This window comes from Patiria miniata, unplaced genomic scaffold, assembly GCF_015706575.1.
Source record: "Patiria miniata isolate m_02_andy unplaced genomic scaffold, ASM1570657v1 HiC_scaffold_1, whole genome shotgun sequence".
Classification (NCBI taxonomy): domain Eukaryota; kingdom Metazoa; phylum Echinodermata; class Asteroidea; order Valvatida; family Asterinidae; genus Patiria; species Patiria miniata.
The window spans coordinates 23,995,977-24,140,155 of record NW_024037047.1 but is presented as its reverse complement, the minus strand read 5'-3'; the positions used below and the strand labels follow the sequence as shown (position 1 = coordinate 24,140,155).

General features: G+C 41.2%; 6 protein-coding genes across 7 annotated transcripts in view; 2 read left to right on the top strand and 4 right to left on the bottom strand.

Moving 5' to 3' along the window:
* LOC119726269 overlaps window positions 1-9,316 on the bottom strand; it is a 23,151-nt gene extending 13,835 nt beyond the window's left edge. For both annotated transcript variants that reach the window (XM_038197901.1, XM_038197910.1), the window contains exons 1-7: window positions 9,102-9,316; window positions 7,233-7,254; window positions 6,831-6,902; window positions 5,672-5,802; window positions 1,951-2,053; window positions 734-849; window positions 191-269 (exon numbers count right to left, since the gene is read on the bottom strand). In XM_038197901.1, the coding sequence (XP_038053829.1) occupies window positions 191-269; window positions 734-849; window positions 1,951-2,053; window positions 5,672-5,802; window positions 6,831-6,902; window positions 7,233-7,254; window positions 9,102-9,157 (579 nt within the window). In that variant the 5' untranslated portion in view covers window positions 9,158-9,316. The remainder of the gene's footprint in view (window positions 1-190; window positions 270-733; window positions 850-1,950; window positions 2,054-5,671; window positions 5,803-6,830; window positions 6,903-7,232; window positions 7,255-9,101) is intronic.
* Window positions 9,317-16,174: 6,858 nt separating this feature from the next.
* Window positions 16,175-37,728, bottom strand: LOC119726258 (prelamin-A/C-like). The gene is made up of 16 exons (XM_038197890.1): window positions 37,476-37,728; window positions 36,033-36,170; window positions 35,140-35,324; window positions 34,324-34,512; window positions 34,010-34,103; window positions 32,111-32,296; window positions 30,628-30,753; window positions 29,284-29,504; window positions 28,452-28,630; window positions 26,181-26,358; window positions 24,862-25,048; window positions 24,080-24,199; window positions 22,776-22,954; window positions 22,452-22,630; window positions 21,521-21,609; window positions 16,175-20,063 (listed from the first exon to the last, which is right to left on the bottom strand). The coding sequence occupies exons 2-16, from the start codon at window positions 36,159-36,161 to the stop codon at window positions 19,911-19,913; spliced, it is 2,394 nt and encodes a 797-aa protein (XP_038053818.1). The 5' UTR covers window positions 36,162-36,170; window positions 37,476-37,728; the 3' UTR covers window positions 16,175-19,910.
* Window positions 37,729-38,191: 463 nt separating this feature from the next.
* Window positions 38,192-51,189, top strand: LOC119726249 (serine/arginine-rich splicing factor 3-like). The gene is made up of 6 exons (XM_038197878.1): window positions 38,192-38,343; window positions 43,155-43,426; window positions 44,552-44,671; window positions 48,382-48,447; window positions 49,583-49,756; window positions 50,559-51,189. The coding sequence occupies exons 2-6, from the start codon at window positions 43,215-43,217 to the stop codon at window positions 50,785-50,787; spliced, it is 801 nt and encodes a 266-aa protein (XP_038053806.1). The 5' UTR covers window positions 38,192-38,343; window positions 43,155-43,214; the 3' UTR covers window positions 50,788-51,189.
* Window positions 51,190-57,608: 6,419 nt separating this feature from the next.
* LOC119726241 (transmembrane protein 183B-like) lies at window positions 57,609-69,102 on the bottom strand. The gene is made up of 7 exons (XM_038197867.1): window positions 69,038-69,102; window positions 65,184-65,397; window positions 63,504-63,596; window positions 62,797-63,021; window positions 60,818-60,986; window positions 59,706-59,966; window positions 57,609-58,364 (listed from the first exon to the last, which is right to left on the bottom strand). The coding sequence occupies exons 2-7, from the start codon at window positions 65,341-65,343 to the stop codon at window positions 57,971-57,973; spliced, it is 1,302 nt and encodes a 433-aa protein (XP_038053795.1). The 5' UTR covers window positions 65,344-65,397; window positions 69,038-69,102; the 3' UTR covers window positions 57,609-57,970.
* A 1,386-nt stretch (window positions 69,103-70,488) lies between these two features.
* Window positions 70,489-82,407, top strand: LOC119726232. The gene is made up of 4 exons (XM_038197854.1): window positions 70,489-70,864; window positions 76,413-76,531; window positions 78,975-79,053; window positions 80,798-82,407. Exons 1-4 carry the CDS (start codon window positions 70,780-70,782, stop codon window positions 80,905-80,907), a joined length of 393 nt encoding a protein of 130 aa, XP_038053782.1. The 5' UTR covers window positions 70,489-70,779; the 3' UTR covers window positions 80,908-82,407.
* Window positions 82,408-90,143: 7,736 nt separating this feature from the next.
* LOC119726226 lies at window positions 90,144-122,788 on the bottom strand. Its single transcript, XM_038197842.1, has 13 exons — window positions 122,158-122,788; window positions 117,017-119,103; window positions 113,155-113,307; window positions 102,254-102,530; window positions 100,959-101,144; window positions 99,733-99,899; window positions 98,966-99,128; window positions 97,833-97,987; window positions 96,571-96,709; window positions 95,351-95,551; window positions 92,308-92,468; window positions 91,140-91,353; window positions 90,144-90,625 (listed from the first exon to the last, which is right to left on the bottom strand). The coding sequence occupies exons 2-13, from the start codon at window positions 119,077-119,079 to the stop codon at window positions 90,587-90,589; spliced, it is 3,918 nt and encodes a 1,305-aa protein (XP_038053770.1). The 5' UTR covers window positions 119,080-119,103; window positions 122,158-122,788; the 3' UTR covers window positions 90,144-90,586.
* Window positions 122,789-144,179: the final 21,391 nt, after the last annotated feature.

Genomic DNA, 144,179 nt, shown 5'->3' with positions numbered 1-144,179 from the left:
CGCTGGTTGATGTGCGCGCACCGTTCCTTGTGTGTGACGCACGTACACCAGGGGATTTGTACAATGTACACAGTAGCCGCGCTTCGCGGCAAAATATTGCAGTCAGGCAAGATGGCATCGTTCGATCACCCCCAACTGAACTCTCTTGGTAACCACTGATGAGGGGTACTTGAACGGAGTCTATACCAACCTGAAAGAGTCTACGCCATGTCTTATCCAAAGCCCCATGCTTGAAATCTGGAACATCTACGTCCTTGGTCAACTCACATCTGCAGAAAGAAGACGAACAAAATTGTTGTAAAATTGAACAAAGAAATTGACTTGGGTGGGGTTTGAACCTGCGACCTCCAGATTGCCGTTCCGGTGCTTTGCCATCTGAGCTATCCAGCCCTATGTTTAGGGATCCCCATTTTGTCAATGTCTTTGTTCAATGACATTGAAAAAAAAAATGGAGAACCGCCAACAAAGGCTGGATAGCTCAGTTGGTAGAGCACCGGAACTGCAATCCGGAGGTCGCAGGTTCAAACCCCACTCCAGTAAATTTCTTTGTTCAACGTTACAATTGTTAGTCAGTTTCCGTGTGTGGTTTACTTGAAAATTTAAAATCAATGGATGCCTCCATATTCATACAGCAGAAAACCACCCCAGTTTGAAAACAGTTTTGTTCTGAAAATCACAGCAATGCTCCGAGGCATTTTGTGACGTTTCCGTATATTTTGATTGGAATACTCACAGCACAATGAGATCCAGGAATTCGTACAGCTGTATCCGGCCTGGCTCGTCAAAGTTCTCCTGCATGTGTTTGACTCGGTGCATGAGCTTCATTGGCGCTATGGTCCGATCACACAACTGAAGACATTTCAAAAAATGTTTGTTCACAGAATCAATATATGATAATGATTGAACGGGGTGTTTGCGTTTTTGTTTGTTTGTTTGTTGTTTGTTTGTCTATGATGCGGTATTTTAGTCCAGGAGCCAATTTTATGGTGCTGCTTTTAAAAAGGGACACTGCGTCCTGGAATATGCCCAATTGGGCTACAAAACCCGTTTTGAACGAAATGATGTTAATCGGAAAGAACATTTAAAAGTAGGATATAAACATCCACACAACTATCCTTTAAAAACTGGGCGCTTTTGTAGTATTCCTGTGAGAACGACTTTTGGGGTCCACTTTTGCGACCCCAAAAAGTCGGGCTGTTTGTGCTAGTTGTGATTCCAGCCGTAAGGGTTCGCCTTTTGCGGACGTGTAAGAAATCACATTTTGTGCATTGGTGATTGGTCACCGCTGTTCGTGAGCACGGTGCTGTGTACGTGTGTAATATACTTTATACACACAACGTGTATCATGCATTGTTTGAAAACGACAGTAAGCATGTATCATACTTCATCGTGTCCGATGTAAACAATCGGGGTTTTCCGTTTTTTCTCGGGAATGGTAAGACATTAGGTCGGTTTCCTTTCAACCAGATGTTTGAAATAGGATAAGTAAACAATCCAAAACATGAAATTTTCGCGGATTTCAGGACGCAGTGCTTTTTAACAGTTTGGCAGAAAAGTTGTGCTAAACCTAACCATGGCAGAAAATGGTGCCAACCCGTAGCGTTATTTCATGGCGTGGATGTGCTAACGGATGAGCGCACATGGAGATTTCTGTTGTTACGTCATTGATTTAAGCAACTTTTTCCTCTGAGGTAAGCGTGCCTTTTGTGTGCTTACTGTTTCCATGAATTAGACAAGGGCTCTGTTAGCAGAAATTAGCCATGAAAATTGGGCCCAGTTCACCAAAAGTCCTCAAAAAATCTTCAAGTTATTTGGTCATAAGTCAAGTCACAAGCTATTGTCAGTCACATGCATCCAACGACTACTTCTACTTGCGTTGGAATACTGACCAATGGGTGACGTGCATTTTGCTCATGAATATTCATGAGGTGTGATAACGGTTGCCATTACCTTGAGAGCTCGTAGCTGCGTGTGGGTGTCTATGACCATGCCTCGCATATCACCAGCCTCGTAGACTTGGAAGGCGACGCGGACATCATTCAACTCAGAAAAACTGGGGAAAAAAAACAAATAAAAAATAAAATAAAAAGACTAGCAATCCTAGCAAAGCTGGTCCCAGACATATCTGGTCTAAGGGAGTCTACGTAGTCATTGAATTCAAATTGTTACGCCAAGGTAAGACTTAACCAAGTCTAATTCACAAGTGACGGTCAGTCAGTCAGTCAGGCAGTCAGGTGCAATGAGGATACCGGCTTGTTCTCTGGCACCCGCAAAAACACTGAACTCTGTCATTACGACAATCAGAAATACATATATAAGCTCGCACGTCAGAGTTCATCGTTCTAGTCTGCCTACTAGAGGCTACTTATTCCGTACTATAAAGCCAGCCTCAGGTGACCTGTGATTTGTTTGCGCCACGACGCAACCATGTTCAGGTCACCCAAGGCGAGATGACGATTCACAATAAAATTAGGCAATCTGGACACACGTTTGACGTTATAGCTTCACACTGGTTGACTGGGATTGATTCTTGCCCATAGGGAATGAGTTCCATCGCTTGGCATATTAAGCTGAAATTTTTCTACTCTTGCAGCTGTTGATTCTTTTTAGCCCCAACTGATGCCGATCATCTGAATAGCGTCGCAGTTACACTCAGGTTACACTCAGGTTGCACAAAATCGGTGACTGATCGGTGAACAACAGCTGTTCCGGATGGTCGTAGCTCAGGCACAGCTTGATCCCGAAAAGCCAGTCGCAAGGTGGGCCTTAGTCTGAGTATCACCCGTTATCCACGGAGTCAAGTCTCCTGTCAAACGTCTGATGTATCTAAGCATGCGTGACGTCAGTTCATTCCGAAATCAGGACTAAGATTGTGATTGGTCAATTTCGATGCCGTGTTTTTGTAATACAACAACCTGTACAAAAATGCTACTCATCGTGGGTATGGTGTTGATTGGTCAGTTTCTCGAGGTCACACGCAGTCTAATTTCATAATTAATCGCCGAATCTGTTTACGTATCAAAGACCATGGTCGGCTCCACCAAGGCCAGGGTCTATTACATAGACTAGGTTGACCTGAGGGCGGCTTTAGACTTTAAACTGAGCCAAATTCAACCATGGAGGAATGAATGATTCAACAAACAAAATCACAGAGTCACAAATCAAATCTGATTTTTTTCTCACCTGTATATCGATCAAAGCTTTTCAGCTTAGCGGTATCAAATGGAATATAATACTTCTTATCTGAGCTTTTAATTACTTTATTTGTAAGCCTCGCGTAATCCTCTTAATAAACAAAGACTTGTATGAAATCCCAGCTAATCCCAGTAAATGCGATTATGATATGTTGATGTAAAAGATTCTTATCTCCTGAACTTTAGTGTTTGGGTGTTTAATAGTGATTCATAAATACCTCAGACAGTTTAGCTATTCCTATTGGTCGAGAGCCCGTCACGTGGCCGGTCTTAAACGGATGATAAAGACATGGCTAGCTGGTCTTAAACACTTTTCCAGTGTCACAATAAAATGTGGACTCCTAAAAATCCAGTGCCTCTTACCGTTTCATTGGTTGAACGTTCACAATCCTCACGTAGGCATGCGCAACACTACAAGCGAGTCAGAATTTTATAGTTCTAAATTCAAAACGCAACGCCCCAGGTGCGTTCTGCGTGACATCGCGCAGAACATGTTACGCGCGCGTCAATCTCCATAAAAGGGTTGTTTACATCTTACTCGCCAGCAGAACACTCCATTATTTTGCTAGAGGGATGTTTCAAAAAGCATGAAGTGAACTTGTTGAACAAAATCGGGATTTTTTGAACGAATTATTTGATATTTTTTACGGATAAGGTATTTATGAATGGGAATAAATATGTGCTCGGTCGGTATTTATCACTCTGTTTAATACCGCTTATAGTCTGGGTGCTGATAATTACCCTCGCCTCCGGCTCGGGTAATTATCAGCACCCAGACTCTAAGCGGTATTAAACGAGTGATAAAAACCTCCGGAGCACACATTTATTCCCTTATTTAAATCAAATTAGGTTTTGCCCTTCACCAACGGTTAAACACTGTATACTCAGTGTGTTACCTCCCGAGTGAAAGTTGTAATCATTCGGGTGGGACACGAACCCACGACCTCCTGCTTTCTAGTGCAGATGTCTTACCACTCGACCATCGAGCTAACGGGATCGGTTGGCCTACTGTTGGTCGAGTGGTCAGACATCTGCACAAGAAAGCAGGAGGTCGTGGGTTCGAGTCCCACCCGGGTGATTTTTTTTTCCCAACTTTCACTCGGGAGGTAACACACTGAGTATACAGTGTTTAAACGTCGATGAAGGGCAAAACCTAATTTGATTTATATCACCCCGACGCAAAATTCCATCTTATAATAATAGTGATTTGTTTTGAAGACATATACACCCTATCATGCTAAACTGTGACGTGTTCTGTCCAAAACAGTCTCTTCTAGGTAGCTAGATCCTCCCTTTAACGAGGAACACTTTACAGTTTTGAAAAAAAAAGAAGACTTTCTGCATCAAATGCATGCCCAATTGAAGTTTGTGATGTCACAAGGTTGAAAAAAAAAGAGAAAATTGAATGCCTGTTAAAGTTTCGGGTTACTTCTTGAACTGACACACCTTTATAAAACATGTTAGGATCACAAATTTGAAAAAAATTGTGTTGGTTTGTTGGTTGGTTGGTTTGTCTGTGAACAGGATTAACTCAAAAAGTTATGGAAAGATTTTCGTAAAATACAAGTACAAATCGATTAGATTTTGGAAGTGATCCGGATCTAGGTCTGCATGCAGGACTTTTTTTAAGGATTCTTTACTAGATTCCAACATTATGAATGAACTGTAGTGCATGCGTGACTGGGTGGAGCTTAGCGCTCAGGGCGTGAATGCACGTATGCGATTGGTTCACAAAGGCACATAGGTTAAAGTACATGCATACGTGTTTGTACAGCGTGCGTGTTTACTTGGGAAGTACACCCATGACGTCTTAGTTAGTTGAGTTGTGGACAGCGTACGGTAAGGTAGTGTATTGCTCGCGCTATAAATTCAGAATATGAGCAATCCTGTTGACATTCTAATGTGCAATACAATATGGAAGTCCAGTAGATATGCGAGTATTTCTTTTGGGTGTACTGACAATATGGCGGGGAATTGTTTAACCTTGGCGGAGGTTTGTGCTTTTTGAGTGCTTTCTAGTTGATTTCAAGCGCTTACTACATGTACATGTAGTTGTGTCTGTATGGACAGCAATTTTCATGAGTTTTAGTCTGAAGAATACCTAACCAATCACTTACATAAAGTGACCTCGTTATGCCCAACTATGGTAATGGTCCCAACTATAGTTGGGTCAGTCCCAACTGTGGACAGTCTCAATTTGGGGAATTCCCAATTATAGTTGGGACGATCCTAACTGTAGTTGGGATCATCCCAACTGTAGTTGAGACACGGTCCCAACTTTGGAATGGTCCCAACTTTAGTTTGGAAATTCCCAACTTTAGTTGGGACGATGTCACATTTTGGGCGTTACACCCTCAGTGAAGATAGGACTTTGTTACCATGTGATACATATGAGTAAACACTTTGTACTTCCACTGTCACTAATACAAAACTTGTCCTCACTGAGGGCGCTCTGCGCTAAGAGTCTATTGAGTTACCTCAGCAGTCTGTGGTTGAGTAGTTTCAGACTCTGCATTAGAGTGTTGATGTTGTAGTCTGCCGTGTGCATGTTGATGGAACGATCCAACGCATCGTTGAAGTACTTCAGCCTGATCAGCTTCAAGATATCCTGAGAAGTGAAGAATTTGAAGAAAACAGGATAAGTGGTGGGATGAAAATCCAGATTTGTTAAAATACGGTTTGAATTCCACTATTCCGTTTAGATTTTGGAAATTGGATATATTCGAAACCAACCTTAAATTTAAGTCCTCCATTATTGGTGACAGGTTTAGGAAAATATCTAGAACATCTCCCAATTTGCTCCATGGTCTGTGATTGTAACTGCACTCACTCCCTAGCGGTCTTCTTGGTATATGAATAGCCTGCCCATTCGATTTGTCAGAGAGTTCCCATCCAGTTTTTCACCATTACAGCTCTGGAGTGATTCTGTCAAAGCCAAGTGGTCAACAAATCTCGCAAACTATACCCAATCATTGTGGAAGGCATTGCATGCGGCACCTCACTCGTCACTTTTTGTTGGCGTGACTGTGAGCTGGGTGGGAACTGCCAGTGAAATCAGAGAACCGTTGATTCAGTTTGAATTTTTTTTTAGAATAACCGGTTTTTGAAATCTTCAACTTTTCCCCCCCAAAACAGAACAGAATAAGCCAGTTTGCTATATCAACTGCGCATGCGCACAATGATATGGGTCACAGGTCATTCAGGATAATCAAACGATCATCGAAGGCGCATGAACGCGCAGGGAAACGGGTACACACGACACTCGCGTGTTAATTGACCGATCGCCGTTTGCGAGTTAGCCATGCCACTTAGACAACCCTATGGAATTTGGTACGTTAAGGTTTGTTTGTCTCAGATTTTGCGTGTTCCGCGTCCATATGTATGTGTAATTGGACAATATTTCACAAGTTGCATTGATGCAATTCTACTGCGATAGGTTAATTACGAGCAGAATGGGCGTTGGTTTAACGTAACCTAACGTCACGTCAGCGATTTTATCCTGAATGACCTTTGACCTGGACTACTTCATGGAGATACCGATCTGGCTTATCGTGAAGCGTTCTTTCAATGGACTCGGTGCGTTAAGTGTAGGTGGCGCTCTTTAGCCTGCTTATGCGAACATTCATTCATCTATACCTTGTAACTGATGCCATCTTGTGTACTTGTCAGTTCATCAGGGATGCAGTTTTTGATGGTTTCGCTAGGGAACTGTCAAACAATTTGTAAAAAAAAATTATCATGAAATAAATGGTGTGATATGTAAACATGGCAAGAATTTGGACAATTTAAGGCATCTTTTTTGAAAAGCAATTTGAAACACGGAAAATAAATGTAGCCAAAGAAAGTGGCCTTTGTTGTAATTTAATCGTTTTATGATTTTCATATTCATCAACAATAGTTATTATGATGTTATTTTTTGGGGGGGGGGTTGGGGGGTTGGGGTAGATTGTGCAAAGGGAAAGGGATTAATTAAACTACAACTTGTTGAGCTTTTCTTTAAAAAATGACACCAAATGTAAGAAAAATTTTTCAACTTACCCCAAGTGCCCTTGATAAACAGCTGTGCAAAAAGAAGTTGGAAAAGAGACAATTTAGAGGGTCAGGGCCCATGATTTAATGTAAGAATTGTATAACATCGTTACGGCAACCGTAATGCTAATGCAATTTTTAACTGCTATTATTAATACAGCATTGCAAGAACACCATCGCGATAATACTTATAACTTTCCTACTTCTAGAATTAGAAGGCACCTTGTCTCAAAAATGTTCCTACATGGGATTTCAATATGGCGGACTGGTTTTGCGCGTTGTTTATGTATGCATTTATGCGGGCGCACTTGGGCAAGGTTATGAATATGCACTGAACAGTTCATGACCTCGTATTTGTATGGCCGGTCGCGCCGTGTGCCTGACAACACGAGGTCATGAACCGTACAATATTCATAACCTTGCCCACTTGTGAATGCATACATTGACCTCCAGCTCTACATGTCCACAGTCCAATTCCCGAATTCCCGGTAGGTCAAAACATGAGCACAGCCATCTTGGTTTGACGTCATATGATGTAGTAACGGTTTTTGCTTGAGATCACCTGACCTATTACAGGGCCCTTGATTGGTAACCAATCCAGGTGACCAATCAAAGTGCCCTGTGATTGGTCTGTCTGATGCCAGTCAATTTTTCCTGAATTCAAAATGGCAGCCTCCAACAAGGCGTGTGTGACAAGGATGTTTCCCGAACTGAAGGTGAAATTTCTCTTTTCTTCCCAAAGGTATGTGAGCCTAACCATTGGCGGATCCAGGGGGGTGCTACGGGGGCATGGGCCCCCCCCCCCCCCCCAGCAGTGACCAAAATGCAACAGTGGCTAATTTTTGCATATTTTAACTATAGACCATGAATGTCAGACAAGTCGCCCGTTGAGACAACTTGACTCGGCTAGCTCGGGACAAGTCGACCGTTTAGACAACTCGACCATTGAGACAAGTCGACCGTTGAGACAAGTCGACCGTTGAGACAACTCGACTCAGGACAACTCGCCCGTTGAAACAGCTTGACTTAATGGAAATGTATACACGTGGAGCGGAAAAAGTTGCATAAATCTGTGGTAGAACCGGTCCCGGGCACGGCGCGGGCATACTCGATGCACAGAAGGCGCTCCGATACGGTGGCCATCGCGTCGGGCCGGCGCGTCCCGCCCGCGAGGACCGGGACCAGCTCGGCATGCGGGCATGTCGACCGGCGCGGCAAGTGGGCGCACAGGCCCGGCAAAAACGATGTTTTTGCCGGGCACGCTACGGCCACGTTGACCGGGGATAAGTGCGCGCACAGGCACAGAGCCAGGCAAAAACGATGTAACCGTGCACGGTACTGACATACTGACAAGTTGACCGGGGATGCACGCACATGCCCGGCAAAAACGAACGATGTGCACGGCCAATCACGCTGCGCTATTTCGGCTCTGTGTTATGGCTATATCATGCAACAAAAAACTCCCAAACGGCGATCAGCCGCATCAGCCGCCGTCAACATCCCCATTCCCCGGTACTATCCCAAAACTAGGCTCAAAAACATGACTCGACTTATCTCAACGGTCGACTTGTCTTTCCATTTATCGCACATACGGTCGAGTTGTCTCAACGACAACGTCAACGGTCGAGTTGTCTCAACGGTCGACTTGTCCCGAGTCGAGTTGTCTCAACGGTCGACTTGTCTGACCCCCATAGACCATTTTGGTTCTTAACATGTTAAGAAATATGGCAGGGTGAATTGCATCAACTTACTGCTGCTTTATTGCACTGACTATATTGCCCACTCAATATCACAACTGGTCAACACAAAAAATCCCCGCACATATATATGCGCAGCACCGTTTGGTTTATTGTCACTTGGCAACAGGACGTTACTCACCTTAATTCTTCCCACGAGTAGAAATCCCGCCTTTTTGGAAACTGTAAATGCATCATCTTGATGCTCCGACTTCAAAGACTATCTGTACCCAAAAGTGTCACGTTATATCCATTTCAATGCATTAAAAATCAGCCTAGTTTTGGACCAAACGAAAGTGCTTTTCGCTACTTTCATCTTGTTTATACTGTTGATAACGAACAATTGAGGGCGCTTGTTTTCGCACAGTCACAGAAAAAAAAAATAACTTAAAACCATTTTTCTTCAGTTATCAACCAATGTACACTTGTACTTACATGTATTTGAAACCATTATTGTAATCAATTTATTTTGATATTTTTACCAACGATCAGAACAATATTATTTCATGAAAAAGCACCGAATAAACATTACGTCCACATGAGCCAATGATACTTTTCGTCTCATCCGCCACGTTGACAAATCAATCAATTACCGGTTTATATAAGATCACTTGTGATTGGTCAGGCGCCTGCGCGCCTGCCACTTCTCGCAAGTCAAAGGGTTTCCCCGTATTTACATATTGATATTGCAGGTTGAATTTCCAAATATGGCTGCGTCGCTTCCTTTTATGGGCTACAGGGGGAATCCCGTGCCATATATGGAATGGCGTACGTGTGATACGTGGAGTATGGGGAACACATGCAAAACGTGCTCACTTCAGTTGCTCTGTGCATGCTGTACGTTGTCAAAGTGTGAAACTTTACATATTTTGTCATAAAGAAACGCTGATCACATGCAGAATGATATGGCGCTAGGGGCAAGGCCTCTGTTTCTGTGTAAACACGCTGCAGGCGATGTCCCGCTATTTTAGGGCAGTTAGGCACTTGAAGTACATAGAGAAACATTTTAATGTTCGATCACTTCATCATTGCAGAGATGCAAGTAGGAGAGATATGATCTTGAAGTCTTAACGTATTGGATTCACACGGGATATTTCCAATCACAAGACGGTCAAGACCGTGGAAATGTAAGTATATCTGCAACTGTTCCTCCATGGTTTCATCATCGATGTAAGTTACACTTTACAATGTAATTGGTACCTAAGAAGTGTAAAGAAATAACCTTAATGGGACACCGATCGCTCGAGTCTAATTCTGCTCGCCGGCCTGTGGCATGTTCTTTCTGTTTTGTACCTGGGTTGCCGACTTGCCGTATGTTCCGTAGCCATCCTAGTGTGTGTGTGTCACGGAGGGACATTATGCTACACTACAAACTAATTAAGCGTGCACAAAATTAAAAGGCAGTCAAGTACAGAAAGTGTTTATGTTATTTCGACATATAAGTCTGGGGTGGGCCTTTCGAAACCCCCACCGGACCCCCATGCCCCACCCCACCCCGTATACTCACCCACACTAGGTCACGGCTTCTGTGATATATATAGATTAGTACTACGTGCCGACCGTCATGACGATATGTGAAAGTGTGATGTTTGAATATTAACTATCTCTTTGTGCACAGTTAAGACAGGTGCAACCATAGCGCAAGGAGCCAGGTGCAACTAGCGCGATCTCTCTTTCAAATTGTGTTGATTTGTTTTTTCATTTAAAAACAGCCGGGGGAGGGGGGGGGGGGGTCGCTGAGCTGCTCAAGACAAGATGTTGCCGAAAGTTGCAAATACATTTACACGAACTTTAAAAGCGAAAATCCGCTGAGAAACAGTCACGTATTTAGTAGCATAACTTTCTGCTAGTAAAATTAACTTACTTCTGATATCATGTGTCTGTTATCACAAATGAAAGTTTTCTTGCGGTAATCAGACTTGTTTAATTTCTAAAAGGAAGTTTTGTTTTCTTTGCCTATAGGTTAAGTATTATTCTTTTAGATAGAAAATGTTTTCCCCTTTCAACTCCTATAAACAGTAACATCAACTTTCCACAAAGATGCTATCACACAGCTGAAGAAAGTGATTTCTGGAGTGAGTGCCGTCTTTATCTTCAAAATGTCGCATAAATGCGCTAATTATTAAACCAACTTCACTTTCGAGTGATCATTCCAGATTGCTTCCGGGCTCCAGGTCCCTGCGGCTCCAGTGAAGTTCAGCGGACGTGGCCCGCCTCGGGCCGTGGGTCCTGGCGGAGCGCGAGCCCCGCCGAGTGCTGTGGACATAAGTCACTGTCACGCGGCGCAAAGAGTGCTTCTCCGTCAATTCTCTTGTGCGTGCGACAGCGACTGATGTGTGCCGGCAAAATTCATCCAAATATCTCGTCACAACGCGACCTACAAGAGGAGATTTTTTTTCTCTGGACTTTAGCAGCCGACATCAATGCTACAGAACTTAACTTACAAAAATGGCGTATCCAGAAGACGCGTCAGGCCAGCCGCCTTATTACTACGTACGAAACCTCAAATTAGGTTTGCCCTTCACCGACGTTTAAACACTCTATACTCAGTGTGTTGCCTCCCGAGTGAAATTTGGAGAAAAAAAATCGCTCGGGTGGGACTCGAACCCACGACCTCCTGCTTTCTAGTGCAGATGTCTGACTCGATCACCGAGCTAACGGGATCGGTTGGCTGGTTCGAATCCTGTCGGTTATTTCAAATAAATATCTCTGAGCTCATTGGATGGGAATATCCAGTGTATATCCAATGACATCGGGTCAGCACTTCCGCAGAATGTAACTGCATAGAGTGGTTTCCAATCTCTCCGTTGTTGATTCTGGCTTCGATATTTTATGGGGCGGGAACCTGTCGTTGCACGTGCATGGATCACAGTGGTATAATTAACACCCACAGTGCTTTGCGTTTCCTGCACATTTTTTTGGCAAAAGAGATTGGCTGCCACTGGTGTCATTGGGATGAGGTTGTTATAATGAGAGGAAAAAAGTGTAATTCTGGTAAATTTTCAAATAAACCACATAATATGGAAACTGACGAGGTACATTATAAGTAGCGGGGTTTGAACCCGCGACCTCCGCATTGCCGTTCCGTTGCTGTACCAACTGAGCTATCCAGACCTATAGTGTTAGCGGTTCCCCATTTTATCAATGTCTTTGTCAACCGTGGGCGCTAGTCAGACGCCGCAAACCCGCAAAATTGGAGGTCGCAGGTTCAAACCCCGCTCCAATCAATTTCTTTGTTCAACTGAAATGTAATTCTGGCAATAAGAAAAGGGGACTTCACATCGTATGGATCCACTTTCAACCACTGTTCTATTTGTCCTTTGAAAAAATGACTCATTTCCCATGTGAAACAGAACAATAAATCACAAAATGACCACACAAAAATGGTAAACAGTTTGTTGGTTTCCTTTTTATTGTGCTATTCTCAGCTTTTGTGTTTAGTTTCGTAGTACACTGCATTGGTATAGGCCCTAAAAAAATCATTTTATAGAATAAACTTTGTGGAAAGTGTGCATAATTGAGGTGCGAGTCAGATGATAAAAATGTTTGATAACGACGAAAAAAAAATATCTCTGTGTAAATAAAAGCGTTCACACTCTAGTGCAGTGTCGTCTAGCAAACTAGTTTATACTGGATCGAACACGTGTGAATGGACCCGCCACACGAGTGCCAAGTCCGTGTCTGAAACAGACTTTGTCGTCTACGGCTACGGATTAAAGTCAGTGTGACATGTCAATGGCAAAGACAGAAGCCGTAGTCCCAGAATACCCGATCCAGACACAGCCTTAAAAACATAAAGGATCATTAGATGGCCATCGGCCGCACTACTAATACGTGAGAAAAACCTCTTAATTATCCAGACAGCCCCTTAACACTTCTTATAAGTTAGCATTTATAAAATTTAAAGCCAATCATACAAATATTATTTTATCAATAACGCAAATACTTAACATTATTTTTTTTCACACACATGCATTCGACATTGGTTAGAGTCTCCCTTTGGTTTACCTTGTTCAATTTTAAGTTGACATCAAACAATACCATGTACTTGATTTATAAATATGCTGTATCCTCTTCAGCTTTAAATGTGTTGCTTATGCAACATTATTTTTCCTTTACCCAAAACGGTTATAACAATTCACAAGACGCTCTTCTCAGTACTTAAATACGCACATCAAACTTCAAAAAATTGAGTGAAGCGAACCACTGCGTTGTGTTGTCGCACAAATTACACTATTGTTTTCCGATAAATTATCACATGATATTTTTTTGTATAAAACACTCTGAACTATGTACATGAATTAAAATGAAAACAAAACTAGATTCAACTTTGGCATTTACACAACAACAAAACGTGCGTTTGGAAAAAAATAAAGTTTCACAATTTGGTAACAAAGACATTCGACATAATTTAAATCAATCCTTTCATTTAAAATACACATGTAGGCGTATAATTACATTTCCTCGGCAGACACAATCGAGGAACAGCTGTAGTGCTAAAAAAATTCATTAATTCTGTTCATTGGCTAAGCTTTTGATCAAAATATACACACTTCAAAATTCAAATACAGACAGAAGTGAACTTGATACAAATCTAAAACTCTCAGCCCGATGAAGATGTTTCTATGTTTGAAAACAACTGAAGACAACGAGACTCGACGTAAATCACTTTATCACGATAACGAAAGAAAATGTACTCTTTTCTAAAATAACACACTTACAAAAAGTATAAAAAAGATCTGCACCTTTATTGGAAGAAATTTCAAGTGACTTTGTTCAAAGTTCTTTGGCCCATCTACGGATGTTCTTTTACAATAACCCTATATTGAAAAACTATACTTTCTTACAACTTCTTTCTCTTAAATTATTTATAATTTAAACGCGTATGATTTCTTTCTGCACGATACAGTTTCTACTATGGACGGACTAGTACAATTCTATATTATACCCTGTAGGTATTCTCAAGAAGACAATACGTGCGGCTAAAAAGTCTCTTCGAAATTCATGTACATGTACCTAATACTGGTGCGCACTTCTAGTATTCCTGCGATGAACCGTATATTCTACAACCACCATATTTAAATCTCAGGATCGTCCGAAATCTCTCACTGAGCAAAACTGGAGTAAGGCCAAAAAAAAAAATAAGTCGGTCTCTGGTCAGCGCGCGCGTCGATTTTAATCATGCGCGTCAATCTTTTTTCCCCCCAAAATGTTCCGCGGTAGCTCCAACAGCGCACTCTATTGCCGCACCTCCTCAATTTTTTTTTTTACCAAAGAGCACCAAGGAATGGGAAATTGCACCAAGGCAAATGATCGAGAGCACCAAGGCAAATTATGGATGTCACCAATGTACTTGAGGACACCAAAAAAGCAAAATAGTACCCCACCTTGTCTGTACAATCCAAGCTTGAAGAAAAAAAAAGCAAAAAAAAAAAAAAAAAAGCCGCATCGCCGCGTCAATTCCGGAATTTTGGTCTGACCAGAGACCGAATAATTTTTTTTTTGGCCTAACATATGTGTTTAAATCACACACGTACCGCTATTCTACTAAATATAACTCAAACATGAAGTCTACAAAACAAAAACAAGGAACGTTCTCTATCGAAAGTATAAGGTAAACAAAACCAAAGAAGAAAGAGAAAATAAAGAAATAATTTTAAAAGTGTTCGTATGAGTTGCTTTGCCATAATAGCAGACAAAAAGTAGATAGACTACAATGAGTCCCGAACTTCACAGCACACATAAAGTCTTAAACTTATAAACTACAAAATGTTCAAAAATGTACATGCGATCGGTCGAAGTTTTTCATATCCCTTTTCAAATTACCACACTGCATATTTTATATAAAATCATCTTCAAAAAAGTGCATCACATATAACAGTTGCTTAACGAATTGAGTCATGAAATATTGCTACTATGTTTCGGTTTTAAACAATTTTTGTTTCCAAGACAGATTTCGCAGAAACATTCTTTCCAGACTCGCCGTACAAAAACTTATATTCCAATGTTTCATACGGTAAACGCGCAATTTTTTGTATTTTTCTATATAGATAACACTTTTGCCGTGCAGCAGCACGGGTAGTAAAGATGTATACCCGCAGCAGTATGTCGAGTTTGACCCCGAAAATAGTTCTTGTGTGTGTTCAATTGTTATTTTCCAATACCAATATACATGTAGGCCTATAAGTTATTCACTTTTGAGTGAGTCATAGAGCCACAATATCCACCGACAATAAAATCGGCCGAGTTTTGTAGGTCGAGTTCTTTGTGGCGACAAAAACATGTAAAAGCCCTTTTTTTCTGGGGGTTACAGACGCCCAACAATGCTTCCGTACAAAACCCAAGAAATTCACCCGCATATGCGTGATTATCGCGTGGCTGATAGTGATACCATTTCCTTGACACAAAAAGTACGGGGAATGGAAAACGCTATCATAAATCATCCGGCCCTTAGCCCAGCAATGGCAAAACCAAACAAATACAGCATTCATACCGAGTCTCCAGTCACATGGAAAATGTGGCTGTTTATGTTTGCATTCCCAAGCTATAACCTTCTGACATAATACAACGTCACAGTTTTGAAGGCATACACTTAGGATCATTTGCATTTATCCAAAAAGTAGCCTAGCGAATTATTATCAAAAAAGCTTACTTGGATTAAAAGATCGCACTGGTACTAAACACCCCGTGAAATTATTCCGTCTGGCTGGCTGTCATTTAGAAGAAATCAAGAAATGTATAAGCGATTTCTAACAATCAGTTAGTGGAATGATTTTTGGAAGCACATGTGCTATCATGGCGAAATCGCCACGGTTCGTGACCAAAAGGTTGTGACGGTTTTTCACTATTTTCTCGAAAAGTGTAATATCCACTGAGCTGGAATTTCAACAGGTTAGGTTTTGAACATTCTTCATTGGGTTTTGAGTGGGGTTTGTTTATTGGAACCGAACAGAATATGACTATATGGCTATAAGGCCAAAAAAGTATCCGGTTTCTGGTATGCGCACACGTCGCCGTAGCCATGCGCGTCGGCAAAATGAAAAAAAGTTTTTTTTTTCAATGTAAGATGATGTCTCAAAACCGCCAAACTCACTGGTTTGACTGGAAGTTTAACGTGTTTTAGATGGGGTTACGATCGAGTATAAGCTTTATGTGGCCTCTCTGGACTCCCATATATTTTGCACTAAATTTAGTCTGGTAATTTTGCAGTCATCAGCCGACATTTGAAGAAAAAAAAGGAAAAAAAAAAAAAAAAAAGCCGCGTCGCCGCACCAATTTTGGGGCAAGTTCAATACCAGAAACCAAAGACTTTTTTTTTGGCCTAAGGAGACTTTGTTTCAGCAAGGCCTTTTGAACGATTATGGTCTGAAGAAAGAAATACTGAAGTTATCAGAAGCAATTCATTTGGCATTACTTGGAAAACGCTACAGAATTATGCAGTGGGAGTTCCTGATTAAGGTACACATAATTCTTCCAAAATAGGAAATAATTCTAGGAAAATAAAACAACCAAAAAAAAAAATTGCTGGCAACTGCCATGGGATAAAAATGAGTCAGAAAGCTTGTTTTCCATATAACTGATGATTATTTTCTTCTATGGAGCAATATTGATGTAAGCAGTGTGCGAGTACGGACGATACTCAAACTGTTACGAGTTTTTTTTTCATTCGTAGCAAAACAAAGGCACATTTCGCTATTATTAAAATCGCCCATCGTCGTTTCACAATGCCGTTCGTTTATGTAGAAAACGAGTCATGTCGACAAGAATATTCACTGTGTAGAATACATCTCAACCCATTTTTGATGACTGTGAAACAGATTTTGAGTCATTGCGGTTTTTCTCGGAAACATTTCATTTAATCTAACTAATAAAACACGCGATTCTCCCAAATATTTTTATATTCCGACTCAAGAAATAATTAGCCACACGCGCGATGCGCACTGAAAATGTTACTGGTGAGTTTTAAAAACTCGATCCACAATAATATAGTGTGCCCAAATATTTCCCTATTTTTTTTTTTTTTAAACACGGACTTCAAGTGTTTGTTTGCCTTCGCGAATGTTCCAATGGCTTTTGAACGCAAACACTGTTATCAATTCCCCATCGTTGCTAATCATGCTATACAAGATTTGCCCATTCTAGTTAACATGGCTGCCAGTTACCATGGCAACATATTCTGGCGCGCATGAAACGACTGGACTTCGCGCCAGCCAGTCCAAACATTGTTTGGAATTTCAAGGGCTGTTGAAATCACTAAAATAGAGAAGTATTAGGCTATACAGAGCAGATCAGACAAAATCTTCGTGGAACTACTTGAACATGACCTTATTTCTCGAACAATCGTCCAGCCCGGTGTGGCGCATGCGCAGGGGACATTCGACTAATCATGAACACCAACATTATGCGAACGATCGACAACGCAAAACGAAACAAAAAACATCGTTCCGAATTGCAACTAAAAATGACGGTAATATCAACAAAAGTAACGCCCGTTTCCCGAACTCAGCGAATGAATCACAAGTATATATCACATCTACTTTCGAGTTTGGTTTCAGGAAAAACGATTTTGAGGATAAGAAAATGTTATCAAAGTTTGCTCCCTTGTGCGCAAACATTATAGCACCATGTGTCATTTCTATTATTAAAATTAGGCCTACATGTAAATGAACATGTAAAAGACACATATAGTCAAAACTAAAACTTGAGGCAAATAGGATCATTTGCATTTATACAAAAAGTAATCCACCGAATTATTATCAAAACCTTTACTTTGATTAAAGATCGTACTGGTACTAACCACCGAGTGAAATTATTCGGTCTGGTTTGCTGTCATTTAGAAGAAATCAAGAAATGTAGGTGATTTCTAACTACGATCGGTCAATTGACTAATTTGTGTAAATATAGAGTGCCACAGACGAAATCATGTTTCGTACGTGATCAAAAAGGTTGTGCATGGTGTTTCACTGTTTTCTCGAAAACTGATATAGAGTGAGCTGAAACTTCAACAGGTTAGATCTTGAACATTCTTCTTTGGATTTTGAGTGGTGTTATTATTGGAAACGAAAAAAACAACATGAAAAGTAAATGATCCTATGTGCCTTTAGTTCATTAGAAACGTATGGGAAAATGTCCACTCAGTTTCTTTCCTTATGAAACAACAGCAATGAGTTCTGCATCCAAGCAATACACACTTGATCATTAAGGTAAGGGGCAGCTGAAACTTCATCAAGCGAAAAAAATGAGCGATGACGCACTCCAAAATATTCAACGTCATCTACAAGAAAATGAAGACAGGATCCGTGAGGAATGTCTGTATTTGTTTTTGGTTTGGCTGGGAATGACCATATTTCATCTGGTCTGTGCCTGTCTATTCATACAGATACTTCAAGCAATAAGCCGAGTATTAAAAAAAATGGTTTCTCGTCCGGACTTTTTGAAAAAAATGAAGGAAGCAGCCCCACTTTTTTTCCCCAAGGTGGCGGATAGATTCTTCCATTTTCTCGAATCTTTTGCTGATACAAAATGGTGTCTACAGGCCATCATCCTTTCTACATCGCTACAATTGTGTTGGAAACACTTAAAAAGACAGGCCTATATTGGCAAAATTTACAAAATATATTGCAAATGTATGAATTAAAAAACCAAAAAGGAAGCGGGTGGAGACGAGAAACTGGCTTATTTTTTTCCCTTGGCCTAATATGAGAGATACATAAACAAAATGGACGAGCTGTGGACAACATTGTGAGTGGATAAAAGTACACTTCAAAGGTCAGCTAATCACCGTAGAGGGAGCTTTTTGCCGTATTTGTGCCTTAAGGTTCACAGAAACTAAAATGGGGAAAAAAGTTAAATGGTTTTGAAGCAATGATGGATTGATATAAACAGTACGGCAACTAATCATTACAATTCTTGCATAGTCATGTAATTTTTATGTTTCCATTGTGCAACCAAAAGTGGGTGTGGCATGGGTTACAAACTATGCATATTTGTTAGCAAATTACCATGATAAAAAGAACAATGATAGGTCAAACCTATATTCATAAATAATATCTTGCCATGAGGGAAGTATATGGGGGCATTGCCCAGGTTACAGCTTGCATAATTCATTGCATTACTTTGATGAAAACACCGGTGGGCGTGGCCTAGGTTGCATCTTCCATATTCTTTTTGTAAGACCCTGATGACCCTGATCCTTCTGGATCTCGCACATTCATTATCAATTACCTCGATGAAAGCAAAAACGGGCGTGGCCAAGATTGGATCACGCATACTGGAATTTGTATCCTGGTGGAGTCATTTCTTTGTTCTCGTGTACTAAAGTTTTCGAGTTTGAAAGCGTATTTTCAAAATACCCCTATTTTAACAAAAATTAATTTCCTGGGCTGAAATTCGGATTTAATATCCCTTACATAAAATACTTACATAAAATACAATAATCAAGTGGGCATGGCCAAGATTGAATCACATATATTTATTTTCCATTACCTTGATGAAATAACAAATGGGTCTCGCCGATGTTACATCCTGCTATTCATGATTGCATTACCCTGATTGGATCACAGGTGGGCGTGCCCTAGGTTGGATCTTGCAGTTTCGTCACCTTGATGAATTCAAAAGTGGGCGTGGCCAAGACTGGATCACGTACATTCATTTTCAATTTATACCTTGATGAAACACAAATGGGCGTGGCCAAGGTTACATCCTGCATATTCATGATCTCATTACCCTGATGAGATGACAGGTGGGCGTGCCTTAGGTTGAATCCTGTACTTTCGTCATATTGATGAAATAAACAGTGGGTGTGACCAAGATTGGATCACATACATTCATTTTCAATTTATACCTTGATGAAAACACAAATGGGCGTGGCCAAGGTTACATCCTGCATATTCATGATGAGATGACAGGTGGGCGTGGCCCAGGTTACATCTTGCATATATTCATGACCACATTACCACGATGAGATCACCGGTGGGCGTGGCATGGGCGGTTGGAAGCTGACTCGCTGGCTGGCGGTGATGGAGTTCAGGTTGGCGTAGTGCTCTTGGTGGGGTGACATGAAAGGACTGGGCTGAGCACTGTAACGAATGGAGCCACTGGTCATCTGAAACACAAAAACATTGAGTAACAGTTCAAAATTCCAAAATAATGTACACAAATAAGTAATATTTGAGGCTTTGCATGGTGGAGATACTAAATAATGAAAGGTTTGCGGAAACACCATGTGCGAATAATTTCTCAACTAAGAGAATGGTTCGGAAAAGAACCAGAGGTATAAACTCAACGACATCTGGCTCCCACTTCTCCAGACTGATGGGTCTCCTATACCCTAGGTCCTTGACCTTCACCTTAGACTGATGGGTCTCCTATACCCTAGGTCCTCCCTTTACTGACACTGCAGCCCTACTGTTCCACTTCAGTGGGCAACAAGCTTGCTCTAGGATCCCCGCTACTTGGCATCCACACAGGATGTAACTTCACACTTCACTGATTTCGCTTTTGCTACTTACGTGTTTACTTTCATAGAGTTTAGGCACTCTCCTGAAGATGGTCAGAGTATACTGACCGGAACGTCGAGTTTATACCTCTGGTTCTTTTCAGAACCATTCTCTTAGTTGAGAAATCATTCGCACATGGTGTTTCCGCAAACCTTTCATTATTTAATGTACACAAAGTACTGCATATTGGAGCAATTTCAAACACAAAATGTTGACACTATAGTCCGTCTTACTCAAACCAACAGTTGTTGGCCATAGTTGGACTAAAATCCAGTCAACTATTCAGGACCTGCCTATTAAGGTTGGTCGCACTGAAGCAGCGTGTATCATTATGAACAGCAGAGAGTCAGGACAGAGAATTCATGTGATGACGTTCGACCATCATTCGACTACAGACGTTTGCACTTTAATTTAGTGTGCAGATGCAGAATACAGAGTGTGTCAATAAAAATGCAGCAGTCAATCCATACATCATAAAAATACTAGCATTCTCTTTTGCAAAACTTATTTTTAGAGTCTGAAGGTGTATTAAATATTCTACACAATGGTCTTCATCCCATCTCATTTAGACACCCCAGTCCAGAGATACAGCTAATTAAATGAAAGGACTTGAATTCAAACGTTGGGCCACTTTTCAAATTATCTGGTATATATTATGAAAGGCATTCACATACCAAGACGGTATGTGAATGCCTTTCAATAGATACCAGATAATCTGAAAAGTGGCCCAAACAGATTTCGACAGTCTTTACAAGCTTTGCTGAAACTTTTAATCAACAGGTCTATATCACACAGAACAAAAATCCTGTCCATGGAAAAGAAACACTCTTATCATCTCTGGTAATGTTTTCACCAAAACAAAATGATTTAGTTTCCTCAGAAAAAAATGTTGTTTTATACTGCTACATTTTTTTGGAGACACGCTGTACATAATGAATGGTCCTAAATCTAACTTGCCTTTTCTAATATAAACTGGTCTCAAACAATCAATTGACAAGAGTCATCTCGGGTGAAGTAGCTCAAACTATGGTTGGCCATATGTTGCTCTTGATTCATCACTTACCCCCTTGGTTGGGCTAGTTCTCATGGGCTTTCTCAGCTGGGCTGCCCCTGTGCGAGTTGCTCCTACTCCAGAGCCTGCATACAATACACCTGGAATAAAGAAGAAAAATGTTCAAAAGGATTCAATTCTAAAACTGCGGGAAGAGGAAGTGCCTGTGGGTAGGGCTGCCAACTTTGAGTAAGAGCTGGGAGTGAGAATTTTGCGATGGAGCTTGATCAGAACTATTGCGAACGCGAAGCCCTAACGGCGTGGGGTTCTTGGCCAGCTTATTAAGGGCCCCAAAAAATGTGGATTCTAGACGCTCTGTGTTGCGATCTGAGGCAATTTGTGTCCTCTTTAACCATTTTTTTTTTTAGCAAAAGATCATCATTTACCCATTTTCGAGTTTGGAGTCAATTATTTATTAGCTTTTTTAGCTGAGAAATCCCGTGTGGGTGTGAGAGCATAAGTTTAACCTGTAATGCGTGAGCCTCACGCATTGTTGGCAGGCCTGCTGTGGGTTTCACAGGATAAGGACAGAATGGATGCAAAGTTAAACACCACCTGATTGGAGAATTTACCCTCAAACTTCCCAGATCCTTCAAAATCCATCAGAAGGTTTTGAGGGATTTTGCAGGATTGAAGATTACTTGGTGGACATTGAAAGATGAAGCACAAAGAATGTGCCATTGCTTCCTGCAATGTGGAGGAATATTTCCTTCCAAAATCCGCATGGATTTTTTTTTTGAACGGATATTGCATGACTTAAAAATACAGCCCATCTGCTGGTACTTTACATGGAACTGAATGCTAACTTTTTAGAGGCATCATGATGCCTCTAAAAAGTTAGCATTCAGAGAAGATAGAGGCCATTGGTTCTCCACACCGTTGAGGATTTTGGGTCATTCAGGAAGGTTGTATAAACAAATGCGCCAAGGAGTTAGGCTTATACCTCCGACTACGTCAGGAACTGGCTTGGAGTTCTGCGAGCGCGTCTGTCGACACAGGCTGCTATTATCATTGCCTAAAGTCTTGACCCGAGGTTGACCGGTACTCGGGTGTGTCGGTGACCCGGGGTACTGGCCGCTGGGGTGCTTGGCGGCCGACAATGACGGGAACTCTTCCTTTTCCCTGGGGAAGACAAAGGGAAAAGTTAAAAGGTCGTACTGGAATAGGAATTTAATAAGATTGTTCCAGACTGATGTTCTGGAGTCGCATCAAAGCAAAAATAGCCAATTTCTGTGTTTAGCCGCACCATTAAATCGAACTAAATTACCTCTTCAATGCAGTCACTGGTCGTCCGTTCATTTCAACCTCTATCTCAGGGTGGGGCTGCGACTCCCCCCAATCCTCATCCTGTGTATCGTCCAATCGGCTGCCTGAGCTCTCACTGGCCGTGTCGTAACTCTTGGCCGTCTTGGTGAAGCGATGGGCTGCCGTGGTCCATGCAATTGCCTGCAAGTTTTGAGAAAAGAGAAATGAGAAAAAAAAACACAAAAAATTCAGATTGTTTCCCAGATGAAAATTCCAGTTGAAACTGGTTAAAACATTAACCGGTTTCAAGTGGAATAAACTGGTCTCCAATTGGTTCCGTTTGGATTCAACTAGTATAAGTTCAACTGGTTTCAACAGAAACCAGTTAAAACCAGTTAAAAACAAACCAGTTATAAACTGGTAATTCTTATGAAGTGAACAGGGTATCAGATAAAAACCAGTTAAAGGAACCAGTTACCTACTGGTAATGGAGTGAAGAGGTATCAGTTGAAACTAGCTGATATGGTTTCAACTGGAATTTTCACCTGGGTTCGAATTTGTGACATAACCAAAAACTTTGGAATCTTTCTATAAGGCTAATAACCTGTGTAAGAAATTCAGGGCATCCCTCACGTACACACATTAGCCTGATTATAGCATGAGTGAGGTATGCTCGAAATTTCTCCCAGTGTCCCTACATTGTTCCAATCAAAATTCGCTCTTGGACCAAAACTATAATAATAATGATACCGGAGTCTTATAAAGCGCACATATCTACCAACAATTAGGCACTCAAAGAGCTCGTAATTATGTCTAATTTTAAAGACGGGTGAATGAAGTTGATGAGAAATATGAGACCCATTATGTAACACCTTTATAAAGGGTTTACAAGGTGCTGTGGCGCATATTGCAGCCACTGCCAGAAACATCGGGGCCAACCCCCTCTCTAGTCTTAGCAATAAGTGTTACTGGGTTAATGTGCATTAAACAACACAAGGGACCTATGGCTTTACGTCCCATCCGAAGGACAAAGCAATAATGGTAAAGTGCCTTGCTCAAGAACACTAGAACCATGTTCCCTGTTAGGATTCGAACCCATGTACCACGGCACACGAGTCGAACACCGTAAACATTGAACCACAGCCTCCCACATTGAGACTACATAATGCACAACACAGAGCTGTGACCAAGAAGTTTGTGATGACGTTTTGACACTCGTTTGATGTGAGACACTTCGTACACTACTATTAGCGTGCAGCCGCACGTTACATTTTACGTCATGAATCAACCAACGCTAGAGCAGTGGTTTTCAAATCTGTTGTTTACCTGGCCGTTGGGTTTGCAGAGGATGGAGGTGCATTCGGGTCCCGTGCCCCACTTGTTCTGCTCCTTCCACAGGAGATCCGTCGGCGGGTTGTGCTGGGCAAGGCTGGAGGCAGACCAAACCTGAGGCAAACAATGAAAACAAGGGTGTTGAGGTTTGTACAAGGTTTTGCAAATAAGGAAACGGGTTAGGATGATGGATCAGGTGGGGGGGGGGGGAAGATCCTTAGATTGTAGTGGAAGGCTACTTATATGCAGGGCTTCATATTGCCGGGACCCAGTTTCATTAACCTTTTAAGCAAATAATTGTATATTGGAAGAGGAAGGGTAGAGTTATGGACGGAGGTGGGTCCGGCTATAAACACAGTTGTTGTTTTCCTGTTTTTCTTATCTTCTGTGCAGTACAAACGTATTTTTATATCCCTTTTCATATGCTGAGGTTTTATAAGCCATTTTTGACGCCTTTAATGGAATTGGTCTTTCATTTGCAATTTCTTCCAGTTGTGGGGGGGGGGGGGGGTGTTTCACAACGCGAAAAGGGAGGGGCTGGGCACGTAACCCCCACCTCGATCAGCTGCTGCAGTCCCTTAAGAGAAAGTTTTGAGGGACCACTGAGAGGGACATTTTGAACACGTTGCCAATATTGCACACAAAGATGCCAAAGGGTTGTGCACACCTCGTCACCATACATGAACCAACACACACGCGCTGTGCTGTCAGTTAGTGACCAAAAAACAGGGTTTGAAATAAATTCCAGTCTGGGGAAAAGATTGTTAATCTCTTACTGTTATGGTTGAGCCAGCTCTGAAGCGAGTTCTTGGTGGGAAGCGGTATACTGCCACCGGGTGACCACCGATATTCTGCTGGATCATAAAGCCACCGATCTCCAGATCGTCTCTCGGAGACGTGTTGAAGAGACGGACAAAACGACCGTCTTCGTTGACTTCTAAGATCTTGATTGAGCCCGTGGTGCTGTAACAAAAAATTAAAAACCTTTGAAGGAACAATTCATCTTAACACATGAAAGGCCAGTTCCCACATCACAAAATCACTATTTGAATATCATTTGCGGCGATATTTTTTCAACTTTTTAAAATTTTGTTCTGTGAATTCACAAAAATCGTGCTAGCATTAGTTTTTACAACAAGTACTATCAGGCATTAGGCACATTCAAATCAAAAGTTAGCTGTGACAAGGGCATTCCTTTGTCTTAAATTATGATCTGGCTTGTGATTCAACTGATTTAACAAACCCCAGCATACAAGCCTAGAAGTTCAGACGATAAATATATCCAGTTTGCTATATGACATTTTTGTTGTTGTTGTTTATGACAACGCAAATGCTGCCGTGCGCCCATGTGCCAATGCGACGATGTTGCAGGTTTGTGCACACGCATTACGCCTGTGAACCAGTTAGCATACAAACATGTAATGCAAAGGGCTCCCAGCACTTTATGAAAACATAATTCCATGATATTTCCCTGAGAAATGTCCAAAATTCCACGAGAAATATTTCCACTTTTAATAATGAGGTTGCTTAAATAAATTCAAGAGGTGGTGTAGCACAGCCAATTGTTATTGTCTAGAGATCATATTCACACTGCATAAACACTGAAAAATCCACACAGTCGTGAATTTCCATACGCCCGAGGACAATGCTTTGTGTTTCCCCTTGTCCCTGTAATATAACACTCTCCCATAGACAAAGCACGTAACCGTACAATCGAGGACCATTTTCAACAAAAGACCCAAGGTCTGAAAAAATCATATAGTTCTCCCTTTGTGTGTCTGTCCTCTATCATAAAGCCAAATGTACACCATGATCAGTCAGTCAATAAACACAACTTGGACACATGGCACAAGATGCACATACGCCAAACTGGCAAAAACCATTCCCTTCTGGGTCACTGTCAAATTCCCTGAGGTTTCCCTGACTGGAAAAATAGAAACTTATTTTCAAGGTTTCCCCTGATTTCCAGAGTGGTTGGGAACCCTGAATGTGCATATACAGTGGAGCTCTCACGTTGGTCTCAAGACCTCTCACAACCCCAAGAAATTTGAAATTGGGCCAAACAGTAAAGTTTTCAATATTTGTTTCCACATACCTTGATGTGGCCGTCGTGTAGTCGTGCGTGGTGGACGCCAGTCTGACCGGCGGGCTGGACTTAGGGTGGAGCCGGGGGTAGACCTTGGTGCTCTTCTGAAGGTCACCAAACATGGAGTCAAAGTAGTCCTTGCCTTGCCCCATGGGGGAGACTGGCACAGAGGCGGGCCGCTTGATAGCTGGTGAAAAAAGGGTTAAATTGTAACCATTTTAACAAAGGAATAGGCATGTTGTACTTCATAAGTTCTTTTCTGCATCGTCATTCTTAAAGGCACACAGGGACACATTTGCAATTACCCTGAAACGTACCCAATGATTTAACCAGTTCGATGTGTGTACACGCAAAGGTTTGCGGTATTTGGAATGGATGACGGATAAACACGCAGGGAGCGAGGCCAGAAATATCCGTCAACGACCCGCTCTTAGTGAGCGAGGCCGGAAATTTGAGTGTGCTGCCCGAGGGTGATGGCTTCAACCCGCCTGGCATTGAGGTTGAGTGGAAGTAAATCCCACGCCTCGTTTCCGTTCTTGTCAAAATAATCCCGGCGCGAACTGGATAACAAGAAAATCCTTGCTCAAAGTGAAGATAGGACTGGTACCAAACACCTTGTGAAATTATTTTGTCTGGATCATTACGAAGAAAAGAATCCCTGAAGGTGGTTAAAGAAAATGTGCCGATGGGCACAGCTTTTGTAAGTGCGTTACCAACATAAGCTAGTTTACGAGAGTAATGAGACTCAAAAATTGTGCATGCGTTTTCTGTTTTCTCAAAATGTATAGTATCCACTGAGCTGAACCTTCAATAATTTAGTTGTTATAAGATTTAAGGCTTTGCGTGGCGGAGTATCAGTATCGTTTCGGTTTGCGGTAACACCATGTGATAATAACTAATGTCGCTCAGTGGATATTTATTTCTGATAAGAACTTGTCCTGCTTATTATCAACTTTCGCTAAGTAGTTTTAAGTTCTGATAAGAACAATCCTGCTTATTAGTTCTAAAAGAACTTGTCTTTGGTCTCAATGTTTGACAAGCCTGCTCTAGTCATCGTCAGGAGATTTAGTTGTTATGCACCCTTAATCTTACGATTTTGAGCAATTTGGTTGCTTCAAATGAAGAGAAAAAAAAGACGAAAAGCAAATGTTCCCATGTACCTTCAAGTTAAATCTAAGGCTACCTGCTTCTTATTTAATGAAAAACAAAAAGCTACTTTACATTATAATTTTCAAGAAGGTGTGGCATGTCAAAAGCTCAAAGAGTGTAATAGTCATGTTTTCCTGAGTCCCCATTCTAAAATATAAGGTAGAACATAGGCCTAAAGCACCAAGGCTGTGTTGATGAGTACTTTGAATGAGTAGCAAGAGACACGCAGGTAGGAAAGACATTGACAATGCTCTACTGAGTGATCGCATGTCCATCACAAGTCCGATCACATGGGATTAACAATGACAAACAGATACCTCCATAACATTTTATTTCAATAACTTGTGACTTCGGTAAAACTGGATGAGTGTGATTGACTTATGATGACTTGTGACTGACTTGTGACTGATTTTAACTGACTTGTGACTGACTTTGGATTGGCTGTAACTGGCTCGTAATTGACTTCTGATGACTTAAGATACTTAAGACTGACCTATGATGTAACTTGTGATTGGCTTGTAATTAGTTAGTGACTGACTTGTGATGAAGTTGTGATTGACTTGTGATTGACTTGTGATCGACTTGTGATTGACTTGAGATTTACTAGTGATTGACTTGTGATTGACATGTGATTGACTTGTGATTGACTAGTGATTGACATGCGATCGACTTGTGATTGACTTGAGATTTACTAGTGATTGACTTGTGATTGACTAGTGATTGACATGCGATCGACTTGTGATTGACTTGAGATTTACTAGTGATTGACTTGTGATTGACATGTGATTGACTTGTGATTGACTAGTGATTGACATGCGATCGATTTGTGATTGACTTGAGATTTACTAGTGATTGACTTGTGATTGACTTGTGATTGACTTGTGATTGACTTGTGATTGACATGTAATTGACATGTAATTGACTTGTGATTGACTTGTGATTGACTTGTGATTGACTTGTGATTGACTTGTGATTGACATGTGATTGACTTGTGATTAACATGTGATTGACTTGAGATTGACTAGTGATTGACTTGTGATTTTTTGAGATTGACTTGTGATTCTTTGATTGACTTGTAATGACTTGTGATTGACTTGTTAGAACTCTCAAACTTGGTCAGAATCTTTCTACCTCTTGGGCTGAGCTGCGTGACGCTCGACGACATTCCAGTCATGTTGTCGTATCCCTTGATCGGCGAAGTTGATCTGGGGAGGGTCGGGCTACGTGAGGCGGTCACCGGTGTGTTGGAACGCAGGGCGGCAGGCAAGGATACCGGGCGGCGTATAGGGTCACCAGTGATGTTCATAAGCCTGGAAGCAATATAAGAAATTGAAAACAAAGTGTACAACCAAGCGTGTACTTCCAAGACGCCCTTTGTCAACTTCACGGTTACGGATATAACAAGATCCCACAAAATGAGCCGTAAGAATTCTTTGACACTAATTAGTTTTTCCAAGGGAATTAAAAAAAAAATGCTCGCTACTGCATTTTGATATCACCCATATAGCACACGTTTCTCTGCTAACAGGGCCTCCGTCTATTCCATGGAGACCGTAAGCAGAAAGCACGGCAAACGACACTCAAACCTTAGAGAAAAAAAGTTACTTAAATCAGTGACGCAACAATGAAATGTCCACGCGCGTGCAACTGTTAACACATGAAATAGAGCTTATAAGGTTTGTACAATTTTCTGCTATAGTTAGCACAATTGGCCCTTTATGAATTTGGACATTATGTGGGTGAAAAAGTTGACAGTTTCTTTTGTTTTCCACAGCAAAAACTTATTCAAGCACTTGCAACTTCAAAGTAGCTCTGAGGACATAAGCCTCATTTTGCTAGGTTAGGACACGTATGCTGGTTGAAACAAGGAACACACTTTTGAAGAGAAAAAATTTGAAACTCTTTAAAAAACAAAAAAATTGAGATTTTAAAAGTCATCCCTTTCCCCTTCCCCAATTCTTACTTTCTCTCCTCATCTTCGACTAGAGCCCTCAGCGCCTCGATCTCGGCCCGGACCGGTTGCTTAGCATCTGTTGCCAAGGTGATTTCCCGCATCTTCTGCACCAGGCTGTCTTGCATGTTGCAGAGTTTACCTTCCAGGGCCCGGATGTGCGCTGCTGCACCCTCCCGTTCCTGGCTCAGTTGGTCCGTCAGGTTGCGGTTCTGCTGCTCCGTGGACACGAACTGAAACATTGCAAAAAAAATGTTATGTGAAAGGTTCAAATGAGAAAATGTTTTGGTCATGGGTTCGATACATCAGCACCTTTGCTTCCACTCAGCATTAAAGCTGGAAGATACTCAGCAGTATAGTAGTCAAGTTCATCACAAGTCCAGTCACAAGTAAATCACAAGTTCAGTCACAAGTTCAGTCACAAGTCCAATCACAAGTCCAGTCACAAGTAAATCACAAGTCCAGTCACAAGTCCAGTTACAAGTAAATCACAAGTCCAGTCACAAGTAAATCACAAGTCCAGTCACAAGTTCAGTCACAAGTCCAATCACAAGTCCAGTCACAAGTAAATCACAAGTCCAGTCACAAGTCCAATCACATGTAAATCACAAGTCCAGTCACAAGTTCAGTCACAAGTCCAGTCACAAGTCCAATCACAAGTAAATGACAAGTCCAGTCACAAATTCAGTCACAAGTTTAGTCACACGTCCAGTCACAAGTAAATCGTAAGTCCAGTCACAAGTAAATCACAAGTCCAGTCACAAGTAAATCACAAGTCCAGTCACAAGTCCAGTCACAAGTAAATCACAAGTCCAGTCACAAGTTCAGTCACAAGTCCATTCACAATTCCAATCACAAGTAAATGACAAGTCCAGTCACAAATTCAGTCACAAGTTCAGTCACACGTCCAGTCACAAGTCCAGTCACAAGTCCAGTCACAAGTAAATCACAAGTCCAGTCACAAGTCCAGTCACAAGTAAATCACAAGTAAATCACAAGTCCAGTCACAAGTGAAACACAAGTCTAGTCATGAGTAAATCACAAGTCCAGTCACTAGTAAATCACAAGTCCAGTCACAAGTGAAACACAAGTCCAGTCACAAGTCTGGTCAATAGCTTGTGACTTTACTTGGGATCGGAGGACTTATGATGGACTTGTGAGGACTTGTGATGAGCTTCTGACTGACACACAGAAGGAATACACGATCGCAATATCCCCCTGTCTGGCTTGAAAGCCAGGGGGATAAAAAAGCAAGTGGAGTATGGTCAAGTTTGCAGCACCCTGATGCCAAAAATGACATCAAAATTCATTGTTCAAAGTTGTAGCCAGCAACTTTTAATACAAGCTTGGCCGTACCTTGGTTTGAAGAGAGTGTATTTGGTTTTTGAGATCTTCAATTTGAGCGGCTAGGTGCTTGTTGCTTGCTGACAGCTTGTCAATGTTGTCTGCGTCTCGACTCATCTGATCCTGTAGCTCTTGTAACTGAAAAAAAAAAAATACTTAAACAGTTATAAAATGAAAACAATTAGTCAGAGAGTTAACCTCTAGAAAGTAATAGATACATATACCTACAGGATGAGTAAAAAAAAAGGAAACCCAAACCCCCAACATTATATTTCATATTTCAAAAAATATGTATCACCAAAAATAATAATGACTGGAAAGCCAATTTTATAAGCTACTTTTAGATGAAAAAAATTACTGAAATTGCTCAATCCGTTCAAAGAATATAACCATTTAAACACAATGGCCCTTAAACCTCTTTCGTCCAAAAAACCCCCAAAAAAACCCCAAAAGCAGCTTATGAAATTGGCTTTCCAGTCGTCATTATGTTTGGTGCTACATATTTTTGTAAATATGAAATATATTTTGGGGGGTTTGGGTTCCGCTTTTTTGGACTCACCCTGTAGCATACCCGAGCATACGCATGACGTCAACTGCTGGCTAACAGCCATTTAACTAATGTAATAGTTGAGAAAACTGTTTGTTCTCAGCGATTGTTAGGTCCTAATCATTGCTGGTACTAATACAAAATTCCTCTTTTCATAAGGATGACAGCACACCAGGCTCAACGATTTCACAGGATGTTTCATACTATTATGTACTTTCAATCAAGTGGTCTTTTCCATAATATTTTGGCAGTTTTGGTTTTGAGTGTTTACAAATGTTAAATGTATCATAAAAAAACTACTTCTCACTGCGGTTAACGTCAATGGTGATTGAGAGCAAAATTATTACTTTATTTGCAAAATAAAATTATTAAAAACACATTAAAATTTAAGGATGGTAATTTACTTCATGTAACTTATTAATTTATTTATTTATTACATTTGGTAACTTTACTAGGTCATGAATTTAATGTAATAACATATGTTATGTATTATCGATATCTCCTTTGGTTAATCATGAATTGTATAACTACATGTATTCCTTGTGAAGGGGGCAGACCCAGTATAAGCTTCTGCTTCTTGTCTGACCTCCCCATACTATTTTTTTCAAGTTCTGTTAAAATGTTTCCCTGTGTACAGTATTCAACTTACCTTATAGTACGGAAATAAACCTGAAACCTGAAATGATCCTATATGCCTTTAACTCATTTATAGTCCTTGTTCAAGCCCAAACCACCAAAGCCTGTTACTCCCTGTACTGCCCAAAACAGCCCTGCCTGTTACTTCCTGCATATCCCGCCCCAAACCGCCTGAGGAGCACTCTATAGTTTTCTGGATTCATCAAATATAATGTGCTACCCTGAAGTACAGGGCACTTATGGTTTTGTTCAAACCTCATCAGTGATAATTTTGTTTGGCCCAACTCCAGGACGCGAGGTGTTTATACTTACATTTTTCCGGTACGTGGCCTCTGACTCCTCTTTATATTTGAGAAGTTCAGCCGCCGCTGCGTCGCGGACCTTCTGCAAGGCCTCGTGCAGCGTGTTGTCAGGCTTGCTGAGTTCACGAATCTTGGCCTCCAGTTGCAAAATGTGGTTGGCTTTCTCGTCCAGTCGATTCCTGCCTTCGCTCAGTTCCTAAATCGGACAAAAAGTGAAATTAAATTATTGCAAGAGAATATTCATTTCTATGATCCAAATATGTGTATCTAAAGCCAGGTCCTTTTAATATATACAGCATTAGTCCTCGCATGAGCGCAAGTGGAACACGGAATAATGAAGTTTATCTTCAAGTAAACTTGAATCCTCGATCCTGATTGGTCGTTCCAAGGCAACAAGCCGTGCTACATATAACCATGTAACACGGCCACGGTCCATACCGCATTTCGCGTATTCCGCTGTTCCAAGATGCGAGCAACATTCCAGCTGCATACGCTAAACTGCCGAATGTTCGTGTAAAGCGTGCTCGTTTCAACTGTACTGCGCGTCAAGTTTGCTCGAAGATAAATTCGTTATCACGCTCGCGCTCGTGGAACACGGAAAATGTAGTGCGTCTGTGTCCCACACAGATGCACTACATTATTTTGTGTTCCACGAGCGGTTGCGGGATAACTTATAGTGTCTGTGTCTGGCGAGTGGCATATGGAACACAGACATTTTCCAAGTGAGTGTGATAACAAATTTTATCTTCAAGCAAACTTGATGCACAGTAAAGATGGAATATGCACGCTTCACATGAACGTTTCAGTGGTTAACCTATGCATTCCGCAGGAATGGCGGGCACATCTTAGAGCAGCGTGATGCACGGAGTGCGATATGGACTGGGGCATATGGGATAATACCACACTGTTGTTGCCATGGATTGACCAATCAGGATCAAGGATTCAAGTTTGCTTGAGGTCGAATATGGCCCATGCCTCTGTGTTCCTCTGGATTCCGTGGCATGGAATAACTGAATGAATATCTCTTTTCAAGTCCATCGCAGGTTACTCCCCAGCTAATGCGAGAACACATTTTCCACTCCTTGGTGGAAAGAGGCAAGTTCCCTTAGAAGTATAATTAAAGTGTCTTGCCCAGCAGGACCACAGCGTATGCCTGGCAGCTGGATTTGAACCCATACTAGAAATGTGTGTCACCAACCCTTTGCCTTAGGAATAGAGTGGTAATTTGACCATCTTTGGAGGCTATACTATACCACCCAAAGCAGTCAATATGATACCACCCAAAGCAGTCAATAACCTCACCCACAGATTCTGAATCTTGATTGGCTGAGAGCGAATCACATGGTAATACATAGATCACCTCGGGAGGCTAGTTTGACTACACCACTCAAAGCAGTCAATATTTGTATACTATACCATGCAAAGCAGTACATAATACCTAAGTCTTATATAGCGCACGTATCTACCAACAATTAGGTACTCAAGGCGCTGGAAATTATGTCTATTACTAGAGACGGGTAAATGAAGTACATGGGAAATATGAGACCCATTATGTAGCACCTTTATAATGGTTTACAAGGTGCTGCGGCGCATTAAGCAGCCACTCCCAGAAACACCGGGGCAAACCCCTTCTCTTAGCGATAAGTGTTACTGGGTTCTTTAACGTGCATTACACAACACACGGGACCTACGGCTTTACGTCCCATCCGAAGGACGAAGCAATAATGGTAAAGTGCCTTGCTCAAGAGCACAAGCACCATGTTCCCACGGTCAGGATTCGAACCCATGCACCACGGCATACGAGTCGAACACCGTAACCATTGGACCACAGCACCCCACTTGTACATGTATGTGTACTATACCATACAATAACAGAACCCAGTATTAGTCCTGTCATGTCAGCCTATACCTGGGCATGCAGTTGGTCTTGGAAGTCTATCTTGTTCCTGAGTGACTGTTGCACATCCTGCGCTTCAAGTCTAAGTGCTGTCTCCTGGTCCAGCCTAGGCGAGAGGCGGGGATAGTGAAAGGAAGAGGGGGGATGTTTAAGTTTGGTTATTAATCCATCAGATATTGTAATCAGACTGACATTGTGAATATCAATCATAACTGTGGCTCTTTGTACTATCCGATGAGTTCAGGCAGTTCCAAAAATTATAAGCCTGATGATTCTGTATTAACTTAGTTCATTCCTAAAAATATGAAATAAGACAAGTAAGCTACCTCCTTTGCGTGTCTGCGGAGTGGTGTTGCAATGCGGCGTGATCGTCTTCGATGTCTCTTAGCTTCCGGGTCAAGTCTTCACCTTTGGCCCTTGCCTGTTGGAGGTCACCGTCCTTCTGACTGCAGAGTCTCTGCAGAGCGGCAATTTCGTCGGCTAGGGCCCGGCCGCGCTGGTTCTCGACGGACAATCTGTCAAAATGAGAGCATATTATGTTGTGTTCAAAATTTTTAGCTGATAGTGTTATAACAATATAACTTGTGTGACGCTCGCCTTTCACAGCTGTGGGCTGGGTTCGATTCCCGTCTCGGATCATACATGTATATCAGTAGATAGTTCGTCACGTCAGTGCAACAAGGTCATCACTCCATTCTGCAACAAAGTCGTATCTCGTGCATATATACGCTCCATGCAACAAGGTTGTATCTCAACGTCCATTGACTTTGTGTGTACATCCGGGTTATTTTAAGTGAGATACATGTACGACCTTTTGACATTCTGAAACTGATAAGTGATACGACCTTGTTGCACGGACACAACAAGTTATGTATTAATTGATTCGCTCCTGTGCCAATAAGGGTTTCACTCTGGCTTCGCCGGTTTGCTTCCCTCTGCAAAAAAAAAACACTTTTGATCTGGCTGTGCTCCGTGGTCAAGACTTGGGTCGTATGGCCGCTGCCTAAGGTACCTTAAAATGCCTTCGGCTCGACCATGTTGTAGCTGCGTCCTACGCAATTCAGCCTCTGTTTCGAGTAAGGATGATTTAATGGCCCCCTCATTTTTTATTAAATCCTTTTTTTTAATATAAAAATACACACCTGTCCTGAAGATCAGTGGCCAGCTGCTTGTTGCGATGAGCCTGCACTTCGGCCTGATTTCGTCCAGCCATCTCGTCTTCAACCTTCCGTCGTTCGTTGGCCAGTTCCTTCTCGTACATGCTCTTGATAGCTGCGACTTCATCCTCCAAGACACGCATTGCATTGAGGAGTGCTGAGGAGTCAATCTGAATGCACAGAAAGAATAATTTCCGTTTTGATAATTCTTGGTCGATATTTAGGTTTGAGAATCAATTCCAACTCAGAATCAAAAAAAATTGGGGAAAAAAACATGGTTTCACAAAAGGAAAAAGCAATGTCACTTCATTTTGAAATTTCTTCACAAAACTTACTATAAGCAGGGTTCGACTTTAGTGGTAGCCCGCTAGCCAAATAATAGTCAAAACAGCAGCGGGCTATTCAAACTATTCCTTAGGTAGCTCGGCTGGCGAGTCAACAATTATTGGGCACCGGCAAAGATGAAAGGACAGGAAGAATTAAATTATTAAATTCAGAAAGCAAACCTGTATCAATTTGTGTCTAATTCTATTAACTATTTAGGGTTAAAATTATGAGATCTGTTTATTAAAAACACTGACAGGATTGTCTCAGGATACACGTTTTTAATACATGTATGCACATCATTGTTTATGAGACACTCTATAGAAGAAAAACATGCAAGCTAGTGAAAATGCCGCAGGCTAGTTAAGAGTCTGTTTTAGTAGCCCGGCTGGCTAGAGAACAAAAAAAGTTAAGGTTGAACCCTGCTAAGTGAATTAGAATGCACTTAGTTAAAAATCTGACTAAGATCATCAAATTTGGTTCAGACAAATTTGTGGTCAGAGAATGTCGGATACAACTGACTGAATGTTCACCCGCCGTGTCATTCAACTTACATTATTAGCCTCTTCCCGCATTTTGCGGACCTTCGCGATGTAGTTCTGAACTCGATCGTTCAGATGTTGCAACTCAGCCTTCTCCTGTTGCCGCGTCATCGGCGCCGGCGGAAAGACGTGGCCACTCATCCTGGTAAACTAAACAAAAAAATTACAATAAATCACTTAAAATATAAATGTTTTCATTTTTAATTTATACTTTATAATAATATTGTAGTGGCTATTGATACGGCAGCCGTAACGTGATTTTCAACTGCTATCGTTACGGTATTGCGAAATCACCATTGCGAATCTATATCACATTTCTAACCACCTGCCCAGCCAGAATGCTCAATTTTTTTTTTTTAGTTTTCTTTACTTTCATGTTTTTATCAAATCTTTTTTTGTTTTAAGTAGATTTCATTTTCTTCGTAGTCCGTGGCTTTGGGGGATTTTTTTAAAGGAATATAAAGTACGAGAACCTTTCGGTTGTGTTCCAATAGCCAAAGATCCTGATGTTGAAAACTATTATTAGTATTTAACCAGATGGTTCCGCAATGATAGCAGTTGAAAATCCCATTGCGGCTGCCGTAACAATAGCCACTGCCATGACTGCATAATAAATTTATAGGTCCAGCAATTTTCATGTATCATTTCATGTTTTTCCTACTCCTAGTCCTAGAACTATGAGGCTCCACGTGGAGCCTCATACCACTACGTGGAGCCTCATACCACTACGTGGAGCCTCATAGTTCTAGGAGTATGTTTTTCCTATAGGCTAACTTAATTGGGGGTCAGACAAGTCGACCGTTGAGACAACTCGACTCGGGACAAGTCGCCCGTTGAGACAACTCGACCGTTGAGACAACTCGACCGTATGTGCGATAAATGGAAAGACAAGTCGACCGTTGAGACAAGTCGCCTCACATGTTTTTGGGCCTAGTTTTGGAAATAGTACCGGGGATTTTGACGGCGGCTGATCGCCGTTTGGGAGTTATGACACAGATATAGCGCAGTGTGATTGTCCGTGCACATCGTTCGTTTTTGCCGGGCCTGTGCGCGCATCTCCGGTGCACGTTAGCTGTCTCAACGGTCGAGTTGTCCCGAGTCGAGTTGTCTCAACGGTCGACTTGTCTCAACGGTCGAGTTGTCTCAACGGTCGACTTGTCCCGAGTCGAGTTGTCTCAACGGTCGACTTGTCTGACATTCACTTAATTGATCCAGATATTTCATTTCAACCCGTCAATTTTGGTTATCAATTAATCAAATCTGAATCACAATGTGAAAAGACAAAAACAATGAGCAGTACAACTGTATTATTATAATTTCACTGATTTCAATTCTAACTTCTATTTTCTAAGTCATTTGACAACCACCCGAGTTCTGACAACTTCAAACTAGTAAAGAGTAAAGTAAAAAGTTCAACTTCTTCATGTTTTTTGCTGAGAAAATTGTCCAACTCACCTTTAATTTCTCCACTAAATTAAATCGAAAACCCAGAAGCGATCGCCTTTATACTCAAGTAAGATTCTCAGCTAATCTCTTCCTGAGCAAACACCAACTTTTAATCCGCCATCTCATGATCTGTATATCCCGTGTTAATTAATGAAAACACCTGTTGAAGCTGAACGCACCTGTTGGCAAGGCGGCTTTTGTGTAAATTGTAACCAAGGCACTCAACGACCTTTGATCCATGCGACTCGACTGAGTTGAGTTGACCCGGAAGACTGATCATTTGGCATGTTCCACTTAACTAGAGTGATACTTACAAACAAGCAATTTATATATTTCATAAAATTACCACAATAGGTATGTTTTCGTGATACTGCACTAAAATAGTTATGTTTAAAAAATCATAAAATTAAATAATAATATAATCTGTTTTCACAAAATATATTTCCTATTCAATTCGATAAAACAAACCCCCTACAATAAATAATGCACTCTTCTATCTACTTGTGGTACTGTTTTATGTATGAAAGTAAAATATGAATTTTTATTATTCCAGATAATGTAAGAACTCTCTTGATGGATGCAAAAAAAGCGCAGAGAAAAGGTTCCAGAAAATCACATCACAAAACGTTGTAAATCCCTTAAATTTAATGAAAGATTTTGTCATAGTGGAACATTTAAAAAACATAAAACGGTCGTATGAGAAAAGAACGCTAATTAAAACACGCTGGCGCACAAATTGTAGACGGAAACCAGCGACAATTTGTGTTTGAACTATCCTTTACAGAATCGCTGCGCTGGTACTTGGCAATACGGAAGCGCGTACATTGAAAGCCAACTCGACAAGCTCGATGTGTTTTCAAGGGAGGAAAAGAAAAAGGTATTTTATATTTATTTCTTAACATTTTCACTTGTTAAAACCTGAATGTGATAACACCATTGTAATCTATATTAGTTGATTCTTCACTAGCATTAATTGCATGGCAGAAACCTTCATCTTACAGACATATTGAAGAAATCAATGATGCAGTACATGTGCATCATTCATTTTGTTGCATTGAAATTGGGGCGACTTGGTCGTGGTTTTTTCCTTCAACGTTAAGTTATACATAAATGGGGGCGACTTTGGTTTTGGTAGCGCAAATTATCATCGAAACTTAAGCCCCACAGATCACAGGCGTTACAATTTTATACAAATTTCCAGCGAATTACCAGACACCATTTTGTTGGCTATTTACTAATTTAGGTAATCGTGTGGTTTTTTATTTTTTTATTTTAGGACACCTCTAATCTATTATCTATGAATGTTGGACAACTCGTACCCGAGACAATTCGTACCCGAGACAACTCGTACCCGAGACAATTCGTACCCGAGACAATTCGTACCCGGGACAACTCGTACCCAGGACATCTCGTACCCGGGACAACTCGTACCCGAGACAACTCGTACCCGTCTGAAAATAAAACACTGTGCAGCGTACTCGTATCTGTGCCTTACTTGTGCCGACTGTTATCATACTTATTTTCAACCAATTAGGCTGAAAAACAGAGTAGTTCTGCTTCCGGTTACCCGACCGACCCTATCTTTAGGCTGCTACCCTAAACATTTTATTAAAAAAAATATTAAAAAAATTGAATAAATAAAAATAAAACCCTTTTCTATAAAAAAATGCTTGTATTTATTTGTTTTCTTACTTACATTCGCTTTTTTTCTAAAGAAACCTCCGTTAATTTTACAAATTCGCTTCGCGATATAGCTACTTCGCAATGCGATGTCACGGCGACTATAATCACGTGGCGACGACTGGTTCCCGCCGCGCCGCGGCCTATTAAGAAGACATGATGAAAATGCGGTAACCAGTCCATAGCTATGCGACCGATAGCACGCTAGCAGTGCAGGCCACTGTCAACTGGTCGGATTCGACATCGTAAAAATGCCAAGAAAGAACATTTTTGCAAGTTAATTTACAGAAAATTATTGATCTAGCTTGTCTGTGTATGTATTTTCTGTGTTCAAGAGTTCATTTTGAGATCGCACTACTCGTATTTGGAGTGATACATGCCGCGTGTTTCCCAAAATTTTTGACCATAAAAACAGGTCTGTCGGCCCATGGTGGGCCGCTCGCCAAACACGCACGCATCACACACCAGCTCCCCGCGTCTTGACTAGCATATGGTGCGAACGACCTGAATTTTCCATTATTTTTTTGAAATTATCGAGCGTAAATATATTTACAATAATTAAAGGTAGTTTTTATTCACTCTTTGTTGCCATTTCGTGTATAACTTCCGTAGTGCAATGGAAATAGTTCAGGCTAAAAACTTCGCATATAATTGAATACCCCATTAAATCTGCATTAAAAAAAATGGCAAAAAGAAAAAAAGATTCGCACAAATCTCGCAGGTCCAGCTGGCAAGGACGTCTGGATCGCTGACAATCCGGACGTACTCATCAGCCGAAAAACCCGTGTTGCACGCCCGATGCTGCCACTGGTCGCAGACATCGCACTGGAATGCCTGCTGGTTGCGACGGACGTTCGTGTGGCAAATGACGCAGGGAAACTTGGACGGCATCTTGGTCTTGATCTTGATTCTTGAATCTCGCAAAGTGACTTGGAAAGCTATATCCGACTTGGACTGGCCTCATCTAGATGCTGATCTCTGACGACGTGCCCCTTTTATAGACATATGATGGATTCTGGGCACTTTTTAATCCACCAATCGCTTTCCAGATTTCTCTTTTTTTTTTGAAGAGCCGCCACCCAATTGGCGACGTCGCGTTCCACGCATCGGGGTTGCACGCCCCAGTAGCTGGCGTGGGCGGCCCCGATCAAACGGGAGCGGCGTCTTCAGAACTATCCATTGGGCCAGAACACAATGACTCGCTAAACGTGGCATCTCACGCTACTTATACAAGGCTAACAATAGTAATTAAGTGGCTTTTTAATTATTTCACATAGGCAAAGATTGACACGCTACTCGGATTGTTGATGGTATGATGATTTGTGTTGATTGAGTTATCCCCGTAAAATAAAACCCCATGAAATGAAAGACAAAATTAATGTCATAAAAGCTGTAGAAGGTGACATAATTATGTAACATTTCATAATGACTCGGTACACTTATTTAGTAATGCAATAACTGAAGATCAAATAAGTTACGAGCAAACTCCGCCCTAGTAGCTGGCGTTATAGCCCTGCAAACGGGAACACAATGACGTGTGAAACATGGCATCTCACGCTACTCACTAATTTTAATGAATCGGTCCACTTATTTTAGAAATAAGTTTTCGCAATAAATGAAGATCAAATAAGTTAAGAAGCTCATGATTGCTATAGCTCCTTCCGCGAATTCGGCGAACTCCGCGATCATCGGCCAGCTGCCAGAATCTCTCCAGAACAATCTCTTGCTTGTCACCACTGGCAATTCCCCAAAACTCAACGGCTTTTGGTTTTCCACATCTTCGGATTTGTCAATTACATCTAACTAAAAAGGAACAGAAAAGTAAATGGTAAGAAAAGTACAAAGTACGAGTCGTCCCGGGTACGAGTCGTCCCGGGTACGAGTTGTCCCGGGTACGAGTTGTCCCGGGTACGAGTCGTCTCGGGTACGAGTTGTCCCGGGTCACAAATTTGGGGTACGAGTCGTCCCGGGTACGAGTTGTCCCGGGTACGAGTTGTCCCGATACCTTATCTATAGGGCCCTACTAAGTTTAAGCCTTAGCAATAGCATGTTTTGTTACTTTAGGCTCTAGGCCCTATGTCTATCCATAGAGCAAGGGTCTATCCTCGATATCGACGACATGCATGCAGACATGTGTCTAGGTAGGCAGATAGGGAGGCTTTTGGAATATTATATTTTCTACATGTGATTTGTGTTTGATGTGGTTTTGTAGAACGCAGTGGCTATTGTTACGGCAGCCGTAACGCATTTCCCATTTTCTATCGTTACGGTAGACTGCAACTTTTATAAAAACATGACAAGAAAATATAAAATTAGAAGGAAAAAAGTGAATTTGAACGTTATGAAATTCGGACTTTATTTCCCTTTAAAAAAAAATCCTCCAAAGCCTCAAGTTAGAAAAGGAAAAAAATTTGAGTGCAAAACTGAGATTCGAACCCGCAATCTCGCGGTGCAAAATTCTACCATCTAGCGACTGCTCGCTAAATCGTGTGGGAACAAATAATTATATACCTGCGTGCGTATCAAAAAAGTATCGTAGAGGGCGCTAAACAACGACTGCCGTAACGATAGCCACTTCGTTTGTAGAAAATAAATAAATTAATGGATTTCGTCGAAATCTGCAAACCAAAGAAAAATGGATTTAAACCAGGTATTTTTTTGAGACACTGTGAAATGTGTAGGCCTACGTTTAAAATTGTGATTACGTTGTATACGAAAAGGAGTGCAGAAACATGATAGAAATGCCTAAAACTCATATTTTCTAAAAATCTTTGTCTTTATTCATTCTTATTTCAATAAATACAAGGCAGATGGCAATATCAAAAATTCTGATATTTGAATACAATTAAAAAGAGCATTAGGAATGAGCAAAAAAAATGAAAAATAAACATTTTAATCACAATTTCCTTTTCAGGAAAAGAGTCGCTTACATTGTACATTGTACATATGTAATGAACAGCGCTCTCACACATTTTCTAATGTGGTTATCATGTCGGCAATCATGTAGTTACGGGCCCAGGCTCTTTTAGTCTTTAGTTATGATCAAATTAAGGCCGTTTTTTTATCATTCACCAATCAAGCTACATTTGTACAAAAGCGTAGTCTAGGAGCTAGACGTTGTTAATGGTTGATATGCGATAACCCGCCGCCGCGAGAGGGCACTATCACGACCAACCAATATCACCCACGGACTTGTCAGAACAACGTCTAGGGAAACTGCTGAAATCGCCCCCCGAAAAATGGGGGAAACTAGTGTGTATGCGCGACTTCTGCAGGCAACTACGGTCCATTTTCATTCCCACACACACATGTACTACACACAACAAAAGAGCTGACCAGTGAAGTTGCACAGAGGTCTTGCTCCATCTTTCATTACATTGGAAAAAATGTTGGAGTTTGCTTTGGAACTACTATAATTTTTTTGAAATGCCCGCTGCATATATTAGGCCAAACAGGTGTGCGCGCATGACACAACCAATATGAGTTTCTCTAGACGTTGTTCTGGCGATATTGTTTGGTCGTGATAGCGTCCTCTGGCCGCAGTGGGTTATCGCGGCTGCGGGTTATCGCGTATCAAACCATTAACAACGTCTAGCCCCTAGACTAACAAAAGCACTGTGGTGGGAAGGGCAGAACTTTGTAAATGCGATATTGATTCGTAATGGTGTTTTGCTATGCTGTAAAGATAGCAGCTGAACATCGCATTACTGCTGCCATAACAACAGCCACTATGTTCTGCTAAACCAATCCATGCTATTTTCAACATTATTGAGTCACATAATTGACAACGTAAGCTTTAGTACGCTTACAAGTTACATGTAGTTAATGTTTAATCAGAAACTTTTTTTCAAATTTTCATGATTTTGTTTGAAAACACAATCCAAGGTTTACAACTTGTTTGTCTTCTAATCTATTTGTCCCAATCATGAAGCTTTTGGTTTTTTTCAGCATGAAATATTCATTGACCTTTTTTCCTTCTTTTTATCTCCTTCTTTTTTTCTCATTTAGTGCAATTAAACTTTGAGGCTGAAGTAAGCACGCATTAGAAAACAAACAAAAATATATAACATGTCTCACTGGCGTGACCACGGCCCGCTGCCCTGCAAGGTCTACGTCGGCAACTTGGGCTCTGGAGCAGCGAAGCACGAGCTGGAGAGAGCGTTTGAATACTACGGGCCCCTCATCAATGTCTGGGTGGCTCGGAACCCGCCTGGCTTCGCTTACGTGGAGTTCCAAGATCCTCGGGATGCAGAGGACGCTGTGAGAGGGCTGGATGGACGGTAAGAAAGTGGAGGTTTTTCCCCGGTCGACCATTTCACGGATACCGTCATCTTTGCGATCATGTGGTAATCTTCGGGGGCATTTGATTACAAATATGTCCCATCATGATTGAGCAAAGTCGGACACATTTTCTGATGAAAAATGTCCCCAAAGATTACTGAATGATTACAAACGTGGTATCCGTAAAATGGCATTTGTTCTGAATTGTCAGGCATTTTAGTCTTTGGGGAACTGGAATTGTTAGGCTGAATAAAAACAAAACATGTTTCTCGTCCGGGTTTTTGAAAAAAGGAGGAAGAGGGGTTTTTTATTTTTTATTTTTTTTCAAGATGGCCACCATTTTAAAATTTCCTGCAACCATTGGTGTTTCCACTGTTCAAAGACACTTTTAAAATGAAAGACAAGTTGGACAAGAGAACTGAACATATTTACAGTGTCATTTAGAGTTAGAGTTGTATTGGTTGTATTTCGCAGTACTTATTTTTCCGATGAATTTGTGGACTTTTTCAGTGTTTCTTTACTGCATTTTTCAAAAATAAAAAATAATAAAAAAAGCCAGGCAGCCTCCAAAAAGGAAGCGGGCGGGGACGAGAAACATGTTTGTTTTTTTACTTCGCCTTACTTCTGGAAATTGATTCTCGCATTAAGGATGGAATTTGCTCCATTGGATTCCCTCCTTGAGTCGCCCAACCCTAGCTAGGGTTCCCAGCCACCCTGGAAATCTGGGAAAACCTTGCAAATGAGCTTCAATTCATCCCAGTAAGGGAAAACTCAGGGAATTTGGGGTGAAAAAAACCCCCAAAATAATGGAAAACTCAGAGAATGTGACAGTGACCCAGAAACAAAAGGTATTTGCGAGTTTGGCGTATGTGCGTCTTGTGCCATGTGTCCAAGTAGTGTTTATGCATTGTGAATATTATCAGTACCGGTATCTTTGTCTTTTTGCTGCAGCCACGTTCCTGACTTCCCAGCAACCTCGTTAAAGTGGACATATTTCTCATGGAAGTTTGAAAATTGCTCGTGGAAATATCGGGGAAATGCAGGGAAAACACTTTATTTTCATAAAGTCCTGGGAACCCTGCTAGCTTGTTTAGTATCAAATAGTTCTTCTTTCTAATATCCAGGAAAGTTTGTGGGAGGCGTGTCCGAGTAGAGCTGGCAAAGGGGCGGCAGTCAGATAGACGTTCCCGACGTGACGGCCCACCCCCGCCCACAATCCGATCCCGATACAGCGGAGGAGGAAGGTAAGAACATATCACATATTGTCTGAGCATATCCCAGATTGTCTGAGCATATCACAGATTGTCTGAGCATATCCCAGATTGTCTGAGCATATCCCAGATTGTCTGAGCATATCGCAGATTGTCTGAGTATATCCCAGATTGTCTGAGCATATCCCAGATTGTCTGAGCATATCCCAGATTGTCTGAGTATATCCCAGTTTGTCTGAGCATATCCCAGATTGTCTGAGCATATCCCAGATTGTCTGAATATGACAGATTGTCTGAGCATATCCCAGATTGTCTGAGCATATCCCAGATTGTCTTAGCATATCCCAGATTGTTTGAGCATATCCCAGATTGTCCGAGCATATCCCAGATTGTCTGAGCATATTGTAGATCATCTGAGCATATCCCAGATTGACTGAGCATATCCCAGATTGTTTGAGCATATCCCAGATTGTCTGAGCATATTGTAGATTGTCTGAGCATATTGTAGATTGTCTGAGCATATCCCAGATTGTCTTAGCATATCCCAGATTGTTTGAGCATATCCCAGATTGTCTGAGCATATCCCAGATTATCTGAGCATATCCCAGATTGTCTGAGCATATCCCAGATTATCTGAGCATATCCCAGATTATCTGAGCATATCCCAGATTGTCTGAGCATATCCCAGATTGTCTGAGCATATCACAGATTGCCTCTAACTTACTACAGTGTTGTAAGACTTTAAATGACTTCTATTTTTTAGGATCTTTACGGGAAAAACTCTTGTATATATCATCAGGCATGCAGCGTTTCCTCGGATCAACTGATTCTCTTGTTTTTCGCTTCATACTTATAAATGCATTAAAAATTGAAAAACACTCTGTATAAAGTCTTGTAAAGCATGGAATTTGCTCTTTTCTTTTCTTACTTCCAGTTGCATGTCTGATACAATTCAATTCTACTTGCACTTGATAAAAAAAAATACAAAAATATTACCACTTGTCTTAACAACTGTTTTGATTTTGAAGATTTTTTTCAAATGGTGTTTTTTTTAAAACACAGTTTCTAGTTGATAGAATTCCAAATTTAGAATATGTGTATGTATTTCTACACCCTAAAATGTACATGATTTTAATGCATATTTTGTTTCTGATAGAAATGGTTTGGCTGATTAAAGATTAATTAAAACAACAAATTTTGCTTTGTTTTCTGTTTATAAAAGGATAATACACTGTAAATGTACTTAACTTCTTAACCCCATATTTTCTTCCCCTGAAGTAAAGAAAAGTCATGATGTCTTCCATTTTTTATTATTATTAAATCGTGGCCTGTTTTTTCTGATCTGATCTGCTGACCCCCACAGGATAATGATAATGTCACCTCAACCAATCATCTCTCATTCTCACCGCCATGTGACAACTCTTGTCCAATCAGCACCCAGTCTTCTCCTCTGACCTTAACAACCAACCAACAACCAACCAACCAACAACACCACCACAACCCAACGCCTCTTCCCAGCATGCATTGCTGCTGGTCGATCGCAACGCTGCGGCAACACAACACAACAATTTGGCCGTTTTTCTGACCACGTTTACGGACATCCAAACCATCCCAACACAACAACATCGCCCAACGTTTGCAGATTTTGGAGAAAATCTCCCCAATTTGGTCCATACACATCGGAATTTGCCGACGCGGCGCTCTTTTCAGTCACCCTTCGCTGTTGTCGACAACAAATGCTTCAAAACCCTTGCTTCTTTGCAAAGCTGTGGTGGTGGTTAGTGCTTTTGTGTTTAATAAGTGTTGAATATGAGGCGAGCCCTCTGGGAAACGGATGTATCTGTTGGTGTTTAAGTAAGTGTCATATTTAAGGAATTCAGAGAGATTGTGCTCCGCATTTACTAACAACTCGGCCTTTCCACTAGGGCAACATTGCTACAATGTAGCTTGTTAAATGGGTTTATTTTGATTCAGTAGTGTTACTGCTGTAGAGGTTTGACGAGTGTGCTGTTTTTTTCCGGTACAGAATTAAGTAACACGTCAAATCATCATTATCGAGTTGTACACAGCAGCCAAGTTCATTTTGATGAGAGAATTTACAAGAATTGAGGCTTTGCATTAATTTTTTGCTTTTTTGTCTCTTTGGCTCCCCATACAAGTACCACACTATCAATGCTGATCTTAGCTTTGCTGTTTGTTATTAAAGTGATTAAGCTACCAAAAAAAAGGAAAAAGAAGAAAAGATAGAATTTGATTACATCCTTTTAAAACGATATGCAAGCCACCTCTGAAACTTTAACTTCTTGGATATCATTTTACTAGGATTCTTCCTGAATCTTACAAAATCCACCACTTTCTTGGTTACTCAAACTTCCAATGGTCTCCGGGTCCCATATTGGCCAGACTCGGCTTTTCTTAAAGGGTTCACGAAATGATTTTCTCTCCAGAACTCATTTTGTACAACTTTCTACTGCTCTTAAATGTATAAAAACCACTTCACATCCCTTTTTGGTTTATTTTATTGAAATGTGCACTTCTTTAAACATTTTAAATCGCCATGCTTTTCCGGACAACTGCGGGGGCTGTTTCTCTGATGTCATTTCAGCAAGACACTGCAGTTTAGGAGTTTTCTGTTCAAATTGTGAACCCAAACAGTTGCTCATTGAAAACATCTGTGAGAAAAGCTTGCTCATTGGCTTACTGCCATGTACTGACACAACAAATCACCACAGAAGAGAAAATTTACGAGAGCAATATTCTAGCAACTGTTGGTGCTGAAATAGCTGTAACATTAAGGTTTCTGCCTGAAATGACATCACACTTTTGCTCATGAATATGGAAATTGGCATAAGCATAAAAACCAAAAACGACACCAAAATACCCTTGAAAATGGCGAAGCGACCTTGAAAATAAGGTTAAATAGGACACAAATGTACTTTTCAAGAATTGGAATAAAAAAAATTACGTTGCATGTGCCCTTCAATCCTGCAAAATCCTCCATAATCCTGTCTGATTTTGAAGGGTCTGGGAAGGGTTAGAGTGTTTAGGCTTCAGACTTGTCTGGCAGAACAAAATGCCACACGTGTGGTAAATCGTAGGGTCAATTGATATCACTGTGTTCTTGCAACGTGACACTGCAACACGATACAAACTCACCACATGACTGTGTCACTATGAAGTGCTGCAAGGTCCACCCATAAGTAAGTACATGTGGTAGAGGGATTGCATGGGGTCCGCTCATAAGTCCGACGCCTCATAGGTCCGACGCCTCATAAGTCCGACAAAATTGCATCCCCTAACCAAATAAAGGCCCATAAGTCCTACGCCTCATAGATCCGACGCCTCATAAGTCCGACGCCTCATAGCTCCGACGCCTCATAGCTCCGACGCCTCGTAAGTCCAACAGATTAAACGCCTTGTTTTTCCGTTGTCGGACTTATGAGGCGTCGGACTTATGAGGCGTCGGACTTATGAGGCGTCGGACCTATGAGGCGTCGGACTTATGATACGGCTGCCTCATTAGTCCGAAATTTCGGACTTACGAGGCAACGGACCTATGAGGCGTCGGACTTATGATACGGCCCCGATTGCATTATGCGCTGTGCATATGTTTATTAAACTCCTAAGTGAAGCAAACCAAAAACAAAACAAAAATCAAGTGGTTGTGATAAAAAAAGGCGAACGGAAAGGTTGCATTTTAGCCACGAATGTGTTGTAATAATCACTGTGTTTTTTCCTCTCAGATATGGTTCCCCATCCCGCAGGGATCGATACAGTAGATCAAGAAGTCGCAGCTTGGAAAAGAAACAGTAAGTTTTCTAGGAACATTTTTTCCTCTTAGGTTCGTAGAGGATCCTGAACCCTAACCTGCATCAGGTTTCTCTTCAGGTACCATGCTAAGTGCAACAATATCCAACACAACTGAAAGGAGAGAACCCTGCTGAAAGCAACAAACTTCAACAGTGGATTCTGTTGCATTGTGCAGTGAATCCAGTACACACCAGCCTTGGCACAAAGTAGTTGCCCTGCTAAATGCAACAAACTTCAACAGTGGATTCCGTTGCATTGTGCAGTGAATCCAGTACACACCAGCCTTGGCACCCAGCAGTTACCCTGCTAAATGCAACCAAATGCAACAGTGGATTATGTTGCATTGTGCAGTGAATCCAGTACACGCCAGCCTTGGCACCAAGCAGTTACCCTGCTAAATGCAACCAAATGCAACAGTGGATTATGTTGCATTGCGCAGTGAATCCAGTGCATACCATCCTTGGCACCCAGCAGTTACCCTGCTAAATGCAACAAACTGCAACAGTGGATTCTGTTGCATTGCGCAGTGAATCCAGTACACACCAGCCTTGGAACCCAGCAGTTACCCTGCTAAATGCATCCAAATGCAGCAGTGGATTCTGTTGTGTCGCCTTGGCACTATGAGCAGTTACCCTGCTAAATGCAACCAAATGCAACAGTGGATTCTGTTGTATCGCCTTGGCGCTATGAGCAGTTGCCCTGCTAAGTGCAACACGATGCAACAAAGCATGTGGACTTGAGTTGCCTGCTAAATGCAACAGTATGCAACAACTGTTACCAGTGTTGCTTCCTGTTGCATTTAGCATGGTTAGGGTAAAAAAAAAAAAAACACACACAAAAGATGTGCTATCCGTGAAAGAACCTTATATTGAACCCCTGTCCTTTTGGTGTACCTATAATGCATATTAGTTGGACATGCCAGTGCACACAAGATGAATTGTATTGAAGGATGTTTGGACTCGCCAGCCATGAGAATTCTGGAGGATATAAGATGCCATTAGAAGGCTTATTGGTCAGCAACGGAACCGAGTCAGAGGGGTTAGGATGGCCGGGGTTGCTAGAAACATACTGGAGCCATGGAGCAAGGGTTAAAGGTGCTTGCCAATAAATCATTCGTAATATTTTTTGTTTCAGCCGCCGTTCCAGCCGCCGTTCGCGTTCCCGGTCCAGAGATCGACGCTACAGGTCGCGGTCCCACGAGCGCAGGTCCCGCTCACACGAACGCCGGTCCCGCTCTCACGAACGCCGGTCGCGCTCCAGCTCCCGCGGTCGCAGATCCCGCAGCAGTTCTAGAGACCGGAAGGAAAGGTATGGTCCCTTTAATTTAAAACCTGCCGAGTCGAAAATTTGCTAAGCGCAGAAAATATGTGCTGAGCAGAAATGGGTTACCAGCCAAAATGTCATGCTATGTATATTGCTTTGTCTGGTACCCAGATGATTTGTGCTTAGCATGTACATTTGTTAAGCAACATTGTATGCTTAGCAGCGCCATGAGATTGGGCTCTGTGCCCAATTTGTGACATTTACACATTTTGAACATTTAATACAACATTTGCTTTTGCTGTAATTTTCGTCGGGGATCATCGTTGGAAATTGATACGAAAATTCCACTTTTCATGAAAATGACTGCACACCAGGTGCCATGGTTTCGTAGGATGCTTGGCAATAATTCACTAACCGTCAAGTAAGGTATTTCACGATAATTTGGTAGTTCTGTTTTTTGATGTTTGCTCATGTTGTATATAACCTTTAGCTGAAAAACACAGTCCATTCGATACTTATTGTTCAAAACCCGAACCCATATTTCTAAACGAGAGGCATCATAACATAACTTTCCGAAGATTTGAATTCGGAACATGAACACTCTGATGTTTGAATTTTAGTTAACAGCAACTGTGACTAAGGACCAACTGTTGCAGTCATGCTAAGTGGCTCCAGAGTCTGGTCAGTGGAAATCAGTGCTTAAAATTTGCCTGTCGGAAACCAAAATCTATTTCGGTGGACCAGAGTCACTCCTATTTGTTTCAGCACGATTCTGATACGTAAGTCTGAAACAGGGGTAACTTTCTGTCTTTGGTTAACAGCTTTTTTGTCTGGTTTTTCTTTTCAGATCAAGATCGCGGTCAAAGTCACGGTCAAAGTCACGGTCGCGATCGCACTCCTCCAGCCATGGCCGCAGCAAATCGCGGTCGCCGGACCGCAGAAAGGACGAGGACCGATCGGATCATGCGCGAGAACAAGTCGCTGACCGGCAAGACCAACGCAACGGCGACGAGAACAGGGATTGTTGCAGCGCCGAGAAGGAGGTCGATGCATCAGAGGATGTGCCAGTGGAGTAGCTCAAGTAGAGAGTGATCCATTATTTTATTAGGGGGTCGCATGAGAAGGGGAAAGAGAGGGGAGGGTTTACAATAAGAAAGTAGATCCAGGAGCATCCATTCTGTCTGGTGGGGGTGTAAATTGAGGGAGGGGATATCCAACATCAAGACATCCCAAAATCAAATTCCTTCAAATTTTGCACTTGGAAAATCCCCCATTCTGAAAAAAAAATCGCATCTGCACATTGAGATGCAACCATTTTCATTTTGAGGGGGGAAAACAGATTAATGGGAATCTGTAATTGTTACAGTAACGAAAAAGTTAAACCACTTTTTTTTGTCTTGCCTCAAGATTCAAATGTTGAATGGGACTGCACCTTTGTGCCTTTTTAGTTTTGAAAGAATAAATGTTCAGAATTTGTAGCTCACTCCTTTGTTGTTTTTAGGATGCTCTGTACAGTGGAATGCCGCTATAACGAACATCGCGGGATCCACAGAAAATGTTTGTAATAGTGATCATTCGATATAACGATTTTAAGCTGCTGGTGCTCCGGTTTTTCAATAAATGGCGCCCTTCATGTTCGACACTAAATGGCGCCCTTCATAACTTCACCGTGCATGCCCTGGTAGTTACTGAAAGACAACTTCGAACACGTGCCGACTATTAAATTATGTAATTACACAGTTTTGAGCTTACTACCTACATCGATGGGTGGCTTTCCCCTTCTATGCCTTGGGGAAATAATAGCCACTTGTCGCTCTTCTGTTGAAGGTTTTCAACAACAATGTTCGGTTGGTTTTGTGCACAAAAATCGGGAGCCAAGGACGATGTTTGGTATAGTCGAATGTTCAGTATAGCGGTGTTCGGTATAGCGACGTTCCACTTGTATATGTTTTTTTTAATCCTTAATTGTAGATTGCATGTGAACTTTTAGACTACTTGTGACAAGAGGGAAAGTGTACAGATATATGGTGAGGCAGTGTACTTGTTTAAGAATTGGTTGGTTGCACATCTTTGATGTAAATTTGTTTAAAGAGTGCAAGCTCCTTCACATGTAGTTTGTAGCAACCTCATTCCCAGGGGTAACTTTATTTTCAACCTCGTTTCTTCACTCGTACCCTCCGCCCTGCAAACAGGACGCTGGGATACTCTGATGAGCTTCACAGAATCTTGTGAAGGAAGTGGCCTATGACCTATGTATAAAGCATCTGGCTGCAGCTGTTCAAGACCGCAGTTAGACAATGTGAGCAAATGCTATCCGAAAACTTCCCATAGAAATGCACACGTTCCATACCGGATGTGATTTCTGTTTCATTGCGGACCATGTGGGCAAAATTTTGAGCGTCGCATAATGCAATCCGACCGTTCGTGATTCGAAACGGAGCCTGACCAAGTGACTGGAATTGTAAATTTACAACACAGATAAGTTTTACAGAATTTCTTACATAATTATGCTTTTCAACGAAAAAAGCCGTCTCTAAACTGGAATAAAAGAGTAATGAATCAGTCTTAACGGCCATTTCAAACCTTGCAGAGTCGTGACCGTGATGTCGCGCTGGTCACCGGTCACGCAAAATCCAACCAATCAGAGCGTGAATTCATCAGAGTATCCCAGCGTCCTGTTTGCAGGGCGGGGGGTACGAGCGAACCTCGTTTCCTGTAGTAACCCTTGGATGGGAAACTAGCTAAGTATCCTGATTGGATACAGCAATAGCAAGTAATGAATCGATATTGTGTACTTGTTACTCCTAACGTGTATTACGTATTTTAATGTTCAATGTGAATTATTGCATCCACTCCACCTCAAGAACTCTCTTTTTCATCTTGCTAATAATAACATATCATGTGATAGTCCATATTGGCTGGATAAGATTGTAACATTTTAATCCTGTTTTCAGATCTCACGCCACGATGAATTGATTCTTTGTTGTTTTTAACCCAGACACTGCATACCAAAACAAACACTGATTTAAAGCACAGCCAGGCACCAGACTATTTTTAAGTTGCATACATGGGCAAGATCTTTGAACATGCAAATGATCCAATACCAGGATGACTCAAGAGCTGTGGTGGGAGTGTACTGCTCGACACCGTGGGAACGAGGTTGAGCTTGTTGTATATAATCAGTCATATCAACCTTTTGTCATACACCCTTCCTTTTACCTTGTCATTACAGAAGTATTCCCTGTGCTATTTCAGTTGCTATTTTCCTAGCAATATAAAAGTTATTCACCTTTGAACGAGAAGTCGAACTAAAAAAAAACCTAGATTATTTTTTCCTGAATTATTTTTAAAAATAAAAATTTTGCAGCCTGACAGTATGTCAGGGCGGGTTGCTTTGTGCTAAAAATGAAAGCACTTTTTCAGAGGATTACAGACGCCCAAAATCGCTCAGAGTACAACGTGGACATTTTTTTAAAACAACCATACAGGGTGAGTCAAAAAGAGCAAAATCCAAATGTCGGTACTATTATTTTAAACACAACCACCGTTTTAAAGTTCTGTCCACAGATCACAAAAAGGGGGGGTTCTTTCAGCAAAACAAAAACAATTCACACACATCCTTATGTGATTTGTTTTCGTCTTGCTGAAAGAATACTTGCCTTCTTGTGATCCATGGACAGAACTTTAAAACGGTGGTTGTGTTTAAAACTCCGTAACTTGAAAAGTACACGAGTGATTTGAATTATCCTTGTACTAAAAGAAAGCATATGAATTGGGCTTTCATATCCTAGATTTTGAAAGTGCTACATGCAGAACTTCACTAAAACAATGGTCCCGACATTTGGGTTTCGGTTTTTTACTCACCCTGTAGTGTACAAATCAAAAATAGAGGGGGAACAAATAGTTTTTAAAGAACATGGGGCATCATCTTTAACCCTTGTACTGTTGGTGTAGTTTGTTCCAAGTCATTTGTGCATGCCAATGCACTCCAGCAGAAGTGCATTGAAGGATTTTTTGAGTCACCAGGCAAGTGATTTTACCACAAACACGACAGACTTGTTTACTTTGGTCTTTGTGTTTGTTGCCGACCAAAGAGTTTCCTCACAGCATGGCCCAGCTTTCTGTCAATACCCTTTGGCAGTTCTTGCAGTGTACTGTGGTTCACCCCAAAAGTACAGTGGCAGATATTGGAGGGCTGTGCAAAAAAAAACATGGGCGAGTCCCTTTTTCAAATACTGAAGCAATTTGGAGATAATGGAATTAAAAAAACAAACCAAAGTTGCCGTGAAATGCCATTGTCCAGGTTGTAAGTCATGCACCAGCACTCAAAAGTTTGTTTGATTCTGATGTTAGGTGTTTGTAACCCTTTTTTTGTCAATTTTTAAAAACAGCTTTAAGGTGAAAGGTTGCCCTCGTTGTGTACATGAAGTTTATTGAAAGCTTATAATGGATATTCATAAATAACTAAGACAGTTTACTCATTCCTATTGAGAGCCCGTCACGTGGCCAGTCACATGGCCGGTCTTAAACGGTTGATAAAACACAGGCTGGTTGGTTTTAAACACTTTTCGGTGTCACATGAAATTTTGACTCCTGTGAAGTCTGGTCCCTTTTATTGGTTGAACGTTCACAATCTTCACTTGGGCATGTGCAATACTACCAATGAGTCTGTATTTCGAGAGTCTTAAATTCACACTACACTGGCACTGCTGTGTTCTGCGCCACATCGCGCAGTATGCGCCACATCGCGCAGTATGCGCCATGCGCACGCCAGTCTCCATGTTGTTTACGACTACCTGTGAAAGGGACATACCATAACGTAGCTAGAGGGGTGTTTTGCAAAATATGAAGTAAACTTGTTGAACAAAATCGTTGAGAATTTATAATTTTTGACTTGTTTTGACTTTTTGACCGAAAAGTATTGATGAATGGGCATAAATATGCGTTTGGCCGGTATTAAACAAGTCCGTTTAAGACCAGCGTAGGGTCTGGTTGCCGATATTATCAGCGTCCATTCCCCACGTCGATCTTACTAACGGACTTGTTTAAAACCGGCAAAGCACATATTTATTCCCTTGTTAACCTTGCTGGGAAAAAAATCCACAAATTAAAAAACAAAAAAACATTGTGCTGTATATTGCTTGGTTGTACAGGTATTTCAATTCTTAAAATTAGAGTTTAAATGTGTTTAACTTTTGTGAATTTGAACCAGCCAGCCGACCCAGGCTAGCTCGGTGGTTAGGTGGTAAGACGTCTGCACTAGTAAGTAGGAGGTCGTGGGTTCGAGTCAAACCGGAGTGATTTTTTTCTCACAATTACTCGGGACAACACTGAGTATACAGTGTTTAGTAAAATATCTTATTGATGCAAAAATTTGTTTACTTTCATCTTTTTTCTGCTAAGTGAAAAAAAATACCAGACTATATGCAATCACTTTAAATAAATACCTATCACAAAATTTTCAGATGAATAAAAACCCACTTCAAGCAGTTTTGTTGCAACCATGCCCGGAACATATTTTTGTAAGTGCCAAGATTTGATTGTGTAATTTAATGTAAAAAAAAATAATACCGGATGAATTTTTTGTGTCTTTTGTTTCCCATAAATACTTTTATCCTTGTATTTGCTTGTTCTGCAGCATTCCATTCAGACGGTTTATTTTCATTAGTTGTCTCTTTTTTGTCATGCATTTCGTTTTGTTTTTGAATGAATTAATACATGTAGTTTGATTTTCATCTCCGGTGTATGGGTCCCCATTTCCAATAGAAATCTTTGATGAAATAGGTTTGTAATTCAGGCAAAGCCTGTAAAATTAACAGGGAATCAGTCGAGTCCAATTCAACTCGCAAGCTATTCAAATGTCATTTGACAAAGGCATTCCTTTGTTATTGTTCATCCACTGTTACTTGTGACTGGACTTGTGATTTCCTTGAGACTGGACTTGTGATGGACTCGACTACATCCCTGAAAATAGATGTTTAAAAATAACAGCCAAATCTTTTGTGATTTACACAGATTGTACTTACAATGCTACATTTTCCGAGTTAGTAAATAAAATTCACTGTACAAAAATCAGTTTTAAATCGACACGTTTATTTTGTCATGATTTTGGATAATTACCCCCATCCTTCCCAAAATATACAAATTAAAATACAATTTCTTTCTTTTGTGACAAGGCAACGATGGAAGTATTGACAGAACAAAAAAATTTCAGCTTATTAAAATATTCTTTGAAAAATAGATAGAGACTGCTTATTGAACTATGGCTATACATGCGTATTATGAGCTGGATTGAGAATAATTAGAATTATACTGACTGAACCAGATTAATTAGAATATATGGAATTTGTTTTCTCTCAAAGTTATACATATTGAGTGCATTTGATTACTTTCCCCAAGCTTGCTCGTGCAAGCGCGACAGCGTTCGATTTACCTCTCGCGTGACTTCTCGCGCTTACTCGAGCCTGGCCCAAGTAACCGACTCGCCGAGCCGGTTACTTGGGTAAGTATCCCATAAGGCCATGCAATAAATAGCTGCCAACGTGACGTCTGGCGGGTGCCTCAGGCCGAGTCCGAAGCAGCTTCCAGAGCTACGGCTACACGATTGTCAGCGCGTCCCCGCTTTTTTCAATGGGCGTGGACCATTGATCTCCATATATACATCTGTATGTATGGAGATCAATGGCGTGGACCTAGCCTAGCTCTAGACAGTTGATTCGGATGCAGCCTGTACGTGTCATGTCAAAGTTCAACTTTCCAGCTCTTGCACGAAACTTTACCAGAAATCGTTCGTTTAGTTAGCTCCACTGCGCTTGTCTGTCATCACGTGAGGAGCCAGGCGCGAGTAAGCTGGGGGAAGTAATCGAACGCACTCAAAGTCACAAGTAAATTTCCGTTAATAGGGCTGTTCGAATATTTGAATACATATGTTTGATCATCAAACGAATATTCGTATAGTGTTTTGCTGCTTTGAATATTCAAAAACAAAAAAAATACACACACTACACACACTTGACTGTGACGTTACTTTATCATGAAGTTGCTGCGTTTTATTGTCATATGGGACTTTCTTTTGTTGACGGCGGTTCATTGTTTCTATCTTTTTACCAGGTTAAAGCCTTTGACAGTTATAAAATATCAATCGCCGCGCGCACATTTTTACCTGGCGTGCTCTGCATGCAACTTTTAACTGGCGCGGCATGCAGTTGCAGCTGGCAGTTTCGAATACCCGAATATTTGGTCACAGACATTGTCGAGTAATTGAATACCAAATTATTTGAAAATGGACAGCCCTATTAAGAAACGGAGAGAAACAATGCCTTCGTCACAGTGGAGTACCGAAGTGCATGACGTCATTTAGAACCAGAAAACGTAGTGCAAACGAATGGAGTACGCGCGCGTGTTGGTTCACGGCATACATATAGAATAAAAAGACTAGATCGGCAGTGCATCCACACGCGCCCATTCACTGTGCGATAAATCTCCGCCAAGTTTGTTGTCTCTCGTGGACGCGCAACAAATAAACGTAAAGTAATGGAGCTAAATGTATCTTTCCTCCAGCACGTGACTTAGCTCGAGAAGCGAGAAGCTAGAAATGCGCACCGAGTATTTACGCGATACGCACACGCGTTAGCGATGCACGGTGCACGTAAACGACGTTGGGTTCGTCACGTTTTCGCCCATTATTTGTATCTTTCCTCCAGCATGTGGACGCGCTGCCTATCTAGTCTTTTTATTCTATATCTATGGTTCACAGGCTGAATCACGCGCTAATGTCTTATACACACACACATTGTGCGCGTGATGTATTCACTTCGGTACTCCATAGAGCGGCAAAGTGAACCTCAAAATCCTGTAAAATTCTACGGGATGATACAGCACACCCGGGCACTATGTATAGGATCTACAGCGTGTAACGTCCTATTTGCTTCATTTATTTTGAGTCCTGACTGGGCCCATCCAATCAAAGGCAATAGATGGGTACTACGAAGGGGAAAAAAAGCATTACAATTTACAACATACTGGAAAATATTGTGATTCGATGACTATTTATAAAATTAAAAATGGGTAATTCCTAGGGCAGGAGTCTGTGACTAGACTAGTCAGTGTTTGGTACCAAGACTGTCACTTGACAAAACTGGATGCATTGTGCCGTGATAAGAACTCTCGGGCATTTTGGCCAAATTAAAAAAAAATAACAGTTCGTAAAAAGAACAACTAAGGCAACGATCACTGCTTCCTTCTGCAAGCCTTTGGCTCCTATCTCCCGTTCCAAATGTTCATGTTGTATGTGGAAACAGCGCCCTCACATGTCCGGAACTCCTCGTGGAAATGCGGGTGCCACCAGTGGAAAACCCGCACGCAGACGACAGGGTCCAGCACCACGCATGTCTTTTCGCGCCTCCGATCCGAATATCTGCGATTTTTCGGTCGTCCCCGCCCAATCGACGGTTCCTCGAACTCCAGTTTCAGCCGGCTGTACGACATGCCGGAACCGAGTTGTACGGAGGCGTGCGTGAGTTCTTTACCCATAATCCTCTCTGGTTCCAGGTGGTGAGACTGCTTGCATTTGGCCATCAGTATGCACTGGCCGCAGTGGTTGTTAAATTGGATATCCGGATCAAAAACATTCGGCGACGCACTGTTGATCAACCTATTACGAAAAGAAGTCGATATATAGGGTGTGTTTAACAAACAGGGTAATCCAACAAACAATGGATTATTTCGTTAAAGGGACACTGGGTCCTGGAACAGCCCAACTGGGCTACAAAACGCGCTTTGAACGAGATGATGTTAATCGGAAAGAACATACATGTAGGAAAGTAGGATGTAAACATCCACACAACTATCCTTTCAAAACTGGGCGTTTTTGTGTTATTCCTGTATTAGCGTGCGAGAACGAATTTCGGGGTCCACTTTTGCGACCCCATAAATTCGAGCTAGTTGTGATTTCATTCGCAAAGTGTTCGCCTTTTATGGGCGTTGAATAAACATCATATTTTTTGCATTGGTGATTGGAAACCGCTGTTCCCGAGACACACAACGTGTATATCGTACACTGAGAACGACACGAAAAACGTATTCGTGCTCCGTCATGTCCGATGTAAACAACCACGTTTTTTTTGTCTTTTCTCAGTAAGGCCAAAAAAAAAAAATATTCGGTCTCTGGTCAGACCACAGTTCCGGAATTGACGCGGCCACGCGGCTTTTTTTTTTTTTTTTGCTTTTTTTTTTTTCTTCAAGCTTGGATTGTACAGACAATGGCGGGTACTATTTTGCTTTTTTGGTGTCCTCATGTACATTGGTGTCCTCCATAATTTGCCTTGGTGCTTTCGATCATTTGCCTTGGTGCAATTTCCCATTCCTGGTGCTCTTTGGTAAAAAAAATTGAGGAGGTGCGGAAATAGAGGGCGCTGTTGGAGCTACCGCGGAACATTTAAAAAAAAAAAAGATCGACGCGCATGATTAAAATCGACGCGCGCGCTGACCAGAGACCAACATATTTTTTTTTTTGGCCTAACGGTAAGACATTAGGTTGGTTTCCTTTCAACCAGATGTTTGAAATAGGCTAAGTAAACAATCCAAAACATGAAATTTTCGGGGATTTCAGGACCTAGTGCCCCTTTAAAATTATATCCATGAACATGGTCCGTATGTTTACATCTAAACTGATGGTTAATTAAGCAACTTCCCAGTGATGTGCGAGAGTCACTCGTTCACCGCACACATATATTGACGCCACCATGTTTTGTTTGCGTTACATGCTTCATTTCGATTTTCAAGATGGCGTACCCTAATAAAGGTCTATTCATTCATAATGGCTTTTCACTGGACATGCTGGAAGTCTTTTCATGCATCTGGTCTGCACACAATTGGCCAGATTTAGCCCATTCATGGCGTTTTGGGTAATCCTATACAACAGCACTGCCCAGCTCCAGAAAGACGACACTAAGTTGGCCCTATTTGGGACAAGAAAAACAAAAAGGCTACGAACCCACTTTGTTGGAACTTCAGGTAATAGATATGGTTCCCTGCTTTGCGCTTGCTGACGTGGTACATGAAAATCCGGCCTTCCAGCGTCTCAAGACTGTTGCTGCTGAACAGGCCGGTCACCTTGGTGGCGCTGCGTCTCACAAAGGGTGGGTAGAGGAACTGAAGGGCGCGTATGACCAACGAGCGGAGACCGAAGGTACGCTCGATGCTGGTTGGGTAGAGCTCTTTTGGAAGATTGGAAGCTGCCTTTGTGCTGTAATATCTGACAAAGAATGTAAAGATCTATCTTTAATTTCTATCAAGTAATGTCTGTTACGAGCCAGTATGACCCATCAGGCTGGCGTTATCTCCGCTTTCCATGGCATGAAATGACTGAGAATATTTCTATTCCCCGTGGACGCCAGTCTATCGCAGGTTACTCCCCAGCTAATGCCAGTACCCATTTTAATATACTCCTGGGTGGAGAGAGGCAAGTGGGGTGAAGTGGCTTGCCCAAGGACACAGCATACCAGCAGCTGGATTGGAACCCTTGACCCTCTGATTCTAAGTCACGAACATTGACCACCAGACCACACTCCCCAACTAAAATTCTTAATATAATCAAACTATTTTTTTCCGGCCAGGGGAGGGTTAGTAAAGTTGGGTCAATTTACTTTCCTCGCCTCCCACTTCTTCGACACGGGTTAGAATCCAACCCAAAAAAAGCAGATTGAGTTTTCAGTCTCTTCCTGACTCTAATGTTTCCCTACATTTTTTTTGCACAGGATTTCCTCCTTTGGGCAGAGGGGGGGGGGGGGGGGGGGGGCTTGTGCTTAACATCATTAATTAATACACTTGTGATGCTGATTGATCATACACACACATATGCTAATAATCTGTTGAATGGTACGCAGCCACATTTAACGGTTTTCATGGAGCTACTACATCAGGTCTGAAGCAGCTGGCAAAATTGACAACCCCCCCCCCCCAAAAAAAAACACCTCTCACAGGGGGCTTTGAACGAACCCCCTTAATGCCTCTGACTAGTATTGACCTGCACCTTTTCCTTGTGGAATATTCCCCGCAAATCCAAATTCTGAAAAGCTGCCTCCCCTTAAAAAAACAAAAACAAACCTGAAGTATAGTTTTCTCCAGAAAGCTGCCGTGTTAGTCAGTGCGTACGTGTCTCGGCATAGACAGGCGAATGTCGCAACGTCCTCGGGATAAATGAAGGGCGAGACGAGGTACCAGATGACAGAAGGATAGACGTGGGTGCCGGTGTAGCTAGGGGTCAACGTCTTGCCTGTCCATACAAAATTGACAAACACTTTGTGTTTAGAGGGGGGTGTGGGTTATGGTTAGGGTTTGTGACTCATGATCAGAGGGTCAGGGGTTCGAATCAAATCCTACTGCTGGAAATACGTTGTGTCCATGGGCAAGCAACTTCACCCCATTTGCCTCTCTCTACCCAGGAGTATAAATGGGTACCGGCATTAGCTGGGGAGTAACCTGCGATGGACTTGCATCCCATCCAGGGAGAATAGAAATATTCTGAGTCATTTCTTGCCAAGGAGATAAACACCGGCCTGATGAGTCATATTGGCTTGTGACAGACTTTAGTTTTTTTTTACTTTACTAATGATTAGGTCAAAAACATGTAAAGAAATTGACTGCAGCCTCCGGATTGCCGTATCGGCAGTGCTCTACCAAATGAGTTATCAAGCCCTATGTTGGCATCTTTCCATTTAGTCACTTATGTTGTTCAGGGAGGTTCTTTACCCCGACTGAATAGGACACTGCCAATATCCTTGGTTTTTTAGATAAATCTAAACCAAAACCTTGCTGTCTCTCTATTTTCATACATAGAAAGAATACTTTGACAAAATATGTTTTAGTGTTGAAGTTATTTGATATTAAGCAAGTTTGATTCAACTGAACTCCTCTTTGTCATTGACATGATAATGATAAATTAAAAGCAGCGATGTAAATTGGGATCCAATTTGCAGGGAGGCCCTAAGAGAGACCTCATTTTCGGGGGTAGAGGGAAATCAATGGGTTTGTAATCAGGTAGGGCGGGTTTTTTTTTTGGGGGGGGGGGGGAGGGGGGAGGGGGCTCACTACCCTCGGGGACGTCTCTATAGTCCGACGCACAATTGGTCCGACATCCCATTGGTCCAACGGCATATTGGTCTATATACGTTCCATTGGTCTATACGTCCCATTGGTCCAACGTCCCATTGGTCCGACGTCCCATTGGTCCGACGTCCCATTGGTCCGACGTCCCATTGGTCCGACGTCCCATTGGTCCGACGTCCCATTGGTCCGACGTCCCATTGGTCCGACGTCCCATTGGTCCGACGTCCCATTGGTCCGACGTCCCATTGGTCCGACGTCCCATTGGTCCGACGTCCCATTGGTCCGACGTCCCATTGGTCCGACGTCCCATTGGTCCGACGTCCCATTGGTCCGACGTCCCATTGGTCCGACGTCCCATTGGTCCGACGTCCCATTGGTCCGACGTCCCATTGGTCCGACGTCCCATTGGTCCGATGTTCCATTGGTCCGACGTCCCATTGGTTCGATGTTCCATTGGTCCGACCTCCCATTGGTCCGACGTCCCATTGGTCCGACGTCCCATTGGTCCGAAGTCCCATTGGTCCGACCTCCCATTGGTCCGAAGTCCCATTGGTCCGACCTCCCATTGGTCCGACCTCCCATTGGTCCGACGTCCCATTGGTCCGACCTCCCATTGGTCCGACGTCCCATTGGTCCGATGTTCCATTGGTCCGATGTTCCATTGGTCCGACGTCCCATTGGTCTGACGCCTCTTAGGATTAGGGTTAGGGCTAGGGTTAGTCAACCTGAACCAGTGGAACTACACAGTTCATGTACCTGTATTATGTTTCATCGGACCAATGGGATGTCGAACCAATGGGATGTTGGACCATTGAGAAATCGGACCAATGGGACATCGGACCAATGGGATGTCGGACCATTGGGACGTCGGACCATTGGGACGTAAGACTATCGAGAAGAAACCACCCCCCTTTAGTACCAAAACTGATAAAAAGTCAATTTTGTTACAGTAAAGTTATTAAAAATGAAATAATCACCTTTTTCCAGCGGAACTGTGTGACCATTTTCCAGCTCTGGCAGATTTGGCTCCTGGATCGTAATCTCCATCTCAGCACCCTCGCCCCTTGCCTCGTCTCCTAGATCTACAACATCTCCGCTCCTAGCATCCTCCTCATCGGAGAATGCCCTCTCGTACCAATCATCCACAATTTCTTCCTCCGCCTTCGCTGCCAGGATCGCGCTGGCACTCTCGATCTGTTTGACTGTTGTGTTTGCCAAAAACACCAAAAAAAAGCTGGGTAAATTTTAAAAAGTATAAACATGAGAGTCTGTCTGGACTAGTGTTGTAGTTGACTCCATCATAACAAGTCCAGTCACAAGTCAATCACAAATCAATACACAAGTCATTTTCATAAATTCACTATTCTGGTCACCAGTAACAGTGGATGAACAAGAACAACACAATTCTTGACCACAGTAAAAAAAAAAAAAAAAAAAATCAGTGAGATCCGGTTGCTGTGCCATGACAAGTTTTGGCAGATCTTACGTAATCACTGCGACAGTGAATAGAGAGAGGCCAGTTGGGGTAAAGTGGCTTGCCCAAGGACACACCATACAGCCAGAACAGCCATTGACTTTCTATCTCACAAGCTCTCACACGACTCTGGGTACATGTATACAGGTTTTATACAAATTTCATCGGTTACGTGATGGGGAATAACTCCAAACTCGCAATGGAACTCACATTCTTTGTTGACGGAAATTGCAGTGGCCTTACTGGTTCGAGATGCCAATGCTTGACTGCTGGCGTTATCGGCATACGCGTCAATCGTTACATCTGTATCATGCAGATCAAAAGGGAGGAAATCAAGAGACAAACTGAAACTGACTTACATTTTCAGCAGTCACACAAAAAACTGTAGGGAAATTCAAAAAGACCTATAATAATTCTGCATGTGCAGGCAAACTTCAAACTTTCAATGGGCAACAACATAAAGTCAAAGTGGGTTCTACTTAGCCGAATAAAAGTGTCTCAAATACTGGGCTTGCACCACATTTTAGCGGCACATAGAGATATTGTGCTACAGTTTCTGAAAAAGGTTGGGTGTGCTGGCTTTGAAATTTCGTCGCGTCAGTGCAACGAGGTCATTACTCGGATTTCCCTTATCTCGAGTAATTCCCATTTTAAACTTTTGTGGCGCCATGTAAAGTCTTCATTGATAACTGTACCGTACATGGTGCCCTGCCAGACGCAACACAGTGCATCAGGTGGAAAAGAACTGGTGCACTTTGATGCATTCAGCTACCAACACCAGTGCATGAATGGCCAGCTCTGAAACGATGAGAGCTAAGTCCCACTGAACAATGCCACAGTTATATCTTGCTGCGTGCGGTGACCACGGACTCTGAGGCAGTGTGGCCTTGAGACTTTTCCCCTAATGGATCTTGCTACATTTGGCAGGCTTGTCACTTAGTCAAGTGTTGCAAGTTGCTATTTTTGGCTGGGTTCTAGCAAACATACCCTGGAGGGTGAGGGTTATTACACTGGCACGACGATTTAGACTGTTTTTTTCCACTCACTACTCGCTATGGAAGCTAACTACATGTACCTTGTTATTTGTTAAAGGGAATGTAACATTTGCTTTTGCTGCAATTTTCAGAAATAAATGATTTGGAGGATTAGTATGTTATAGAATATATTGTTACACTGACTTGTTTCACGTTTTGGGTTTGTAGATGCTGGAAAAACCAAGAAAACCTATCATGTTCTTGTAGTCTTGTTCCCTGACCCCACTTAAGATGAAACGGAACAATTTAAAGACTTTGGGGATTTGTAAGATCAGAGGTTCAGCCTAGCAGGCTTGTAGTCTTCACAGGTGTGTAATCAATTGCAAAGAAAATGCAGACGAACTAAATATAAAAAATTAGGAGCACTTTTTGAAAAAAGTCAGTTTTCTCCAACGCTGGTCGAAGAATACAGCTTTTCTTGAAAATGTCAGCACACTGCAGGAGCCACAACTTTACAGGGTGCTTTAGACTGTCATTCCCGAACAAACCAGCAAGATATTTCGTGATACTTTGATCATTTCATTTTTTGATGTTTGCAAATGATGTATCTTCCCTTCAATAACCAGGAATATATAAATCCTAACTTCTAGCATGTCTAGACAGTCAGCCCGTTATTTTAAGGGGAAAGTTGGAGGGCGTTTGCCCGACATGACAGCAGGATATTTTTCGAAGGCTACGTGTCATGCATCTATTGTCCAGGTAAGTAGCTGCCATAGCAAATATCAAGTGAAAAAAAAGTCAAATTCAGGAAACGCGTTGTTTTCCGAAATTTAGCACACATCGGGATAGGGGGCTAGGATCTAGCCTCTTCAATATTGCAAATTCCTCCAAAGGGTTTACGGATACAGACTCGTACCTTTCTCATGGGAGAATAGCAAAGTGGTTCGACAGTTGCGACCTTTCAACTTTGACCTCTGCCAACCATCGGAGTTGCTCCCACTAAATCTGTCCTTTGAGTCTCTGTTGTGGGGCGGTGATTTCTTGTTCCGATTCGTTTGTCGATGTCTCCCTGGCATTATGACATGCTGAACTCGGCTGGTGATGCGTCAATCAGCTGAGTTTCCGAGGCCCTGTTAAAGTACGAAGTGGCTATCGTTACGGCAGTCGTTGTTTAGCGCCCTCTACGATACTTTTTTGATACGCACGCAGGTATATAATTATTTGTTTCCACATATTGAAGCGAACAGTGCGACAGCTCAGTCGATAGAGGGTAGGATTTTGCACCGCGAGGTTGCGGGTTCGAATCTCAATTTTGCACTCGAATTTTTTTCCTTTTCTAACCTGAGGCTTTGGAGGATTTTTTTTAAAAGGGAAATAAAGTCTGAATTTCATAACGTTCAAATTCACTTTTTTCCTTCAAATTTTATATTTTCTTGTCATGTTTTTATAAAAGTTGCAGTCTACCGTAACGATAGAAAATGGAAAATGCGTTACGGCTGCCGTAACAATAGCCACTGCGGTTAAAGTATTTCACAGATCACACGTATTCACAGTATTTCACATGTCAAGTAATAATGATATTTTGAAATCTCTTCTGGAATAGTGGAAAGGACACACAAGGTGATATGCCTAAAATCCTTTAAATTAAAAACTGGTACACCGTTCAGACTGTCCGGCTTGAGCCCTGTTAGCCTAAGGCCTGACAATCTGTCAATCTATGACAATCTGAATGAGAAAGGTTTTTTTAGGCCAAGTACAAATATAAACAAATCTATATGTCGTCCAGGCTTTTTTTCCGCGATGGCGGATACCTTCTTTAAGTTTTTCGACTCCTTTGCTGATACTTAGTGATAGTTTAATGCTGCTAAACTATAATGAACATCACTTATGTATACAACGAATATAATTTTTCAAAAGGAAGGGACTGGGAACGATCAACTTGTATTTTTTTTTTTTTTACTATATAACGAACAGCCACTATACAGAATGGATAAAAAAAAATGAAACCAATATATTATTGCTATTTGGAACAGAAGTAGGGCACATGTGAATCAAAGGGAGATAGCCTCCGTCAGGGTTGAATCTCCTCTTTAAAATGACACCCTGATCCTGTCCTTACATTCACGATTGACTGAGCTGTGCCCAATTCTAATTAGTATGAGGCGTTAGAAGTAGAACTTTTGTTTTTGTCTGAAGACTTTAATTGGTTGGCATGGTTGGTTGTAGTCCGAAAATTTGGGACTCTCAATACTGTGTATGAGAGTCCCAAAACTTAAGGTATCCATATCGTGCAAAAGTTTGTGCTGCATAATAAAACCAGTGTGAATCAAATGTGCAAGCTTCTTACTCACTACAGTTTCTTCAATAATCCCCGAAACTTTTGCCTCGGAAAGTTGCTGTTGTGAGCATTGCATCACCAAAAATTCAGCTTTTAATTCTAATTTTACAGAGAGTTATCGAAATCCAAACGTGAGACATCATGTTGATGTGTACTGCAATGCATTGTGCAAAAAGACTCCTCAGCTATAACATTTTCATCGTGTAGATAAAACAGCGCCCTCTTGTTGATCTGAGTAAATGCAAAATGTTTCATATTTTAACAGAGGGCGCTATGTTCATTTGGCCATCGATTAAAAAACAAGTAAGCTGCAAGGCTCTTCCTACACCTACCCAGAATACCTTGGGAATCACACAACCATTTCCAGAGCATGGAGATTGACGTGGATGGTTTTTGAACTGCCAAAAACTTGCCTTAAAATTGGATTTAAGGTCTCAAATTTCGCAGGTGACATGCTTGCAACTAAATCATTTTAATTTATGTGTTGTGTGGGTATTAATTAGCCTAATGGTGAGTAAAAAAACGTCAGTAGTAATTTTGCACGTTTTTATGCACTCACGGTCCCAGTCTGGGTTGGTTGTACTAGCGTCTGCAATTATTCAATCATGATGATTGATGAGATGTACTGTTGCAGACGGACAATGACGGGTTAGGGTTCCACATTTACAATTTGAAACTGAAGTTGAATAATTGACAGGGTCATGACGTCGACAATGGTGAACCACGACATACAAAATCACGATATAAACTTAAAATAGGCAATGATTGGTGGAACCATGGTGGAACGTTGCATCCCGACGCCACTTTTTTTCTTCATATATCATCTTAATCATGGAGGAAGGAATAGACTATTCCTTCCTCCATGTCTCTATTGAAGGCCAGTCATTGCAAAAATGTTGAAACGACATGAGTCTGGCACCGAGAAACATTTCCAATTTTGTTAGGAAATATAAATAAAGTATTTGAAATTGTTCTTGCATGTCTTGAAGACTTGAACTTGACATTGTTGTGCGCTTTCTGGCAATTTGCGCAATCTTAAGAATAAGCGCGCATTCTTAAAAACGAGCGCGCATTCTTAAGAATGAGCGCGCAATCTGAATGGCGCTCATTCTTAAGATTGCGTGGGAATATTACTTGCGCAATTTATGAATTTTGCGCAATCTTAACAAACACTGCACAGCATTATTTTGTTAAATTAAACGTACTATTAGCCTAAAGGTTCAAGGGGAAATAATCATATGACGAGAAAAGAAAATGATATGCTTCTGTACCCGTTGAACTACGATAATTTGAATTCAATTGAAGCCGTTTCTGTCCCCCGATGGGAAGTTTTGTAATAACGGAGGACTGGGAACTAGTCTGGGAAGTGCTTTGTTTAGTCTAGTGAACAAAAAACACGTTAGGCCTATACGTTTTTGTTCAGAATTCTTTCCACCAAACTATTATGGGTAATCCTTACTTTTAGGACACCTCTGTTTTGTACGAGTTCTGTTCAAAACTGACTTTTGCAGATGACTGTCCAGTACCAAAGTGACTTTTGCAAGCTAGAGCAGTCTTTTTACTTCAGATAAACTCATGTTAGTTGTAATTTTGAAAGCACTTTCAAAGAAAATGTGACTTTCCTACCTTTTTTTTGCAGTTCGCCATCTTGCATTTTTAATATATTTTCTGTTTGTCATCGTCGTCTTTAACCCCTCATAAATCAAAGCCCTGCCCTCTTTCTACAAAATTAAACCTGCCGATATTAAAGAGGTGTCATTGCCAAATGTTCAAATGTGCCAAGAAATATCAGAATGTCACTTTTGAGGGTCATTTAGTCAGCTGTTTGGTGAGTCTTTTAACCTTATATAGGAAAGGGGTCCTAAAGGTAAGGATTACCCTATTATGTCTCTTATTATTTCCCCCAATACGCATAATACTTTCATCTGTACCTTACAAATGTCTTTGCCCTGGTGAATTTGCATTGCCACAGTATAATTATTTAAGTACGGCCCAAAACTTAATCAGTGAACGAGGATGCAGCTACTGTACTGAGCCTAGACTCGCCAAGTGCACATGGTGCAGCCGGTTCTCGGCATCGAAAACATCGCTTCTCTTGCTGCGCATTCCAAAGAATGTGCGCTCAGTCTGGAAGATTGGTTTTTTTTTTCGAAGATTGCGAAAGGATCCAGTTGCGCAATCATAAAAATGCGCATGCACATTCTAATATGATTGCGCAAACACGGCAAATGACATGAAAATTATTGAAATTGAAAGCGCACAACAACATGACAAGTTGACTTGGCATAGACTTTGTCTTTGTAGTTGTACACAAGTTAACACAACCACTGAAGCGGCGACTGGGTATTACATTCTTTCCTAATTGTTGAGCAACTAAGTAATTAATAGGCCTTTTATAGACAGGCTGGTAATGGTATTAATAATGTAATTACCTGAAATTCTAGCCCAGCCCAGCTGTATTCAATCGGAGTATGTAATAGCGCCCTCAAGACCTCAAGCGTCATAATGGTTTTGTTTTTGTCGTCAACAGAGGGCGTCCTGGCTGCGTTCGCATCATGTCGCTTTATGGTCTACTAATGTTTCAATGGTTGGCATATTATGCGAACGTGTGCCCGGTCCATACATTACAATTATTTTACAAATACTCAAACTTTCACAGATGTATGAGTTCACACAACACAAAAAACTGATGATCAACGTGTCGTTTTTCATTTTCCCTTCAATTTTTGGTGGGTTGACCAATGACTTTTTGAGATTTTCTCACCCAAAGAAGACCAGCCCTAAAACGAATATTTCCCAGACTGGAAAAGTAGTCACTGTGAGAAAAAGATGATCCCTCCACAAAATGGCTAAATAGCGCCATTTTCGGACCTAATTTCATCAAAAATGCTCAGAATTGAAAGCTCCATGTCCAGACCAGACGGGTCATTCTTCAATCCCCCAATTCCATGGCTCTCAAAATGAAAACTTTCAATATAATAATTTGAATGTATAACTTTCATTCATGAGTTCGGCGGACGGATGTTTGGGCTATTTACTGGGGTGTATCCATATGGACTCTTGACGGACTATCTCAAGATAGTCTCAAGATGATGATTACATGTATTCAATTTCAAATTGAAATATTGTGTGTTAATATTACTGAACAAGTTAATCCTATAGAGGCAGGGGCCGGGTTATTTTGACCATCTCACAGCTCATTTCTCGGCCAAATGACGAAAAAATATGAAACTCGACGCAAGCACAGAACACCTTAATAGGAACAAATCCAGGAAATTTCATGACTATAAAGTAAACGGTTTTGGAATTATGGCTAATTAATTATTCATATATGCACCAATTAATTATGCTTTGTGTACACTGCATATATAGGGACATTCAGTTTTTAAGGCGCGTAGCGCCGAAAAAAAAATTCGCTGAGCGGCAACCCATCGTCGGAATTTTACGCTTTTTGTATCAAAAGATGCGCAAGACTCGAGGCTAAAAAGTCAGGAAAGCTCGGGTCGGGAACAACTTTTTTTGGCAAGGGTATCATGGAAAAAGGGTAAAATTGGGATTAAACACTGGTTTATATAATCAAACCTCTTCCAAAACTTTTAAAATTTTTAGGCAAAAAATTGCCAACTTGTCCGCCGTAGGTCAAAATTTGCCTCGTCCCGTGCAATGCACCGTACGTCCTACACAGACAAACGTCACCAAGAGATTTTGTTAATAATCTTTAATACAATCTCCTGCACAAATCCCAGTGCAAATTTTAGTATCATTTCCGCTAGCTTGGTCTCACTTGTTTGAACAACAAGATGGGAAATCGGAATGAATATTTAAATCACCGTGAAAAAAGTAGGCATGACGACATATTTCTTCAGAGAGGAAAAACTAACAGACGGTGGAGTAGGAAAGTCTACGATTCTACGACATCCCACTCGTGCTAGACTACTCTATATAAACCCGACAATGCAAACAATATCACTCTTCAAACTCGCATTCTAAAAGAGCCACGAATTCGAAACGGGTGCCTGCCAGTTATCCTCGAACGCGAATACACAGTTGTCATTCGTGGTGTTGGTCTGAACACGCGTATGCTGCATGCGCACGGGAACTGCACGCTTAGTACCCGACGTTACAAACCAACCCACCGCGAATCGGCAAGTTGCCTCTCCGAGCTCCCGCCGCGATGGCCCCGCCACGATTCCGGTTTCTCCTGTTTAGCTGTCTGGTCGCACTGACGCTGAGGTTATCACACTGCCAGGGAAGAAGACGTAAGTCCATTTTTTTTGGAGTATCTCTTGCACAGGTTTCTACGGAAGCATTATGACCATCCGGGTTTAACTGATGGTCAAGTTACTGCTTCTACTGAGATAAAATAATTATGTTGGAAACATGGAGTTCCATCATAAAAATATCTTTACAACTCAGAATGCAGTGATAGCCCATCATGAAAATGCTGAATTCCATGAAAGCCTATCATGGAAACGTGGAAATCCGTGGTAGGTTATCGCGGAAACGTGGCATTCCGTGATAACCTATCACGAAAACGTTGAATACCGCGATAGGGTATCTCAGCAACATGGAATTCCGTGATGCAAAGTGAAATGCCATGATATCATTAGTCTATCACAAAATTTTACGTTTCCACGATAGCTCATCACGGAATTACACGCTTTCAACTTAGCCTATCACCAAATTCTATGTTTCTGTGATAGACTATAACGATATTCTACGTTTCCGTGATAAGCTATATCCCACTATTTCACGTTTCCATGCACGATAGGCTTTCAGGGAACTCCATGTTTCCAAGCTATTTTGTCTTAGCAACGCAGTAACGCGGATGGTCATATACGCTTCCTTAGATTTCCGTCACAAAGTTGCCGTAAGACATCGCAAGTTGCAACCACCTGTCAATCCTCAGTCACAGTTATTCAAATTAACTGTGACAAGGGCGTTCTGTTGTTATACACCCTCTGTTTTATACTCAGAGCGATCTGAATTGTGATTGAGGGAGGATTACTTACTTGTGATTGACTTGTGACTGATGTATGACTGACTTGTGATTGACTATAGTTGACTTGTGATTGACGTGTGATTAAGTTGAAGTTGACTTGTGATTGACTTGTGATTGACTTGTGATGGACTTGTGATTGACTTGTGAATGATTTATGACTGACTTGTGATTGCATTGACTAGTTGACATGTGATTGGCGTGTTGTAGTTGACTTGTGATTGAGATGTGATTGACTTGTGAATGATGTATGACCGACTTATTATTGACTAGTTGACATGTGATTGACGTGTGATTAAGATGTAGTTGACTTGTGATTGACTTGTGATTGACTTGTGAATGATGTATGACTGACTTTTGATTGACTAGTTGACTTGTGATTAAGTTGTAGTTGACTTGTGATTGACTTGTGATTGACTTGTGAATGATGTATGACTGACTTGTGATTGACTTGCGATTGACCAGTGATCGACATGTGATTGACTTGTGATTGACTAATGATGGACTAAGTTGTCATTGACTTGTGATTAATTTGTGATTGACTTGTCATTCACTTGTCATTGTCGTTGACTGGATTACACATTTGCTGTTGTGATCACGGTCCATTTGTCATTGTCTCATTCAACCTTTGTGCTGTTGTGAAATGACGTAAGATAATGTAAACTAAATGTAGCTAAACACTTTAGTAAAATACACGGTGTCTGTTGTTCCGAATTGTAGGCATACTCGGTATGAAATTGCAAGGAAAAGCACACACTGGTCATTAAAGGCATAACTATATATATAGGATCATGTGCTTTTCACGCACTTTGTTCGTTTCCAATAATGACACCATTCAAAATCCAAAGAAGAACGTTCAAAACCTAACTGTTGAAGTTACAGCTCTGTGGATGTCTTTTCGAGAAAACAGTGAACAGCCGTGAAAACTTTTTTCTTTATCAAGAAACACGATTTCTTTCTTAGCATTCTATATTAAAACAAATCAGTCGATTAGCTGATCGTTAATTTCTTGATTTCTTTTAAATGACAGCTTTCTCTCCATGCGGTGGCTTTCAATAGAGAAAATTGAATTTGAGAGTACCAGACCAAAATGTTAAAAGACAAGCAGAACGACCTCAAATGACCCCTAGATATAACCATTGACATCCGATTTCGGAAGAGTTGTGTTCCCCAACGCAAGGATCACTCCATCCAAGTTATATTGAAATCCATAAAATTCCGTAGACAAGGAAACATTTGAAAAATATTTGAACAATGACCTCTAATGACCCCTACATGACCTTTGAACTTATTTGCATTTTTTTTTTATAATGTAGTGAAGTATAGCTCTTCAATCATACATGGTGAAACAAAATTCTTTAAAAAAAAGCGCATGAATAGTGTTATCATGCCAGTCACCAAAATCACTGTTGTCCACGTGTAGGTCTAGTGTAGTGGGTTTTTTTTGTCTTCAAATCAAGCTCCGGAGATCGGTCAAGTGGACGGAATAAGGCCGTCCGTGGACAAACAGGTTTGGCATATAAAATGTTTAACTCTCATTATCTCAGCGACAAAATATGCATTTGCAAACATTGTTTTCGTCACTTATGGTTAACGGTCAAATTTTAATACCGTTAAATTGAATTTGTGAAATTGCTCAACAAGTAGGTTTAAGGTTTGCTGTCAAAAGGGGGTTCTTTCTTTTTGCACCACCCTGCATAGTTAAATACAATTTAAGCATACAACAAATAGAACAAAAATAAAGGTTTTTTTTTTTACTGTTTTTCAAGTGGATAGGTATATCGAGTTTTGGAAAAAAATCTTCAAACGATCTTCTTGTCGCTTGTCATGATCGTCATCTGGATGTTTTCTAGAGGAGAAGTGATAAAGAACTCTGCGCCCTAATGGTAAAATGGAAAAGCGGGGGTGGGGGAATCATTTAGCAGAAAATGAAGGAATGAAACCAAAAGTGACAATATTATTCTCTTTGGAGAATAAGAATAAATCTTCAGGTAAAACCAACCTCCAATGAAAACAAGCCATGTCTTGATTTGTGTATGATCGCATCATCCGAGACCCTTAGAATCACTATTTTGCTCGTCAATTGTATCATTAAACAAACAATTTCATCTTCACGCAACGCAAATCAAGGAAATTACCCGTGTACTGACTAAAACAACAGATCGAAAAGCTATGACAATATCGTCTCACTGGCTTATGCATAAACATCAACATGCAAACAGTAGATCCAGTTACCGTCTTGCGGAACTCAAGAAGGCATGATGTTTTCAAGGGGGTAAATCCTGTGGGGATAGAAGGATACATCGCGCCTTTTGACCAGGGGATTGGTTTGGGTGGTGGCATAATCCCCCACCCCCTTTTTAAAAGGGAAAATACAACATTTGCAAACATCAAAAAATAAAACTACCAAATCATTTTGAAATACCTTGCTGGACTGTTAGTGAGTGTAAAGCATCCTGTAAAATCATGGCACCTGGTATACTGTCATTCTCAAGAAAAGTGGTATTTTTGTATCAATTTCCAACGCTGGTCGGCCGACCAGCGTTGGAAAAAACTGGCTTTTTTTCAAATACTGGCCCCAATTGACCATCGCACTTGTTTGCAATCGATTACACACCTATGAACGGGTACAAGCCAGCTAGACTGGTTCCCTGACCTTACAATTCCCCAATGTATGTAAACTGCTCCGTTTCTTCTTATATGGAGTCAGGGAACCAGACTACAGGAAAGTGCTTGTTTTTCTTGGTTTTTATAGCATTTTCGAACCCAAAACCTCAAAAAAGTCAGTGTAACCATATTTGCTATATATTTCCAACCCCCCAATTCTATCCATTTCTGAAAATTACAGCAAAAGCAAATGATGTATATTCCCTTTAACTGAGCACGCGATAAATGTCCATCCGTGACGCGTGACGTCATCTTACACCATCTTGACGACGATAAGAAGTGAAATTAGTTGTGAAAAGGGGGAAATTAATGATAGCAAGAAAAACAGGCAAGCCACTACTGTAACATTTAAAGGCATATATGATAATTTGCACTTATCCCTAAGTATACCGATTTATTATAAAAAAAACCTACTTGGATTAAAGATTGTACTGGTACTAAACACCCACTGAAACTATTCAGTCTGGCTTGCTGTCAGTAAGAAGAAATCATAACATATAGATGATTTCCAGCGATCAGTCAAATGACTGATTTTTGGAAATACAGAGTGTTATCGACGATATGGTGTTTCTCGATCTAAAGGTTGTGCACGTGTTTTGTCGAAGAGTGTAATATCCACTGAGCTGAAACTTCAACAGGTTTAGGTTTGAACGTTTTCTTTGGGATTTTGAGTGGTGTTATTTTTGGAAACGAACAAAATACAAATGCAAATGATCCTATGATATGTTTCTCAATTTGTCGCAAAGAGTAAATCGAAATGGCTGGAATCTTTGAAGATGGTATGGTCTCGTAGCATATGTATTTTAACTGCCTCAGGCAAGATGTAACGTGAATGTATTTTATTTCGTCGTTAAAGGGAATGTACAACATTGCCTTTTGCTGCAATTTTCAGAAATAAGTGCATTTGGAGGATTTTTATGTTTTAGCAAATATTGCTAAACTGACTTATTTCACGTTTTTGGCTTGGAGATGCTGGAAAAAACCAAGAAAACCAATTATATTCTTGTAGTCTGGTTCCCTGACCCCACTTAAGATGAAATGGAGCAATTTATAGACTTTGAGGAATTGTGCGGTCAGAGTATCAATAGCTGGCTTGTACCCATTCACAGGTGAGTAATCAATTGCAAAGAAGATGTGGAATAACTAAATATAAGAAATATGGAGTAGTTTTTGAAAATAGCCAGTTTTCTCCAGCGCTGGTCGGCCGACCAGCGTTGGAAAAATAAAATTTTTCTTGAAAATGTCAGCACACCAGGAGCCAAAATTTTACAGGATGCTTTAGACTGTCAATCCCTAACAATCCAGTAAGGTATTTTGTGATAAGTGGATCATTTCGTTTTTTGATGTTTGCAAATGTTGTATCTTCCCTTTAAGTCTAATTGATAGAATGTACTGTTGTTTTGCGAGAGGGATCATCGATTTGACGCAAAGAGCATTTTGTATGCAAACATATTCACGTGACCCCGTGACGTCATTAGGTAATGAGCAGTACTTACGTAAGAACTAATTTAAACGCGGAAATTGGAACTCCAAAAAAAATCTGTTCACGGGCGTTTTTAAAAATCGAATTGAGATAGCTATCAACACACTATGGTGATACATCCCCATATATCGGTCACGCGTCCATCTCATGCAGCCCCATGCCAAAAAATAATCAAAAATATAATAATACATTTCTATTTTTCTTGGACACAAATTCTGTTTTCATTTCACAGATTTCTAGTTCTCTCCCTATTTTCAATTTATTTGGGTTTGTAACAACATTGTTCTGTTTCCCCTACGGGCAAAAGACAGGCACCGGTGCGACGCTCTTTGTTGTGATATCTGCACAAAAACAGAGTCAGATGTAATTAGATTGTGTCAAGAATTAATCAGACTATATCAACGATCAATCAGACAATATTATTCCTGTCGTCAGGAAGAGTTCTCAACAAGTTGGTTTTATCTTACGGTCAGGATTACTGTTTGAAAAAGAAATCTACACCATAAGAATCGTAGCGAGGGCTGGACTCGAAGGACCAGCCTATCGTCCTCTGACTGACTGACTGACTTCCTCCCCAATGATGTCACTTTTCTCCTGTGCTATGCCACCAGTTGTACTAAGCTTGCATCGTCTTGTTGTGTGTTTCTCCCCAATTCAGAGTGCGATTGCAATGCCGAGGGCAACATAACCTACGTGTGCCTACTGCGATGCGGACGGGGAAGCTCAGGCGGAGGCGTAATTGTGATGCCGGTGAAAAAATCACCCGTTCCCTCGCCGGTAAGACGAAAAACAATCCCCCAAACATTTGTGAATTTGCAGATTTGAGTCCCAAAACGCACTGTATTTCCGCAGAATAAAATTTGAGTGCGGAAGACTGAGGGTGAAAGTCACTCGACTTTTGCATTAATGTGAGAAGGCTTACTCGAGCGAAATCCGATCTATGCAATTGAATGAATGTCACTCTCGGTCGTCTGAATGTTCACTCTTTGGTTAAATGTCCGGTTAAGCCATTCTTTTACTGAACAAGTGCGAGTGCACAATAAGCTCTGGCCGTGTTGCAAGAAGTTTTGCATGAAAGTTTTGCATGAAATCCATCAAAACGATCCCTGCCAGAGCTGAAAAAAAATGCGACGCCGAATCGACGCCGATGGCACATATGGAACACCATACTTTTGGTCAATTTTCTGGGCCTGACAGACAGACAGACAGCACGACAGACAGACAGACAGACAGACAGACAGACAGACAGACAGACAGACAGACCAACCGATCACCAAGTGGCATGTAGAAGCTCCTGCCAAAGAAACATTTGGTACCAAGTCGCTATGTGTGTACATAATGTGCATAGTTATGCCACCAGACTACGTAGTGCTTTGTATTTCAGAAAAAAAACCCACACTGCGCCAGTGGTCTAAAGGAAGCCTTATCATAGAGATGTTTGCAATTGAACGAACTTAAGATGTAACCGAATAACCGACACGACTGGACGAGCAATTAATCGAATAACCGAATACAGTCCAGAATCAAACAGCACAGATATGGAATATGATTTTGATCGAATTAAGCAAGATATGGTGAAAAATGAAATCGCGAAACAATTCCACATACAGATGGATTTCTTCTCTACTCTGTTGTCTGACTAGTGTAGCTTCGAATACCAGCGGATTTGATTCGGTAAAACAAAAACCAAAGCCATTTTAAAAAGAACGGACATTGAAAATAAAGGTTCAGAAGTTTATGTAAATCTGAGAGCAGCCATTTGTATCACATCGAAAGCCGCGGGGATAAATGAAGCAGGTGTTTAACTCCAATTTCTTTTATATATTGAATAAGACAATTGTGAATTAAGAATTGACCTTGTATAATTAAGTTAGTGCGGTCAGAACCAGATGGGTACTATACACAGTATGGGCCTTTACATTGTTAATGAATTTATTATACTTGGAAAATCATTCCATTATATTTTAAATTCGTACTTTCGTACCTACCTTTTTTATGTCTAAATCAAGATAAAAATAACCCAACAACTGAGTTGTTGTCCTTGTTTTATTTGCCGTAATTATCTGTGTCAATTAGTGTGATTTCATACTCTTGTAATTCTCAGTAGATTTTTTTGTTTTTGTTTGGCAAGTTTTATTTCCCCTGGACAAGCTTCGGCTTCTTGAATATCCCCCAGTGCTTTCTGTAGTTGTTTCTGAATTTGCAAATGCTTTTATTCCTTGTGGCTATCGTCTATCTTACTTAAAGTTGCTCCCTGTACTTTTTCCGAGTTTGACCGCGAAAAAAAGATTTAGTTTTTTAAAGTGCTTTTTTTTTAGCAATTTAAAAGTTATTCACGTTTGAATGAGGCATCGAACATAAAAACCCACCACCCACGTTTAGTGACTGAATAATAACTTTACAAATTTTGAATTTTTTCCAGGTTCTGATTTTTTGTGCTCAATAAAAAAAAAAAATCAAAGAATGTAAGACTTTGCAGCTCATAAATTCACGTATCTAGGATAAGCAAAAAATTACAATAACTCAAAACTCAACTGATATATTAACTTTTAAAGCTTGTTCACATTCATAATTTCATTTCTTTTATTTATTGATTTATTGAACTTCTCTCTGAATAATTGTAAGATACATAGTGCTGATAAAATGCTGTCGGGCTAAGGAACTAGATAAGTTTTGGTTTCGCGATTCGAGAGCCGAACAAATCAAGTTTTAACTGTCAAAGTCGGACGATAATGTGTTAAATTTACTAGGATATAACATCTTAGTTTCTGTGTAAATTCCCGTGTGGACATAATAATGTAGGCACTGAAATCGCTTGTCTTTGGGTTCATCAGCTTTGGGGCAAATTCAATTCCCTGGTTTCAGTGTGGGGAATTTACAAATGTGAACATGTACTGCCATAGGTACGATTTTAACCATTAAATGCACGACTGAATTTTCACCAGAACACAAAACTAGGTCAAACATTATACGCATATAGAATCATTTGCTTTTCATGCAGTTTCTTCGTTTCTAACAACAACACCACTCAAAATTCAAAGGACAATGTTCAAACACCAACCTGTTGAAGTTTCAGCTCAGTGGATATTACACTTTTCGAGAAATCAGTGAAAAAAAGCAACCTTGTGATCATGAAAAGCACGATTTTGTCAATAGCACTCTTTATTCCCAAAGTCAACTGTTTTCAACTGTTTTTCTGTTTTCCTGTTTTTCGTCCCAGTTTCATAAAATGCAGGAGAAATTCGCGTTGCACCAAGACAGATCCGAACAAGACATAGTTTCATTAAAGAGAGATACCGGTAAGTTGTCCGTATACTTTCGGCAAATGAGGGCGCTGGGTAGACATGCATTTCGATGGTCCCGTGTTGTCTTCAGCAGTTTTCCGTCGTGTTTCATGCATACGTATCCCCCCTCCCCCCCCCCCCCCCCAAAAAAATAAAAACAATAAAATAACTTTCTTGTACGTGGCGCTGGGCGCCGTTTTAAGTGATGGCGTCATCATGATTGTTTTTTTTGTGTGTTGAGCGACTCCCACTGAATTATTTTAATTACAGTAAACATTTCCGTTTTCAAGTGTGTGTTTTTATCATATATTTCCGTCATCATGACGTCACAGTAATATGCACACCTCGGGATAAGGCTTGATACTCGGTGCAAGTTTCTTCAGGTTAATGTGGTGTTCCGTTCGAAAGAAAAGCCTCGGAGAATCTTTCTTGAATCTTGCTTGAAATTGAGGGTCGAATGGAAGCCTATATAGGGCTTATATGACCCAATAAATCTTGAAAAAAGTAAAACTGCTGCAAACTGCTGTTTTAGCCTCTGAAGAAGAACTTGCTAAGTTCGCAACGTCAGGCCACATTAATTTTAAGATTCCAATAAATCTTGGTCAGAACTAATCTGATCTTAACTAATTCAAAAAAAAAACACAACACAACAACACGAAAGACGACCGAAGAAAAAATCAAAGGGTGGTGGGCCAGTCAGTCATCAGCCACATCACCTAAATATCAAACAGGAACAAGTTTCAAACGAGGGCCTATGGGCCTCATTCATGAGTCGGCCATATTAGAGTGAGAGTGACGTCAAATCTTCACTTTTTTGTAACTTGTGTAGAGAAATGAAAGCAATGACGTTACAAATTAATACCAGTCTGCTCTGATGAATAATTTAAAATTTGTGATTAAGCTTACCCTAATGTTTTAAGGCACATTTCAAAAGAAATGAAAGCGAGGCTATATAGTGAATAAAAAGTCTGGCACCATCCCATACAACAGTTCACAATTTATGAAATACATTCAGGGAACACGACAAAAATTGCCAACTTGTGCATAAGGCCCATGTCGTGGAGTTGCAGAGACATTTTGTCCTCGGCAGCAGATGACAAAACTTTGCTTAGCTGAGGAAGAGGTTGCCAAGCAATGTGGCATGATGTAGGCCTACATTGGCATCCAGACTAGCCTTTAGTCAAGTCCCACGCGCCTATACTCGGACCATCCGGACACGTAACGCACACCGGATGCTGGCACGTAAAAAGACTAGCACGAGCGGCGAAGCTCGTGGAACTAATCACTTATTCATTTATTCACGTAATATAAATCAAGCAATATAAACCAATCATCCAACGGTGGTTTGCGGTTACCAGCAACAACACCTGCGCCATGGCGCGCGTGCTGTCTGGCGCCAGACGACGGCTGATTTACGTTAGTAATTCTGCATTTTCATTGGTCAATTCACAACGGGTAATGCATTATGCATGTCTACCAAATCGGTAGACAAAATGTAAAGAAAAACATAAGAGTTCTCCACGAGATGGTAAAGGCCCTCGCGGCTTCGCCGCACGTGCTAGTCTTTTTACGTGTCAGCATCCGGGGTGCGTCACGTGTCCGGGTAAGCGCGTGGGACTTGACTAAAGGCTACATCCAGACTGGTTCTCAACCCATTGTATGCAAGTACAATGTCCTTTTCATTGCAACATTTTCCACGGACTCGGCCACGTGTCTCACATGAATTATACTCTTTCTCCCCTCCCCTCCCTCATTGCAGTTAAGCCCCGCCCATTCTCGCTAGCTTCCTTGCAGAGTACCGCGAGGAGACTGCGGGAACTTCTGAGTCTAACTAATGCCATCGAACCACGTGGCTCGCAGTATACCTAACGTAGCATGCCTATTCACGAGACCGGACAGCCTTCAGTCAAGTCGCTTTCTACTCTGTATTCTACATTAAGTCTGCTCTTGAATCGTTATTTCCTATTGTTATCTGCGGACACAAATTAGACTATTAAATATTAGTCTATGTTGAGACTGGAATCAAGGCTTACACGATAATTTAAGTTAATACTATATTTTTTTCATAATTGTATTAATGACGTAAGTTCAGAAATCACTTTCATAACGGTTGTTAATTTTTAAAGGTCTATACAAGGAATGACTCGTTCCCTTTGTTGTAAGACATCCAATACAATTAGAAAATGTAAATTTTTTTAAAGGCCGAACAAGAACTGTTCCGGTGCCGTCAAATAAAATTTGACATTACGTCGGGTATTCAGACGTGGGAGCACACCAGACACAACTTGGGTATTCATGGTGCCTGTCCACTTCACTGGTTACCAGAAAGTCTTTATATTGGGCACGTACAAAGCTGAAAACCAGTGATATTAAATGATATGAATAATAATATTTTCACTAATTATTTAGGAGGTCCATTAGTTTTAGGGTGGGGGAGTTGGCCTTGTGGTTAGGGTTCGTGATCCATGATCAGAGGGCAAGGGGCTCGAATCAAGATGCTGGCAATATGTTGTGTCCTTGGGCAAGTCACTTCACCCCACTTGCCCCTCTCCACCCAGGAGTATAAATGGGTACCGGCATTACCTGGGGAGTAACCTGCGATGGACCGTCATCCTGTCCGGGGGGGGGTATAACTATTCTCCAAGGGTTTCTTGTCAAGGAAACCGCCGACCTGATGGCCTATATATTGGCTCGTGACAGACTTTGCTTACTTTTCATTAGTTTTAAGGGCCTACGAAAATATTACCTCCGCTAAGGAGATTATGTTTTCATCGGCGTTGATTAGTTTGTTCTTTAGTTCATTTGTTTGTAAACAACACATCTCAAAAAGTTATAGATGGATTTGCATATTTTGTACAAGTACAAATCGATTATTTTGGAAGTGATCCGGATCTGGGTCTGGATCCAGAATTTGTTTTAAGGATTCTGCACCATTTATGCGAGTATTTCTGTTGGGTGTTATTTTATTTTATATCTTCGGACAATATTTAAAAATCTATTTAAAAAAAAAGGAAAATTGTCCTGGTCTAGACAAACGTTTATTATAGGATATTGTTCTGACAATATGGCGGGGAATCGTTTGACCTTGGTGGAGGTTTGCGCTCTCTGAGTGCTGTCGAGTTAACTAAGTATTTTTAACATTATATTTTTTGCAAACAGCTAGGGCTAATATCATTTTGTCTCATTATCATTGTTGAGTTAAAGCTTAAGGATTAATTCATGTTATAATCTGTATTTAGCTTATTAAAAGTACGTTTGACGATGAAGGCATATTGTGTTATAATGACGAACTCGTAAAAAAATGACTATTGTATTTGGTGATGACCGCAACTTTGACATCGAATAAAAGTTTGAATTAAACTGGAAAAATGCACCGGCTTTTTAATTTGTTTTCAACAGCAGTTTATGTATTTGCATGTTTTTTCCCCATCCACGAAACTAACATTGATTTACAGGATTGTGGTTCAACTTTACACTCTCTAAAAGGGTTATTCCGAGCCGACCCACCTAGGTCATGGAAGTGTCCGACTCAGATTTGCCTGATACTTTTTCTCAACGAACCATTATGAGTGGAATGAACACACACCAAATTGTGGCTCTCGTTTCTGAGATATGCCCCCTGGAGGAATGTAGCCCCTCCCCTTTTTCCTCGCCATGTTGCACCAGTGGTTAGGCCAAAAAAAAAGTCCCCGGTTTCTGGTATGCGCACGCGTCGCCGTAGCCATGCGCGTCGGCAAAATGAAAAAGTTTTTTTTTTCAATGAAAGATGATGTCTCAAAACCGCCAAACTCACTGGTTTGACTGGAATCCTGCTGCTAAACAATTTTAACGTGTTTTTAGATTGGGTTATGATCGTGAATAAGCTTTATGTGGCCTCTCTGGACTCCCATATATTTGCACTAAGTTTAGTCGGCACCATTTGCAGTCATCAGCACACATTTGAAGCAAAAAAATCAGGTAAAAAAAAAAAAAGCCGCGTCGCCGCATCACTTTTTGGGCAAGCTCCATACCAGAAACCGGAGACTTTTTTTTGGCCTTAGGGGGCATTTTTTTCAGAGGCCTGTATTTCTATGAGTAGAGAATACATTGTGCTGTATATTAGTGTACAGACAAAATTGAACCCATCTAATCTGTTGCTGGTGTTAAAATCTGCAACATTTTCTTAGTATCGCCCCTTTGAAACCTTAATTTGAGCAAAAAAGCCAGACATTAGTTATGATTTTTCCTTTTTCAGATCCAGTTGTGCCGACATGATAAGCCAGATTGCTTTCATATTACTCAGGGGTTATACTTCAGGAAAACATCTATGCTGCAAAGCAAGGATACACCAATCTCATTTCTGGTGATGTTTTCTAGGGGTCTAAAGTTGGGACTTTTGACCCAAAAAATGCCAAAAACACACCCTCCTTCCATTGCATTTTTTAAGATGTGGGACATTACCCACCTAAATGAAACCTTCACATCTTAATTTCATACTATTTAGGACAGAAAATTCAGTTTGGCTTCTTGACTCCTCCATGGCCAAATCTCTCTTTCAATACGTCATTGCATGTATGAAGCAAATTCAGGTTGTAAATAAGGTAACTATAAAAACTAATATTAAAGGAATAGCATTATTATGCTAGTATTTACCCCAAAAGTAGGCCTAACTCCTGAACCAGAAACAGAAAAAAAATAAGCCTGGATAAATAAATAGCAGGAAATTCATGAATTGGATAAAGCGTTGTGAGCATCGGAGTCATGTTGATTTTTATACCTTGATCCACACATAGTTCTATACGCCCGAGGACAATGCTTGGTATTTCCCTTGTCCCTGCAATATAACACCAAAAGACCCAACGCTCGAGGACTGAAAGGATCTTTTGTTCTCCCTTTGTGTGTTTGTCCTTTATCGTAAAGCCGTACATGTAACCACACACATAATGTTATAAAAGGTTGTCAGAAGAACATTAATTGAGAGGGAAGATGAAACGAATACAAATCGTCAACAAATTATCCTCCGGGTTCAACGGCCAACGGCCGCAGAATCAACACGGTCCCCTATGCCTTTCGGTGGGATGATCCAGATTGGCATATCGAACTAATCAAGGATTTTTGTATTGTCATCCCAGCGTCTCCTCAAGGAATTGTTTTCTTTGCAGCTTTCTCCTCCGCGAAATATTAAAAAGACCTACTCTTTCACTGTGCGGGTTGAACCACCTTTAAAGCAGATTGCTCGGAGTATAAATCACTTGCTTCAAAATATCATACAGTTATGATAAATACAGTTTAATATTTCTGAAAGAAAACATTGACTAATGTTGACCTGGAATCATCAGTTAGGCACCCAAGTAGCACTGTTAGCAGGCGGAGCCGAATGGAGACCACGCCGAGTTTTGGGAAAATCCCGGTAACGGTCGTCAAATTCAAAATAGTTCACGACGCAGCAAAAGAATCGCCCCTCGTATACGATCCGCCGACTAGATGTGCAAAATCGTCGTTGAATTTCAAGTTTTCTAAATGAAAGCAATGAATGTTAATTATCAACTAATTTTTTACAGTTTTTAATAAGACATTAGTAGTTAATAAAACCTACGTTGACTCGGAAATACTTGGGCGCTATCCGATTGTCGACGAAACAAATTCGGCAAACTGCGGACATTTTCGGAAAAAGGAGGCGTTCCTCCCGTTTTAGTCCCGTGACGTAAATTGTAATACAATGTACTACCGAAGGCTACCTGACCTAAGATTCATCAGGAATAGTCAGAATCTGTTGGTCTGGGAACCAGACTAGACGTGCCAGTGACCATCGTCTGGCGTTCGCATGTTGCTATTGGTGCGCAGGCGCAAGTTACGTCACGAATCAACCACTAGTCGACTAATGGTCCTCCGCATGAACTTGCTCTATATAATGGTTGCAGACCAGTAAATCGGTCCGAAATTGCCTGCGCCGTCATCTTCAGTATTTGAGCATGCTGTGGGCCATGAACTTGAGGGTTTGTAACAAATGTGGGTGTAAGCCGTGCACAGGACTGTGAGCTTGTAGATCCGTTCAATTTTGATGAACTTGGGGCCCTTAAAGCGCTCTATTTTGCAATGGAGTGTAGGCATCGTTTTTCAACATGGCGATGGGCTTCAGGACTATTTTCAGGGGTGATCTTCTTCGGATGGAAATTTCTCCTAAAAATCATCAGTTAACCCCCCAAAAATTGAAAAGAAAATGAAAGATGATGAAATAAGCTTCAATTTGATGTGTGTCTCGAACACCTTGGAGAGTTGTGAGTATTTTCCCCGAATTTCTGAAGTGTGAGCATTTACCATTGGGGTCTATGGAAGTTTATTTACTGGTCTGCAACCCTAATGGTCCTCCGCACGAACTTGCTCTATACGACTTCTGAGCTAATAAACCACTGAATATGAATAGAGATCAGGCGCCCAGGCAGTCTCGTGTGTCTGTCGTACGTGTTTGTCCGTCACAACCCGGGGGACCCACTCCCCGTGGTGTACGTGGTTGGTGTATAGATTACTCATTTCCTTTTTGTTGTTTACACAACGCATAAACCATGATTATATACATCCAATCTTCCCGCGCCTTTCTTGTCTATGAAAAAAAAAAATCCCGCATTAACTCAGGATCGCATAGAAGAATAAACTATAGAATCAACAAGCCATCATACGAAAAATCGGCCCACAATAAGTAAATAAAATCTTATTATAATTGAGTGTCTATGAATCTTGGTGTTTTGTTAAAATAAAGGAATATGTTTAGACGACCAAATAAGTGCAACCTTAAGTTGGCACCTTTTAATAAGTGTTGTAGTACCAGGTTCGCCGAAATACAGTTTACTTATTGTTTCCAGAAGACAATTAAAATCTCAAAATGTATCTTTCCCTCTCCTGTGTTGTTTAACTCCCTCTTTCATTTCTGTCCCGATTTGTTTTTGCAAAATCTCGGAATCCGTGTTTCGATTCCACTCCCTCCGCTGTCTCACACACAACTTGGTTGGCCTACCTGTCATTACGGTGACCTTTTCGTTATTTTAAAGAAAACAAGTTTCCATACACATCTATCTCATTTATTTCGGTCAGCTATTAACCTCGTTATATATCTCCCATAAGACCCCCGGGTTTTAATATCTTCCCGTCTACCCAGCGACAACAAGTCGCTCATCAGTAAGGATCAAGACCTAATGTAATAGTTGTTTGGCCAAATCGCTGACATGAATTTCCCTGGCGTGACACAGGACAACTCCGGGAAATAATAGAACACAAACACGAACGCGCATCCCTGACGCGAAATATATTTTTTTTGCCCCAACTCGGCGTCAAGAAAAAAAAAAAAGTGGCCCGGGGGGGGGGGGATTGCGAAAACCATAAATACACGAGACGAGATATTCGGTTGATAAGAAGAAAAAACATTAAGTTGCACGGAGAGGCCACCTGGGCAATGTGGAGGCGGAAACATCTTTATTTGAATTTTGTTATGGTTTTAACTGCCTGTAGTATTTTTTTTCTCATTTTGCATCAGAAATGAAAACAAGGACCGTTTGAATCTGATCTGAACAGTACTGCTCCGCATAATAATGACGTAGAAAATAGTTTAGTGAAAAAAAGAGTAGTTTTCACAAACACGCCGGCCTTGAAACATCATTAAGGCCTCTGCCACTGGTTTGGATTCTTTGAAATAAATAGGTACAAATGTACATGTTTGAGCTAAAAAGAAAAACCACGAGTGATTGATCTGATCTCAGTAGTTATGCTCTGCATAATTATGACGAAGGAAATAGTTTACCGTAAGAAAGGGTAGTTTCCACAAACATGCCGGCCTGGAAACATATAAAAGCCTCTGCCATGCACTGGTTTTTATTCTTCAAAAAAGAAGAACGTACAAATGTACAAATAAATGGATACTTTACATTATATATCGTTACTTTAATTTGGCAAATACAACATGGAAGGCATAATTTACGTTCTGACGAATAAATTAACTATATGTAGTAACTTTGGCATAATTTATACAATCCGAGTGTAGTATTCTAATTTAAGTAATATTTGTTTACAGTAATTAACTTTGGCCATTGAAACAAGGTTTGCCGTTGTTCATTGTTATTTTTTTTAAAGAGGAATGACCTGGTCCGCTTTGCGGGGTAACGCCCGTTTCGGGCGATCAACTCGAATAGTACACACACATAAAAAGGCACACACATACTGGAATGTGTATCCTAGTGGAGTCATTTCTTTGTTCTCGTAAAACTTTTGAGTTTGAATTATCTAGTTTCAAAATGCTCCTATTTTAACCAGATCATAATTTCCTGGACTGAAATTCGGACTTAATATCCCTTACGTAAAATACTTCAATTTGCGACGCATCAACACACCTTGGCAATTCTTCGCTCGTACCTCCCGCCCTGCAAACAGGGATGCTCTGATGAATTTACGCTCTTTGGATTGGTTGGATTTTGCGTGACCTGTGACCTGCGCGTCATCACGGTCATGACTCTGCAAGGTTTGAAACGGCCGTTAAGACTGATTCATTACTCTTTTATTCCAGTTTAGACTTTAGACATGTTTTTTTTTTCTTTGAAAAGCGTAATAATGTAGGAAACTCTGTAAAACTTATCTGTGTTGTAAATTGACAATCCCCGTCACTTACTCGGGCTCCGTTTCGAATCACGAACGGTCTGATTGCATTATGCGACGCTCAAAATTTCGTCCACATGGTCCGCAATGAAACAGAAATCACATCCGGTATGGAATGTGCGCATTTCTATGGGAAGTTTTCGGATAGCATTTGCGCACATTGTCTAACTGCGCTCTTAAACAGCTGTAGCTGTGCTTTATACATAGGTCATAGGCCACTTCCTTCACAAGATTCTGTTAAGCTCATCAGAGTATCACAGCGTCCTGTTTGCAGGACGGGGGGTACGAGCGAAGGCAATTCCTAGCTTTTGAGTAAAATCCATATATCGATTTCGTGATAATCTTGTGGAGACGAATTCACCTGTAGAAATTGCTCTATGGAGACGTAGGCCTATACAATCTTCTGTTCCTATTATACACGGGTCTCCATAAGGCAGTGAATTATTTGATGGCCGTGCTTTGACGCCAGTTCGGCGCCTGTCTGGCATCCAGAAAATGTAAATTACCATTGGGTTGTGTTTCAAAACAGGCTAGACTCTTCATTAAAACAATACATCGCCGACACGAGTTTACTTGACACAAAAAGCAAATTGGTCTATTGTCCCGTGTGGCTAAACTGCATGAATATTAGAAAAACAGAACTTGAAACATGCAAAGTTCACAAACCTCTTTCATGATTTGTATGCAACACTTTTTGTTGATGCACAAATATCAGCTGAGTTGGCCTATTTGAAAACATCATGTTAAATACACACATTGGAACGCCAACATTAGTTATGTATACATGTATGTATGAGATCGAGACTAACAGACCGCACCAGCGCGGTCTCCGAACGTGTATGCCACGACGCATTGGACTCCACTTTTTTGCTCCAAAATGCTGCATACCAAAACATTTTTCCCGATCAGGCAAATGTTATGACCACTAAAGTTTAGCCTGGAAACATGCCCAAACGGTTAACATTTTGATTCAGTTCATACCTAAACACTCACTGCATGATGATATATCATTAATAAATACCTTGGAGAGTTGATGGTTTCTGATTGGTCGAGACTCGATCACGTGGCCGGTCATTAACGGTGATAATGGACCGGCTTCAAAGATCAAGCGAATAAATGGCCCCTGAACCAGCATTGATCAAGCCCCGTTCAGCCCCATGCAAGCCAATGATTGGTCAAAATATAGTAACAGTCCTGCGGTAGCTTTTAACAATTGAGCACTGCACATGCCTCAACCCCCATCGCGTGCGGAGACTGACGCGCGCGTACGCAACACAGTTGCTAGGGATGCGTGCGTGCGCGCGCGTAAGGAAGTTTTGAAACGACATCGTACAGCAGTGCAGTATGGTGGTGTACCCTAACGTGGCGCACTTCGAAGCATACCCAAATTTCCTCGTGTAGTGTTGCCAAACCTCTTTGTTGACAAACCTCAAATTCATGCAGTGAAATACTGGTATTTTACCTTATTAATGCTTGCTGTTTAACCTCCGTGAACAATTTCGGTTTCATAAAATTTAACCCGAAATTAAAAAACGGTGGCGTCCGGAAATTGGGCACAATTTGGCGGAGTGTTCCCTAACGTGGCGCACTTAAATAAATCTCAGGAAATTCCAAATTAACATTTAAGAATTTCTGAAAACTTGATAAATTCTGATAAATCATTATTATCTCTACTTACATACCCAGCCAGATGTTTGTCACAAAATTATTTTCTTATTTTTCGGGGCATTTTCAAAGGGTTCACTTTGCACTTGAAAATAAAATCGAAAAATCACGCCAAAATAAGTTTTTCTTTTAACTTTGTAGCGGGTAAATAAATTCGCGATTTATGAACGGGAGTGTTTATAACTTGATGAAATTTCACTTTCTGTGAAATTTCAGTTAAAACTTTTGCTCTAGCTAGGCGCTACAGGCGAAAAATCAAAGTGCGCCACGTTAGGGGCCGCGCCACGTTAGAGTACATCAACAATATATACTGAGGATGTTTACGACGAAAGCGTAGATCTACGATTTATTTTCTTTGAACACTTCACCCACCGACATATTTACCTTTCCTAAAACAAACATCATTATAATTCCGGACACAAGGAATGTGTAAACGAGATTTCAGCTTCCTCCATCAGGTAAAGATATGAAAACATTGTTGTAATTTGTTTCGCTACGACAGCAGTTTCTGTTGGGTTTACGTCGTTATAGCTGTTGAGCTAAAATATGGCCCATGAACATGAACACCAAAAAAGGCTGGAAATATCGCCGAAAGAAAGTCACAAAATTGGAGCATTTTAACTGTTTATTTCGTTATAAAGGTATTTATTAATGGGAATAACAGTGTGAGGATCCGGTCTTCACTGCGTGATAATGACCGGGTGTGGGGGTGACCGCTGTTAATGGACCTCGACTTCGTCTCGGTCCATTAATAGCGGTCACCCCCACACCCGGTCATTATCACGCAGTGAAGACCGGCTCCTCGCACTGTTATTCCCTTAATCAAACCTTCAAAACGCTTAATGTGTTGCTCAAAAAACAAAAGGTTGAGATATGCTGGCCGTCTACGGCTATTTCAGCCCTAGTCACTGCTACATAACCAGCACACTTTCCCCAAAAAAATGGTTCGGCCACCTTTCTATATGCAAAGCCTCATTGGCCTGGGGTTTTGTGCGTAAACCTTATCAGTCGGACGATCACACTCAATTAATTGACTTCAGCAAAACTGCAAGTCCCATCATAAAGAATAAGTTAACCGGACCATTTTTTCCAAGAGTGTGATTCTAATGTAGCCGCAAAACGCAGAAGATTCCCAGCAACTGCAGGCTTAAGTTTCAAGGATTTCGGCAAGAGAAGGCTCGACGCCACTCTGTTTTAGAGTTTTGCTCTACATCTTTTGCACGATCGCTTTAAGGTGGTTTCAAGAGTCATGTACGTCTTCTCTTCACACGCTCACCACGCCTCGTCTTCTAACCCTTGGAGGCTGTGTAAAGAAGAAAGAAGAAGACAAATCAAACAACAAACTTTCCCGTTAAGCGTGTTGAGAGTTACACTGGAAATATGGCGGTGTTACAGTAAGATCTCGAGGTGTCGACCTCAATAGAATCTACTTGGTGTATTTAACACTGCAGGTTTTGCAGTATAATCTTGGAATTTTTGTTTGAGATCATTTTTCAGTTTTGTTTAATTACCTATGCCTCCGAATTTCGCAACTCGTACAGACGTGTCGGAAACTTTGGTTACCAACAAGAGTTGTTTTTAAGACCTGATCTAGCACGATTGTTTATGGTGTAAATCGAGGATTTTCTTTTGTTCCTCTTTCCTTTGTTTGTACTTTTTCGCAAGAGCTCTCATTGGTTTACACGTTTGCTAATCGAGGTTGTCCTCGATTTGGTTCCTGTCCTCGATTCACCGATGATGTTGCACGTGTGTGTCCTCGATTTACACCATGAACAAACGCAGTCTTTCTAGTTTCAATTTTGCAGTTTTACACTCACCGCACTCTTTGCTCGCACTGTGCAACTCGGCGCACCTTTGACCCCCGACCCCGGCCAGCGCGCCCATCCCGTTGACCCCTTGGTGGTCGACGGCTTGTTGACGATGGGGGCGCCCTTCTGCTCCTGCTGGAGCGTATCAACCACTTTAGACTTGAACTCCGCCCAGTTGACGTCGACAAGGTATTTCTTGTACAGGTCTTCACTCGACGGAATTCTGGCGTGAAAACAAAATATTTGTTTTTTCCAAAACAATTAAGTCTCCAAAAATATGTCGATGCAGTTAAAACCTGTGCCGTTAGAAAGAAAGTCCTAGGTTCGAACCCATCGTCCTGCCAAAGATTGTAACCGCTAATTTCTTTCACTCATTTGATACAAATTTGACCTCGGGTCAGGACTTCCGTGAGTGCTTACGGAACCAATGTAAATTGATTATGTTAGCCAGCGACCCACAATTCTTTGCAAAGTCTGAGTTTCAGTTTAAAAAAAAAATACGGGAAAGAGCTAAATCAACAACCAGCGAAGCCGAAAAAAAGTAGTCTGTTTCCCTGACCCATTGTCCTTCGGCCTCAAAAGTGGGGACAGGTAGCCAGCGGTGAATCTTCCATACATCAGTAGGCATCCCTCCTGATGTATGCAAATGATATGCATGACGTGTACAGGTCTGAATCCCGCCTCCTGAATTGAAAATCACAACGGTATAATGTTTGCCCGCAACCAGCCTATTGCAAAAATGGCTATAGGCCGCGCCACAAATGTAGAATTTCGGAGGTGATGGACTGATGGGCTTCGATTTTTGCTGAATTCGAAAGTGTCTCTGGCAAATATCAATAAAGTGAGAAAAATGAGTATTTAAAGTGGTCAGTTTTTAAAACCTATGCAGTTTAAATGCTTGAAAGTGACCTTCATGGAGACACTGATGATTTTGCGTATTTTTTGTGTTAAGACAAGAATAAGTTTTGTTTTATAATTGTGTGTTGAATCACCGTCCATGCACAGAGCTAACAGTGATTTCAAAATAAACAATCATGATGCGCGCGGAGATGTGATCCAATCAATGGCTTTTTTAAATAGGAGCTATAGCTACCGGTCCTCATATTTTCTTTAGGGGGGGGGGGCAGTCTTGAAAAAAAGGCCATCCTTCGGGGAAACTCTTGGTGGCGTCATTTACCTCAAGGTCTGCACTGGCTGCCTACGGAGCTTATCCAAAACCTCTTTTGGAGCGAACTTTTCCAACTTCCGCTTGGACATCTGCATCAGCCTGACGCCGTTGCTAATCAGTATGACACCGGGAGAAGTTCGCTTCTCGTCGGCGTGCATCAAGGCAATTTCCTGGAGGTAAAATTATTTTTAAAAATTAATAAAGAAATTGGGGGGGGGGGGGTGTTGCTGTCATTACTGATAACAATGGTTGTTGTTGATAATGTCGTCTTTCGTTTGTTGTCGTGTGTCTTTTTTCCCTCTGTCTTCTGTTGCTCTTGATTTTGTTATTGTCGTTGTAAATGTCTTTGAGGTCGTGATCGTTACTGTCCGATAATGTCTTGAACTTCTTGTTTTGCAAATGTTAATTAAACTTCAGTTTAATGTCATATAAAGCTGTATCATCTCTGAGTGAGGCCCCGCTTTCTATTTCAAAGGTTTGCAACATTGCTAATTTTGCTAATATCTTGACTTATGGCGTGATCCCTGACTACATGGCATATATACGGATTTCTGGCTTCTGACTAGCGCCCCTTGAACAAAGACATTGACAAAATGGGGAACCGCCAACAGGGGGCTGGATGGCTCAATTGGTAGAGCACCGGAGGTCGCAAGTTCAAACTTCGTCATTCACGTGTGCAGAGCCACACGACGGACGTCTGATATATCCTAGCATGCCAATATTATGCGACTAAGATGTGGACTAAGCTGTTGATTGGTCAATTTGGCTATCATGTTTTTGACTTCCGTATCGGGTTACGGAAGTCTCGATACAGAGGGCGCCCGCTGAATGGTCAGAATCTGGTGGTCAAGCCGCAGACTAGTTGCGTATTAATGAACAGATTTGTATTTGAGTCACCAGACATTGAGTCTGAGTCCGAGTCCGGGAGTCATACAGGTCGAGTCCGAGTCTGAGTCACGAGTCACCTTTATATATATTTTATATTGCAAATAAATGTTGAGCTAGGCACTGCTATAAAACCTCACAGTGTAAATGTTTTCATTTTCACAGCTTTTCTCTAATCGAATGAACTGGAAATACATGCATAACATGTCAAATAAGGCAAGGCGCCAGTGTCTGGAAAGGATGATCTTGTATGGAACACTATGAAGCTTTCATTTACACAATATCAAGTGCAGACGCTGAGGTACATGTTTCGATACATTGATTTCCCAAATCACTTGTTTACATGTATATCGGAAACAAGCCAGCCGCACGCGCTGTGTATGTACAGTACTTAGATGCGTTTCTCCTGTACCGCACAGACTGTATCGCGTGCTCAGGAGAGGATCGTCTTCAAAATAATTTGTGACTATATAATTGAAAAAATTAATAAAAAATACGTAATTTGTGGTAACTTGGTTGAGTCCCGAGGCACGCCGGTCGAGTCCGGGTCCAAGTCCGAGTCCGCTGGGTCGAGTTCGAGTCCAAGTCCGAGTCCGCTGGGTCGAGTTCGAGTCCAAGTCCGAGTCCGCTGGGTCGAGTCCGAGTCACGTGTCATGGTGACTCGAGTCCGAGTCCCAGTCACGGAAAATGGGACTCGAGTTGGACTCGAGTCCGAGTCGAGTCACGAGTCATACAAGTCTGAGAATTAATCTCCGAATCTGCTCGCATATCATAAACCCTTGCTGTTCAAGGGGATATTCCATAGACTAGTTCAAACCCCGCTCCAGTCAATATCTTTGTTCATCCGAAAAAAAAATAAATGAAACGGTACTTTGGATTGCAAATCCAACGTTGGTTTCGGTTTCGTCGCGTTCCTCAGAAGATCTTCCGTCAGACAGAGAGCTCACATAATCAGCTCCCTCCCAGTGAATTATGCGGTCTCCCACCTAACTCCTACGTAATTAATTTCTTTGAGAAAATAATAACGCCTTCAAGCACACGTCATGAGTGATAAACCACAAACTATGAAAATGCTCTCTTAGCTTCAGACGAGAACGGAAGTGAATTCAGAATTGCATTATGGTTTTGTCTCAAAACAAAATTAAATCAAACGAACGACTACAGCATCGAGTTTCTCTAAGTATTCCGGCAAGCGTGTTTCTGAAATGCTCATTGGTCTTCGGGGCTTCACAACAAAAGACACATTTTGGGATAAATAGCTGTTTCTGAGGAAGTCCACGATTATTTGTTATCAACTGTCGTTTTCAATTTATACCAATTGCAAAGAAAGAAGCTAGGGTGTCGATGTCACCAACATTGGCTGATATTTCACAGATACTAACAGAATCACCCCGACATTGATTGTGCGTGCGTATTTATTTTGCGTTTCAATTGAAATGAAATTACAGGGCATAATACAGATACATATCAAATGTAAAACAGCGCCTCATGCAATACTGCACTGCTCAGGGCATAATATCCGGTACAGAATGACAGCATTATATATTTATTTTTATTCAAAAAGAGGGGGGCACTACCACTGATCTCTATATAAAGACTGGATAGCGGATATGCATACAACATTCACACAGTAGACTTTGCATATTGACCAATTCGCCCCCGGTCTCACGAAGATGGCCGCGTATAATACGAACGTTCTATGCGTAAATACGCGCGCGTTGTATCAACAGTTGACGCGCATTTTGGTCACACATATTATGATGTTCTAAAAGGGACACATTTCCGTAGTGATTATTATTTCAAAACGCCGAAAAAGTGATATTTGCGGCATTTTAGTAACCACGACGTTAGAAAAATTGTAGTTAACCTAGGTCAGTGGAGGTGGTCAAAATATATTAAGTCAAGTGAACCGCGACGTTACAAAAGAAATCATGCTGTCTATAAAAACGGCAACTTGTCCTTTGTAGATCACCAGCCGGTCTCACCAATATGGCGTCAAATTCATTCATTGTGCGGCTCTTTATTAGCTGTCCAGTCTTTATATAGAGATCAGTGGGCACTACTCGGCATTCCTTCTCAAAAACGAATCTGTGTACTTCACCATTAATCACCATCGTGTTAATCTTCTACTGCTATAAGAATGGAATGACACATTTGGTGAAGTTACCGTGCAGTCGCCCTCTCGTAGCTCGCCCACCCCCATGAAACAACTGTTCTTGGCGGTGGCTTGAGGGAGAGTCTGCCGCCCTCTGTTGGTTGACTCGTGTCCAGCCTTGGGCGCTGGTAAGGTCTTGTCCCCGTAGGCTTGAATCGAGGTGTCTTTGTGGGCCGCCGAAAGGTCGAATTCTTTCAGCATGGTGACTTTCCCCTGAATCAAGTTTTTACAAATTTTGATTTGATAAATCAGATTGTGTCAACTTTAATCAAAAAAGCAATTAAGTTCCTATTTTTTTTGATGAATACTGAGAGTATTGATGATGGGAGGTCATTGCCGGTACACATTTTACAGTCAGAGATCGAGGGTACACGGGCCTATCAATGGACACAACACATATGGCATGCAACTGGATTCGAACCCCGACCCTCCGAACAGATTCATTTCTCAAAACACCAGGTCTCACTAATTATTAGAGTCCATCAAAATGTTCTCAAAAGTCAACAACATGGGTGTCGCGAGGGGGGGGGGGGCAAGGGGGCGCTTGCCCCTCCCCCTGGAAAACGAAAAAAAGAAAACAAAAGTAGAAAAAAAAACAAAGAAAAAGAGGTGCGAAGCCATATTGCAGTTAATTTGGGGGGGGGGGGGCAAATGCTCCCCTGCTAACGCTCGGAGAAATGATAAATTGAGAATAATGAAAAGTCATATCCTAAGTCACGTCACATGACGTTCAGATGAACACTTACAAAGGCACTACTTGGTACTGGTCTATTCCCTGTTTATGACTGGACTATGGGCCTTCTTCACGAAATTGAAAGTAAGGTAAAATCTTGATTTTTGAAACTTGTGAAGAGAACTGAAAGCAACTTTATTTATAATTAATTCCAGTCTGCCTCAATGAATAATTTTAAATTTGTAATTAAACATTTCCTAATGTTTAAAGCCAGATTTTAAAAAAAATAAGGCTGCTTTTTGCCTGCAATAAATAGTCTGGCGCCATCCCATCCCATTCAACAGTAATGAAATGCATTCAAGGAACTCGACCAAAATGGCCAACTCGTGAATAAGGCCATTGTCTTGAGAGATTTGTGAATTCTGTCAATATTGTGAGCACACTGGTTTGGAAAGTGACTAGTTTTACTAGGATCAGTTAGCAGAGTGCCGGTACTCCGGAGGTCGCAGGTTCAAATCCCACTGCAGAGGATTTATCTGATAATATTCATGCAACTTACACCGAGAATGAAGTAAATAGTATCAGTATGGGCTGTGTCCCTCTCAACCACCCGGTCGTAGGCGACCTCCTCGATGTACGACTCGAAGCACAGACGCTCCAAATCCTCGGCCGGAAACTGCCGGAAAATCTCAACGTTCCTGGTACAGAACAATTCAAAATAGGGTTAAATTAGAATTCAAGGGCAAAAAATGACAGGAACAATCCTTCAAGGACAATATAAACCCATAAACCTAAAGTAAATTTTACTAAGATAAAAGAATACTACTTGCGTTTGTGTCCATCTTTTGCCAATTTTATTTTACCCATTTTTAAGTATACCCCACCAAAACAAAAGGCTATATGAGGCGAATGAGGGCGCTCTAACGGTGAGCTCTAGTAATCAGTAAAAAAGTCACTTTTTAACTGATTTCAAAATCAGCTACTGCTTCAAGTAAAAAAGAAATTGTAAAAATATTTGGTTTGTGCAAATTACAAATTTACGTTATTAAACTTCAATTTACTCTCTAAAATTGCGTGGTTATATCTCCCTCATACAATAAAACAAATATATGCTGTTTGCTCAGACGGATTGTTTCGAAAGAAGTGAGAAAGGACTGTTTATTGTCTGAAAACGCCATCAAACGTTTATGAAACGACGAAGCCAAATAATGTCTGTCAGTATAGTACAATTCATTTCTGTTTTACAACTTTGACGCAAAAAAAACTTGAACTTTGACAAACATGCATCTGTAGAAAGTTCTCATTAATGGCTACTGGCATTTTAAAGGCATATACCCAGCGGGTCACTTGCTTTTTATGCATTTTGTTCGTTTCAAATAATAACACCACTCAAAATCTAAGGAAGAATGTTCAAAACCTATACCTGTCGATATTACACTTTTCGAGAAAACGGTGAAAAATCACGCACAATCTTTTGATCATGAAACACGATCTCGTCCATAGCACTCTTTATTTCAAAAAGATCAGTCAATGACTGATTGTTGGAAATCACCTACATTTCTTGATTTCTTCGATGCGACAGTAAGGCTTTGAGCAAGCCAGACGGAATAATTTCTCGGGGTGTTTAGTACCAGTATGATCTTTAATACAAGTTTTTTAAATAATAATTTGGTAGGTTACATTGAGAAAAATGCAAATGATCCTACATAATTCAGAAATCTCTGCTAGAACAGAGATTTTTGCAGTGGTATGAAATAATTGCCTAAATACGCTGCTGCTGATCATCCTTTTGTTTCGGATTAAAAGTCTCGAAAGCCTTACTTGGCGGAGCTGATTTTCTCCTGGAGTTCCTTCTCGAAGATGTCAGGACAGAGCTCCAGGAACGTCTCCTTCTCGATCTCAAATAGCTCCGTGGTCTCCCGGCAGATGATGGAAGCCCGCCGCCTACCGGTTCCGCCTCCCAAAAGGGCCAACTCCTAAGAACAAAAAGAAACGTAGGCCGTTTGCGAAACTCCGGCTTCGGCGTCGTCTGCAGTTCTAGCTCCATTACTAAACTGCATGCCTAAAGCCAGAGGCGGAGACGGAGCAGGAGTTTGGAAAACGGCCATAGATCCCTTGCATATAGAGCGCCGTCACTATTATGTCTATAATGTGAAGTGCCTTCATTGTCACTCCAGTTAAATAAAACAAAAATCTACAGTGAGGGCGCTCTATTAACCAACCTCCTAAGTAAGTTAAAATTGGAGGACTTCAGACACTTTTATTAGGGTAAATGCAAGGTGAGGACTTTTAAACCTCAGCCTCTTTACCAGCTTCGGCTTTTGGAAATTTCATTCCCCTGACTTTCGAACACCGACTCCAAAAAAGTGGGGAATAAAATTCAGCATGTGATTTTTTTTTCAGGAGTATCATGTAACAAGATGCCATTGTTTAAATTCTTTCGACTTTGTTTCTTAATGATTAAACGCCGGAGGTAAAACCTAGGTTTCGAAACAAGAACTATATAGCTAAGGCCACCAAATAGCTAGTTTGGCCTAGCAAATTTATTTTTGAAGTAAGTGTCCTTTTTTTTGGCCAATTTTCAAAGCCGATAAGCGGTGTAGTTGCAACTGTTGAGCGCCATGGTTACAGTGTTTAACTCATATGTCGTGGCATGTGGTTTCGAACCCTGACGGGGAACATGGTGCTTGTGTTCTTGGGCAAGACACTTTACTACAATTGTCTCTCTCCACCCAAGTGTATAAATGTGTACATGTGAGGGTAGAGAGCAGATTGCACTGATCTAGAGCAGCTGCAGAAAAACAAATGGGTCTCATTGCTGGGGAACAGGGGTAATAATAATTGTGAAGCGCTTTGAGACCTCTGGTATACAGTGCCACATTATTATTATTATTCTTTAAAACGTGGGATCGTCAGAGTTGAATGTATAACGACGTCATCGTGACGTGACTTACCCCGAAGCTGGTGCCTTTCTCCATGACGTGTGTCTTGGAAGGAGTCATGATGCCCGTCTTCTCGTCCTCGATGTCGATCTGCACAAACACCGAGCCGGAGAAGATGAAGTAGAAGTTGTGCCCCACGTGACCCTGACGCAGAATGACACGCCCCTTCTCACAACTTGGCGCATACGGGGAAAGACAAGGCCAAGTCAACAAGGTTCTTGGTAGGATTGGGTACTCAATATCATGAACCAATCAAATAATGTTTGTTAATTTAGTGTCACCCACATAATGCTGCCACCATTTCAGTCATGTTCCCTGTATCCAATAACAATTACTGAATGAAAATATTTTCTGTGCTAAAAAGGAACCAGACTATCATTCCTTCCACTCTTGCTTTGGTTACGTTGATTTGAATGGGGGAAAAACCAAGATGGCCGCAACACTACAATGGTCTATTGTTATGTATAGTGGCAAAGTTTCTTGCCCAAGGAACAGCGCAATACCACAGGCTGACCTGAACTTCAGAAACTTGGTAGCTACCTAGAACATGTGGGTATTCGAAAAAAAACAAAGTGATTTCATGATGCAGTCATCATTTTGATTCACATTTTTTTTTTGAGTTTTCGATTTCACACTTAGACAAGATCAAAATATTATGCAAATTAGTATGTTTCAAGTACATGTATATTAAAATATCACCATCCTTAATGGAAAATTAAAATGATCGTGTTTCGTCTTCGACAGACACACAGACGGCTGTTTCATGTATGACCCCTTACCAGCTGTACGTCGCCGCCCTGCAGATCTCCATTCGCATCTGGTGCGTGAACCGCTCAAAACTTTTGAGATTCTTCAGGATGCTATATAAAGCCATGACGTCATCGGGCGTACGATCCCAAGGCGGCTTCAGGCCGATTTCGCGGGCCCAATTTGGTACGTGGAGTTTCTTTTAAATGCAGAATAAGTGATAATTAACATAATGAGTTACGGAATAAAATTTGAGGTTTCAAAAATGAAGCTTAATCTGGAAACGAAATATAGATTATATAAACCAACATAGATTTCTGTATGGATGAAAGGACGAAATTATTACAATATAAAAGAACTTCATTGAAAAATCAATTTTGTTTATGACACTTAACATATACCCTTTAAAACTCTCTTTCTTAATTGGCGGTTTCACACTCAAAAGATCTGATACTCGTACTCTATTCTCGACAAAATATGGAACGTAACTCAGTGAGTAACGTCACTGGACCACGTGGATATCGGACGGTCCAACGCATACGCAAAACGCATATCAAAGTGTTTGGCCTCAAAATCAATATCCGGTTCGATAGTAAAAACGTCATAGACACGCGCGAACCACTGATTACTAGCGTCTATCCGCTCCGTTCACAAGTACCCCCTCACCGGCAAAGAAAGTACAGTTGGGGGTGACCAACCGACGCCATCTTGGCTGACTGCAATTTTGCCGCGCGCGACGCGCGGCCGTACCACTGCGTGTACATAGTACAAATCCCCTGGTGTACGTGCGTCACGCACAAGGATCGGTGCGCGTCAACCAGCTAAATGTCCCGCCCATGGGACGGCGTTGCTAGGTAAAAGGGCGCCCTCTTTCGTTGGCGCACGGAGCCCATTGGATAAACACGTAAGTTGCGGCTCCAACGGTTCCAATGCTCGTTTAATTCGCAGTGGGCGTGGTTTAAACTGAAATGATGTCACACTAACGAACCGGAAACCGATCTATTAGGCCCCGCCCACTGCACACGTGGGGCAACAACATGAGCACATATCCAATGCTCCACCATTGATCTCCATTACTAATGAGAATCAGTGGCTACACCGCATTATTCCAGGCGCTTGCGTCATATGCGCGCACGCACGTCAGACTTTTATGCACGCATGTGGGACATTGATCTGGGCTTTGATTGGTCAGAGCATCACGGGGCGGGACGATGAGAAAATACACAGAGAAAAATAGCATTTTGGCATCGAAACTTACCGAGTATTTTCTGGAGAATTTTTCCTTCTCGAAGGTCAGCTCTTCCTCCATGGTGCGCGTGTTGTAGAAGTGCAGCTGTGCCATAAAGTTGGCCACGTTAAGATCCTTGGACGATCGGATCATGCAGAAGGCCACTCGAGCGATCCGCATGATTTTGGTCACGGTCTCGATGAACAGCGCCCTCAGCTGTTAAAAAATACCGCTCAATAGTTATTTTTTTGAGGAGGCGTTTTCGAAACCTCGGCTTCGTATTTTCTTTGTCCTCATCCCCCTGGCACAAGAGTCAAAGGAGTCTTAAACATCCTATCTCAACAAAATTGAGGAAAGCTCTAATTACCCATAGGCTATCAAATCAATTCTACCGAAGCCGAAACGAAGCCAAGATTTCGGATATCCCAAGATGTGTGATCCTACCCAGTGCCCGGTAGAGGGCGCTAGACTGTCTGCCGATAAGGCTAAGACAAAATTCCAGGGCAACCACTCATCCCGCATGTCCTTGCAGTATATATTGACTTTTGAGAATTATATGTCTATCACGAATGCGCCACAAGCTTGACTGTTGGAGGAAACACATCGGTAAAGCGCTTGTCTTTCTGTAAAATCCACGTAAAATCCTTGTGAAGTATCGACAGTTAGCTCTCTCATGTACTTTGGATAGTGGTATTAATCTAGCCCGGTTTCGACAGCGGAAACGAAGGGACCCGTGGTTGAAAGGCGTGGTTGGAAGAACGTGGGTGAGTTAGTTCATTTCTATTTAAGCGACTTATTATTTCCCCTCCCCCTTCCCCCTGCCCCACGCAAGACCTGTGAACTGTCACTTTTGGAGTGGCAAAATACCCGCCCATGGGTACATTTTAAGTGCCAATCTCCGACAAACATTGGGTCGCACTAAACTGATTGCCCTTTTCATCCAGTGCGTCAATCGTAAAAAAAGGCTGTCATGAGTGACCGAAATCTTCACCCAGGGGCTTGAAAAAACGTGACCGAACACCGACATCAGAATTGGGCAGCGCGGGCGGTGGGGGTGGGGGAAACAATTGATAGGTGCATTATTGTTTTTCTTTCCTGAAGACATGAGAGTAAAATGATTTGCACTTTGTTAATTTTGAACTTTGAACTTTGAACTTTGAACTCTGGCGTTTCCCATATATCGTTTTGGCAACTGCAGCCTCGTAACAGCAAAGAAGACTGACATTAAATGACTGCGTCAATCGAAATTTGTTTGATTTTTAGAAAGTAGCTTAAGATGAGATATGCGACTGGTGTTTTTTTAACTTTGAACTCTGGCACCTTACCCTCAACCTCCTCTTTTCTGGGTCCTCGTACGCATGCGCCAGCAGCCGCAATCCCACGTTGACGTCGGACAGGCTCTGCGGTGCTTGAGGGCGCAACTCCACTTTGCTGCTCTGTCGGCTGAGCGGAGGCGGGGTGGTTGACCTCAGACTTTCGGCGGTCGTGACCCTTCGCGCCACCGGGTGACCTCTGAAGCTGACCTGTGACGTCGTGGGGGAGCCGCTGGGCGTGTCTAACGACTGCGCGCGCTGCAGACTGGCATTCACCATCGAAATTGATCTGTGAATTGAAATACAGAAAAACATTTGTGTTTAAAGATTTTAGGGACAAGAAAGGACAGGGGGCGGTCAACAATATCCGCATTCTAAAAGTGCGAAACCAAAAAGGAGCACATTTTAAAAAAACAAAGCTTTTGGCAATCGAATCCTCAGTGCATGTCTGCCAAGTCACTCCAAGTCATCGGAAGTTATCATCATAAGTCAATCGCAATCAGCCAGTCTCACGTCAACAAAATGTTTGAATGGACGTAACAACGACATTTCCTTTACACTTTTTCTTTTGTTAAATATCTCTCATGTGTCCTTACACTTGTGACTGAATTTTGTTTTGATTTGCGAAGGTCTTGTGATAATATGACCAGCGACAGACTTGACTTCAACTCTGTCTTCAACTTGATTATTAATAAATATTTCATTCAATTTTAACTGAGACCAAGACTTGTTTGTCTCCTTGAAGCATTTTTGTAGCTTTGTTTCAATAACCATAACTGGCATGCACAAGAACCTAAAACGAGTGAAAATATCACATTCTGTTGGTAGCCATCTTGGGTTCGGGCTACAAAAATGCCATGCAATTATTCAACCGTGCATATTATTTATTATCAAAGCAACCATAAATGGCAGTCGATCCATCACATTGAACGACTGTCTTTGTTTTCTTCCTTTCTTTGTGCGGTTCAATAACAAACGCGCCGGGAGCTCCCCTCGCAAATTCTGTCCTCACGGGCGCATTTTTTTGTCATAATTGTTAATGTCTTCTCCTACTAGTTAATGAAGACTGGTCGTTATGTCGATAAACAATTTGCACAAGATAATTGCATTGTGGTTCATATGGACATTATTCAGTTTTGTTTTTAGAAACGAAATAAAAGACTGAATAAAAAAATGAGCAAATAAAGAGACTCGAAAGAAGCAGGCAGCGCAGCACAGAGTAAAATAAACAGACTCATGAAACAACAGAACAGAAATCATGAATGTGAAGTCAATATTCAATCATATATATGACTTGAAGCTATGCATGGCGGATGAGATTTAATATTCAATCACTTTAATTTAAAAACAACATATCCCATCGGTGCACAACTCTCGAGAGAGCTTGGGTAAATATACGTTGTTTTATACAATAAGCATTTTTTTCCTTCTAAAAATGGTCATTATCAGCCCATTGTTCATTGGTCGTTTCCTGATGCTTTATTATTCTTTTACGGAGCATTCTCATCCGGAAGCAAGGGCGGATCCAGAGAGGTTACTGCCGGGCGGGAGGGGGGGGGGGGGGTGTGAGGCTGTGCCGGGGGCGGAAAGGCGCTCGCAGGTGAAAAATGGCATTATCTGACAAAAGTTCGGTCACTGCTGGGGGAAAGGGGTGCGGGTGCCCACTCCACACCCCCTCCCCTCGGATCCGCCGGTTGTAAGGAGCCGTTTAAGGGCACCCAAACAGTTTGTCTGCTAAAGGATTATTATACATGTTATAGAAAGAGTATACAAGGTAGAACATCAAAGTGTGCATGTACTACTCGAAACAATGTCTTTAAAGGTTTTCGTGTAATCATCGCGCCGAGGAGTTTACCGGTTCAAAAGTTTAGTTCTCAAACTCGAACTTTACTGGTCTTCATACCAGTCGCAAAGTCACTTCAAACACACGTGTTGTCATCGTCGTGGGACCTGAATGCGACGGTAAAATGCATTAACTTTGTGTGCATAATATATTCGCCACAATGCTGATTTCGACAGCTTGTTTTTATGAATTCGATGCTTTTTGCATTGCCGGTGTAGGCGTGTAGCGTGAAATTTTGAATCTTTCAAATACCGACTTATTGGTTGTACTGCGCATGCCTAAGTGACGATAATTAGGACAGTTAGAGTCAAAATGAGTTAAAAGAGACCAACATTCAGAGGAGTCCAAATTTCATATGACACCGAACATAATAATGATCGAGACAAAATAGCTGCCGCGTCAATTTACAACAAAAGTGGGTTTTCAACATTTTCTCCATATTTATGTGCGACATCATGCGGATTTTACTCTGTCCCAAACCTTTAAAAGATGGTCAGTCGATAACCTAAAACACTACATTTATGGAATTGTTTTGGACGAAAGTGCACCATTAAGACTCGTATTACCAGCAAAAACTTTGAAGAAATAGATGATTTTGGTACACACGTATATATACCAGCAACAAAGGCATGGGATTTGTTAGAGAATAATGTAATATTGCTGCAGGGGTCATATCTTGACGCACGCCTTTAAATATCCGTGTTCACAGCCAAACATGCTGATGAAATGAATGATTTCCATACGATGATCAAGGCCTAAGAATTACTGTGAGTAACAATGTATAACAATAAATGTATGCAATATGTGGACTACAGGTTACAAGGACTCCTTTTCATAGAAAAACCTCTGAATAAAATAATTGGGGATTCCGGTATACCCGGACCAAGGCCTTAGAAATGTGGTAAGAAACCAATTACGATAAACCACACAGCTTCGGCAGTCTTTCGACGAAAGTGCACCATTAAAGACTCGTGTTCCGAGCCAAACCTCTGATGAAAAATGATGATTTCAGTACGAGGGACAAGGCCAGATCGCCGATAAGTTCGCCCACCAGGACGGGGCCTGCACTTTTGCGCTCGTCTCGCCCGGCCGACCAGCGACAAAAACGCGCCCAGGGGTAAACCATTAAAATAGGGAACCTCGTCTTCACTAATTCGGAAATAACATGACTAAGTTGTCTCTCAGAACATGATGAACACGTAACGGTCGTGGGCTGAAACCGACCCCGAGCCGAACTTTTCAGCCAGGCCCACTGCGCTCGCGCAGAAAAGTAAATGATATCGAGAACCTTTAAAAAATGGGGGGGAGGGCGCATTTTTATGCAGAAGAACCCTGAACCTTATTAAGGCTTGACACAAAATGAGATATGGTAGTGATAAGTATGAAGAAAATAAGCACGGGTGGGGATTTAAAGCGCCCTCTATTGACAGCCTGCATGGAAGATTTAAAACTCCATCCTGATTGGTTGGCTAGTTTGACCTCAAGGCACAAAGGCCATGAACGCCATAAAACAGGCGTCGATTCAATCAGTTCTACGAACAACTCTTTGCGTTTCCTCACAACTTATTTCGTGTGCAGTGTTGATTATTGGTAAATTTTCAATTTTTTAATTAGAAATTTTGAAATTTCAAAAACGAAAAAAGAAGAAGAGAGAACAGACAACATGGCATTAGGTGAGTTTGGGTGCTCGGGTAATTTCAGCACGGGGTACAAAACGAACACTCCAGACACCTGCACTTTATTAAGGGAAGGTTGATTGCAGTAATGGTTTACACGTTATGACATTACGTCGGAGTCTCCCACTTGTTTTATTTCATCAGTTTTAAACTAAGGTGAGTGTATGTCCGGAGGTGCCGCTATTCATACGGCAATGTGGATCGCATTATTCTTTGGCAAAATTCCTTGGGGGCGCGTGCGATGTTTTCCCTTAACCGCTTGAAAGTACTTGTAGAGTTTTAACCTTTGGAGTCGAACTTGGATGTCTTCATGGTGCAGATGTGTAAAATCTGTCTGTTTGTCAGTCAGTCTGTCTGTCAGTCAGTCAGCAAGTAAACGTTGTTCAAAATGCTTTCTTTATCATGTAAACGTTTGTACAGCGTACTTCGGGTCGGTTAATGCATACCTCAGGCAAAATTCAGAGCGAAATCGCTGAGACACACAATGAAATTACAATATATTTTGACGTCATGAAATACCTTTGCTCTTACATTGTAATAAAAAGCTTGACTATATAACGTCTGTTCTCTTAACGCTGTACGTAAACTCAATGTGAATTGTTTAACCTTTCCCGTAAGATTTTGCAAAAAATGTTATTGATTTGATTGGAATACAACAATAGACATGTTTTTGTGTCGCATGGAGCATTATGTGGTGTTAGGTTTCAATTCAGTAACTGTAATGGACAAGAAGTCTGCATATTGCGTCTCCCTCAATATTTAAATCTTTAATAATGTATGCTCTCCGCTTTTTTAAAAACTATTTAATACATTTTGGACTGTTGGAAATTAAAAGAAAGCCTCACAATCTGCATTATTTTGGAATCTCAGTACAAAAGGGGGGGGGGGGGCTGATCCAATGGCCCACCCCTGGTCCAACAGTGTGGACGATATATTCTCCCGACCCTCTGGGATTCACGCCCATGATTTTGCTTATCCCGGGAATGGAACAAAAACACGCGCCCTAATGATGGCAGCACTGCAGGCGATCTGTAGATTTAGCCATATACTGATATCATTGTACAATCACTGAAGTAATTGCGATCCAAGTAGAGCTTGCGAAGACAATTTCACAATCCTACTCGGGTGGGACTCGAACCCCGGACCTTCTGCTTACTATAGGCAACTGTCTTAACTACTTGTGGTCCGAGCTCAGCCCGGAATCGGATGGCCGATCCGAATCAAAATTATTTATTTATTCATGAGATAACTTCTCAGGCAAACATTAAAAAATATATAAAAATAAGATAGTTTTAAAATTCAATTACATAAAAACGACAAGACACGACAAAGGAGATCAAAGAGACACACTACTACAAAGGTTAAGATGCAAGAAACTATAAAATAAAAACATTCAAAAATTTTAAACATTAAATTGTACCATAATATGCAGGCCTGAGGGATTGCCTAAAAAGCTATATAAAAAGCTTATCGAGAGGCTGTCCAAGTACAACTGTAAACATTTTGCACAAGACTGAGAAAAAAACAACGACAACAACGAAAACAACGACGACAACAACAACAACAACAACAACAAAGGTCGACAAACAGACAGACATACAGACATAAGTACACAGAACAAAACAAACCAGCAAACGAACATATTAAATAAAAAAAAAGACAAATAGGAGGCAAACACACGAGGCACACAAAAGCCAAAATACAAAGAAATATTTGGGTTTTTTTTTACAATCTGTCTTGACATTTCTTTTTTACCCAAAATCATCTGTAAACATGGCTTTAAGGGAAATAAAATAGTCATCTGTAAACAATTCTGTGAAAATCTCAATTGAAAGAGACTTTTTTTGGTTGTAAACTCGAAAGCACTTTTCCCCACGGATTAAGTCAACGTGTTTTCACGCAAAAGATACGCTAATCACATCATTTTGAAGTTTCGGTTGGTAAACTCTAAGGATGAGCTACATTGTTGAAAATTAGGTTAACAAGTTCAGGGAAGGAATTGGCAAGTTTAGGTGGGAAATAGGTCCGGAATTGTATCCGATTTGTATTAGTTTCCAAATTATAGGTTAAGTGGCAGGAAAAGTGGACCTTCTGTCTTTAGGGTAAAAAAATGAATCAAGAAAAAATCTTATGATTCCCCATGATACCTCACAGACCACGCAGTTTTTTCGATCTGAAGAGATTTAAAGTATCTAATTTCACTTTTCGACGTAAAAAAGTCACCATTTTTTTTATAATAAAAGGAAAAAAAGACCCATCGAGAGAAACCCAACGAGAAGGCTATGTGTCAAACGTCTCACCTCAGTTTGATCTTGCTCTGGTTTTATTTGTGCGGCGTTTCTAAATTGGTCTAATTAAATCTCCCGATCACGCCCCGACGCTACGGGCGTAGAAGCGTCATGATCGCGGGGTTAGCGCGGCTTGCAGACGGCCTGGCGAGCACTCGACACCCGATCGAGAGGGGTTGGCTTGGAGTTTTTAACCGTCGTTGTTTTGTTGACGTATCGCCCCAGGATTGTTTCTAAGAAAAGAGCTAAGATGTAAATATATCCATTCAAGAACGGAGCTTATTGGGTCGATTATTAGTTTACGGGCCGAGTGATGATTGGAACGGATCCAAACAACAAACCAACATTCGGAATCAACCAACTTAACTTTAAGATTGTTGTTTTCTAAAGGGGAATTTGGTTGCAAAATATACATCTTTTGTCTCTAGTTATGTAGTGAGGAAGTTTGCAATTTGTAATTCTAACTTAACAGACGTTTCATTAATGTCGTAAAATCTATTGCCAGTCGTACTATAGGAATATAAATAGCTCAGTGCAATAGTGAAAGTGTAACGTGTAAAAAAGAAGAGTAAAAATAATGAAAAGAGCAAAAACTGTAGAGAATGAAGGAACTATTATTAATATGGTGAAAAAAAAAATCGTTTTTATTCCGACAAGAAAACAAATTGAAAAGAGCGAAATCTTCAGAGAATTAAGTAACTTTTATCCATATGATTACAAAAACCATTTTTATAATAAAAAAAAAATTGATGATAAAAAAAAACATTTTTATTTCGGAAAGAAATCGGAAAGTCGAGTTGAATAAGCCTAGTATTTCACTTAGTGAGCTTATTTTTTTGCCCGGCATCTGAGAAAATGACAATTCGAAGGCAAAAACCCCTTCTGAATTGAATAAATAAATAATTAAATATTCAGAAGTGCGTAAAAAGAAGAGAAAGTCTTAAGTGTGTCCGTGGAACATGCAGAGTCACGTGCCAACAGGAATACGAGATTGTCAATATACTGTCTTTCATCTAGACGCACCTCCACGAAACGCCAGCAGGAAGCGTCATGTCTTGAATGGAGAATCTCACCTTGCAGAATGAGCAGTTACAGACGTGCCCTCCGACGAAAAAAACCCAGTGACTCAAAACACCCTTAAAGACGAAAAAAAGGTGCTGATTTCTCATCCTTTGATTTCTAAATATTATCGCGACGTCACATTCGGTCATCGAGCTTTGTCAAAATAATGCGAGTAATTTCATTAATGCTACCTAGAAACATCATATCGTGTGACGCGAGCCGCGGTGCATATTAAGTCTGTTTGTATATCGAAAAGCATCGATTTTTTTGTTAGGCTGATGTTTAGGTATTAATTTTGATGTCTTCAACGACTGATTAAGTAAGAACAAGGATGCGCAGCTAATCCATTCGGGGGGGGGGACACGCCCCAATTTGGGCTAATATGGATCTTTCACACGGTTGATTTCAAAGACAGTCTACATACAGGCCTCAGTCATCTGATGGCATGATTCTTACGTAATAGCTTATAAACCTACAGAGTATCAATGCCAAAGCATATGTAGCACGATGTGACAGAAGGACCCCCACCCCTCTTTTGTGTTGGTCACTGTTTTACCAGAATCTCAGGCATTCTTTTGAGATATCTAGGGGGATGTGTTAGGTAACAATAATGTGTACAGGGTATAGGGAGATTGGGGACCCCTCTGTCACATATCGTGCTGGGTGTACGCCAAAGAGTTTTTAGTTTGCACATGCGACCTCGATTTCGATCCAAATCCCCATACCAAACCGATGACCACTAGCCGCCACCTCTAAATCATGGCAACTCAAAAGAAAAACAACAACAACAGATTTGTTGTTCGAATGAACAGAGTTGACGCTTGCCAGAAAACCTCTTTAAAATGTGACGCAGAGTGTTCGTGTCGCCCGCGCCCTTACGATGACGAAATCTCCTTCAAATGAAACGATCTCGCTCCGGGCCCCTGCGGACGTGAATTGAAACCCGTTTTTATTTCTGTTGCAGTGGCTCCCTTTCGGGGTTAATCCTCACAGCTTGCGTGCTTGACCGCTACGCCCCTGGGAAATAAATTCAAAGAAGGAAATAACACCGAATGCCTGTATTTGTTGGTACGGTGTTGACCGGATTCTTTTTTTCCCCCGCTGTACGTCTACTTTGTTCTGGCGTCACTGATTGGCCCCCAAAGGACCCGGAAACTCAAGCCGCCATCTTGTTTCTACAATTTTGCATTGGGAGATAACCCAACACCTTTTGTGTCTGAGTGTTAATGCATTAAAAGCGACCTCTCGGCGAGGTGTTCGATCACACTAACATCACTGACAATATGAAAGTACTTACGATGGTGACATTTCCAGTAGCCTGAACTTGAAAGATATTTTTTTTCCGGCTTAGATTATTTTGCGGTATGGTCGTTTTTCTCTTCCATACATCACTTCCTTTGTTTGTGCCCAGCGATTGTTGGTAAACTATGGGAGGCCGTAATTATAAAAGAAATAATACATAATTTTATAAGTTTGAAACAATTATATTCTATCGGAAATCAACAAGCAAAACGGGAGGTAACTCCTTTTGATACCAAGGGCGTAGATCCTCAGAGAAACCAAAATGTATACATTGTAAAGCCTAGGTTTAACTTTTGAACACATTAGAAGCGTTTTAAACATTGTAACGCGTTTTAGGGGAGAGACGCAGTAAAAGGCCGAGGCTCCATTTTGAGTCGGATTCATGAAGCAGATATCCATGTACGAAAATAAAGCCTTCAACATAAATGTGTAAACGCCTCGCGAATGATTCTGTTTAGAATGACTAAACTTCGTGTTTAAGTTTTAAACAATTAAATATGGGGCTCTGGAGGTGCCATCTAAGATGATGAGATGCAGAGATAACTTTTCACGGGATGACGACATCTTACACTTAAGATATCAACATGACATCATGAGATTAGGATGTCGACATGTGAGGGATGTCGACATCCCGTGATTTATTATCTCACGATGTCGGGATCCTACTTTCAGCACTGTGCCATCCGTGATAAAGTATCCGAGGATGCCGACATCCCTCTTAAAGCACGTCGTCATCCCGTGATAAATTATCTCAGGATGTCGACATTTTACGTGTAAGATATTCTCATCCTGTGATAAATTATGTCAGGATCTCAACATCATGGATGGCACCTATAGAGCACCGTACTTATGTTTTAAAGTGTTTAAAATTTAAATGTTAAGTGCACGTAAGTTTGAATTCCAGCACGGGTAACCATTGTTAAGGTGCTAGCTGCTGCGAATACCTGTGACCATACCCATTACTCAATAACCGTTTAAACGCGTTTCTTTCCAGGAACGCTGTACTTTTAAGCTGCCTTTCAAGTCGGCTCAGTCTCGACTTTCACTGATCCTGTCGAGTAACTTGATGCTTATCGTCTTTGTTTTACTCCCATCCTTACGACTGCGACGACCCTGCAATACCCCAAGGGCGGATCGGTGCAGACTCCGCTGCAAGTTTCGACTCTATAACCGAAATGGGACGCGCCGAGAGATTAACCGTAAGGCGTTAATACTTTGCTCCAGATACAGACATCATCATTACCAAAAGGTTCAGTCTCATTTTGCAGTTACAAACCTTCATTGAGGAAAGCAAAACGCAGCAACTGCTTTAAAATGAACACTTCCCGCACGGTGACTATCTTTACATTGATAAAACCAACAAAACATCAACTTCACTAGTAACAACTTCCAATATGTTGCAGTTTCACATCGCTGTGAACTATTATTTCCAAAACTGAACCTGGTGTTATACTTTCAAGGATCTTTACCAGTCCTCCTACTCAGACGTTTCTGACGTCATAAGAAATCTTTCTCATAAGAATATGTAAATTTGCAATGCAATCGTCTGCTGATGCAATTTAATGAAGAGGTACATCACAAGGAACGACAGATGCTTTTCGCTAAATTTTTTATAAAAGCTGTTCACAGAATCAATAGCGCGATTATTAGCCCGAAGTCGGTAACTCCCCTCAAAGAAAACGAGTGATGTTGTACTTCTTAAATTTATCTGTGCAATCAGGTTGTTGAAATACATCAATTACCCGATAATTATCCCGATGTTGTTGGGTTCCTTCCTAAATTGGGAGTAAGATGTTAAATGAGACCGATTTATACAAAAACAGGTAGATGAAATAAACACTTTCCAAGTAATCTTTGAGCAGGTCCGATTATTGATTAGGTTTAACGAGCGTGGGCACGCGCAGCGGGCAGAGCGAGGGACAGCCGCCCGTCTCTCACCCACGGCTCTGCCGACAAGCGCCGCTGGTGTACACTTCCGGGCACGGATAAACGGAAACACTTTTTCGTGTAACCGCGCCGATGATATGGTTTATTAACAAGCACTTGGCATGGGCTCATAGAAACAAAGCACTTCTCATACGTCATTTTCACACGTAGTCCCAATTTAAATAACTGAAAGCTCTATATAGAGACAATATTTTTGTCAAAAAGAAAACCATAATTTTTTTTTAATTAAGGGGATGGATTTAATTAACATTGGACTTACATTCAAAATGAAATTTTTATCTAGGAATTTAGATTATAATTATTTTGTAATTCTGATTCATTTCATTCGATAGTTTGAATTTAAGCTCGTACAAATTAGTTTTAGCAGACACAAAAATATTTTTTAAACTCAATTCTCTCTGATATTATTTGGGGGAGTGTGGCATAGTGGTTAGGGTTTGTGACTCATGATCAGAGGGTCAGTGGTTCGAATCCAGCTGCTGGCCATATGTGGTGTCCTTAAGCAAGCCACACCAACCCCACTTGCCTCTCTCCACCCAGGAGTATAAATGGGTACCGGTATTAGCTTGGGAGTTTGTGAGGGACTAGCATCCCATCCAGGAGGAATAGAAATATGCTCAGTCGTTTCATGCTACTGAAACCGGAGATAAACGCCGGCCTGATGGGTCACATTGGCTCGTGACAGACTTGACTTACTTACTCTCTGATCATTTTCACCACACCGTTTTTGGTATCTAATTATCTTTCGAACTCTTGACCGTTAAGTCAGCCCCTGACCCCTGACCTCTGACCTACCTCAATGCCTCGAAGTCCAGCGGGGATTCCTCTGTCCGCTCGTTAGAGAACGCGCCACGCCGCCCTCTCGGGAAGGGTGGCCCCGCCCCCTCCTCGTCCCCAAGGTCTGACTGATCCTCTAGACGTCCCGTGCACGATTTCCATCTCTTTCGCCTGAAATATTGAAAACAAAACAAATCAATTTGATCATTCAAAGATCATGGTTGTTTCTTTCTTACGTGTCAACACATTTTTTATTCCTGCCACTCAAATTCAAAAGAAATGGCAGTTTCTAACTAAAAGCTGTCCAAAATATACGCTGGTGGGCTAAGGAATATGACAATAAACGGGAACAAAATGCGAAAAAAACTTTTTTTTTTTGCATCTCAACTTCCAAGAGAGTGTATCAATTTCTGATTAAAAGCCCACAAAAATATATCGATTGGTGGTGGACAAAGGACTGGCAATAATTAATGGTGGAAACGGCCCATATGGTACCGACTGTTACGAAAATATCCGCAGGAGAAAAAAAGATAGAAAATGCACTAGAATGCAACCACATATCGATTCTGGTGAATAAAATATCATGAAAAATCTATTTCCAACAGAAATATTAGAAGCAACTTTTAGAAATACAGAGCGCGATGTCGCGAAACGCGAACAATGAACGACATCCGATTCCCAAGGTTAAATTTCCCGCCTAGAAAACGCAACTCAAAAAGGCGATCATCTATAAAAAAAAAAACCACCCAGACTTTCGATATAGACTCTGTTTTTTTCAATAAAGGAGGAAAGGAATTATTAAGGTCAGCGTAGGTGTGCGATAGCGACGCTGAAATGACGTCATCAGACGCTTTCGCGGTAACGAATCGGTAAAGTTTAAACAAGTTTAAACTTTGATTGGTGGATAGACATTGCGCGCAAAAGTCTTAGACCTGACGTCATAGTTCCCTTTCTTAGGCGAATGCATTTACGTTTACGTGACGGAAGTCCCTGTTTTTAGTGATCGAGTTGTTTTCTGGTTGGTGTACCACAATCTTCCTGCAAAATCACCCCCTCAATCGTAATAACAAGTGGCACGACAGACACTTGAACGGCGCTACCCACGCAACGACAAAACAGGCTTCGAATAATTTAAAGTTGGTGTATGCGTGCTTTTTGGGCGTGGCACCTTGAAATATAGATTTTCAAATTAAATTGATAATTTTCTAGCATTACATTAAATATGAGCTTTCCAATGAGATATCACACAAAAACATCGGCCTACGACCAGTAATCAATCAAATAATTTCAACTTTTGAATTAAGAGCGGGACGCTCCTAATTCGTTCTGAATAATGTGCGCAATTTCTGAACTGGAGCGCGCCATTTAAAACCACTTTTCAAAACTGTATAAAGGCCTGCAAAAAAAAAAAAATGTATTTGTTACAGGACATAATATACCTTTAAAATTTGTTCGGAAAAGAAAATCGAAATTTTGAAAAGGCACGTATATAAACCAACTTTAAATAAAGCACAAAATCCAAATAATTATAGTCCCCCGCCCCCACCCCCAACAAGAAAGTTTCCAATAAAACTTGCATTGTAAAAAAAACTCAATCGAATCTGCTTTCAGATAGTAAGGGAGCATAACAACGTGTTCTACTCATTATGCACTGGTCGTTTTTCACTTTTCTTTTTCAGATCCGAATTTCAGCATTTTCCCCTTTGCTAGCACACAGTTTCAGGTGTGCCCATTTCACTGTAAATACTGTGTGACTATTCCTTACCCACACTCTAAAAACACCTTAGTCAAAATGTTGACTGGTTTTCCTGGAATTTAGTTAAACATGCAAAGTTTCATACTATGACTAGAAAAAGAGTAGTTTGGATTTGACTCCAATGTTAGTTATTTGCATAACTATTTTTCAATACTGACTGGCAACATCTAGTCAGATTGACTGATTTTCAGTTGCACCCAGCTGACCCTGAATGGCTAGTCAAATGTAACTGGTTTCTAGTCAAATAATGTTTTTGCAGACTGTATTTTCCTTGTTTTCGGTCCTTTTTCTTATTAAGGTTTGGCTACGGGGCACTCGAGCTCCCAGAGACTTCCCATACCCCTTGGGTGCTCCACCGTCCCTGAACATTTTAAGATCACAGGTTTTTTTTTTATTCATGTAGCTGCGTCTCTGCACAAACCTCCATGCATGATCGCTAGTGGCTGTAGACTTGAGCACACGGCGACATTTCACGAGCCACCCTCGAACAATTAAAACATAATGTTCAACGCGTCGTTTTTCTCTCATCAATTCATCTCTCTGTACTAATAAACTCTCCCAATTATCCCAGGCCGCTAGATTTGCCGACAATTGCCAACCACCGTGTTTATTGCAGAGCCTAATGCATATTAAAGAAACTACAATATATGCTCTGGCGGTTTCGACCTTGGCTTTAAGACGTCGTTAAAAGCACATTGTCTAGACAGCCGATGGGTCATTAGTTACAAACCATCAATTATTGGCAAGTAATAATGAACATGCCATCTCGAAAATACAGAAATACAGCTGGAAATTGCCTATTTTGGAGAATTATTGAGATTCTAAGGCTCGCATGGCGAGGTTGGCAATAATTGGAAGTTTGCGGTGACGTGGCGTAACAATTTGTTTTGTTGAGTTAGGTGTGGTTATGTGAAGAACCTGTGATATTGTCCGGAAAAAAAATTGGAGGTTTTAACTACGGTCAGTCATATGTTAACGTAAAAGCTGTGACACCATTTTACATTTTGCGTGTGTGGTTACAAAGAACAATGTATGAAATACAGGAGCTGGTGTAGTTTGGTATAGTTAGCATATATACTGGAGTTTAGAAGAAAGCAAAATGCAGAGAAGTGTTAACTGTGGCCAATTTGAAATGGACATTTTGGGAGCCTCACTGTATTTACTGATGGATTATTTATTTCATATCTTCAGACAATAATTTAAAAATCCATCCAAAAAAAAAACCCCTTGCCCTGGTGAAGACAAAGGTTTGTTCAAACTGTCACCAATGATGAGTCTGGCTTTCTGGATTCCAGAATTATATAATGTCAATGAGAGAACATTCAGAGCTCAGTGAATCATTCATAAACAAGATAAGTTTGCGGTAGCGCCATGTGAATATCCTTTTGTGAGTATGTGCGGTTCTGAAAAGAACCGGAACCACAAAGACTCACAAAAGAGATTTAATCACATGGTGCTTCCGCAGACTTATCTTGTCTTAGTATCTTTCCACCATGCAAACCTTCAAATCATATATATCATTTATCTATTAATGCCCAAGGAGATTACGGACTAAGAGGTGTAAGATCATTTCTCTGAATCATTAATTATGTATCATAGTTAAGTGTCTGTCAAGGACATTCACGCTGGAATTAAACATATAAAAGCTTTTTGTCTTCCCCAAATGTTGACCGGGAGTAAGACACAAGGCGAGGGGTAGGGGTGGGGTGGGGGTGTTGCAATCGAGTAAGCGGGGGGGGGGGGGGGGGGGGGACTGCCCCTTTAAGCTATATTGATGCCACTGACAGTGCTCCCAGCCTGAAACTGGAAACTTCTACATGCACCTGAAAACACAGTCAGCGCTATAACCCAAGAAGTCTCGTTGGCAAAGTTAACAACACATTAAGACAAGATAAGTTTGCGGTAGCACCATGTGAATAAATCTCTTTCGTGAGTATGTGTGGTTCTGAAAACGTGTCGCACTTACTCACAAAAGAGATTTATTAACATGGTGCTACCGCAAACTTATCTTGTCCTAGTATCTTTCCACCATGCAAACCTTCAAATCTCATCTAACAACGTCATTATCTGCCATGACACCAGCGGTATGATTTAAACTTTTCATTGTGTCTCTTTTATACTTACATTTCCAATATATCATTACCCCATCGGTGGTACAGCATATCCGCAGTCCAGAAACTGCTCCGAATCTGCTTTTGGAAGACCTCGTCGCTCATGATCCCGCTCTTCTTCCGCAGTTTTAGCCTTCTGCCCAGGTCACTGCGCAGGTCTTCTAGCACTGCTCGTTTTTCCGCTTGAAAGTGCGCCTCCAGATCTTTGCGCGTAGTTGCTGTGCGCGGACGCGGTCGCGCACTCGCGGGACCCTCTCGCGAGCGGCTCGCGTTACTTCCTCGCGCACGAGCGTTTGGGTCGTCCAAAGTGGACATTACTGTAATGGCCGACATGGGATCGGGACGTTGTGCGTCCGGAGCATCATTCGCATCAGACTCATAGTCCTCTGGAGAGTTCCGTTGAACATCGTCCAAAATTGAGACACATTCCAAACTGTTTGTCCATCCGTGGTGAGTACTCAGCGGCAGTGCCACGGAGGTCTCTTCATGTGAATACTGTTCACTGCTTTGGTATGGAGAGAACAACTTAGAATCTTGTGATACGGATTCATCTTTGGCTGGTATTTCAGGCCGGTCGATTTCATCGACCTCGTAATACGAACACGACGATACCACCATGTTCTGTCTTTCCTCAGCCATCACGTGGTTGATGTGGTAATCGTCGGCTTTCTGTGAGTCAGGTTCTACCTGAGAAGGTGCAATCTGGCCCGTAAGCTGTGAGGAGGGATTAGGTGCAACACCGGTGGAAGATGGCGATGTTCCATTATCTAAGGAACTCAGAGATGCCCTGCTATTCTCCTCCTCGGGCCTTTCAGAAAGTGCCCTCCTCTCTGTTGACTGGTCTTGGTGTGGAGAGTCACTTCTCGGCATCCGAAAATTCTCCCGCTTATTAGAAGAGAATAAGAACTCAACTGAGCTTTCAGCAAGTGGACGTGGCTTGTAGATCCGCGCGCTACTAGCTCTAGTCTTGATTCCGTCTGCGTCTTTCTTAGCAGTGCACGTGCTTGGCAGAGCACTCGATGGACGCACTTTGTACGCCCTGCTGGGATGATGGGTTGCTGGTTGGGCGCCCTGGGGGCTGGAAGGCGGCCGTGCACTCGCGGGTCTCTGCCGCGCAGACTCTGGTCTAGTTATCAGGAACTTATCACTGGTCTGGAAGATCTCAGCGATGTACCCACTGGCAAACGCTGGCTGCGGTGACGGAATAGCAGTTGGACTCTTTGACGATACACCTCGTGGTCTCTCGGTAGTCCGACCGCTACCACATCCAGATTGGGATCGAGGTGCCCCGCAGTCACCTGGAAGTTGGTAATGGACGCGTCGGTAGGCCGGTAAGCCGCTCTTGGGCCGCGCCTCGCGTAGATTCGGGTGATTCCCGTAAGTTGGTGGACGGTTGACGGGGAGCGCCACGGAGCCACGTCGCGCTCGCCGTGGATTTCCGCGGTGTCTCTCCCGCAGGTGATCCCCAGCCGCCTCGCTGAGATTCAGATCCGGGGTCTTATCCTTCGTTTTTCCGCTCCAAGTCCAGTATCGTGGCTCGTAGGCCCCTGGTTTTGGTTCACCAAAATCCCCTTTGCATTTCGAAACAAACTGGCTTTCATCTTTAAGTTCAGCCTTGGAGGTCAGCTTTGCATTAGATCCGACAGAAGCTCTCAGGGGCGACTTTGCTCCTTCTCTGGATCCATTCCCTGAAATACTAAGCCTTAAGCCTTCTGGACTGTTCTTTGTGGAGGTAACAGTTCTAGCTTTAGTTTTCACAAATCTAGCCCGGCTGGGTTTGGCAGGAAAGGAATTCTGGACAGTCTTACTTTTCACCGAGAGTTGGACAGTTTGCGGGCGTCTGAGCTCCCACTCACAGGGCGTCTTGCGCTCCCGGCCCGCTGAGGTCCTTTCGGGTGAGTTGGCTCTCTGAACGGCGGTTATAGGGTCCGTGGATTCGACCGGCGAAGCAGGGGGCACCGTGTAAGAATCAACCTGGCTTGCCTGGCCTGAAGCCTCAGAAGACGGTGGAGAGAGTTCGGCATCTCCCATCGGTTCCATTACTGATACGGTCCTTCTGGACCGCCACAAAACCATGCTGGCAATTTATTTGCATCCAACCTGTCAAAAGGAACAAAACCATCATTAGACAATACATTTCATGTGGCCATACCAATAAAATATGTTGGCAGAAATGGGTCAATCAAATCCATGCTCTTAATTTGTTTAGTCAGAATTTTGTGCTTTTTAGCACAAGCACAATTTTTTGTAATCTACAATTTCAAAAGTTTGAAAAGCTACCATGCTTTCTCCTGCATTCTAAGGCAATTTGAGAATACTTTAGCAACTTTAGCATGGAATGGGGTGGGATGGGGGTGAGGAGGGGTGGGTGGTGGGGGTAGGGGTGGGGGAGTTAACCCCCAACCTCCTAGAACCGTCATTGCAATACATGTAGTAGTCAATTTAAGTAGGAAGAATTATAAACCACTGATGGTTTTAAACAGTTTAAATATAAATCGATTTTCCTTTTCGACTCCCTTTATTCGTCAGGTTTACACAATACTCATAATTGGTCCTTGATGCCCACGTCACCACATTTATTTCTTGCATGGCCAAATAAATTGCACATCCGACTATGGGGTATCTTTTTTTCCTCAGTTGATAATTTTTCTATTGTCGTCAAGTCTGCATGGACAAAACAAATAGCAGTAGGTCATTCATAATCCAATGATAAATTAGGCACCGACGATAAAAGAGCTGAACTGATCGACAAAAGAACTAAAGTTTATACAATAAAGTGCAAGGGTCACAATCCTGGAAGCGCCCGCTGCTTTGTTTTGCCGTGTTTACTTAACACTCGAAATATAAAAACAAATTAGCGGCCTTCATTTCCGTGTCGCGTCTCAGGAAACGAATAGTAAATAAAAAGACGATCGTTGCCAGCGCGATTGAGATAAAACTGAATCAAATTCTAAAACCCGTTTTTACTGTGAACGTGTTGGGATGTGTACCACATTTGACGAGGACACAAACTGTTAAAAAATAGGATATTGAATGCGTATGTAATCTAAAAGGTGGCGCAAAAAAGAAGGAAACCCACTATTGACAGGAACTTAAACTACGTAGTACGTACTCTACTTATTTTGAACAGTTTATTTATGTAATATAGTGAAGTAAAGCTCTTCAACCATACGTGGTGAACAAAGTCTTAAAAAAAACAACGCAAGAATAGTGTTATTATGCTAATTAGAATCCAAGTCACCTAAATCACTGTTGCCCACGTGTAAGTCTAGTGTAGTGTTATTCTGTCTTCAAATCGAGCTCCGGAGCTCAGTCAAGCGGGTGGAATAAAGCCGTCCACGATGGACAAACAGGTTTGGCACATGACAAGTTTTAACTACCATATCTCAGAAACAAAATATGCATTTGCAATCATTTTTTGGTCACTTATGTTTAAAAGTCAATATTTTAATACCATTAAATTGAATTTTTGAAATATGCTCAACAAGCAGGTGAAAATTTCATGTCAAATGTGGGTTTCCTTCTTTTTGCACCACCCTGTACATAGAATAATAATATATACAGGGTGAGTCAAAAAAAAGCGGAACCCAAACCCCAAAACTTATATTTCATGTTTAAAAAAATATGTAGCACCAAACATGATTATGACTGGAAAGCCAATTTCATAAGCTACTTTTAGATGAAAAAAATACTGAAATTGGTCTATCCGTTCAAAGAATATCACCATTTTAAACACAATGGCCCTAAAACCTGTCTCGTCCAAAAAAATGCGATTTCAAGAATCGTCGTCACAATTGTCTTTAAACATCACCAGCGATAAGATCTCAGTTTAAACGTTTAAATATTCAGCAAAGTCTTTTTGAAGGCCCGTCTTTAAAAAAAAGGAGATTTTATAAATTATATTGTTTGCCTAAGGCCAAAAAAAAGTCTCCGGTTTCTGGTATGCGCGCGCGTCGCCGTAGCCATGCGCGTCGGCAAAATGATTTTTTTTTTCAATGAAAGATGATGTCTCAAAACTGCCAAACTCACTGGTTTGACTGGAATCCTGCTGCTGCACAATTTTAACGTGTTTTTAGATGGGGTTATGATCGAGAATAAGCTTTATGTAGCCTCTCTGGTCTCCCATAATATTTGCACTAAGTTTAGTCGGGCACCATTTGCAGTCAAAAAAGCCGCGTCGCCGCACCACTTTTTGGGCAAGCTCCATACCAGAAACCGGAGACTTTTTTTTGGCCTAACCGGGGTTGTTAATAAAGATATTGTGCACTACAGGTGGTGACAGTTGTTGAAACAAGTATTCCGTGTCATTTTTCTTTGTTGTTCCAAACAGTCAAAACACACAATACATTGCTTTTTTGGACGAGAAAGGTTTTAGGGTCGTTGCGTTTAAATGGTGATATTCTTTGAACGGATTGACCAATTTCAGTATTTTTTTCATCTAAAAGTAGCTTATGAAATTGGCTTTTCAGTCATTATTATTTTTGGGGCTACATATTTTTTTAAAATATGAAATATATGTTTTGGGGTTTGGGTTCCGCTTTTTTTTACTCACACTGTATAATAAAAGTCAGAAAATTATGCAGCAGTAATTAATATACGGTATGCAACAGCCATCTTAGAGGGCAGTGCCCTTGGTTTGCTGGGATATGCATGTGTGAACCATTTGCACAATCGTTGGTCCTGAATTAAAATAGCACAAGATGCCCCCTAAGATGGCTGCTCCGTACAAGGCCTATATTCATTGAGACTAAGTATGCGCATAGTTCGTAATGGAATGATTCGGACCAAAAAATGCTTTTCAGTAACAAAAACCCAATACAATAGGCCTAAAGCCAAATAGAAAGTCAGAATTGAGGGAGAACATTTTGGAATTTTTGTCAAACCCACGTGATGCTGAAAGCTAGCCGTCTATTGGACTACGATTGCGTGACGTGTTTTGTTCCTACCCAACAAATATGCAAGTTAAGGCAAGTTGGCACATGCCAGAGAAACACCTCGATCTGGCTTATTCGTGAGTTTGTCTTGCATCAAAAAGTGCCAAGTAATTTGAAATCATGAACATTTAAACATAAAGGAATAAAATTCATATATACCAGATGGGTTTAACAATAAACTTATTTCAAAGAAGATGAAAACAAATAAAGGTTCACCTACCTCTATGTAAGATTCCTCAGATGCATCACTCTGTCTTCAGCAGACACCTTCAGATAGCTTTGCCAAGACCTTTAGAAGCTACATCAGTCATTCCATCAAGGAAAGCTTTCGACAATTTTACCACCCGATTAAACCCAATCCATTTCCTTACCGGACTCCCCGTGTTTTTTATTTACTCGGTCTTTTTCCAATCTGCGTCCATTATCAGTGATTGGTCTTCGAATTTCAGTTGCCTCGGAGGTGAGTTAGGAAACGAGACATTTAGCGGTGGGGCTTCCGGTCTTTGAGGAAATTCACTTACTTGTGTGCCGTCCTTAGAGATCTAGGTTAAAATCTCCTCTCTCGTCTTGTCGCACAAATAATACAGGTCAACTTTTCGCTTAAGTCTTTAGTCAGTCCGTTCTGTACCATCCTCAGAAATGTCAACCATGCACGATGTCGTCTGATACCCATTATTTTTTACATTAGAATCGAAATTATGGCCATAAAACTCCAACGGAATCATAGAAACGTGGTTCTCTGTGCACAACCGGCTAACGGTATACCCAAGTGTCTAGCTCATTTGTGTTTACTACATCTAAACCTGTATGAATGACACAGATCCGATTATCCCATTTTCATTTTGTCTCGTTAAAAGACATTTCGGTGGTCGTCAAATCGTTTAATCTGCCTTTAAGTTGTTTGTGTACATCGCCACGCAACTGTTAGCGACATCGGGCGGTCAATACGGATCGATAATGCGATTGTGAATGCCTGTTCGATTGTCATTCGGTTAGTCGTGTCCTGATGCTGGTAGGGTTTAAATAAAAAAAAATCCTTTCAGTGAAGCAGTCAGGCGCTTGTAGTAAGGGTCAAACTTGTTAGGAATTTCTAACAAGAAGCGTGTTATAGATTTATCTTTCACTGATAAAAAACCGTTAAATTTACGATGATGAGAAAAACTAGAAACAATAAATAATTGTGCAGTATAAGGTTGTCAAATCATCAAACAGGACATAAGTACACTGTGAAAAATGTTGGGTAAAACACTGTTGGGCAATGTAATTTTACCAACATTAGTTTGAAATAACTTTATTGTGGGTTGATTTGGCTAAAAATTGTCCACCAATTGGGAAGAATTTGCCCAAGAGTTTAACCTGTTAATATGTTGACCAACATTGGTCTACATATCAACCCATTTTGCCCAACGATGTTACAGTGTAGTCGTGTCATTCAGTCCCAAGTCAAGTCACGCATTTAATACCTAGTGTACTGCGACACAGGCATTCATTTGTCACTCTTCGTCACGTGTTACATTTGACTTCCCTTGTGATTGACATTGTGATGGACTTAAAAGCATATGTAGGATTAATTGCATGTATCTCAAAAGTAACCTCCCGAATTGTTCCTCAAAAGCTTGCTTGGATTGAAGGTCGTACTGGTACTAAACAACTCGTTAAGTTAGTCCTTCTTGCTTGCTGTCCTTTAGAAGAAATCTAAAAATGTAGGTGACTTCCAACGATCAATCAATTGACTGATTTGTTGGAAACTTAGAGTGCTGATGACGAAATCGTGTTTCGTGATCAAAAAGTTGTGCATGGTTTTGCACTGTTTTCTCGAAAAGTTTAATATCCACTGAGCTGAAACTTCAACATGTTTTAAACATTCTGTTGTGCATTGTGAGTTGTGTTTTATTGGAAAGGTACAGAATGCATGCAAAGCAAATGATCCCGAATGTCTTAAACCTTCATCACTGTGATATTCCAAACATCGTCTTGGCTCCCTTGAGATTATGACCCCTTTGCAGGATTCGGTGAAAACATAGAGCCTGTATTTTTTTGTCACTTGAGAATGTTCCTAAGTAGTAGCTTGGCAACTTATAACAACGCCAACGATTTTCTGCTTAGCAAGTAACAGAAGCTTGCCATTACAATCTCCCTTTCACACTAACCTATTAAAGGCCATTGTCGTAAATTGAAACAACTGGTTGCATACACATAACTCTATCAATTGAATATCGCGGTTTGTCATTCTAACAATGATCGCAGCAAAGTTTAAAGCGCAATTTCTTTTGCTGTTGTTGTTTGATCTTTTTGTCTTTTTCTTTTCCATCTGTGTTTGTGCATCTTCTGGTTTTTTGTTTATGTTCGCAAAGCATGCCATTAAGCCTATTAAAAAGAAAGATTCTGCTCCGATCAAAACGTCAGGGCCCTCACTACATGTATTAACGATTTGAATGATTTCAACCAATCTAGTTTGTAACGTTTTTATTTCATTTAAGCTAATACAGTAGCATTTGCGAGGTGAGCTTTTTTCCATTCATTTGCATTACGTAAAATATTCATGATTTCAACGTTGGGAGTCAGGTTGGCGCAGTGAGTGGTTCTTTCCTCTCCTTCCACCGCTACATGACCCGGGTTCGGTTCCTGCCCTGGGCCACATTTGGTTTGAGTTTTCAGTCCCTGCCTGATTTTCATGGGGTTTTCCCCAGAACATTCGTCTGGGGTTTCCCTCCAAACTTTAAAACTGTCATTTCTTCTCATTATCTCCTCTCTACAGGACCTTCTTCAGGCTTGCGAGCTACAGTGCCTTTAGGCCCTTTTGAGGGAATCCTTGGTTGCTTTACCAGAATTAACGGTCAGTGAAGATTTTGAAACGAGTGTATTTAGTCAAATATAAACTACCCTTTGAAAGTTCACCGTGAAAAGGACATCCTTGACAACTGCGTGTATAGAGAGATAGTTAAAGCATGAATTAAGAATGATGTTTTCCCTTAACTGGCTGCCCAGTGTGAAATATTGATGAGACGAAATCTCGGGCCAGCTGGACGAGGCGCGTGTGCGCAACATTCTTGAGCCAACACCTGCCGAAAGTGCACTTGCAACAATCTGACAGCACTTTAGACGAATTTGACAAGAAAACGGTCAAATTTGCGCTCAGCTCAGTCAGCTGGGTGTAAGTTTGACTGTTTTCGAGTCAAAGCTGACTGACTTTTTCTACAGCGCATAATCATATTAAGGTTCTTGTATGCTTCTTATCAGTGATGTAGTCGAGTCCACCTCATCCGAGTCCGAGCCGAGCCGAGTCCACGAAGGCTCGAGTCCGAGCTCAGATTGTCAATTTTTTAAATTTTTTTTTTTATAGCAGAACACGTGCGCGCACGAGACCACCGAGAACACAGTAACTGTCGAATTGGTCTCTTGCAATTATTCTAGAGCCTAGTAAGGTTTTTTTTTCAGAGAAATTGTCCAGGTAAAGGTAAAGGTAAAGATCCCATAGCCATTACTGGCCGTAGGGGCAGTGGGATGTTAGAGGTCCACTGTATCTTGGGCGCGGCATATGAGTGGCGGTGCCCAGTCCTCTCCTCTCGCCGTCTTACCTTCCCTGAACGAATCAGGTACCCATTTTACTGCTGGGTCGTCAGAGAGTGTTTTCCAGTTTTTGGTCCGAATGGGATTCGAACCGCCAACCTTCCACTCCGTAGCTTCACGCTCTAACCGCTCGGCTACGAGGCCCCTCTTCGGCTACGACACTCTAAAAAAGCATTAGTCAGATTTGACTAGAAACCAGTTAAATTTGACGAGCCATTCAGGGTCAGCTGGGTTCAACTGAAAATCAGTCAATCTGACTAGATTTTTCCAGTCAGTATTATTGACTTGGGAAAAATAGTTATGCCAATAACTGAATTTGGAGTCGAACCCAACAACTTTTTCTAGTCATAGTATGAAACTTTGCATGTTTAACTAAATTCCTAGTCAATTTTCAATAACTAAGAAAACCAGTCAATATTTTGACTAAGTTGTTTTTAGAGTGGAGGCCCCCTTGTCCAGGGCAAGAGTTAAAAGTCAACAGACTCGGGACTGTTTTAAAAAAACGAGTCCGAGCCAAGCCGAGTCAACTAAGGCTACGAGTCCGAGCCGAGTCACGAGTCCACAAAAAAATAGTCTCGAGTCTTAAAGGTCTTCGTCACTGTTTCTTATGTAAAACCTTTGCAACTTGCATTGTAAGGACGCCGTATGAGTATTTAGGTTTTTTTTTCAATCGTAGCCACGTTTTGATGATAACATAGCAGTCTTGTGCAACGAGCAAATCCAACAAGCGCATCATTCAAACAACTGTTCTACAGATGAAGCTGGTTTGAACAAAACTACATAAGTATTGATTTCTTTTGACAATACAGCATCAAAAAGCTTCCACTACTCGAAGAACCATAGGAGCTTTCGAACATGTCATAACAATATATCACACGTTAGAATCGATACCAGAGTCTGATCAAACAAACTGAATGGGAGATTAAGTGTTTTCGATTAATGCTAATCGATTGATAGTTATCGATCCCCGTGTTGGTGCTAACAACGTTCCGTACATGGCAACTGGATGCTCTTTCTAACAATTACAAGAATCGATACTATAAATAAAGATTCCTGTCAGTTTCAGAAAATGTTCCAATTTAAAGGTATAGTCCATCATTTGTAATTTGTGCATTTTGTTCGTTTGAATCAACAATAGTGCTCCAATTCTAAAGAAGGGTGCTGAACAACTAACCTGATGACGTTTCAGCTCAGCTTCAGCTGTATTCGAGAAAAACAACATTCTAGGATCTCGATTTCACATCAAAAGTTGCTGAATCATGTTTTGAATTGGGCCTGAATTCAGCACCCGAGACACGTTCTCGCTGAGCTGATTGCAGCTACGCGATGTCGCGCACCAATCCGGCGAATTATAGCAACCGCGCGCGCGTGTGCGTCGTGCCAACGCTTGCGCGCACTTCGCCTATTGAAAAAAAACCCGAACTACTAATGGAAATTTCCAACAGTGCTTCTTAATTAAGACTGCCTTCTTTCGTTGATTTCTTCAAAATGACAGCTTGCCAGAAAGAATAACTTCACAGGGAGTTTAGTCCCCTTACTATCTTTCAACCAGTATGTTTTTCAACAATAATTACGCCAGTTACTTTTTTGGATAGCTGCAAATGGTGGACTCTGGCTTTAAGCCTTGAAACTCCTCGCACAAAATAGACCATGATATGGTTACATACAGGAATCTGTTTCATGTTAGTTTCATAGTTCCGGTTGCAAAGAAAAACTGATGGGTATAGGCGAGTGTGTAATTTCATTTGCGTTGTATACGTGATCACTAATTTCCTGTGAGATACACCCACTATGTAACATATTTTTCCATTGTTGACTCGACATCAGTAACGAACAGTCAAAAGCCTCTTCTGACCAAAATTCTCTTCTCAAGAACAACACGATACTGTTTGGATTCAAAACCTCCCCCACTTACAGCCAATCCCCGAATGTTTTCTCTCCAGTGATCCCATTTCGTGTTCCTCACCACTCTTACATTTCGCGCCTTTTCCCCGCTCTTCGCGCCTTATTTTCCCCTTCCAAGCTCCTCCCTCTTTCCTCGATAAAAGGAAATCTTAATTTCCGATCAGCAATAACACTCTACCCGTAACCAATCATCCTATCCTCCACTCACATGCCACTCCACAAGATTCCCTTTACTAGGCATCGAACACTGATCCAGTCACGCAGAAAAGAAAAGTAAGACAAGAAACAGAGAGAGAGAAAAAAAAGGCTTTTGCAATTGCAATCTTCTACGCCGAAGCGATCCCATTCTGCCCTCTTCAGTCGATTTCGCCTACGGGGGGAAAACGCCAAATCATCCCGTGGCTAGTTGGCGCTGATTCGGGGTGACTCCAGGTTAATAGCGTAACCGCGTACAACAGCAGCCTCACACTAGTAGTCAACCCCCCAGCCGCACACGCGGCGCTTGATGACGGCCCTACCCCGTGGGCCATTTTTCTCCAGCGCCCAAATCAAGTTCCGTTCGAGTTGGCAAAAGGCCGGAACTCGATGAGGCAGCAATACCAGTGAGTGGTGTTGAGTTAACTACATGATGTTTTGACTGACTTGGAAAATATTGCGCCTTGTCACATAAAACCCGTGCGCGCCAGCAAATCCAAAATTGCCCTAAACGAGAAGGGATCATTCTATAGACTTCCATCGTGCGTGAGGCTTTTACTTTCAAGAACAAGAAATCTTTTTTCCGATTTAAAATGCAAAATATACTCAGAAAGTAATTGAAATGTGCTCGTTCGGGTGCTTTAGGAACAGGCTAACCGAAAACACGGGCGATTGTGCGAATACCCGAACCACAGTTAAAGGCTGATAGGATCATTTGCATTTATCCCAAAAGTAAGCTACCGTATTATTCCGTCTGGCTTGCTGTCATTTTGAAGAGATCAAGAAATGTAGGTGATTTCCACCAATCAGTCATTTTTTTAAATTAAGATATAACCCTAAAAGGGCCGGGTTATTTTGACCATTTCGCCCCCCCCCCCAAGATCTCAGCCATTGAACGACGAACAAATTTGAAACTCGGTACATGCATAGAGCAACTCATCATGAACATATCCAAGAGATTTTATGACTATAGGTCAAAGGGTTTAGGAATTATGGCTAATTAATTATTCACATGTACGAATGGTAATATGGGAAAGTCCAGGTTGCGCCTGAATTTTTTTTCACCGGACCCGTGGTACGATTTTTATGTTTTTGGTATCAAAAGATGTGCAAGGCTTGAGGCTAAAAAGTCATAACAGCTTGGGTCGCGAAATTTATTTTCAAGGCTATCGCGGAAAAAGTTGAGGGGGGGGGGGCGGATTCCGCCCCGGCCCTTTTAGGGTTAAAATGAATTGGAGGTTTGCGGTTACACCATGTGAATGATATCTCTTAGTGAGTTGTGTGGTTCTGAGAAGAACCGGTTTGCTTCATCGACGTTTCGAACAGCATGCTCTGCTCTTCATCAGGAGACGAGCAGAACCCACTGTTCGAAACGTCGAGTTAAACCAACTGGTTCTTCTCAGAACCACACAACTCACTAAGCGATATCATTCACCTGGTGTTACCGCAAGCCTCCCATTCACTGATCATGTCCACCATGCAAACCCTGAAGTCTTATTTAACCTTGCTCTACCCAGCCTGTAAGATTCATAAAGTGTTTCGTGTTCAAAATACTGTGCAATAGTGTCACTGTTGTCTCGAAAAGTGTAGTCTCCACTGAGCTGAAACTTCGACAGGGTAGGTTTTCATCATTTTTCTTCAAATGATTCTAATATATGCCTTTAAAAGCATCAATTAAATGGGCACCGACCCTCTGGAAAATGTCAAACTCATATGGGAAATACTCTTCATATACAATGAGACAGTTGGCTATTGTTCTTGTCTATGACATTTTGGACCAGGGTTCACAAACTCAGTGCCAATAATAGAACCGATAGAAGGAGGACGGGTGACTGGATACCGAGACTCTCCAGGTACTTGAATCAGATCTCATCTAAAGACAGTTCGTTTCATTCATCTATTGTTCCGAATAACAATGAAACTTTACGTTTGGGGCATAAATTGGTGATTCGTTTATCTGCGATTGCTATACGTACCTGGAGAATGACGTCACTGCCGTGAGTATTGACGTCATCGAGGAACACAGCCAAGTTCAACATCCATTATATTCAATTTCTTTTGTTATCTTTTTTCCTTCGTGTTCTGCCACGCACTTGCCGTGACATATTCGTTATACTTATTATATGTGGTATCATTGATAATTTTCTATATTTGGAAAGCTGACCTGTCAGTATGTGTCAGGAAAAGAATCCAAATTTTGTGTCCATTACAACATTTTTCGACCTGAATGTTCATTCTTCAACCTGACATTATTATTTCATTTAATTAATGGCGAAAAAAAGGGGTGGGGTAAAACTGTTTGAAATCCCAAAATTCCCAAATTTTGGAGGCTTATATCGTTTAAAAATAGGATCGATAAGGCTTCACACCAATCAGCATGGAATGGTTCACTACATAAACTGCGGACGGTACCCGTTGGAACGCGTGCGTAAAGTGCGTCAGTCTACGACAGTTTGACTGTTCAAAAATCAGGGAGGCGAAATTGATTTTGAAAGTGTCTTCCGCCGCCCATGTCTAGAGCTCTGTATTTCATTACTTTTCCCCCTTGATTTCTAACTTACCGAAGTGCTATGTTTACACAGTCTCAACTTATCTACACAAGTAAACAATCCAGACACCAGATATCAACCAACCGGTAAATCTTAAGAAGCATTTCGGTCAATTTTGTAAAGGTATAAGTTCAGGAAAAGAAATCTATACAGAGAGAAGTACGTACATCGACAAAATACAGGGTCTTATCTGAGCGGTCATGGAAGTGTTAACATTTTGTTGGTACAAATGTGTTGAAGAGATGTACTAACCGATACACTGGAAAACAAGGCAATTGTGAACATGTTAAATTTACTTGAATGTCAGGTGAACTTAGCGGAAAAAAAACAAACATTGCGATGACACATGGTACATGAGAAATTCGAATGCTTCGATTTATTAGTCTAGTTGTTTTAGTGTATCTTTTGCTGATGTTGATAACGTTCAGTTAGCGGACTTATCCATTTGCGCGTGCGAGCTGAGTGCTTACTTTTGATTTCAATCCAAGATGAAGTTTGGGGAAATCAATAATTTGGTCTATTCGTCCACTCTCCAGTTCATATTTTTGCTTCCGAATGCTTGAATGTACTTGTGACCAAGGTCGAGACGTCTATACCGACGCCCGGATGCGTTTACGCTCTCTTGACCTGAAACACACGGTCGATTTTTATGAACTGCCGAGGGAGTGGAGAAAAGGGAAAGGAAAATTAGAAGAAGAAGAAAAAACTAGAGGTCACGTTGTCGCGTCTTACATCAACGCAATACACGGTCAAGCGAACGTTCAGGACTTGCTTGATTGGAATTTTAGTGAAGCATTGCATGGAGGATTTACAATTTAGGTTTCCGGAGGAAAAATGGTTCACACCTCGCCTAGTCAACTTGTCACGCGAAGACCTCGTGAGTTGTTGTAAAATGAGGAAAAAAACCTTTGGTTTTCTAAAATTTAACTATTAATGACTTTGTTTACATCTTTTAAAGGCCTATACGATCGTTTGATTTTCCTGCATTTTGTTTGTTTCCTTTACTAACACCACTCGAAATCCAAAGATGAATGTTCAAAACCTAACCTGTTGAAGTTTCAGCTCAGTGGATATTACGCTTTTCGAGAAAACAGGGACAAACCATGCACAACCTTTTTGATCATGAAACGCGATTTAAAAAAATTCACCTATATACCAAAAAATCAGCTGGAGATCACCTTCTTCTACATAACAGCAAGCCAGACGGAATAATTGGGTTTTTAGTACCAGTACGATCTTTAATCAGAGTAAGCTTTTTGAAAATATTTCGGTGTGCTACTTTTGGATTAAATGTATAAATTGAGTAAAGTAATGTTGCAGTAGCATTATGAACGTGTATCTACCAGTACGATCTTTAATCAGAGTAAGCTTTTTGAAAATATTTCGGTGTGCTACTTTTGGATTAAATGTATAAATTGAGTAAAGGAATGTCGCAGTAGCATTATGAACGTGTATCTCTCTGTGAGTTTTACGTAAATCTGTGAATAACACAAGTTTTCGAGTGTGCCGTGCTCGTCTCCAATTACGGTACAATAAATAAAGCAGTTTAAAATAAAACTGGTGTTAATAATTTGTGAGGCTTTAAAGTCACATGTGTCATGGCCGAGGCTTGATTCGGTTTGGGTCACTTGCCTTGAGTCCGTTTTGAAAGTCTAACAGGATCTCCCCCGACTCAAGAAGAAAACAATAAATCAATGGGAAGTCCATTAGGATTTGCGAAACTCTGTAAAGCGGATTATCATTCGGAAGTTCAAAGTGAAATATATCAGCATCTCGAGAGGGAAATGTAGTATAGGCCTACCGGTATCTGCTCTATCGGGTACAGGTTTTACGATCGGCGTATATCAAAATCGCTTTTAATTCATGCCGCAGTGTCACTGCATATACAATAATACTTTTTGTTATAAATTGTTCAGCTCTGGCAGGAGCTTCTACATGTGACTTGTTCGCCAGGGCGGATCACGAACACAATCGTTGTTTTTGTTTTTATTTATTTATTTATTATTATTATTTTTTTTGGGGGGGGGGGGAAATAAAAATTGGTCTTGCAAAAAGTGGGTCAAAAATACGGCGTGAGGTTCGGGGCCAGCTCAAGGGCCCCGAATTATTTTTGGATTCTAGATGCTCTGTGGTGCGATCGGAGGCAATTTCTGATCACTTTAACCAATTTATTTGAGGAAAAGATGGTGGTTTACGCAGTACCTTTATTGCAACGTCACTTAAAAAAAAGTTGTTTTTTTTGTGGGGGGCATGGCCCTCGTTGCCCCCTCCCCTGGATCCGCCCTTGCTTAGTCGGTCGGTCAGTTCCCCAAAAAATATGACTACATAAGTTTAATTTGAACAATTAAAAAAAAAACATATGAAGTACTTCACAAATCTTTTTTGGTTACAATTCAAAAAGTTGTTTGTGAACATTGTGAAAATGAAAGCAAGATAATGTGCAGTAAAGTTAGAGTCATATGATATATAGAGCACTATTTTTATGTGAAACCTAGGGGGCTTAGTTTGGTCGATTTTCAGCGCGTGATTTTCGTGTGGGAAGGCGGCCCTGGCTTGTACGCACAATCAATTCGTGTAAGACAATTCGGCCAGAGCTTATTGTGCACTCGCACTTCTTCAGTAATTATTTTGTTTCAATATAATTTGGATGCCTATGCCCTGCCGTACCGAATTCATCATACATAAGGTCTTAAAGTAACATTGTTTATAAAGAGGTAGGAACTGCTAGTTTTAACTGTAAATTTGAAATAAGTCACCTAAAGTTAGCGATTAGTTTTCTCAGTTTAGTCGGAAAAAAAACCACAACAACAACACCCTCTAATTTGGAGAACAACAATTGTTCAAACAACATGTTTGCATGTATTGTTGAGATAACAATACATGCAACTACCAGAATCCATTCATTGTATAGACAGAAAACGTTTCACATAAATTGCTTATAAATGTTAAATCACTCTGCAACCATAGACGTAGAAATATTATTCACGTTCAATTAATTACGCATACACTCATACCAAGGTTTTAGCTTTAAAATCCAGTTTATAAGCTTCTGCTGCTCATCTCTGTTCAATTCACATGTTCTTTTTCAAAGCCTGTATCTGAGAAACCACTTCATTTCTTCATGCTTCTCGGATTATGAAGCGCCGGGGCAAGCATCGCTGCAGCCGACTGGAAAATTGAAAAAAGAAAGAAATTATCTACCCACGGCCGATTTCAACTGACTGCAGAAAACCTCGCTCGGCCGCTTATTACTACCGACATCACAGCCCGAGCTCTCCACATGCCCAGGGAAACATTACAAGAATTGCACAATGTCCAAAACATCCAATTAGGCCGAGCCTTTTCTATTAATCCGTTCCTCCTCGACCTCAAAACTAAATTATAGGATTACTTCACCCAAGGCGGCATTTCCTGTAAAGGTATGATCGGTCGTCAACCGGCTTTTTCTCAATTCCACCCCTGTCTCTATCCCCTCCAGATTACCCCAAGATCCCCCTACAATTTCTCTCTCTTTCTGGCGCACCCCCATGCTCTAGGCCCAGTTTTGATTTTCAAGCGCACCATTCGCGGTCATTTACGCGCGGTTTGGCGCGCGCGGGAAAAATTCCAACACAGGGTGAAACTTGATTTTCGAGCAAACCAGCGCTGCTCACGCCTGGCGGCGTGTAGCGGGCCGAATAATAGGCGCTCTGCAGTCAGGAAACATCAATATTAAAAAAAAAAAAAAGACCCGAGACTCAACAGGCCCTCACACTGCACACGCTCTGCCAGCCAATAAGAAATTTATAACATTTATATTACGGAAGATTAACCGACCGACCGGCAGTGCTTGTCGGCAGACGCGTCAGTGCATGCCGCATTCTCCGGACGTCTGCTTTTCAAAGTGCCGGTCTTGGGGTAGAAGGACAAAAAAAGGAGACTTCTCTACGGGAAAATACCGGTTTCGAGTCTGAAACGATTCCGCTGACAAATTCTCGGTGAGTTACAGCCATTGCTTTTCCTTGCCAGAAATAATTAATTGTAATTAATAAGTGAGGTACCGATCCATCTTGTGCCGCGCGGTGAAATAGAGTGGCTGAGGGGTTTCTACAAGTTTTTATCTCAGGGCTCATTCCACTTTAGCTGGAATTTAGTTTATCTCGGTTGGGCCTTGCAGGTCCTTTTTAATGAATTGCAACAAACTATTTAAGTCTTAAAGACCAAAACACTCCCCATACATTGATTTTTAAGGTGGGTATATTTGTGTATGAGAAGTTTGTCAATGAAGGCTGTCTAAAGAGCTGTTAATTCATTTTTACATGTTATTTGTATGGTGTTGCTTTCAATTGTTGTGTATTATGTTGACAAGATTTTTTTGTGCACTATCGCGGTGCTCTCAATTTTAACTGTATTATATTGGTTTGTTTTTAAGTGAGTTATATATGATCTGTGTTAATTGTACTATATATTGGTCGAGTGGTTTATGTAATGTCATTGTTTGTGTAAATGCCAGTAGAAGTTGATTCCTATGTTTTTGAGTGTGGATGATAAACTTGAATTGGGATTTGATCATATCAATATAACAAGGGGGTGACTGAACTGGTTTCAGATTTACCGAGTGCAGAACATATTTAAATGAAGATGCAAATGCAATAAAGGTAATCCATTCATCAATCGGTAAGTACAGTTTTGATTGGTCTAAAATGTCCATCGGTTAACCATTCGTCTACTTGGAAATGATGCCGGTGTCTGATTTAAATATCAGTTGAGTTTAAGAGGTGCTAATCTCCCCCCCCCCTAAAAAAAGGAATAAATAAATTAAAAAAATAATCAATAAAAATAAAATGAACGGGATTGTCTTGTTTCTCACATTGTTTTCAGTCTCATGTATAAGGATGGTGTGCATTATTGCTATTTGTTTTCTTTTCTTTTTAATTTTAAATTTGAATATTTTAAGGGTATTTGTGTAGTGTTTAATTTAGTTTTTCGTGTTCTATGCGTATTTGGGTTGTTTTTTGCGTTCTAAATTTCATGGGAACCCAATGGGAATAAGCCTGTGTAATTGGCGCTTTTGGGTTTACCCGGACAAAATCAACGGTTTGTTGTTTCTTTACCTTTTTGTTGTTATGTGCATGTATGTTGTTGTTGATTTCCCCTGAATAAAACTTATCTAAACTATGCAGAATATTCCATCGCGCATCCGCACATCGACAACTGACAATGTTCACCACGGTATATAAACAACCCCGCGTATACACATAGCTGCAAAATTATGAAGAAGAAAAAAAATGAGGAAAAGTCCTCGTTCTGACGAAATAAATGTAAAATTCCCGAAGGCTTCGGATAACGCTTAAAACATCTTATTAAGATTTCACTTTTGAGCGAACTATATTATATTTAACTTTGTTGTGATTTTCAGAAAATACGGAAATTGCAGATTCGGTTGACATTCGGTTGAAATTTTGTTGACATCTTTTTGCTGCATTTTTTTACCCGAACTGAAAATCGTCAAAATCTTGACATGAACATGCGCAGTCCGTCACACCGAACTAGCCTACACACATCTGCGTACATTGTATAAGCTGAAGATCTTATCCGTCCGAGTGGCGCGCTTTTGCTTCATGCTTCAGTGATCAAGTGGTTTGGGGGCGTCATACATTTCTGTCTTATCAGCTATATTGCACTTCGAAACCGTAACCAAGAATGGTCTGACATCATGCACGGGGGGGGGGGGGGGGGGGGGGGGGGGAGGCTGTTGATCGCAAATGACCCCTGTGTACGAGGATGATGTGACGTAATAAGTTTGTGATATTCACGATGACGTCATACCCCAGGGCCTAAATCACTCTGCCACGGCATTCACACTGGCCAGACATACAAAGTCAAATGACTAAAACTGTAAAATGATTGAACAAAATGTGTTATTGGTTGTCATTCACATTTTCGACAATGTTCTCTGCTAGTCATCATAATAATATCAGAGTATTTTGCATCATACAATTCTCATTTTTTGTCATTCAGTCTTGCCAAAACAATAACACCAGAGACACTCCCGAAAGAGTAAAACGAAAGTATGAAAGTAAGCCCAATTAAGTCGGAAAGAAAACAGACAAGATGAATGGGCCTTATTCACGAGTCGGCCACGTTGAATTGAAAGTGAGGTAAAATCTTCATTTTTGGATCTTGTGATGAGAAAAGAAAGCAAGTACGTTACTAAATAATTCAAGTCTGCTTAAATGAATAATTTAAAATTTGTAATCAAACATTAACTATAGTGTGTTAAGCCAGATAAGAAAATGAAAGTAAAATAAGACTGAATAAAAAGTCTGGCGCCATCCCATTCAACATGCAACAATACACTCAGGGAACACGACAACAATGACTACCTCGTCAATAAGGTCTATACATGCATATTTGCAGCATACGAAATAATGTGAATCCACTCCATCAGATTTTAGTTGAAGTTTGTGGATATGCCTACCATGTGAAATTACTACCTTTGAAGAAAAAGTTTTGATGAGAACTCCCTAATCCTGATGATGGTCGGATTTCACTGACTGAAACGTAGAGTTAACACCTCTGTTTCGACTCACAACTAACTACTTTGCTAGAGCTAGTCTCTTTCCACACTTCAAGTGGCTTAACCAGCAATACCAAGTCCTCCAATCGAACAAAGCTTCAAATCGCAATTATCATCAGAACTGATCAACCGATTATTCTATAGATATCAGCAGTGCGAACCAGTATTTCGAAATTTCGGAACTCAAAAAATGGCCTCTCCCCAAATCGATACCACACAGATTTAGTGCTTCTAGCAACACTGAAACATCCGTTTCCTCGGTTTCCTGTTTCAGACAGGAAATACAAGCTTTGGCGGTACAGTTACAAATTAAGACGAGACCAACACTGCGCAGCTATTTATTATTCGGCTCCGAATCATAATAAACGAGTGTTTCTTACACGGGCGTGAATCATCTACGGGTGACATTTAATAAGTACAGTTGACCACTTCATGAATTACACATGGACTCGATTTCATTAAGAGTCGGCGGTTCGGAAGAGGAAAATTATTGCTTTGTTGTGATGGGATGCTACACATGAGGAAGTAGTGAACGTGTAAGCGGTGGTTTTGATGCTGCGAACCTTTATTGACCTACAAATTTAGGTGGTCGAGGTTACAATCCCACGTCTGATGAAGAAAGGGTGCGATATATCCGCGTGCGCGAGTGACGCGCGTACGCGAGTGACGCGCACAAGAGAGTGATGCGCGCTCGTATCGTGCATGTTGGGCTTGACTGTAATCTGAACTGTCCATTTTTCATGTCGCTGTTCTTTGGTCAGCGAACTACTCACTAAAAGTGGGGCATGCAGACTTTTCATTTATTTTGCCGTTGCCTTGAGTACTAGCCGATCACTGATTCCAAACCTTCATTTATGCGAATGCATATCTGATGACTGGCCCCCTGACTTATGTGTATCATGTGCTTGCATTAAAAAATACATGCCAGTGTTCGTAAAACCTCGATTCGGTATAAGCTAAAAGCAATGTTAAATGGAACATACGATATCACAAGGCCAACATTTTAAACAATTCATTCAGTTTGTCTCCAGCAACGGCATGCTAATGCTTCCGAGCATGCAAGAGTTGGATCCAAAGCAGTTGGAGAAGCCGAAGTTTGGAAATGGCTCTGACAGAGGATGTCTGTGGATCCACGAAAGCCATTTGTGTCGTGTTTCCTGAATGTGCATATGTATTCTGTAAATTGTGGGCTGCTGCATGGGATGGTGCCAGACTATTTAAACATTCTAGCCTCACTTTCGTTTCTTTTTAATATGTGGCTTAAAACATTAGGGTATGTTTTAATCTTAAAAATAATTTAAATTCTTCATCCGAGCAGGCTGGTGTTAATTTGTAGCATTCTTTATATGTCATTGCTTTCATTTCTCTTTGTAAGTTCCAAATTGAGGATTTTACCTGATTTTAATTTAATACGGCCGACTCATGAATAAAGCCCATGCAGGTCAATGGCCTGAAGATTGCTAAACACTCAAGAATAATACTCTAACATGGGGTTTACACGTTGAAAACATGCATGATATTGAAATTAGTGTCCACGATCACAGTGTCTATCGAGAATGATAGATGACCTTCTGACCTCGCTCCAAATACCTCTTACTATACTAGATTTCTATTGATTTTTTGGATGACCCAGTGCCGATTCACCAATTTCACCAACGTCATATCTAGCTTTCCAACCTTGAAAATCAGCCACGTAAGCGTACGCCACACAATTTGTTTGCCTGGAAATCAACAGCTTGTGTCCACGCACCACAAAGGCAAAATGGCGATAAAAAGGGGCATGCATATTTTATCAAAAAAATACGAGGGCGGGGAATTTGCACGCATTGCTGGCTGGAACGCCACGCACCATTACACGCAGGACCAAACCTATTGTACACCTTTCTCCGATTCTGTTCAATGGAACAGACAACCCGAATAACTCGCATTTTTTGGCTCGGTGAACAGTGACTTTTTCACCTGTACCAAAACCACCAAATCCCATGAATGAAAACCACGGTGAGTCTGCAAATTATTTTGGTTTGTATTTCCGTTGCTGAACGCCCAGCCCTTTCAGAGTTTTTGAACATATTTCTTTTTCAAGTGTGAGAAACAATATCAATGTAAAAAAAAGTGAAAGGTGCTTTTGTATTTTAGTCGAGACGTTTTAGGGATTCTCAATACTTGCATAATGCTTCATGCCAAGCGCGATCATTATAGGGAATTAACCCGGTTGGTTCTGTAAGCTATTGGCCTTTCATCGTAGTAGCGGATGGGGCAGGGAGTGTGCAAACGTCCGTTCAGCAGCTGGAAAATTGTATACTAGTAAAAAGGCCCCAAAATGATACAATTTGACTCAAACTTCCTAAATTGATTCTCAAATTGCCTCAGAATGGGAAAAGGGGCATGCCCCCGGACGGGGTCTACCCGATGTTCCCCAATACCTATGTTCCCCAATACCGATGTTTCCCGAAAACCTTAGGATTAGGGTAAGGGTATTGGTTAGGGTTAGGGTTAGGGTTGGGGAACATCGGTTTTGGGGAACAAAGGTATATAGGGGAACATAGTTATGCACCCCGGACTATAGCAGGGGCACACTTTCACTCAAATATCAATCCCCGTACTCCATGCGTTCCCTGTGAGCTAGATCCGTCCTGCAGCCCAATTCTGATTCCGTGTTTTTACCCCTTGGAATGCCACATCAGGGTTTTCCTCCCAACTCAAAATTTTGCTCTAACTTTATACTCTTCTTTCACTGTAGGCCTCCTGGTCCCGATCGTAACGTTGCGTTCCATGATCCATGTGCTCATCTTCAGTAAATTCTGGATTTGTTTCCTATAAATAAATTGTCAAGCTTTATGTGTCATTCCAACCAGAAAACCTCGTATTTTACCTTTTTTTTTTAAAATTCTGCAACCCTCTTGGGAAAGAAGGTTTCTGGAATTGGGCACAACCAGATCGCTTTGTAAGCAGACTGGCTCCCGGTCCGTACATTATCGACACCGATTATGGGGCGAGAACCAGCCTACCCTGAAAGAATCGAAATTGATGTCTGGCAGCTCTTATAACTCGAAATTGTAAAGTGATAAATCGATAGCTTATCATGTGCATATTTTTCGAACGATGTCCCATTCGTAAGTGAATAACTCTTGTATTGCTAAAAGAAGCCAATTTAGAAAATGATTCTATTTTTCGGAATGAAACACGAAAAAAAATATCACTTTTTGACGACCCCTTGTTTTCATAACAATAAAGACTTAAAATCCAAATAATTACCTAAATTCAAATAAAATATCGGTGACAAGACCATCTGATTAAAACCCGCTCTTCAAGTCGACTCTTCAACTGCCAAAACTACTTGATTTCCCAATTTGAATGACGTAGAAAAGAAAATCCCCCGGCGAACAAAAACACTCGCGCGCTGACGATGACCAGCAAAAAAAAAAGAAGATTCACGGAGACAAGATAACGTTACCTTTTCAAAATCGATAGAGTATCTTTAATTGGAATAAGAAAGCGACTTGCGGTCAGTCATGTCCAGCTTAGATAAGTTTGGACAGCTCTGCTGTCCTTTCCGTTTCACCTGCATTTCCCCCCGAAGCAATGCACTCTTCGGAGTGTATCACTCACTCCACGACACGCGGCCGTAGATCAAATGAAACGCGCCTGAAAGACAAACAAAACAATTTAAACGCTGTATATCCCCTTTCAGATCACAAACATGACAGTATAGAGGGGCGGAGAATCCACCGTACTCTTCACAACATTGTCCACATTCCTATAGAATAAAGCTGAATGTATAAAATCTTCTTGTTGTTGATCCAAAATCTCCAACTCATAAATTACATTGTTTCTTGTGTACCATCCCTTACGTCAGATAATTTAAGTCCGGTGGTTTAATCTGACTCCAGCAATTCTGCTTATTATTGCTATCATTGTGTCATGCATTGCCTTCCCTATAATTGTTTTGTTAGCCGGAGATATTTTATTGGAACAAATGCTTGCGTAGTCGGTGAAAAATTAATCTTTATTTGAAGATGTGCCCTTGCCTAACTTGCACAGAAACTTCAATTGTGCTCAAATGTAAATAAAGCATTTCTTTTGTTGGAGACGAACTCAATGCCTTCCCACTCACTTAAATGCTCAGGAAAATGATGTTGTCAAGTCATGTTCACGAACCGTCGATGCCTCCTACTGTTAACATTGGAAACAGACAGCAAAGTAAAAACAAAAAATCCGTTTGGATTATTCCTTGTCACCCACAAGAACGGATAGGTTACAAGTTTTTATCTTCAGCCAACATTCGATCTGCAAAGGATACAGCCCTTTCTTTGTGACTACCCAAAAACAGTACCAACACTATGTTGCCGAATATTTTAAAGGGGTTATTTAACGTTATTTAACGGCGCAACAAAGAACCCGAACAAGGAACGCCAAGATCTCCAGATCTTATCCCCCTTTGATTTTTGTTTGGGTACCTCAAGAACCTTGTGTACCGCACTGTGCCAAACACCATGTAGGGACTTCGCAAACGAATTACTGGTGAAATCCCAGCCCTCAGAAGAACACGGATGGTCCGCAGAGCTATTGCAGACATGAGGACACAGGCACAACTATGCATTGATCTTATTGATATTATTATTATTATTGATCTGAAAGACAGACAGGTGGAAGGTCGAAGCAGGACAGTGCAGCAGAAGTAGGACAGTGAAGATGTGAACCTTATCTGTAATTCAGATTCTAGTTCAATAAATGTAGTTCGATTTCACTCGTATCCTGTTCTGTTGCTTCTTTTTATTTCCTTCATTGTCCAGTGGCCCATTATTTGTTGCTATTGTGTTGATAGCTGGAGGCCAATTCTGAACGTTGCGTTGGCAGTGTTTTGGGGTAGTCATAAAGAAAGGCCTGTGTCCCATTTTTGTGGAAGACACGGAATTATCCAAAGGATCTTTTTGAAACTCAGCCTGTATGTCAGGGATTTTCACGTATTATGTTGTAACTGTCCTTAATAACACAATTCGCAAGTAAATCTAACATTGTAGTACGAGACATGATATACAGTTATACAATTTTACCAATGAAAGGACGATGACACGGAGTTCAGCTTGGGTTTCACCCGCGCCTCCTTTGCCGAACTTAATTTCGCAAATTCTGGTGTGAATTTCACTCAATTTTTTCCCCTTGTTATTCCGACATTGACGAGAATGTTATGGTCGTGGCATTTTCGAGTGCGTCTCTCATGTGTAACGTGACACGACACTGTCACGAGTTGTATATGACAGACGGCAATATCGAGCAGATGCGTCCGGAAATCGGGTTTTTTTCGGGCGATGAAATTAGTTCATCCGGTTGCCATGGATACTCGAATCTAAGGGGCCAGCATGTCCGATATATTTCTGACATGGGTGATTGGTCTTTCGAGACCTACCCAAGTCAGATACTAGTCTGTTGCAGCTCCTTGGTACAGAGCCCTGCCTGTGGTGTACAATGTGCATGTGGCTAGTCACTTTTGTATCGACCACTTGTTTTCATTTCTTGCTGGCATTCCCAAGTGATCTAATTTGTTTTGCCCTTTTTGGCTACCAGATCATGCTACACCCAGCACGATGTGTGACAGAGGGGTCCCCCAATCTCCCTATACCCTGTTCACACTATTGTTACCTAACACCCCCTAAGATATCTCAAAATAATTCCTGAGATTTTAGTAACACAATGACCAACACAAAAGAGGAGGCGGTTCTCGCTGTCACATATTGTGATGCATATGATTCATTTGGCGGCCACTCCTTAGGCCTATACACACTTCTCATGACTGATTTACACATTCCAGTGGCCACTTTGGCCAGCAATTTCTGCCAAGGCCATCTTTGTCTTAAGTGGTCTCATTCAGTGGCCACTTTTGTCATCGATACTGCTTTTTCTGTATCTCACCTATCATTTCCTTCCACCAAAAATGACCACAAGAAAGAATAGCCTCTAATATTATTGTGGCGCATTTGACTTGCGAAGGCCATGGTATCTTGCAGTTCTCTGTACTGCAAAATAAGTAAATAAACAAATAAATAAATAAATAAATAAATAAATAAATGTTAATTCTTGGATATCAGATAGACAATTTAATGCATCAGTTGAACAACTGATGCCAACTGATTCCCCATGTGTCTGACTTTTGCGTTAAGATTGTGCATTACTTAATTTCATTCCCCCTCCAGCAGTGTCACTTTATACAATATATCTTATTTCTTAGATGATCACCCCGAGTAAATTTGGCACTTAGCACAGAGCCGTGTCAGTATTTACCTAAACATTAACCAAATCCCCCCCCCCCCTAAAAGAGAGAGAAGGTTTTCACACAATGAATAAAAAAATGAACCTCGGGGATAAGGGTTTTTCTGTTTCTCCAACATATAATCTGCCAACTTCTTGTCGAGAAAGAAAAAGAAAGGAAAAAAAATGACTTATTGTTGACTGGAGCAACCAAAACAAACAAGCAATTTGCTATACACGATCAGGTCATAGGTCAAGTGCACGCGACTTCAGACAACAATGGGCAAAAATTGTCAAATAGATCCGCGCCTGATAACAGGACGGTTTCATTTTGCATCGTGGGGGGAAGAAAATTATCACCATAGGGAATATAAATTATAAAACAACCAGTGTGGTTTTATTGCAGTAATTACAAAGGCATGGCGCTCCATTGAGCAAGTGATGCGCGTCTTGAAAGACGCTTTGAAATATTAAAACGTCCTTCAAATACAACTCCCGAACAACAACCTCAGAAACATCTTTCAGTGAGTGCGAATTGAAACTATTAGCGTTCATGTTGCAGTCAACAATCATCAAAATATCCCGCCACATTGCCGCCGCATCTTGAATGATTTGATGTGATAGTCCGACTCCTCTGTTCTGGTACAATCAAATAATTAGAGACTGCAGTTTGCGAAGAACATTACACGAACAGGGACATTTCGAAATTGACCTCGATCCTTATATATAGCACAATGTTTTCGACAATGGTTTTTATTACATAATGAAATTGTGCCCTTTTTCACAACTTAATGTTTTCCCAGAAAACTGGAGCACGAAATTGAATGTCATTCTAGTTTATATTCATAGGAGTTTGTTTTGACGCATCTTTTCTTTTGAATATTTAATGAATCTCAAACCATTGCAGATATCATTTGAATACAATTCTATATCGATCCCGCAAAACAATTAAATAATACTGATAGTTTACAAGTATATACTTTTTGCTGCATGTATATGCCTTAATAAACAGTGAACGATCTAAATATTTTTCATTTTGAAGAAAAGGAGAATGTAAAGTCTGACAAAATGTCTGGAAAAACAGCAATTGTGAGTTTTCCTATCTGTATAGAATACAAGATTGGTATTGACTACGAGAATTCACTATAAGCAAGAACAACTCTTTTTCTACATGTACATGTATATGAATCATACCTTCTATAAACTATTCCGGATGAA

Excerpts from the sequence above, each read along its gene's own strand:
- LOC119726258 (XM_038197890.1), bottom strand. The coding sequence starts at position 36,161 with ATGAGTGGCCACGTCTTTCCGCCGGCGCCGATGACGCGGCAACAGGAG. Across the intron at positions 22,631-22,775 it reads CCAGTGACTGCATTGAAGAG|GGAAAAGGAAGAGTTCCCGT; the intron begins GTAATTTAGTTC and ends TGTCTTCCCCAG. Across the intron at positions 20,064-21,520 it reads GAACTAGCCCAACCAAGGGG|ATGACCAGTGGCTCCATTCG; the intron begins GTAAGTGATGAA and ends TTTGTGTTTCAG.
- LOC119726249 (XM_038197878.1), top strand. The coding sequence starts at position 43,215 with ATGTCTCACTGGCGTGACCACGGCCCGCTGCCCTGCAAGGTCTACGTC. Across the intron at positions 44,672-48,381 it reads CGATACAGCGGAGGAGGAAG|ATATGGTTCCCCATCCCGCA; the intron begins GTAAGAACATAT and ends TTTTCCTCTCAG. Across the intron at positions 48,448-49,582 it reads CGCAGCTTGGAAAAGAAACA|CCGCCGTTCCAGCCGCCGTT; the intron begins GTAAGTTTTCTA and ends TTTTTGTTTCAG.
- LOC119726241 (XM_038197867.1), bottom strand. The coding sequence starts at position 65,343 with ATGCCAGGGAGACATCGACAAACGAATCGGAACAAGAAATCACCGCCC. Across the intron at positions 63,597-65,183 it reads GCTATTCTCCCATGAGAAAG|ATGTAACGATTGACGCGTAT; the intron begins GTACGAGTCTGT and ends TGCATGATACAG. Across the intron at positions 60,987-62,796 it reads CACAGTTCCGCTGGAAAAAG|GCAAGACGTTGACCCCTAGC; the intron begins GTGATTATTTCA and ends TTGTATGGACAG.
- LOC119726232 (XM_038197854.1), top strand. The coding sequence starts at position 70,780 with ATGGCCCCGCCACGATTCCGGTTTCTCCTGTTTAGCTGTCTGGTCGCA. Across the intron at positions 76,532-78,974 it reads AATCACCCGTTCCCTCGCCG|TTTCATAAAATGCAGGAGAA; the intron begins GTAAGACGAAAA and ends TTTTCGTCCCAG. Across the intron at positions 79,054-80,797 it reads TTCATTAAAGAGAGATACCG|TTAAGCCCCGCCCATTCTCG; the intron begins GTAAGTTGTCCG and ends CCCTCATTGCAG.
- LOC119726226 (XM_038197842.1), bottom strand. The coding sequence starts at position 119,079 with ATGGTTTTGTGGCGGTCCAGAAGGACCGTATCAGTAATGGAACCGATG. Across the intron at positions 113,308-117,016 it reads GGTAATGATATATTGGAAAT|GCGAAAGAGATGGAAATCGT; the intron begins GTAAGTATAAAA and ends TCAATATTTCAG. Across the intron at positions 92,469-95,350 it reads TACGAGAGGGCGACTGCACG|GAAATTGCCTTGATGCACGC; the intron begins GTAACTTCACCA and ends TTTTACCTCCAG.